The sequence below is a fragment of the Nicotiana tomentosiformis genome, chromosome 6 (genome assembly GCF_000390325.3).
Source record: "Nicotiana tomentosiformis chromosome 6, ASM39032v3, whole genome shotgun sequence".
In the NCBI taxonomy this organism is placed as follows: Eukaryota; Viridiplantae; Streptophyta; class Magnoliopsida; order Solanales; family Solanaceae; genus Nicotiana; species Nicotiana tomentosiformis.
This window is the reverse complement of record NC_090817.1, coordinates 125,666,078-125,810,256: the sequence shown is the minus strand read 5'-3', so window position 1 is coordinate 125,810,256 and position 144,179 is coordinate 125,666,078. Positions and strand designations below refer to the sequence as shown.

General features: G+C 38.7%; 7 protein-coding genes across 9 annotated transcripts; 5 read left to right on the top strand and 2 right to left on the bottom strand.

Annotated features, from left to right (window-relative positions):
• Positions 1-54,342: 54,342 nt before the first annotated feature.
• Positions 54,343-55,798, top strand: LOC104092171 (B-box zinc finger protein 32). The gene has a single exon (XM_009597701.3). The coding sequence runs from the start codon at positions 54,715-54,717 to the stop codon at positions 55,561-55,563; it is 849 nt and encodes a 282-aa protein (XP_009595996.1). The 5' UTR covers positions 54,343-54,714; the 3' UTR covers positions 55,564-55,798.
• A 33,441-nt stretch (positions 55,799-89,239) lies between these two features.
• Positions 89,240-97,295, top strand: LOC104108868 (uncharacterized). 2 transcript variants are annotated; one of them, XM_009618006.4, is made up of 9 exons: positions 89,240-89,704; positions 92,218-92,481; positions 92,582-92,684; positions 93,580-93,659; positions 93,740-93,817; positions 95,308-95,399; positions 96,181-96,292; positions 96,459-96,584; positions 96,667-97,295. In XM_009618006.4, the coding sequence occupies exons 1-9, from the start codon at positions 89,399-89,401 to the stop codon at positions 96,781-96,783; spliced, it is 1,278 nt and encodes a 425-aa protein (XP_009616301.1). In that variant the 5' UTR covers positions 89,240-89,398; the 3' UTR covers positions 96,784-97,295. The 2 variants fall into 2 exon arrangements, with proteins under 2 accessions (XP_009616301.1, XP_009616303.1); XM_009618008.4 differs by having other exon boundaries at positions 89,245-89,704; positions 92,284-92,481.
• A 1,119-nt stretch (positions 97,296-98,414) lies between these two features.
• On the top strand, positions 98,415-101,800 carry LOC104108869 (F-box/kelch-repeat protein At1g51550). Its single transcript, XM_009618009.3, has 2 exons — positions 98,415-98,996; positions 100,485-101,800. The coding sequence occupies exons 1-2, from the start codon at positions 98,558-98,560 to the stop codon at positions 101,453-101,455; spliced, it is 1,410 nt and encodes a 469-aa protein (XP_009616304.1). The 5' UTR covers positions 98,415-98,557; the 3' UTR covers positions 101,456-101,800.
• Positions 101,801-103,926: 2,126 nt separating this feature from the next.
• Positions 103,927-104,836, top strand: LOC104108870 (uncharacterized). Its single transcript, XM_009618010.4, has 2 exons — positions 103,927-104,301; positions 104,460-104,836. Exons 1-2 carry the CDS (start codon positions 103,985-103,987, stop codon positions 104,680-104,682), a joined length of 540 nt encoding a protein of 179 aa, XP_009616305.1. The 5' UTR covers positions 103,927-103,984; the 3' UTR covers positions 104,683-104,836.
• A 133-nt stretch (positions 104,837-104,969) lies between these two features.
• Positions 104,970-107,757, bottom strand: LOC104108871 (uncharacterized). The gene is made up of 2 exons (XM_033659343.2): positions 107,335-107,757; positions 104,970-105,192 (listed from the first exon to the last, which is right to left on the bottom strand). The coding sequence occupies exon 1, from the start codon at positions 107,616-107,618 to the stop codon at positions 107,358-107,360; it is 261 nt and encodes an 86-aa protein (XP_033515234.1). The 5' UTR covers positions 107,619-107,757; the 3' UTR covers positions 104,970-105,192; positions 107,335-107,357.
• A 988-nt stretch (positions 107,758-108,745) lies between these two features.
• LOC104108872 (uncharacterized) lies at positions 108,746-111,232 on the top strand. 2 transcript variants are annotated; one of them, XR_004510159.2, is made up of 3 exons: positions 108,748-109,255; positions 110,541-110,658; positions 110,922-111,232. XR_004510159.2 is itself a non-coding variant. In XM_033659342.2 (2 exons), exons 1-2 carry the CDS (start codon positions 108,871-108,873, stop codon positions 110,606-110,608), a joined length of 453 nt encoding a protein of 150 aa, XP_033515233.2. In that variant the 5' UTR covers positions 108,746-108,870; the 3' UTR covers positions 110,609-110,660. The 2 variants fall into 2 exon arrangements, 1 of the variants encoding a protein (XP_033515233.2); XM_033659342.2 differs by lacking the exon at positions 110,922-111,232 and having other exon boundaries at positions 108,746-109,255; positions 110,541-110,660.
• A 1,578-nt stretch (positions 111,233-112,810) lies between these two features.
• On the bottom strand, positions 112,811-120,423 carry LOC104108873 (V-type proton ATPase catalytic subunit A). The gene is made up of 20 exons (XM_009618012.4): positions 120,185-120,423; positions 119,404-119,530; positions 119,243-119,298; positions 119,088-119,144; positions 118,843-118,954; positions 118,702-118,739; positions 118,492-118,593; positions 117,776-117,832; positions 117,601-117,672; positions 117,412-117,513; positions 117,229-117,291; positions 117,019-117,151; positions 116,468-116,574; positions 115,055-115,249; positions 114,897-114,983; positions 114,668-114,772; positions 114,003-114,100; positions 113,839-113,917; positions 113,488-113,576; positions 112,811-113,339 (listed from the first exon to the last, which is right to left on the bottom strand). The coding sequence occupies exons 1-20, from the start codon at positions 120,260-120,262 to the stop codon at positions 113,225-113,227; spliced, it is 1,872 nt and encodes a 623-aa protein (XP_009616307.1). The 5' UTR covers positions 120,263-120,423; the 3' UTR covers positions 112,811-113,224.
• Between the last annotated feature and the right edge of the window lie 23,756 nt (positions 120,424-144,179).

Below are 144,179 nucleotides of genomic sequence, written 5' to 3'. Positions count from 1 at the left end.
ATAATGAACCCGAAAATCCTAAAGCACCACACCTTAAATCTTGAATCCACTAAGACCATTATTGAGAGTTGCCCACTCTAATCCAATCTCGATTATTTAACCAAATAACTAGTGCTCCGTTAGAACATGAGCACTCCCATGAAGCAATCAGATGAATCCTTTTCCTTGCCCATCACATCCACAAAAGCATAACTTCTAAGTCATCCCCAACACCTGCACATGAATCAATAATGCAAAATATAACACATATATGTCAAACTTCCTTATCTAAAATTCCTCGTCCTCTTGGTCATAAATAATCCAGCAATGCACCGATAACCAGAATTACACAGGCACATGACCACGTGACTCAATTATAGACGGTGGGCTCCCCCACTTAGCTTTACGCTACAACCACGTAGATCTAGACCCCACACCGACCTCTTCTTCCTAGTTACCATGCTCCCACATCATTGCTCAGCCAAATTTCTCAGAAGTTTTTGTTGGACTAATCATAACACATCCCGAATTATCCGCCGCAATCGTACACTCGACCTCCTAACCATCGTACTAACTTTTTCTAGCGACCGAAGCTCACCTCGTAGTACATTCATCCCATACTGGGCAGAAAGTAGAACTCTTTGTAGGAACCTCATCAAAAAATCACGCAAACGCTAACTTTCTCACAGGAGATAGCCCATATGTGTACCCTCATCTCGACCTCCTCTAACTTCATTGATATAGTTGCATCCATCATGTAATTAACTAACCTCTCTGGGTCTATACTGATCCGCCATCCGTAAAAATCACTTCATTCATTAACATCACCCGAAGGTCCAACAATATGTTATCAAGCCCTTCTTGCCACATTCAAAATTTCCTAGGCATAGAAAACACCTCGGAGATCATCTCCTTTGAGCCATCAACACTGAAACACCGATTCGGTCCTGGGGTCGCACACATAACCATCTCTGCTAACTTTCTCTTAGGTTCCATCTCACAATACCTTGCCCAGAGGCATACAAATGGAGACCAATATGCCAATGAGCCTCAATGCATTCAATCAAGGATGGAGACCCCGCGATATTAATAAGAGTTCCACCAAATTCGGAGATATCAAATCTTGACCGTAGGCAATACCGACACTAGGCTGAAATAACGGAATACTCCTCCACAAGGCGACGGTAGAGGTCTACCCGCATTCGTAGGGAATAGCATCCTGCACCGCATCTGTAGTATCTTCACAACTCGTCGGTGCCCAATTGATACAATCACTCCACACCGTATAAGAATGAGTAGGAAGGAAATAAAGGCATAAGCTTTAATGGAATCAAATCGCATGACGAGGAATCAAGAAGGGATGTGTTCCTAATAGTGTTATAGCCTCTTGAAGATAAGTACAGACGTTTCCGTACCGATCCGCAAAACTCTACTAGACTTGCTCATGACTCGTGAGACCTAAGCGAACCTATCGCTCTAATACCATGCTATCACGACCAAAAAGCCACTATAGGCCGTGATAGAGCCCAACATTATCGTTAGGCTAGCCAACACTTAATTATTCATTTTATTATTTTTAGAACCATGAATCTTACTTAGATAGTGAGGTCAGTGCATTAAAATAAATCGTTGTTACGTATAGTTTTGTTAAAATAATAAGTGAAAGTGTATCAATATATAATAATCCATCACACATTCTGGAACACCCCCAAAACCCGGTGTCACAAGGGCATGAACATCTACTAGAAGGTACAATAACAATACAATATATGTCTGGAATACAAGTTAGACAGGAAAAATGTAAAGAATTCTGATGGAGACTCTGTATGCTACGGTTCCTAATATGGGATGCATCTCACCGTAAAGTCCTCGTAATAGCTGCGCCTTTGCGCCTAAAAGACCACAGGAATATATATTCATATTCCTGCATAATAAGTGCAGAAGTGTAGTATGAGTACGTAAATCAACGCGTACCTAATAAGTAACTAGCCTAACCCTGGAGAAGTAGTGATGAGGGGTCGACATCGACACTTACTAGTGGTCCAATATATCAAGTACATTGAAAAGTACAAACGTTTGAGGCATGGTAAGTAAACAGTGTAAACAAATATAGGTACATGGTATGATCCTCCTCTGAACAGTAAACACAAACTCTCAATTATCGGTTACCTCATCAACCAGAGTATGTATTTAAAATAGTCCTCACCAGATAGGTCATCACAATTCAAATCAGGAAAATGCACGGATACATGGTAGTGTTTGATGAAGTTGCCGAGGCGAACGGCTCGATCCCATAAGAGTATTTTATAAAAATACCACGGCGAACGGCCCGATCCCATAAGAATATGATACTGCCGAGGCGAACGGCCCGATCCCATTAGAATAAAAAGCTTTAACTGGTCCGTGACCCCACTCATGAATATTCATGTGAGTTATGAAATTTAAGGAAGCTTTTCGATGAAAACGCACAACGCGGGAGAAATTCGTAGGAAAAAGCACAATTATTCGGCGGATAATCAAGTAGCTCGTCAAATCTCTACAATAGCGAGTTTGTCACTCTACGCAAGCCTAGTCTTAGGTCGTAAAGCAAAATAAAGGAATTAAACAGGCAACTGTCACGACCCAAACCGATGGGCCGCGACGGGCACCTGGCACCTTACTCAATTGAGTACCAACGTAAAGTATCTTTCGTATCATACTATCATAGGTAATTGTGCCGGAGAGGCTGTTGTGAGATAAGTAGAATAAAACATGAGAAAATACTCAATATAGGGTGACCCAACTTGATATACCGACTTATACATATGACGTACTGGCCTATAAGACCATACCAATATCCGTATACATGACATCTGTCTACAAGCCTCTAAGAGTACATAAATATCATAAAGGCTGGGGACAGAGCCCTGCCATACCAAACAATACATATTCAAATCATACTGACCAAATAGGCAACTCCGGAGCAAGTGGAGTGCACAAACACCTTCTGCTGAGCTGATAGCCTACTAGGAGAACTCTCAACCTGTCTATCAGGACTTGCGGGCATGAAACGCAGCATCCCCAGGCAAAAGGGACATCGGTACAAATAATGTACCGAGTATGTAAGGAATGAAAATCAGTAAATCATAGACATAAGAGAAACATGGAGTAAAAGACTCAACATGTAAGTCTGAATAGCTCTGTGAATCGTTTAATATTATAATGTCATGCATATGCGTATAAATGTCATACCATACATAGGTATATGCGTTCATAACATCATCAAGCCTTTGAGAGCATCCCATCATATCATCTCAGCCACTGTGGGCAACTCATCAATGTATACCAGCTGATCAGGTGGTGGTGCGTATATAACGCCATAACCTCTTCCCATATCTCATATACATATAATATACACGTATATAACGCCTTCTGGTCATGGGATCGTTTTAATGTTATCGCTTCTTGATTCCGTGCCCGGGATGATAATATTTTTTGAAATACTATTAGAGAGCTCAAATACAGGTTCTATGGTGTTCTATGGTCGGGTTCTATGTGAAAATGATGAGAGAGACGAGTTAAGACATAGTTATCAACGTTTGAAAAGTCAAAAGGTGCTAGCTTGGCACCCTCTCATTTGCCCATCTTCCGACGCTTATATCTTTTTATCCGGATGTCGTATGAATAAACGTTTAAGTGTGTTGGAAACTATATTCCAAGACATTAAATTTGGTATATAATATGTCCTATAAAAACCTCATATAGCACACGAAATATATTTCTCAAAAAGCTCTGTTACACAACAAATCCTTAGTCGGTTTTTCCGCAACTTTAATCCGATTTTTCCAAACTTCATATTTTCTATCCAAATATCATATATAGCCATATTATGACTTTAAAGTCATTTAAATCATGATTAAGGACTCCTCATTACGCCACCTTGGGACGCACAGGGTGTAACAGCAAGGATAACTCAATTAGTATAATTAAGCATGGCGTGAACCTAAGTCTACCCGAACATAATTAGGAATTCTAGCATACGTACTCATACGTGCCCAGCTCCCACAACATGTAGAATATAACAAGAATAACACATACGGGGTGAATTCCGCCTCACAGGGTTAGACAGGAGACTTACCTCGCTCTGAAAATCCACAACCGTCTCCAACGCTTCTCTAACACCTCAAACCAAATGCCCGACGATCCGAAACTAGTCAAAAAATCATGAAAACCAATAAAAATATGCTCTAACATCATAATTAATTTGATTATAACAATTTCCATCTCCGCTCGAAAAAGTTACAATTCTGCAGACCGCAGAAGGAGTGCATTGCGGGCACGGTTCAAAATTATGCGCCCGTAGTTTTCCAATACTGTCAAGTTGAAGAAAAGTGCGGACCGCACATGCAATTGTACGGCCGCAGAACCTCCAAAAGGGTATTTTTGTCCGAAATTTCCAACCCTGTATAAATAGACAAGTTTCACATTTTTAGGTCAAGATTTGACATCAGCTGCTACAGTAGCCGTTTCCTTTTACTCTTTTAGTAGTTTTTCATATTTTGAGCTATTTGAACATAGATTTTATTATTTTAATTAGCAATATGAGTTTAATTATCATTTCTTCTTCTATTTCTTCCATTTCAAGCATGAGTAGCTAGATTTTCACTAGGGTTTTTCTTATCTATTTCTTCCATTCCAAGCATGAGTAGCTAGATTTTCACTAGGGTTGTGACCCAACCCTAGTGTGTAAACTTAATGAATGTTTAATTTATTATTTTTTTATGATTGGGTGTTTATTGTTTAACCTTGTTCTTGCTTTTAATTATGGAATTAATGGTTGTAAACATTAGTTCATGCCTATTTAACTTGGTCTCTACTTGAGAAGGAGAGACTTAGTCTAGGAAAACTTGACTAACAAGAAATTTGGTCAATCGAGAGATTGATAAGCCCAATTCAAGAATTGAACCTAGAGATAGTAACAACCCAACTTGAGATTTTATCAACCATTTTGGTCAATACCCATTTGGATTTGAGAAAGCCAAATTGGGCAAAATTACTCTCTGACCGAGAGGTATTGAGTGGTAATTGAGTGTTGATAGCTATAATACACCCCGACAAATAAAACAAGCTTTTAAATTTATATCCCATTAGGCAAACACCTAGGTGAAGGTCATAGCCCTAGGACGTTTTACAACATTTGAAAATCAACAAAAATAATTTTCTAGTTTTATTTCTGAAATTGCAATCGTAGCTCAAATTAGACTTTAAAACAACCCAATTTTGCGGAAGTGCAAATTTAGATATACAAACTCACACGCTACGATATATACTACTAACTCCCATACATATAGCTCCTTGCAAAATTCGACCCCGACTCTTGTTGGGTATTATTATTGCATCGACCATTTTCATAACCTCAAATTGAGGTGTGAACTTGGACGAGATCAGGGCCTGAGGGTTGACCTACGCACCTTGCTCCTCTGTCGTCCGCACAATTGTATCTGCGACCGCATAGCTATTCTTCGGCGGCCGCACAATAATTGCGCGGTCTGCACTTTAGAAGGACTTGAAATGCAGGTTCTCTGAACTTTGGTCCTGACCCAACCGTACAATTCATGTGCAGAGCGCACTTTGCACCAGTCTCTAATGGATTTTCCTTCACATCCTGCGACCGGAGATGATATTTTGCGGTCCGCACTTCTAAGCTTTTATGCCTTTTTTGTCCTTGAGTTCAGATTACTCCTTCTTGAGTTGGATTTCATCTCGGGTGTTCATCTTCCAATATTCCTGCAATTAAGCATATTTCATCAGTTTTCTGGAATACAATTAAACGCTTTTGGACTAAAGCGAAGGCTAAAAGGCGCTAATAAGTAGTCAAAATTCCCACTTATCAACTCCTTCCAAACATAAGCTTTTGCTTGTCCTCAAGCAAACAAAGTAGTTTCCACCTCCACAAGTTATGAGTCATTCCAGCTAATCAAAGGAGATTCATTCACACATCAATTGGGACCAACAATACCCACACCACTTATGAATTATCAACAAGGCAACAAGTTAAACTTTTAAGCACAAATAGTTCTAATTTGATACTTGAGCATCAAGAGTTGACTTTATTCATCAAGGAAGCTCGCTCTTTTATGTAGGTCATTGTAGATCCCAAACTCCTCCTCCTCTACTCTCCGTTTGCCTATCTCACTTTTTTTTTAATTTTTAAAATCCATCCTAGTTTAGGAGAATCTGTAGTGTTTCCACACTTTTCCTCCAGCGTGACTCAAACTCAAGACCTAATGATCGTGGGTAGAGGTGCTTTACCAACTAAGCAAGCCTCACTTTTCCATCTCACATAAGAATTTAGCACTCAATCCAAAGATTTGCAAAAGGTTCACTCATATCTCTCAAAAACATGTCGCAAGTATGGCTTTAAGTACCATAGTCTTGTCCCTCCTGTAGATCACCACTAATGTAAGTTCACTCAGCTTGAAATCACGTAGGGCTTTTTAGGAATGCAATGAAGGCTTTTGGACTTAGGTTAGATATGCTATGATAAAATGGGTTCATCTTTCCTTAAGCACTCTATTTTCTTTTTTTGGCTCATGCTTTGCCAATTCTTTGAGGCATTTTCTCTTCCTTAGGGGAACTAGAGAGACTTAACATCACTCTTTCTTGATCATGATATTCATTTTCTACTTCTTTTATTTCTCCATGCTTTTCCTCATTATTCTTCTTTGAATCCCTTTAACTTTTCACCTTATTCACTTTCTTTTTGCATTTTTCTTTTCGTTTTTCCTTTTTCTTGCCTTTTATTCTCATCATTTCTTTTCTCTTTTTGTGCCTTGATACCTCTTTCAAGTTCCTCGTCTCTCCCCCTAAACTTATATTTTTAGCCAATTGTTTCACAAGAGTGTTAAGGAAAGCCCGGGTTCCAAGAGAGGGTCACGACAAAATGGGTAAAGTCTTGTAACATGGTTATCAAATGAGAAAGGTTTTAGGCTCAAATGGGTTGACTGGGGATAACAACATTGGTGGTCCATGGAAAACTTCAAGCGGGTCAAGGAGAGCCTACAATCACTTCTCAAGCCAAGCAAAACTTAAAATTTCGCCTAGAAACACATTCGAGGCAAGTTCTAGACTATTCGCATAGGTACTTGGACTTGCAACAACAACATCTCACCTCTCACGCAGCTAGATTGTTAAAAAGGATAGAGTCGAGGGCCCACAACGACCATATTCAAGATTGAAAATCACTATGGTTCGGTTAAACCACTCAATGATAGTTTAAGTCAACACAAGAGTCACAAGGTCACTAACTAGAGCTATTTATTTCCAAAAACCTTATTTTTAACCATAGGCATGCAGTTAAGTGTGTTGGTACCAAGTGAAGCATGTTTGAATCTTTGAATATAACTCAATTAAGTCTTTTTATTCATTACTACTACTATTGTTACCTAAACACCAAAAACAGACTCAATCCTTTAAGAAGGTTGTCACGCCATCCATCGTTGGGAAGAGCCACCCGATTCACAAAGAAACCACCTTTGGAAATAAACGTGGCATTAAGAAAACCAAAGTCTTATTATCCACTAAGACATAAAAATAAGCTATTAAATCAAAAAGAAGCTACTAATTAAAAAAGAAGACAAACATAAAGCTAAAGAATCTATAAAACAAAAGAACTATTGAAAGCTAAACGAATATACATAATGAGAGATAAGAGGGAATATATACATAATGAGAAAGAGGACGAAAATAGTAATAAGTTAATTACAGGCCAAATGTTTCATAGTTATCAAAATACAGAATCATCGGAATGTGTCAACGAAACTCCCCCCCCCCGAATAAAACTAAGCATTATCCCCAATGCTTAACAAACTAAGAGTAAGAGTGAAGAAAACTCCCTATAGCTCTGTGGCCATCTCTATGTCCCCAGCAGTGGCACCGACCTCAGCCTCATCCAATTAGATCTCATCATCCTCAAGTCCGGGAGTGGCTGGGTTGGTGAACATTTGATGAATTGCCTCAGCAGTGTCAACAGCAGTGTCTGGCTCCTCAGACTGGCCAGTTGGTGCTGTAAGAGCTGGGCCTGGGTGGTGCGACTCTATCAACGGATCAAATGGAATGTTTTTGGCTACTGCAAGCTTTGTAACCTGCTCCGAAGCTCGTCCACTGACTTCTTAGATGCCTGCCGCTTTCTCCTTTCCTTTACCTCTTTGCCCAACTCTTCGATCACTGCCCCATGCTGCATTAAAATGGCCATGAGTTGATTTTCCAGGAGCTTCTTCAAAGTTTCATCAATTGTGGGGGACTCTGAGGGTGCTTGAAAGGATGACTGTGCTGCAACATGACTGGATATGTCAGTCAGCTTTGCAGTAGCTGTATGCATCCAATTGTTGAGGCTTTTCGGTGTCTGGAACACTCGCAGCGCATAGAGTGGAGTAGATGGAATAGGCACTGGCTTCAACGCCGAGGTGGGAGGCATAACAACTGCACTGGTAGAAGGTTTTGCTGAAGTGGATGGCATATCAGCTCTCTCTGTACCCACCACCGATGGCTCATCAGACTGGCCTACGGTGGTAGTCGGCTGACCCTTTCTCTTTGGTTTGTGTGCATCCATAAGAGAATACCAAGAGAAGGGCTTCTTTGCCCGAACCTTTGTGTTATAATCTCTGGGCTCTACCCGTGCATCCGTAAGGTACTCAGTGATGGTGTTGGGATACAGGTAGAAGGTATCATCTTGCCTGGCGACCACTGACATGTTGGTCGACATCACGACACCCACATTGATCGGGTACATGAGCATAATAGAGGCGACTAGATCTACCTGTGGAATAGGTAGGTTGGTTTCATTTGGCACGGTTCTAGTATGCTGCATACGAAGGTTTTCCATCCCTTCGCCTCGAAATTTAGGGTGTTCCGCTGAATAGGAACCCCTGCAGTGATCCATAGTGGTGGTGACCCCGGGGCTGCAAGAAGCTCAACTAGCCATGAGCAAGCTGCATCACCCAACGCCACCTTCAGATTACTCACTTTTGTCACTTTGTTCCCTTTGTTTATATGTGCCACATTGACATATAACTATCTGACCAAATACTTCTTGGCATCCACAACTGTCTGGGTGAACCACATCCACCCCTTCCTCTCTCGGAACTGTCTTAGCATGGCTGAATTATACTTGTCAAGATCTTTTAGGTGGAATGGTCGCTCAATAGTGAGCGATCTCACCGGCCACCACCCACGGAAACTGGTGAAGGCAACTAGACTCACAAAATGGTCCTCCCAGACCTCTTTCTTCTTCGACCTCTCAAGGCTGGCAACTGTAGTATCACCCCCTAGGCCATCATCCAGACTATCATCAACAGTGGCTACTGGTGCCTCAGGGACAGGTGTAGAAAAGGGCTCTGAAGCCTGACTGGTACTCTCTGAACACTTGGAGGTGCTATGTGAGGAAGAAGTTTCGTCCCGAAGTTAATACCTTCCATGTGTCTACTGTGGCTGTGATTGGACAGCAGACTGCTCTTGCATTGAGTCGCCCTCCGATGCTTCTCGAGATGGGGCATATGAACTACATTCGGAAGGTTATGGATTTCTTCCTCGGCCTGATGTAGCTTTCTTCATGATTATCTTTTGGAGGGTGAGGGGCAAAGTGCTTTTTCCTCGACCTCTGGAAGGTTCACCCCTCCCCTTTGAAGTATCACCATGGCCACGAGATCTAACCATGTTCTGTAACAAGCAACAACATAAGTCAGTAGTAATTCAAATACACACGGACAATATCACACAATGTAGAACATGAGTGAAGGGTGGGGAAGTGCGGTCCGCACAATTACAAGTGCGGCCGCAGAGTGGGTTGTGCGGACCGCACAATTTGAACTTACGGTCGCAGAAATGGAACTGCGTTCCGCACAATTTTGAGTGCGACCGCAGATTTAAAGTGCGGTCCGCACAATTATCATTTACATTGGACATCCCAAGATGTCAACTCTCTAAAGACATAGAACAGGCTGTTTTGCTGCCGCACACACTTTTCTGTGGCCGCGGTGGGATTTTTGCAGTCCGCACAATTTCTTGTGCGGCCGCAGATTTCATACCCAAATTGATCAGACTTCTAGGGTTTTCAATTTTTGCACAAATTCAACATAGTATTAACAAGTAAACATGCAAATCAATTTACCCAGTCCCCATAAAGCAATTAGCAATTGACCCATTACAGATTAAACACCACATGGTAGTAAAATTGAAATCTATTGACAAATGGCCTAAACTACCGAAAAAATTATAAATTAAACTAAAACAAATTGAAAAATTCTATGTGTAATTGAAGCATACCAGATATGAATGAGTGTAACTAAGTGATAGCAGATATGGATGGAGTGTGGCAGATGATTGAACAGATGATTTCAAAGTGTTAGAGTTTAGAGTGCTCAGAGAGGGGAAAAATATACATTAGCCCTAAGGCTACTATTTATACTGACGGGCTAGCTTGGGGAACAAAGGAGGAGTGCCGCAGAATTCCTTCTGCGGTACGCACTCTGTTACCTAAGGCTCAAATGCCCTTGATGACCTGCGATCTGCAAAATTTGGGGTGTAATAGCAGAATTTGATTTGCGGCCGCAGATTGGCCATTTCTCTGACAGATCAAGCTTCATAGAGTTTGCATTTTCTATTTCCAAGGTGTGCGGTCCGCATTGAAATTGTGTGGCCGCAGTTGCCTTCTGGTGTAGTTCTTGTAAAACACACTCATTCCTACAACACACTTCAAATCTAGTTAGCACAAAAAATAACACCTATCTACAAAAGAAGAAAAGAAAAAGAAAAGAAAACATGGGTTGCCTCCCAAGAAGCGCCTGATTTAATGTCGTGGCACGACGCAGATTATCATCACTTCAAATGAATAACTGCCACCACATGGCCATCATCAACTTATCCCAAATAATGCTTCACTCAGTGACCATTGACTCGGAATACCTCATCATTTTTGTTCTTCAAGTCCAATGCACCAAAAGGTGTCACACCCACAATTTCAATGGGACCACTCCATTTAGATTTCAGCTTTCCGGGAAACATCTTCAATCGTGATTTAAACAACAACACAAGATCGCCCAACTTGAACTCCTTGTTTTCGGATGTATTTGTCATGAAGGTACTTCATCTTCTCTTTGTAAAAGGAGAACTTGCATATGCATAGTACCAGAATTCATCTTGTTTATTCAAATGTGCAACCCTCAAGTTAGCGGTTGCATCCCAATCAAGATTCAACTTCTTTAAAGCCCACATGGCTTTATGCTCAAGTTCCACCAGAATATGACAAGCTTTTCCAAACACCAACCGGTATGGAGACATCCCAATAGGAGTTTTGTAAGTAGTCTGATAAGCCCATAGTGCATCATCAAGCTTCTTTGACCAATTCGTCCGATTAGCATTCACTGTTTTGGACAAAATACTCTTTATCTCCCGGTTGGAGACTTCAACTTGATTGCTAGCTTGTGGATGATAGGGAGTCGTAACTTTATGAGTGACACCATACTTGCTAAGCAAAGTGTCAGACGCGTTGTTGCAAAAATACGACCCCCCATCGCTTATGATAGCCCGCGGAGTACCAAATCTTATGAAAATATTCTTCTTCAAGAACGCCACCACACTTCTTGCTTCATTGTTGGGTAGAGCAACGGCCTCCACCCATTTAGACACATAATCAACCGCGACCAAGATGTAGGTGTTTCCACAAGAACTCACAAAAAGACCCATGAAGTCAATGCCCCACACATCAAAGATATCAATCTCCACAATGGTAGTGAGAGGCATTTCATTCTTCTTCGAGATTCCACCGGCCCGTTGGCATTCATCACATCATTTCACCATATCACTTGCATCTTTGTAGAGAGTGGGCCAATAGAATCCGCAACTTAGCACTTTGGCCGCCGTTCTTGCTCCGCCATGGTAACCACCATAAGGCGAAGAATGGCAAGCCTCAAGAATTACATTTTGCTCTTCGTCCTGTACACATATTCTAATTAGACCATCCGTGCAAATCCAGAAAAGGTATGGCTCGTACCAATAACAATCTTAACAATCCCGTTTGAGATTCTTCCTTTGATTTGAAGAGAGCTTATTCGGGATAATTTCACATACAAGGAAGTTTGCTAGATCCGCGAACCATGGCACCTCCTTCATTGAAATACCTAAGAGTTGCTCGTCGGGGAAGGAGTCATTGATTTCAAGGCCATCATTCGGCCTCCTCTCCTCCTCCAAACGAGACAAGTGGTCCACCACTTGATTTTCACTCCCCTTTCGATCTTGGATGTAAATATCAAACTATTTCAATAATAGCACCCATCTCATCAACCTAGATTTTGAATCTTTCTTGCTTATAAGATAGCGAAGTGCCTCATGATCTGTATGAACAATAACCTTTGCACCCATCAAGTATGGGCAGGACTTCTCAATTGCAAACACAATGGCAATGAGCTCTTTTTCTGTAACGGTGTAATTGACTTGGGCATCATTCATGGTCTTACTATCATAGTAGACCGGATGAAAAATCTTATTGATGTGTTTCCTCAAAACTTCCCCAACCGCTACATCACTAGCATCGCACATAAGCTCAAAAGGAATACCCCAATTAGGAGCGGTGATAATGGGAGTGGTTGTCAACTTGAACTTTAGCAATTCAAAGGCTCTCATGCAATTGTCATTGAAGTGAAACTTAGTATCTTTCTCTAAAATTTTGCACAATGGGTTCACCACCTTAGAAAAATCCTTTATGAAGCGCCTGCAGAACCCCACGTGACCCAAGAAATATCTCACGCCTTTCACTGAGGTTGGAGGTGGAAGTTTAGAAATCACCTCTATCTTCGCCATGTCGACCTCAATGCCATTATTTGAAATCTTGTGTCCAAGGACAATGCCTTCCTTGACCATGAAATGGAATTTCTCCCAATTCAATACCAAGTTCGTAAATTCACACCTTGCCAATACTCTATCCAAATTTACTAAGAAATCATCAAAGGAATCCCTGACTACCAAGAAGTCATCCATGAAGACTTCAAGATAGTCCTCTACCATATCCGTAAATATCTTCATCATACACCGTTGAAAATTCGCCAGTGCATTGCATAAGCCAAATAGCGTCCGCTTGAAAGCAAAAGTGCCATAGGAAAAAGTGAAAGTTGTTTTCTCTTGATCTTCTGGGACAACAAGGATTTGGTTGTAGCCCGAATATCCATCTAGAAAGCAATAGAAAGCACGACCGGCCAACCTATCAAGCATTTAGTCAATGAAGGGGAGTGGAAATTGGTCTTTCCTTGTGACTTTGTTTAGCTTCTGATAGTCCATACATACTCTCCACCCGGTCACTATTCTTGTGGGAATCGAATTGTTCTTGTCATTGATGACGACTGTTATGCCCCCTTTTACGGGACACATTGCACCAGAGAAGCCCACGAACTATCGAAAATAGGGTAGACTACCCCGGCATCTAACCATTTGATGATCTCCTTTTTGACAACATCTTGCATGGCTTCATTGAGTCTCTTTTGATGTTCAATTGATGGTTTGGCATATTCCTCCAAGTTAATCTTGTGCATGAAAAATGCGGGGATTATTCCCCGAATATCCTCCAAAGTTCACCCAATAACATTCTTCCTCTTGTGGAGCACCGCCAATGTAGAGTCAACTTGCACGTTAGTCAAACAAGAGGAAAGAATAACCAGTAAAGTTGAAAAAGGGCCAAGAAATTCATACCTAAGATATAGAGGCAATGGCTTCAACTCCAAGTTAGGAGGCTCTTGAATTGAAGGCTTTGTAAGAGGAGTCTTCCTATTCTCAATATCCAAGGAAAGTTTCAGGGGTGCATAGTTGTACGACCCCATTCCTTGCAAGGAATCCACACATTCCATGAAACCATACATCTCGTCATTATCAAAGTTGAGCAAGACGACCTTCAACATATCGCCCACATTAACCATGGCACTTGTATCATCAATAATCACATCGGTCACCAAGTCCACGAAAGAAGACACTTCATTGCAATTTGGTTGCCGCATAGATTTGCACACGTGGAACACCACCTTTTCATCACCCACCCGAAAAGTGAGTTCTCCGGCTTCCACATCAACAAGAGCCTTCCACGTAGCAAGGAAAGGTCTACCAAGAATAATCGACACCGCATAGTCCACTTCACAATCAAGAATAACAAAATCCGTCGGGATAATTAACTTATCAACATGAACCAATACATCTTCAATCACCCTCAACAGTCTCTTCATTATACGATTGGCCATTTGTAATCTCATAGATGTGGGTCTAGGTTGACCAATTCCCAAGGTCTTGAAAATCGAATAGGGTATCAAATTTATACTCGCCCCAAGATCACAAAGAGGTTTGGCAAACTCGGCACTTCCAATGGTGCAAGGAATTGTGAAAGCACCGGGATCTTCCAACTTAGGAGTCATCGAATGCCCAATTGCACTCACTTGGTGAGTGACTTTGATACTTTCAAAATTCATCGACCGTTTCTTTATCACCAAGTCCTTCATATACTTTGCGTATCCGGGCATTTTCTCTAAAGCTTCAACTAATGGCACATTTATCTAGAGACTCTTCATCATATCAATGAACTCTTTGAATTGATTCTCGCCATTTTTCTTGGCAAGCCTTTGAGGATATGGAGGAGGTGGATTATTCAATGGTGCCTTAGCCTTTTGCACTACCGGTTCCAGTATGTCAATCACATGCTCCCTAGACGGGTTCACTTCCTCTTGAGTCTCTTCCACCGTGTCCTCAATATCAATCCACACTTCATCATTTGCTTGCACTACATTGGTTGTGATCTCCTCTTCTTCTACCACTTGCTCAACATCCACAAGTTGCCTTTAACTTGAGGTGGGTGCATTACCACCTCTTCTACTTCTTGTAGTAACGGCCATGGCATCCCCGTAGTTTTCCCACCCTTCGGGTTCACCACCGTATCACTTGGTAGTGCCTCCTTAGGATGAGATTTAAAGCTTGAGAGATTTGACCCATTTGCACCTCTAGATTGCGGATCGATGTGTTGTGTGAAGCAAGTTAGGCATCAGAATTGGCGTTCTTCTCCATCATTTGCTTGAACATGTTCTCAATACGGCCAATTTCATTGTTGGAAGAACTAGGACTATGGGAAGGATAAGGGGGTGGGTTGCTAGGTTGTTGATACATCGGGGGCCTTTGAAAACCCGACCCCAATTTTCTTGATTGTTATTCTACCCGCCTTGATTGTTGCCTCCCCCATTGCCTTGGTTATTATTGTTATGCCAATTCCCTTTATTATTGCTTCCACTCCAATTGCCTTGATTGTTTCCATTATTCCAATTACCTTGGTTGTTAGAATTCCAATTGCCTTGATTATTTGAAGGTCTCCATTGTCGTTGACTAGGGCCTTGAAAGTTGTTCACATATTGTACCTCTTCCTCTTGGTCATTATAAGAACCATCTTGATCAAATCCATTATCATCTTGCACAAAATTTTCCACTCTTTATTGCACTTGTGGACCTCTTGTTCTTCGCTTGTTCACCATCATATTTACACCCTCCATTGCATTGACTTGCCTCGGGTTTTGTGCTTGTTGAAGTTGAGCCTTTGCCAATTGGTTCATGGTCGTAGTCAACTCGGCTTTGGCTTGTCCATGATTATGCAAATCTTTTGGATAGTGAATCACAATGGGGTCACCTTGTGGAACATTAGCCCGAGATTGCCATGCCGAAGAAGTATCCGCCATCTCATCCAAGATATCACATGCCTCCGCATAAGGTGTAGTCATGAAGTTCCCACCGGCAATTTGATTCACTACACATTGGTTGGTGGTATTGATCCCCCGATAGAAAGTTTGTTGAATCATGTTCTCCATCATATCGTTGTTGGGGCACTCTTTCACCATTGTTCTATACCTTTCTCATATCTCATGTAGTGGTTCATTGGGCTCTTGCTTGAATGCTAGAATTTCTTCCCGAAGAATAGCCATGTGCCCGGGAGAGAAGTACTTAGAGATAAATTTCTCTGCTAGTTCATCCCAAGTATGAATGGAATGATTTGGCAAGCGTTCCAAACAATCTAAAGCTTTCCCTCGTAGAGAGAAGGGAAAAAGCCTTAGCCTCAAAGCATCCTCGAAGACATTTATTTGTTTGCTCCCCCAACATGTACCGGCGAACCCCTTCAAGTGTTTATATGCATTTTGACCCGGTGCACCGGTGAAGAACCATCTTTGCTCGAGAAAAGTGAGTATCATGTTGGTTATTTGGAAGTTGCCCGTCCTAATACGGGGAGGGACTATAGCAATTGCATACCCTTCATTCGGCAACACCCGGTGTCTAGCCGCTCGTCGTGGAGGTGGGTGTGGAATGGGAACATTATCATGAGGCAGTCGGCCTCGTCTATTTGCTTGAGGTTCAAGAGGGACCTCGTCCTTTTGATCATCCTCAACGTCCACATCCGCCAAAGGTAAGTTTCCGAGCTCATTGTTTGCCATGATTGCACCTACAATTTCTTAAAATGTTTGTAACAAGTAAAGAAAAGAAGATATCCAAAAAACATACCTAAATATATAGCTAACACCGTTTTGTAGCTACCCAGAAATACCTCAATTCGAGGTTATGAAAATGGTCGATGCAATAATAATACCCAACAAAGTCGGGGTCGAATTCCGCGGCTAATCAAGTAGCTCGTCAAATCTCTACAATAGCGAGTCCTTCACTCTACGCAAGCCTACTCTCCGGTCGTAAAGAAAAATAAGGGAATTAAACATGCAAGGATAACTCAATTAGTATAATTAAAGCATGACGTGAACCTAAGTCTACCCGGACATAATCAGGAATTCTAGCATACGTACTCATACGTGCCCAGCTCCCACAACATGTAGCATATAACAAGAATAACACCTACGAGATGAATTCCCCCTCACAGGGTTAGACAGGAGACTTACCTCGCTCCGAAGTTTCTTAACCGTCTACAACGCCTGTCTAACACCTCAAACCAAATGCCCAACGATCCGAAACTAGTCAAACAATCACGAAAACCATTAAAAATATGGTCCAACATCATAATTAATTAGATTATAACAATTTCCAACTCCGCTCGAAAAGTCAACAAGGTCAACCCTCGGGTACTGATCTCGTCCAAGTTAACACCTCAATTTGAGGTTATGAAAACGGTCGATGCAATAATAATACCCAACAAGAGTCGGGGTCGAATTCCGCAGGGAGCTATATGTATGGGAGTTAGTAATATATATCGTAGCGTGTGAGTTTGTCTATCTAAATTTGTACTTCCGCAAAATTAGGTTGTTTTAAAATTTAATTTGAACTACGATTGCAATTTAAGAAATAAAACTAGAATGTTTTTTTTGTTTTTCAAATGTTGTAAAAAGTCCTAGGGCTATGACCTTCACCTAGGTGTTTGCCTAATGGGATATAAATTCTAAAGCTTATTTTATTGGTCGGGGTATATTATAGCTATCAACACTCAATTACCCACTCAATACCTCTCGGTCAGAGAGTGATTTTGCCCAATTTGGCTTTCTCAAGTCCAAATGGGTATTGACCAAAACGGTTGATAAAAGCTCAAGTCGGGTTGTTAGTATCTCTAGGTTCAATCCTTGAATTAGGCTTATCAATCTCTCGATTGACCCAATTTCTTATTAACCAAGTTTTCCTAGACTAAGTCTCTCTTTCTCAAGTAGAGACTAAGTAAAATAGGCATGAACTAATATTTGCAACCATTAATTTCACAATTAAAAGCAAGAACAAGGCTAAATAATAAATATCCAACCATAAACAAGCAATAAATTAAACACCCATTAAGTTTACACACTAGGGTTGGCTCACAACCCTAGTGAAAATCTAGCTACTCATGCTTGAAATGGAAGAAATAGAAGAAGAAATGATAATTAAACTCATATTGCTAATTAAAATGACAAAATCTATGTTCAAGTAGCTCAAAATATGAAAAACTACTAAAAAGAGTAAAAGGAAATGGCTACTGTAGCAGTTGATGTCAAATCTTGACCTAAAAATGTAAAACTTGTCTATTTATACAGGGCTGGAAATTTCGGACAAAAATGCCTTTTTGGAGGTTCTGCGGCCGCACAATTCCATGTGCGGTCCGCACTTTTCTTCAACTTGACAGGATTGGAAAACTGCAGCCGCATCATTCTGAACCGCGGCCGCAATGCACTCCTTTTTCGGTCCGCAGAATTATAACTACGACCGCACCTTGCTCTTCTGCAGTCCGCATAATTGTATCTGCAACGACATAGTTCTTCTTCTGCGGCCGCACAATAATTGTGCGGTCCGTAGTTTAGATGGACTTGAAATACAGGTTCTCTAAACTTTGGTCCTGACCCAGCTTCTGCGGCCGCACAATTCATGTGCGGACCGCACTTTGCACCAGTCTCTGATGGATTTTCCTTCATATCATGCGGCCGCAAATGATATTCTGTGGTCCGCACTTATGAGCTTTTTGTGTCTTTTTTGTCCTTGAGTTCAGATTACTCCTTCTTGAGTTGGATTTCATCTCGGGAGTTCAGCTTCCAATATTCCTGCAATTAAGCACATTTTATCAGTTTTCGGGAACACAATTAAACCTTTTTGGACTAAAACGAAAGCTAAAAGGCGCTAATAAGTAGTCAAAATCCCCACTTATCAGGCCTGCGTGCCCGGATTCTGAATATTTTCGAAAATAAACATTACCCACAACACCACGAATTCAAATATGTAATTTATTCCTAATTCCATTTTCAAAATCGTGGTCAAAATCTAAAATTATCAATTCTAGGTTTTTCTCTTAAAATCCTACAATTTCCATAATTTTTCATGTTTAAATATGTATATAACTCATGTATTTAACTTGTAATAAGTGTGAATCACTTACCTCGCGTTGCTTAAAGAATAAATCCTCAAATTAGCTACCCGAATTCGGTCATCCAAGTGAAAAATGAGAGAAATGAGAGCAAAGTCTCGATTTAAAAGAACCCCTCTGCCCAACGATATTTTGCACGTGCGGCCACACAGTCGCACCTCCGACTCCGCACCTGCGGAATGATCCATTGCAGGTGTGGTTCCCTCTAAGCCCAAGCAAATCCGCTTCTGCGGAGCAATTCCGCTCCTGCGGGACCGCTTCTGCGGTCAAAACCCTATTTCCTGCGCACTCGCACATGTGGATCCCTTCCGCTTCTGCAACTCTAGCCCGTCAAATTCATTTCCGCTTATGCGGAATATTCTTTGCATTTGTGGGTTCGTAGATGCAGAAATTTTCTCGCATTTGCGACCTTTCCCAGCTCCAGTCAACCTACTCTTCTGCAACCACTGAACCGCACCTGCGGTTTCGCATCTGTGGCCAAAACCTCGCATGTGCGATTACACCAAAAGCCTTAAGCTTCGGAAATTCTTTAAGTCTAAAATTCTGATTCCAATCTGATTCACACCCGGGCCCACCGGGACCCCTACCAACCATACCAACGCATCCTAAAACATGATACAAATTTAGTCGAAGCCTCAAATCACGCAAAACAATATCAAAACTATGAATTGACTATCGAAACCTTTCTTTAAACTTTCAAACTTTTAAACTTCGCGAAACGCGTCCGAATTACACTTAAACATCCAGGAATGACGTCAAATTTTGCGTGCAAGACACAAATCACGATACGAATATATTCCAAGCTCGGAACCCCAAACGAACATCGATAACATCAAAATTCACTTCAAATCAAACTTAAGAAATCCTTAAACTTTCAAAATGTCAATCTTCCATAATAAGCGCCGAAATGCACTCGGGCGACCCGATACTCAACCTGAAAATACGCCCAAATCCGAAATCATCATACGAACCTATTGGAACCTTTAAATAACGATTCGGAGGTCGTTTACTCAAAAGTCAAACCCTTGGTCAACTCTTCCAACTTAAAGCTTGCGAATTGAGAATTTTCCTTCCGAAACAACTCTGAACTTCCTGAAATTCAATTCCGACCACTCGTACAAGTCATAATACATGATTTGAAGCTATTCAAGGCCTCAAACTGCCAAACGACTAGCTAGAGCTCAAAACGACCGGTCGGGTCGTTACACATAAGTTACAAACTTACATTTTATTTGATTTCATAAAAATAATATCTTAATAAATATATTATTCTAAGTCAATAAAGACGTACAATTGTTTGCTTGATTAGAATAAACGATCAAATATTAATATATTTCAAAGTTGAGCTGTATATATGACAAGATATTTTATTACATGGTCAATTTTGTATTGCACTTTCGAGAAGGATGTCAATGTCCACAATAAGAGGTCATGTTAGAGCAGTAGAAACTGATAAAAGGAACATACACCAGGAATATCGTTTATAAGGAAGTAATATTAGATGAGATATGTTTCATTACATATTTGTACCTCATAAGTTAGAATAAGCAAAAAATTAAAAGTTTCTAATTAAACTATGATCGCTCATCTTAGTTAAGAGAATATCTTATCATTTTAACATCGACAAATAATCATTGACGATCCACATTGATCATTTGCTATAACTTTGCATTATGTTCTTTGTGAAAAGTGAAATATTTTTCGTCGTCTTATTTTCTGAGTTAACTTGCACTATATTCTTTGTGAAAAGTGAAAAGTGAATATCCGATCAGTTAACTTATTTTCTTCCAAACATTTCGTCTTTCTTCTTTTGCGGTCAATTCCGGACGCTACTATCTCCTCTCTCTTCCATGGGAAAAAGTTGTTTCTTTTCCCTTTCATGTACTCTATTCGCCGGAGTTCCTACAATTTTTTCCTTTTGAGTAAACTGCTGAAAGTTTATGAAGCACACACATGTGACCTCAATTTCAATTCAATTAATTGACATTCAAGATGATCACTTACAGCTTGTTTGGATGGTTGTTACCCGTTGTATCGTATTGTATTGTTATCATAAAATAATGTTTGTTTTGATTGTTTATTTAAAATTGATTGTATCGTATTGTTAAATACATTGTTTCAGAACAACTAAAACTCCCATTTTATGAAACAACTGATTCGGTGTGGTGGGGCAGTTTTTCCTATTTTCTTTTTCAATTATACCCTTACTTATTACTCTATAATTATATTTTATCATTTAATTATTTTTTATTTTAACTCCAAATCTCCAACTTATTGACCTACTTTGTCTTCTTAGGTCTTTTCTAGAGTTGGTCCACATCTCCGTTCGATTCTTTGTCTCTTTCCATCGTTTTAATTTTTTTTTGTTGCTAATATTAGTTAATTTTTTTCGGGTTTTTGCTCTTATTTCCAAATTCTGTATTAATGATGAATTAGGGTGTGTTTGGTATGAATGAAAATATTTTTCGGAAAATATTTTTCAATTTTCCCATGTTTCCAACTTTCATTTCAACAAAATGAGTATTTTTTTTCATGATTTAGAAAAAGTATTTTCATTTATTTCAATAAAATGATTAATTTATTTTCATGTTGTAGAAAGAGTACTTTCTTTGTCAACCAAAAAAAGTGTATTTTCTTAATAGCTATGGATCATAAATTTCAACGTTATTTTGCGTAAAAAAGTAAAGCAACACATTAGTTCCTTAGGGTTTGTGTGAATTTTTAGAAAAATAATTAAATTGTTAAAGAAAAGGTTGAGTATTTGGGGAGAGAGGGGCAAGGAAACATGGGGACTTGGGGGAAGGGGGTGAGGAGAGTAACATAAAAAAAATATTTTCTACTCTCTAACGAAACACTAAAAAATATTTTCCGGATTAAGTTTTTCACTCACCAACCAAACAAGGAAAAATAAGTGATAAAACCACTCATTTTCCATGAAAATATTTTCTAGGAAAACATTTTCCTTCGTAACCAACACACCCTTAGTAGAAAGATGTTTTCTTAAATTATTTTTGTATGTAATTCTTGATAAATTTTATTTAAAATAATTGGGGTATTTTTGGTTAATTTATCAATTACAGTACAGTACGATACAATTAAACCAAACAACAAAAATATTATTTAACAAAAGCAAACGATACAATTTATTCAAATATTGTATCCATAAAACGATACAATACAATACAATACATTATAAAACGATGAGTAACAATGATCCAAACATAGAATTAAGAAGAAAAAAATTGGTACATTTTTTCCGCGCTTTTAAGAAAATGCTAAAAAAAAGTGTGTTTCTTTTAAAATTTCTGATCGAAAAGTTCAGCATTAAATCTGACATTCTCACTTTTTTGCTCTCTATGATTTTTAAATGGAAAAAACGATTTTGGAATGTCTTTTCAGTATATTTCTTCACCAAAATTTCAAGGTTTTGGTCATTTCGCTTTACTTTCTTGCAAATTTGATCACAAAGTGAAAGAGAAGCATTTATCCCGAAGTTGGAGCAAAAAATCAACCACTGTTATCATTAGTTGGTAATGTCTTTGCTTTTCCCCCTTTTTCTTCTAATTGATGTACTTCTATTTAGCTATTGTACCTACTATCGGAATTTTGTATCACTGAGACACTACCATAAACTTAAGAATTTGGTCAGGTTTCTAAAAATATATCAGTTATCTTAGATTAATTGCTCATTATTTCTACTATATTACCACTTGGTTAATATTAGTCAATTTCTTTTGTGTTTTCTTTTAATCTTTCCTTTAGATTTTGTTTCTCTTTTGAATTACCCACATACATTATTTTGTCTTGCCGTTCCTTCAAGGTATTATTCCCCTGTTTTGTGCTTTTGTTTGGTCTACTGGAGTTAACTCTTTTGGTCTGCTGGGTTAACTACAAATGGTATATGGAGAAAGTGAAAAAAAATAAAAGTGATCTTACAATAAGGTTTGAAAAATTTTGATGAAAATGGTCTCTAATTATAAATCCATTAAGAGGGTACTGTATGTTTATAAAGGTTTAGTTTTTACAGTTTGTAAAAGATGGATGAACAGTGATGTGGATTCATATAATGTATTGTAAACTTAAGGGCGTGAACTTTTCTACCGTAGTAAAAAAGGGATAATTTGGAATTATAGATGCAGAGGAAAGTACAAAATAAAGAGATCTAAAGCAATGGGGACTCATTATATGTGCAGCTTGATTTGGATATATAGATAACCATGAAAATGGCTTGAGGTTTCTGCTTTAGTGAAGAAACCAGAAAAAAATCATGTCTTATATTGATTCTGATGTGAAGCAACATGATCAACAACAATATATCTCTTTCTGGAAATTCACCATTTTACATGTAATTCATTCAGATTTTTCACTTTGGACTTCATGTTTTATCAATCGCTCTGCTATAGACAGGATGATCTCAACTCAATTAGAATAACATATTCTCTCGGTCATATGAGTTGGTAGAGAAATGGGTGCAAACAAACTATTATGGTGTGAAAGAGGATGATTGAAACATTTATTCCACTCTTCCAATTATCTAAGTCTCCAAGAGCTTTGAATGTTTCTTCCTTCGCGAGAAAGTATTAACTTGGCAACTACTCTCCTCGTGGAATGTGATGAATCGATAGGTAATTTATAGTTTTAACCTTCATTTTTGTGTACTGAAATCTCGAATAACTCCGTTTAGCCTTTCTCAATTTGCGTGCGAAGTCCGTCTCTTTTTCCGGAAGGTTTTTATGTGAAAATATGACGAAATTGTGAAATCATTCCTTAAAACTCATTTGAGTTGATTTCGGTCAACGTTTTGAGAAATCGGACCCGGATTATTGTTTGGATGGTCCCGGTGGGTCCGTATCGTAATTTGGGACTTGGGTATATATGAGCACCTAATTTTTTACTATATTTGAATTTTAACTATATTTGAATTTTTAACCACAACTTCAAATAATTAAAATAAACATGTTGTGAATCACGGGTGCGTTTCACGTGGCGTGATTTGCAATATGTACCATAACAACGAGTGCGCGACATCGCGACTTGTTCAAATAAATTTCATAAATACTAAAAGGGCTAAAAATAATTAAAAGCGGTTAAAAAGTAAAAAATACAGAATAGGTTGTAGACATGTAATAAATCATATAATTAAGCCAGGTATTAATTGTTAAGCGACCGTGCTAAAACCACGAAATTCGGGAGTGCCTCACACCTTCTCCAGGGTTAACAGAATTCCTTACCCGGTCTTCTGTATTCGCGGATCATAAATAAGAGTCAATTTCCTCGATTTGGGATTTTAAAATAAATCGGTGACTTGGGACACTATAACAATTATTTCAAGTGGCGACTCTGAATTAAATAAAATAATTTCATTTCGAACAATGTCACATAGATTGGAAAAACTCCCATATCCCTCGGGAAAAGGGAGGTGTGACAGCTCTGGCGACTCTGCTGGGGATTAGAACCCAGAATTTCTAGTTCAGGGTTCAGAATTCGAGCTTAGATGACTATTATACTTGGCTACTTGTGATTGTCTAATATTGCTTGTTTGAGCCTAATGTGCTAAATGTCGCTCTTTGTCGCTTTGATATTGCTTGAACTGTATATAAAATTGTTACGAAACCCTTCTTCTCTCTGAGTCTTCTAAATCTTCTGGGAAGTGCACGCTGGCGTGACTTCTTTTCTGTTAGTGTCATACCTTAATTTAGAACGAGGATTGGATCAGTTACAAAGCTGGATGGCCTTTTGGTTCCCGGTACGCTGCCCCCATCGGCTCGAGTTGTCCGCTCGAGTAAGCCAGGTCTAGAACAACACACCCACGATTCAAACCTAGAATAACATAGCCTTATGCCGGATCCCTAATAAGAATGTTTATTTGCATCACGTGCATTTGACTTTGGGGACTCAACATAGGGGTTGGGTCCGTCTAGGACATGTGTACCCAAATCAAAAGACCATCCTGATGCATTTTTACGTGCTACTTGTGCATTTATTTGTTTCAACTTGCATGTTGACCGGTTTCTAGAATAGGGAAAGAAAATCAAGAAAAGCCAAGAGTGAGATAGGAGAGAAAAATACTTGTTTCTGAAAATACCGGTATATCCCGAAACTCTGCCGAAATTTTGAAAAAAAAGAAGAAGTCATTTCAAAATAAGTCATATTTTCTTGTGCGTCAAAACTTACCGAACTACGCGGGTCTGATTCTCACCGGATGTGAGATACGTAGGCAAACCTTATCGGTTCCTGCCCCCAATTTTCAAAAATTCAAAAATATTTTCCTTTAATTCCTTCTTTATAAGTCTTTCTTTGACACATAAAATCCAAAATTATTTTCGTTCTTTTATAGAAGTTTTTCTTTTGGAAATTGAAAAACAAATGAGTCAAAATCCAAAAATATTTTTCTTTAATTCATTCTTTAGAAGTTTTTCCTTAGAAAATCCCCAAAAAAAAATATTTACAACCAAAAAAAAAAATCTTTATAGAAGTCTTTCATTTGAAAAAAGAAACAAATTAAATCAAAATCCAAAAATATTTTCTACCTTTTTTTAGAAGTGTTTCTCCCAAAAAATTCAAAAAAACAAATCCAAAAAATATTTTTTTTCTTTTCAAAAATAATCAAAAAAAAAAAGAAATCGAAATCAAAAAATATTTTCTTTCTTCTTTTTAAGTCTTTCTTTCGGAAATTAAAAAAAAAGGAAAGAAAATTTAAAATCCAAAAAAAAGAGTTAGTTTATTTACTTTATTCCTAATCTTCCCGAACTACGCAAGATCTGATTCATGCGGCATCATGATACGTAGGCAATTCCCATCGGATTCGATCATAACCATAAACAAATTGAGTGAAAAAATAAACCGAAAAAAAATGAAAAAAAAGTTGAGTGAAAAAGAAAGAAAAGAGTGACAAAAAAATAACAAAGAACGAAAAACAACAAAAAGAGAAATTAGTTCACCCATGTTGGTAAATCATACTCGAATTTATTCCAAAAGCTAGTCATGATAGGTCTACTACAGCTAGTAGCCCCGAACCGGCCAAACTTTGAGTTCCCCTCGTACTGGGCTAATGCTAGATGTGAATACCACTCTAGAGCAGTGGGACATGATACAAAAGACTGTTGGACTCTTAAGAGAGCAGTGGAAGACCTTATCGAGGTCAAGGCAATAGTGCTTATGGATGAAAATGCCCCTAATATGATGAACAATCCTCTGCCTACTCACACCAATAGGCCAGTAGTCGGAATGATCTATGAAGATGAGGAATTTGATCTAGCACTGAAGGCCATTGCAGCCATTGCCGAGACAAAAGAAAAGCCAAAAAAAAACGGTCGCCAAGCCTGAAAGTCCCCCATCAGACGGGAGTCTCGGTAGCCAGTCTTGCTATCCTTTCTGCGTCCGGATTATTTCAGGGTGTAATCCGGATATTTTACTTCACTGCTTTGCTTTCTGATGTAAACCCTTCTATCTTTAAAAATAAAAAATAAAAACAAAAAATAAAATTAATATTTCATTGTCCAGGAATATTGCTTTTCTTAATCTTGTTACTTTTTCTTATTCTCTTTTCAGTTCTATTAATGCAGATTTTAATGACATGACATGCTTGTGGACTTCATGCCAAATCCTAAAACCCTATCAGACCCCGAAATAATGAATCAAGAAACATAATATTTTGAAGACAAGGCTTGTAAGAAAGTAAATAGAAAATTGGAACGAAGTTGAGATTCCCTCTTTTCGGATCATTGTTGAAGCCGATATTGAGGATAAAGATTGGATCAAGAACCGATTGGAACAATTGACACTGATTGATGAAAAACGATTGGCCGCAGTTTGCCACGGGCAGCTATACCAACAAAGAATAGCCCGTGTCTACAACAGGAAAGTGCGGCCCAGGAAATTTGAAATAGGACAACTCATTCTGAGACGTATCCTCCCACCTCATAAAGAAGTTAAAGGAAAATTAGCTCCAAATTGGAAGGGTCCATACATTGTAATGAGAGTACTGCCAAAAGAGAGCGTTGTATTTCGAAAATATAGAAGCAAATGTCCTGGAAACAATTGTCAACGCGGAAGCAGTCAAAAGGTACTATGTTTGACCCTCTATGTAGCATTATTGTTCTCTGATTGGAATGACGAAGACTTTCATTCTCGCTATCTAAATATCATTAACCCTTTTGCTAACCCTTTTTGAGTCGGTTACCTTTCTTTGATTACCCTCTTTAGAACCTGAATATGTTATTTAAAAAAAACAAGAAAGAAAAAAAAGAGAAGAAAAACAAAACAAAGAAGAAAAAAAGAGGAAAAAGAAAAAAAAATAAAGAAAATCATAAACAAAGTTCATTGAACTACGTTTGACTTGAATCCGAAATGATACATAGGCAGTCTCTCTCTGGGGTTCAGTCACACTAAAATAAAAATTCACATTTCCCCAAAAATTAAAACTGGGGAAGATGATTTGGCGATAGTTTTGCTTGAAAGGTTCCAAAGTTGTATTTCAATCCGATTTCTTTTCACCCAAATCCTTTCCAAGTCCTTCCGATCAATTGGTAGGAATGCTCAAGAATTGGAGGATATAGTCACTCGGATCTGATACAACTAAATGAGAGAAATGAAATGAGAGAGTCTTATTGGTGAAAACCCTCGCGGGCACCGTAAGGCGATAGTAAGCAGAGAAATTGAAAATGAGAGAGTCTTGTTAGTGAAAACTCGAAAAGAGCACTATAAGACGATGGTGAGAAGAGAAATGAGAGAGGTCAGCTGGTGAAAACCCGCAAAGGGCGCCACTGATCGAAAAGAGGATCCTCACAGCCATCGGCAACGACACAGTCCTAGGCAAGGTTTCCCGGTTGCGAGGCAAAAGTTGTGATAAATTTCTGAGAGTTGGATGGTTCACACAGATCAGGCATCCAGTCCAAAAGGCATGTCATGTTCATTGAAGTCTGCATGTACTCTAGATAAGTCCTTCTTTCTCTTCCCCGAAAGGGATACCTCTTGTCTAAATTCATTATCCATTCCATTGTTCGTTTTCTTTTAATCCTTTTCGGTCTAACTTTGTTCCAAAGACTAAGGCAAAGAAGAGATAGCAAGATTGATTTAGAGGGCTCTCATTTGATACAAGCTAATATGCAAAAAATGCACCCAGCCTCGGCAGGGATAGCACGTCGACCCCGACTGCCCATGGCGACTAATGCTTCAAAATCAAAAACTCTTGGAAGAAGGGAATCAAATTGAAGTGTATACAAAGGCGAAATGAAGTTTAAAAGGTTAAGCCCTAAGTGGCTAACCGTCTAGGCAAAGTTTGAAAAACCAAAGGTTCCCTAATGCTCTGAAGTTAAAAAATTGGAAGAAAGAAGTCAAATGCCTACAAAGGCAAAATAAAGTTGAAAAAGGTTAAGTCCCACGCGACCAACCGTCATTGTAAAATTTTGGAAAAGCCAAATATTCTCCGGGGCCAAAAATGCAATCGGTATCCAGGAAACAACCAGTCACAGTTGAAATTATCGTCAAAGAAGTCGGCCAAGATCAAATGACTGAAACACTCAAGGCCGCAAAATCAACCACCGTTTCAAACTGATAAATTGTTCTTTGTTTGAACCATAGGAAACAGGTGCAATCCAAAGCAACCTTGCAAGAAGCATGTGCAACCAAAAGAAACCGCACAGAGACTAAAATAGCTCTGCAGCAACAATAATCCCAAAAGAGAAATTTTCTCCAAATTCTTTCCCGCATTTTACTCATTCTCTAAAAAATAATTTTTTTTAAAAAAGAAAAATTGAAATGAAAAAAAAAATTTAAAAGAAAGAAAAGAAAAGAAAAAGTTCCAATTCATGGTAGTATAGGGTTTCCAATCTCTAGCTGCGTTTTCCAACATAGGGTCTTCACTCCCTAGTTGAGGTTATTTTAGACATAGGGTCTCCACTCCCTAGTCACTTTTCCAACATAGGGTCTCCACTCCCTAGTTGATGTTATTTCGGACATAGGGTCTCCACTCCCTAGTCTCTTTTCCAACATATGGTCTCCACTCCCTAGTTGATGTTATTTTAGACATAGGGTCTCTACTCCCTAGTCTCTTTTCCAACATAGGGTCTTCACTCCTTAGTTGATGTTATTTTAAACATAGGGTCTCTACTCCCTAGTTGATGTTATTTTAGACATAAGGTCTTCACTCCCTAGTCTCTTTTCCAACATAGGGTCTCCACTCCCTAGTTGATGTTATTTTAGACATAGGGTCTCTACTCCCTAGTCGCCTTTTCCAACATATGGTCTCCACTCCCTAGTTGATTTTTATTTTTTAGACATAAGGTCTCCACTCCCTAGTTGATTTTTATTTTTTTTAGACATAGGGTCTTCACTCCTTAGTCTCTTTTCTAACATAAGGTCTCCACTCCCTAGTTGATGTAATTTTAGACATATGGTCTCCACTCCCTAGTCTCTTTTCCAACATAAGGTCTCCACTCCCTAGTAGATGTTATTTTAGACATAGGGTCTCCACTCCCTAGTGATTTAATTTTAGACATAGGGTCTCCACTCCCTAGTCGCTTTTCCAACATAGGGTCTCCACTCCCTAGTTAATTTTATTTTATACATAGGGTCTCCACTCCCTAGTTGATTTTATTTTATACATAGGGTCTCCACTCCCTAGTCTCTTTTCTAACATAGGGTCTCCACTCTCCAGTTGATTTGATCTTAAATGCACGGTACACCACGCCCGATATCATTGCCAATATAAAATATACCATTCCCTGGCTACATTTTTTCAATATAAGGTACACCAATCCTTAGTTGAGACATCATTTTGACAATAAAGGAACACCATCCAAAAAAATAAATTAGCATGATCTTTACGGGGTACACCACCCGCGACCTTTTATCTCTTTCAATAAAGTAGTTTAGAATTTTGTTACAATAACTCACGAAATTTTTCTAGTGCACACTGGGCAGAAAAAGTTCGTTCATTTGTTTGTTTTGGTGTCTGAGTAGGTTTTACCTCGAGGCACTGGGTTCGAGATGACTAAAAGAAGAAATCTCAATTCAGAATAAAAGAAAAGAAAACAAAGTGAATCCAAAATGCAGAAGCAGTCCAAAAGATGTGGAATGATTAAGACATGATTGAAGCCACGAGCATTGGAGTCCGGTTTTAATTAGAAGAAGCTATAGAACAATGAACTAGAACCTACAGCTAGCGAGCATCAAGGTTTAGATCAGAGTCTGCATGAAGAACCAATCAAGACTCAAGATCAAGTTTTAGAAGACTCATAGATAGGAATCTTGTAACTCATAACTGATAGGCTTGTTTAGTTTCTTTTTTATTTTGATATAATAGCAGAACCGCGGACCGGGGCCTCGACGGAACCTCACTCGACTCCTCAACTCATCATTCCACTATTCTCCTTGAACTAACGCGACCTAATTCCCCTATAACCCGGGATATATAGGCTGTCCAAAACCAGGACTCGGTTGCACCCTATGTTTTATTTTTTTTCCTTTTGAATAACGGTTTGGTCAAAAATTAGTCACATGGCTCACCTAATTTTTGCCTGAAAACTCTTCACGTTTTCAAGCAAAGAAGGGCAGCTGTGAGCACCTAATTTTTTATTATATTTTAATTTTTATCACATTCTACTATGTAAATATTTTCAGAATATATATAAATATATATATATATATATATATATATATATATATATATATATATATATATATATATATATATATAGCTTTGTTACATTTTTTTTATATAGGGTAAAAATTAAAAATAATTTAAAAGGTCAATTATTATTAATAGTATTTTTTTATCTTTATTTTAAAATAGAATAAATTAAAAAAATATATTTTTTTTTAACATTTCGGATGAGAATAAAAAAAATAGGAAAAGTAGAAAGTTGTAATTAAAAAATAAAAGTAAAGCTAGCAGAAATTCTTTTTCAAAAAGTAAAAGAAAATGGAAATTAAAAAAAAGTAAAATAAGTGGAAAATAGAAAAAAAGAAAAGTAAAAAAAGTGGAAATTTAAATATAATAAAAGTAAAAAAGTGAGAAATTAAAAAATAAAAGTAAATGAAAGTGGGGAATTTATTTTTTTTAAAAGAGAAAAATGGGAAGTGGGAATTCTTTTTAATTAAAAAATAAAAAACAATCTGAAAAAATTTCGAATTTTTTTCTATAAATAGAAGAGAAATGAGAGGAGAAAAAACAGAGGGAGAAGGAGAAAAAAGAAGGGAGGAGGGAATTGAGAGAAATATTTTTGCTTATTCTATGTTAAGGGAATTTCTATTCGTGTCATTCTTTCTTCGGCTTTATTTCGAAAAATCCAGCAATCCATCACCAAACTCCGACCCCGAAACCAACTGGAAACCAAGCTAAAAAGCACGACAAAAATGAGCCGAAAACCCAGCGAAACAGTCCCCTTTTGTATAGAAAACAACAGGTTCAAAGTTGAGTCGTTGAGTTCGAGCTCCGTTTGTCAATTTTGGTCGAGGCTCCATATGCATCCTTATCCATTATCCGAGCTTCAAAACAGTCTTATAAAGGTCTATTTCTCCCATCATTATTTTGTTAGGATATTATGCTTGAATATATAATTTGATCTTATTTAGCTTCATGAAGATTGAAATATTTTTCTCTATTAATTATTAGGTCTCATTAGCTTTGTTAAATTTTATTACTTTCTTGTTTGATTAACATGAAGATTGATGAAAACATGATTTTTGGGCACGTAGTGAATGTTTGAATTTTGGGGATAAAATCCATGTTTGCTAATTAAAATTGAAAAATGAGATTTGGACTTTAAAAAAAAGATGATTGGGCCCGGTGGTTGGGCTTTGCTTAATAAAGCATGTACTACTGCAATTGACTAATGGATAGTGGAGTAGCTTGATGAACTAGTAACTGGGCATACTCATTAATTGGCTTTAAAAAGCCAATTGTGCTATGATCAATTTTAAGTTATCTGGGCCAGAATAATTAAGAGCAAAAGCTGATCCTTTTTCGCAATTGATTTCATAATTCATCGCCTCACAATAATCTCAAACTTAGGAGTTGAGCAAATTATGAATATCGTAGCTTATTTTAGGCGCGATTAATAATAAATCATCGTGACTATGGGTACGGTTCTCGTGGCACGGTCATGATACATAAATCCCAACTCAAGTGCGCGTTTCACGCGACTTGACCACAACTTCAAATAATTAAAATAAATATGTTATGAATCACGGATGCGTTTCACGTAGCGTGATTTGCAATATGTACCGTAACAACGAGTGCGCGACATCGCGACTTGTTCAAATAAATTTCATAAATACGAAAAAGGCTAAAAATAATTAAAAGCGGTTAAAAAGTAAAAAATGCAGAATAGGTTGTAGACATGTAAAAAAATCAGATAATTAAGCTAGGTATTAATTGTTAAGCGACCGTGCTAAAATCACGGAACTCGGAAATACCTCACACCTTCTCCCAAATTAACAGAATTTTTTACCCGATTTTCTGTGTTCGCGGACCATAAATAAGAGCCAGTTTTCTCGATTTGAGATTTTAAAATAAATCGGTGACTTGGGACACCATAACAATTATTCCAAGTGGTGATTCTGAATTAAATAAAATAATAACATTTCGAACAATGTCACTTAGATTGGAAAAAATCTCATATCCCTCGGGAAAAAGGAGGCGTGACAGTGTATGCCGGGAATCGAATTTGGAAGTCCCTAGCTCAAATTATCGCCATTTGTTGAAAACTAGAAGTTTAAAGGTTTAAAGAAATTTCAAGTTTGATCGTAATTTGACTTTATTGCTACCGGATACGGATTTAGGTTTCGAAACTTGGTATAACTTCATTACTGTATTTATAACTTGTCTGCAAAATTTAATGCAAAACAGAGTTAATTTGACGTGATTCAGACGTCCGGTTGAAAAGTTTTATGTTCTTGAGTTTCTTAAAAAATTTCATTCGTTTTGGTGTCTGATTTATAGTTTTATGTGTTATTTTGGTATTTTGATCACGCGAGCGAGTTCTTATGATGTGAGTTTCAGATAGGCTACAGGTGTTTGAACTTAGAAATTTTTGGTTTCCTTGACTTCTGCTGGTGTGTGATGAATCCTTATTCACGATCGCGAAGATACTCCCGTGATCGCGAAGAGTAGTTGGGACTAGGGGTGGATGTTACTCAATGTGAACACAAGGCTTTGGTCGCGAACTTGGAGCAGTGGTGGGGACTGCCCTTCGCGAACGCGACCACACCATCGCGAACACGTAGCATTAGAGAGTTGGGGGCTAGGAAATGTATTTACTCTACGCGAATGCGAGCCCAGGCTCGCGAACGCGAAGGCAAGGTGGGCTAAGCCTACGCGAACGTGTAGAGTATTTCGCCATCGCGTAAGCCAATTGGGTAGTGCCCTTCGCGAACGCATCAGGTGTCTCGCGATCGCGATAACACCTAGCGCCCATTCATTTAAACTTCTAAAAAATGGGATTTCACCATCTTTTCATTAGAGCTCGGCCTAGAGGCGATTTGGAAGAGAAAATTCATCATCCTTTCATAGGTTAGTATACTTTAATTTATTTTCTTTCATTTCTATCATCACCCATTAATTTCTAGCTTTAATGGTTGATGTCGTGCCATCTTTATTCTGCATGTTTATCCATCTTTATTGGTTGATGATTTATTTGACTGTCTTGTGTTGTCATTCCTGTTGTAGTTATTGTATCTTGTCCCCCTTTCGCATGTCCCCTCCCAATTGTACATGTTAATCTTTATTTTGTTGTTATTTGATACATATATCTATCTATATACATGTTTAATTACGTTAATGTCCTGTCATAGCCTCGTCACTACCTCGTCGAGGTTAGGCTCGATACTTACATAGTACATTAGGTCGGTTGTACTCATACTATACTGTGCACTTCTTGTGCAGATTTTGGTACTGGTCCCAGTTGTACATGAGGTGCACTAGCTCGGATTATCACATTCGGAGACTTGAGGTAGATCTTCTTATGTCTGCTGACCTTGAAGTCCCCTTTCACTTTCCTCTTTTACTGTTCATTTCATTCGAAATAATTGTATTTATTTCAAACTCTATTTGTAGAACTTCTAGTAGTTCGTGTACTCGTGACTCTAGATCTTTGGGAGTAGATGTTATTACATGACTTATGATGGTGTTGTATTAGTTTGAGTACTTATTCTTCATTATTTATCATCCCTTTGTTTTAAAACTGTAAAAACAAATTGACTAATTAACTATCTCACGTCGGCATACCTAGCAAGTGGATGTTAGGAGCCATCACAACCCCAAGGTTGGGATTCCAGGTCGTGACAAGTTGCATCTACCGCTGGACAGGAGTCGGAGCCCCATGTGGCAGCTACGACTAGGGGCATAGGTCGAGGCCGAGGCAGATGCAGAGCTCAGCCTAGAGCTCGAGCAGCAGCACCTGCAGTGGAGCCTCAGGTAGATTTCGAGGAGGAGGTTCCAGCTTAGACTGTACCTATCGGACAAGCTCAGGTCCCGGAGGGGTTCATAGCCACTCTACTACTTCTGGATGCTCTAGTCTGTTTGGTTGGTTTATAGAGAGTGTGGACCAGGCCGATACATTTCCAGTGGCACTAGCCGTCTCTCGGGTTGGGGAGGAGCACAGACTCCTGCTACTTACACTTCGGAGCAGGTGGCTCCCTAGCTCCAGACTCCAACAGCCCCGCCAGTTGGGATAGTTCAGTCGGTTGTTGCGGTACAGGCCGGTGATAGGACCGCTTTATCTTCTGAGGCTATGTTGAGGTTGGATAAGTTCACCAAGCTCTTTCCTATTCATTTCAGTAGTGCATCTTCTAAGGACCCACAGGATTTTCTAGACCGTTGCCACGAGGTGCTGCGGAACATAGGTATAGTTGAGACTAATGGGGTCGATTTTGCCGCATTTCAGATGACTAGTTCTGCCCGGAGATGGTGGAGGGATTATATGTTCACTAGACTAGCTGGGTCGCCTGCACTTACCTGGGATCAATACTCACAACTATTTCTAGAGAAGTTCATCCTCTCACTCCGAGAGAGAAGTACCGCAGATAGTTTGAGCGACTTCAGCAGGGTGGTATGAGTGTCACCCAGTACGAGACTCGATTTGTGGACTTAGCACACCATGCCACTATCTTACTTCCTACTAAGAAGGAGCAAGTGAGGAGATTTATTGATGGTTTCACTTACACTATTAGGCTTCAGATGGCCAAGTAGACATGGAGTGATATTTCCTTTCAGATGGCCGTTGATATTGCCAGATGTATCGAGTTGGTTCGTGCTTAGGAAAGGGGAGTCGATGTCAGATAAGAGGCCCCGACATTCCGATAGTTTCAGCGGTGTCTCATCTGGAGGCAGGGGTGCTTTTGGTCGAGACCATCATCCCAGGCCATTTCATTCAGCGCTTCAGGCGTCCCACACTGCTTCAAGGAGTCGTGGTCCTTACGTGCCTTATTCTAGACAGCCAGCCTACAGTGCACCACCGGCTCCTATCAGCGCACCTCTGATCCAGAGCTATCAGAGTGGTTATGCAGGTCCTCAAGGCTAGTTCCAAGGTCAGCAGTCACAACATCTAATTGCTTGTTATACTTGTAGTGATCCGAGGCACATTACTAGATTTTGTCCCAGGCCACAGGGCAGCGTGCAACAACAGGATTCTCGTGCCATGATTCCGACATCGGTTGCTCCACCGCCAGCTCAGCTAGCTAGAGGCTAGGGTCAGGCAGCCAGAGGTGGGGGTAAGCCGTTAGAGGTAGAGTTCAGGTCGTTAGAGTTAGAGGCCAGCCAACTATAGGCTGTCCCAGAGATGTAGTTCAGAGTGGTAGGGCCTAGCCCCGATGTTATGCTTTCCTAGCTAGGCCTGAGGCCGAGTCATCTGATGCCTCAATTCTATTTGATCTGAAATCTACTTATTCCTACGTGTCATCCTATTTTGCTTCATATCTGGTTGTGCCTTGTGATTCTTTGAGTGCTCATGTGTATGTGTCCATGCCTGTGGGAGATTCTATTATTGTAGACCATGTTTATCACTCGTGTGTGGTTACTATTGGGAGTCTTGAGACTAGTTTACATCTTCTACTTCTCGATATGGTAGACTTTGATACTATCTTGGGTATGGACTGTCTGTCACCTTATCATGCTATATTGGATTTTCACGCCAAGACGGTAACCTTAGCCATGCCGGGGTTGCCTCGGCTAGAGTGGAGAGAGACTCTTGGCCACTCTACCAGCATGATTATTTCCTATGTCAAGGCTCGACGTATGGTCGAGAAAGGATGTCTAGCTTATTTGGCCTATGTTCGTGATTCTAGTGCGGAGGTTCCTTCCATGGATTCAGTGCTAGTTATTCGTGAGTTTCTAGAGGTTTTTCTTGAAGATTTGTCGGGGATGCCACACGATAGAGAATAGACTTCTGTATTGATTTGGCTCCGGGCGCTCAGCCCATTTCTATTCCACCATACCGTATGGCGCCACCTGAATTAAAAGAATTGAAGAAGCAATTGCAAGATTTACTAGATAAGGGATTTATTAGACCGACTGTCTCTCCCTGAGGAGAGCCTGTATTGTTTATGAAGAATAAAGATGGATCGATGAGGATGTGTATAGATTATCGGCAGTTGAACAAAGTCACTATCAAGAACAAGTATTTGTTGCCGAGGATTGATGACTTATTTGATCAGCTTCAGGGTGCCAAAGTATTTTCGAAGATTGGTTTGAGGTCTGGCTACCATCAGTTGAGGATTAGGGCATCCGATGTCCCCAAGACGGTTTTTCGGACTCGGTATGGACATTATGAGTTCCTAGTGATGTCATTTGGGTTTACAAATGCCCCAACAACATTCATGGAGTTGATGAATCGGGTGTTCAAGCCCTACTTGGATTATTTTATGATTGTATTCATTGATGATATCTTGATCTACTCCCGCAGTCGAGAGGAGCATGAGCAGCATCTTCGGATTGTACTCTAGACTCTGAGAGATAGCCAGTTATATGCCAAGTTTTCAAAGTGTGAGTTTTTGTTGGACTCAGTCACCTTTTGGGACATATTGTATCGGCAAAGGGCATAAAGGTGGATCCTAAGAAGATTAAGGCAGTTCAGAACTGGCCTAGACCTACTTCAGCTACAGAGATCCGGAGCTTCCTAGGTTTGGCGGGTTATTATCGCTGGTTCGTTGAGGGGATTTTCATCTATAACAGCCTCGTTGACTAGATTGATCCAGAAGGGTGCCCCGTTCAGATGGTCAGCAGAGTATGAGTTGAGTTCTCAGAAGCTCAAGACTGTTTTGACTATGTGCTGGTGTTGCCCACTGGTTCAGGATCTTTCATAGTGTATTGTGATGCATCTCGTATTAGTCTCGATGCAGTATTGATGACAGATGATTGCATAGCCATCACGGCGGTTAAAGGTTCATGAGAAGAATTACCTTATTCATGACTTAGAGTTGGCAACCATTGTTCATGCGCTGAAGATTTGGAGGCACTATCTTTACGGCGTGTCGTGTGAGGTATTCACGGATCGTCAGAGTTTACAGTATTTGTTCAAGCAAACTGATCTCAACTTGAGGCAGAGGAGGTGGCTAGAGCTGTTAAAAGACTATGATATCCCCATTTACTTATCCTTAGGGACACGGTGTGAGACGGTGGTGCCAAGCAGGTTGCTGTTGGAGATGATGGGGTTTTGAGGATGCATGGTCATATTTGTGTGCCCAATCTGGATGGGCTTCGTGAGTTGATTCTTGAGGAGGCCCACAGTTACCGGTATTCTATTCATCTGGTGCCTCCAAGATGTATCAGGACTTGCGGCAGCATTAATGGTGGAGGAGGATGAAGAAGGATATAGTTGCATATGTAGCTCGGTGTCTAAATTGTCAGCAAGTAAAGTACGAGCATCAGAGACCTAGTGGGTTGCTTCAGAAGTGAGAGATCCCTGAGTGGAAGTGGGAGCGTATCACTATGGATTTCGTTATTGGACTCCTACGGAGTCAGAAGAAGTTCGATGCGATATGGGTCATTGTGGACAGGTTGACCAAGTCAGCACATTTCATTCTAGTGGCAGTTACCTATTCTTCAGAGCATTTAGCTAAGATCTACATCTGCGAGATCGTCCGTCTTCACGATGTGCCAGTGCCTATCATTTCTGATCGAGGTACGCAGTTAACCTCACACTTCTGGAGGGTCGTACAACGTGAATCGGGTATGCAGGTTGCGTTGAGTACATCATTTCATCCCCAGACGGACGGACGGTCCGAGTGCATTATTCAGATATTGGAAGATATGCTTCGCGCTTGTGTTATAGACTTCGGGGGTTCTTGATATCAGTTCATGCCACGTGCGGAGTTTGCCTACAACAACAACTACAAGTCTAGCATTTAGATGGCTTCCTATGAAACATTGTAGGGATTGCCGTTCGCTAGTTGAATGGTTCGAGCCGGGGGATGCTCGGTTGTTAGGTACAGATTTAGAACAGGATGCCTTGGATAAGGTCAAGTTATTCAGAATCGACTTCGCACTGCTCAGTCTAGGAAGAAGAGATATGCCGATAGTAGATTTCGTGATATTGCATTCATGGTCGAAGAAAGAGTGTTGCTCCGGGTTTCACCCATTAAGGGTGTGATGAGGTTCGAAAAGAAGGGCAAGTTGAGCCCTAGGTATATTAGACCCTTTGAGATTCTTGAGAGAGTGGGTAAGGTGGCCTACAAGCTCGCATTGCCACCTAGTTTATCAGCAGTCCATCCAGTGTTCCATGTGTCCATGCTCCGGATGTATCATAGTGATCCGTCCCATGTGTTAGATTTCAGCTCAGTCCAATTAGACAAGGATTTGACTTATGAGGAAGAGCCGGTGACCATTCTAGCCCGGCAGGTCCGGCAGTTGAGGTCTAAGAGTTATCCTTCAGTTCGAGTGCAGTGGAGGGGTCAGTCGGTTGAGGTAGCTACTTGGGAGTCCGAATGGACATGCGGGTAGATATCCACACCTTTTTATCAGTCCATGTACTTTTCTATATCCGTTCGTGGACGAACGTTTATTTTAAAGGTGGAGAATGTGATGACCTGATAGGTCATTTATCATTTTAACCTTCATTTATTTGTTTCGAAACCTCGACTAGCTCCGTTTAGCCTTTTTCGATTTGCCTGCATAGTCCGTATTTTTTTCCGGAAGGCTTCTATGTGAAAATTTGACGAAATTGTGAAATCATGCTTTAAAACTCAATTGAGTTGACTTTGGTCAATATTTTGAGAAAATGGACTCAGATCAGTATTTTGATGGTCCTGGTAGGTCTGTATCGTGATTTGGGACTTAGGCGTATTCCCGAAATCGAATTCGAAAGTCCCTAACTCGAATTATCGCTATTTGTTAAAAACTAGAAGTTTAAAGTCTTAAAAAAATTCTAAGTTTGACCGTAGTTTGATTTTGTTGCTACCGAGTACGGATTTGGGTTCCAAAAATTGGTATAGGTTCATTATTGTATTTATGACTTGTCTGCAAAATTTGGTACAAAACGGAGTTGATTTGGCGTGATTCGGACGTCCGGTTAAAAAGTTTCATGTTCTTAAGTTTTTTTACAAATTTTATTTGTTTTGGTGTCTGATTCGTAGTTCTAGGTGTTGTTTTGGTGTTTTAATCGTGCGAGCGAGTACGTATAATATTTTTGGACTTATGTGCATGTTTAGTTTGGAGTCCAATGGGCTCGGGTAAGTTTCGGATAGGCTTCGGGTGTGTTTGAACTTAGAAATTTCTGGTTTCCTTAACTTCTGCTGGTGTCTGATGAATCCTTCTTTGCGATCACGAAGATACTCCCGCGAATGCGACGAGTAGTTGGGACTGGGGGGGATTTTAATCAATGCGAACGCGAGGCTTTGATCATGAACACGGAGCAGTTGGGGAACTGCCCTTCGCGAACGCGACCACACTATCGTGAACGCGTAGCATTAGAGAGGTGGGGGCTGGGAAATGGATTTACTCTACGCGAACATGAGCCCAGGATCGCGAACGTAAAGTCAAGGTGGGCTAAGCCTGTGCAAATGCGTAGAGTATTTCGCGGACACGTAAGCCAATTGGGTAGTGCCCTTCGCGAACGCTGCAGGTGTCTTGCGATCGCGATGAACACCTGACACCCAGTCATTTAAACTTTTAAAAAATGGGATCTCATCCGTTTTTCACCATCTTTTCATTAGAGCTCGGCCTAGAGGCGATTTAGAAGAGAAAATGCATCATCTTTTCATAAGTTAGTATACTTTAACTTATTTTATTTCATTTTTATTATCATCCATTAATTTCTAGTCTTAATATTTATCTTTTCATGGTAGAAAATTAGGGATTTGGGAAGAATTAGGGGTTTTTGTAAATTTTGGATTTAGACCTCAAATTGAGGTCAGATTTCGAAACTAATTACATAATCGGGCAAGGGGTGAATGGGTAAATGGATTTTGACCAAGCGAGCCATGTGTTGACTTTTATTGACTTTTGCGAAAAAGTGTAAAAATCTTAACTTTATGTATTGTAATTTTATTCCCTAGCATTATTTGATGTTATTGAGTTATTTTTGTTAGATTCGATTGGTTTGGAGGCGCATTTTAGAGGAAAGGCCCCGGTAGAGCTTTGATTTTCTTGCGGAGCGAGGTAAGTATCGTGGTTAACCTTGACTTGAGGGATTAGGACTTGTTTGCCTATTTGCTACGTGTTTAATGTATGGGTACAACGTATATGTGAGGTAATGAGTACTTATGCGTTATTGTTGGGTTAAAGCATGCGGGTAGAACTTATTTTCTTGTGATTTATTGCCTCTTTAATTATGATATCCATGCTTAGATTAGATTATTACTTATTTGATCGTTCCTTCCGTATTTATGGATTAATTGTGATGGTTGAGTATTTTGGAAGTTGAGGTTTGGTATCTTGGAATCATTATTGACGTAAAGTACATCCTTTGCATTATTTATCTCCCGAACGTTTATATTCATTACTACATGGTAAGGGAGAGTGTTAAAGCACGAAGGTTGATGTCGTGCCATTTTATTATTTTATTTATTGATTAATACATAGTGAGTAAGAGAGATAAAACACGAAGGGTGATGTCGTGCCATCTATATCAATTATTCATTGTTATATGGGCAAATCGAGAGTAAAATCACGAAGGGTGATGCCGTACCATTTCATTCTACTTATGTCATCATTTCATGGTAAGGTTGAGAGTAAAAGCACAAAGGGTGATGCCGTACCATTTTTATTTTGTATGTTTATCCATCTTTATTGGTTGATGATTTATTTGATTGTCTTGTGTTGTCATTCATGTTGTAGTTATCATATCTTTTCCCTCTTTCACATGTCCCCTCCCAATTGTACATATTAAATCTCTATTTTATTATTGTTCGGTACATATATCTATGTTTGTACAAGTTTAATTACGTGATTGTCCTGCCATAGCCTCGTCACTACCTCGTCGAGACTAGACTCAACACTTACAGAGTACATTGGGTTGGTTGTACTCATACTACACTCTGCATTTCTTGTGCAGATTTTGGTACTGGTCCCAGGTGTACGTGAAGTGCAATTGCTTGGATTATCATATTCGGAGATTTTAGGTAGATCTGCTGACGTCCGCAGATCTTGAAGCCCCCTTCCTCTTTCCTCTTTTACTGTTCATTTCATTCGAAACAGTTGTATTTATTTCAGACTCTATTTGTAGAACTTCTAGTAGTTTGTGTGCTCGTGACTCCGGATCTTTGGGAGTAGATATTATTACATGACTTATGTTGGTGTTGTATTAGTTTGAGTACCTATCCCTCGTTATTTATCATCACTTTGTTTTAAACTGTAAAAACAAATTGACTAATTAACTATCTCACGTCGGCTTGCCTGGCAAGTGGATGTTAGGCGCCATCATGACCCCGAGGTTGGGATTCCGGGTCGTGACATGGAAATGGAATTTCTAATCTATTGAAGTACTATTTTGTTTAGTTCATGTATTCAGCTTTCACGGATTTCTTCCAACTTGACTAAATTATAGCTGCATTTTTCCAGAGAATAATATAATTTAGTTTCTAGTGAATTTTAGTGTTATTCAAATTTCTATTATAAAGTTAGGCTTGTACAAGCTTTGTCCCGTGCAAATGATAAATTCTGAAGTAAAAGTATGATTACAAGTATCAAACTACTCAAATCTGCATTTGTTTTTTTATTAAATTTGATGTATTTGTTTAGGCCAACGATCATCTGTTCTTCTAGAGCTGAAAGTCATAGATTACTAAATTGTTGCTAAATACACCTTCGTTCCTGTACTTTCATGATACCTACACAATATTCTTCAATCTTCAAGAAAGACACACTCTTTTACTTCCTAACAATTAAGATGAATAAACTAGACCCCGAGGAAGTCCAAAGAGTAGCCTAAGACATGATGATATTGTATATAAACAGAATATGGCTTTAGTTTTATCAATTTTCGTTCTCTTTAAGTCACATGAAATGGATCTTTTTCTGCATAAGATGTTAATGTACATATGATACATCATATATATATATATATATATATATATATATATATATATATATATATTATGTAAATAATTAAGCTAGGATATTTGTTAGCAGTTTGATAGTTTCAATCCTATTCTTAATGGATGACGATGCTCATCTAAAGATAAACCTATTAAGGAAGGCATGGTAAGTCTGTAAAGATGTAGTTCTCACAGTTTTTTTTAATAAGGTCTTACAGTTTGTAAAAATATGGATGAGCAGTGATGTTGAGTCATATAATGTATTATTATAGATTTAAGGGAGTGGAGTTTTCTACCTGAGGAAGAAAGGGGTAATTTGGAATTATGAATGCAGAAGAAAGTACAAAATGAAGAGATCCAAAATGGGACTGATTATTGATTCGTGACAGGATCAATACTTTAGATATCCAAAAAGCCTGTGATTTATCATGGAGTTCTGATATTTTTTATTGTTTCGTCACTTGGAATGTGAATGGACATGTAATTGTAGCGATTCGGCCGGTCGTTTCGAGAGTTGTAGTCTCGTTCTTCCATTTACTGCTCATTTTATGTTTTACAGTTGTTATGTGACTTATCGGGGTAGTTGGTTCGGACCGGAGAGGTTTCGGAATGAATTGAGACACTTAGTCTCAAGGTTGAAAGCTTAAGTTGAAAAGGTTGACCGGATGTGCACTTATGTGTAGACAACTGCGGAATGGAGTTTTGATGGTTCCGTTAGCTCCGTTGGGTGATTTTGGACTTAGGAGCGTGTCTGGATTTGTGATTTGAAGGTCCGTAGTGGAATGAGGCTTGAAATGGCGAAAGTTGAAATTTTGAAAGTTTGACCGAGAGTGGACTTTATGGATACCGTGCTCGAATTGAGGTTCTGGGAGTTGTAGTAGGTCTGTGGTGTCATTTGTGACTTGTGTGCAAAATTTGAGTTCAATCGGACGTGATTTGATAGGTTTCGACATCGTTTGTAGAAGTTAAAATTCCTTAGTTTTCATTAGGCTTGAATTGGGGTGAGATTCGTGTTTTTGATGTTGTTTGATGTGGTTTAAGGGCTCGACTAAGTTCGTATCGTATTTTAGGACTTGTGGGTGTATTTGGTTGACGTCCTGGGAGCCTCGGGTTGATTTCGGATGGTTAACGGATCGAAAATGAGAATTAGTGTATTGCTGAACTGGGAGCCTTCTGGTGTGATCGCACTTGCGAGGGTCTTGGCCGCAAGTGCGGAGCTGGACTGGCTTGGCCTGGGGTAGGATGCAGGTGCGAGGCGTAATCCTCATCTGCGGGCTCGCAGGTGTGAGCAAGGCTCCGGAGATGCGGAGAAGAGGGGCATAGGCTGCCTTTGCAGAAACGGATCATGGACCGCAGAAGCGCTTCCGCAGGCGCGGAACCCGGAGCGCAGGTGCGGACCCTGTAGACTTAAGTGACTTCCGCAGAAGCGGAGGATTTTCCGCAAAAGCAATTTCGCAGGTGCGGATATTTGGCCGCAGGTGCGAAAACACTGGGCAGTGTTTAAATTCGAGGGTTTCCGAGATTTTTTTCATTTTGGACATTTCAAGCTCGGGCGTAGGCGCTTTTTGAGAGGGAATTCTAAGGGATTCTTGAGGTATGTTACTAGTGGTTTAATTCATTCAATAATTTTATTTCCCCATTGATTTTCCCACCTAGATTGTGTGGTTTTGAGGTGTAATTTGGGAGTTTGAGGCTAGGGATTTGGAAAGTTTAATTTGGGGATTTGATGACGATTTGGTATCGAATTTTGGAAAATTTGGTATGGTTGGACTCGTGATTGAATGGGCTTTCGAATTTTATGAATTTTATCAGATTTCGAGACGCGGGCTATTCGTGAGGCAATGGCGTGTTGGAGTAGGGATTTTCACGGATTGAGGTAAGTAACAATTCTAAATTTGGTTTTGAGGGTATGAAATACCGCATTATGTGTCATGTGATTAGTTTTGAGGTGACGCACATGCTAGGTGAAGGGCGTGTGGGTGTGCACCGTAGGAATTGTGACTTGGTCAATTTCATAGAATCGTATAGTTGAATAATCTGTTGTTATCCGTATATTCTCCATGTGTTATAGAAATTGAACTGCAAATCATGTTAGAAATCATGTTTAGGCTATGTGTTGGTACTGTAGAGACTCACAGAGGTCGTGTTATATGTTGAATTATCTGCTAAATTGTTATTTCGTACTCAGTCACAGTTTTACTTACATATTATATCTCAATCTCTATTGTTCTTTATTAATACATTATATCATCGCTGTTTGGGCTGATTATCATGATTATTGAGAGTCCGAGAGACTGGAGAGATTGATGACTGAGTGAGGCCGAGGGCCTGATGGTGAGGATATTTATGGAAGCGGGTTGCACGCCGCAGCATGTTTTATTTATTTATGCCATGATTGGCTTGTTATAGCTCTTGGGCTGAAGGAGCCCCTCCGGAGTCTGTACACCCCTAGTGAGCACAGGTACCTACTGAGTGCGAGTGTCGAGCACGAGTGCTGAATGTCGGGGAGAAATAAGAGATTGTCAGGAATAAGTGACTATGAGGTTGGAGTGAATGGGAGGACTGAGTGACTGTTACTCTGAGTATATGCACTTGATTTCATTACTGTTGTACTTCAGCTGGCATATATCACTCTCATAAGATTTTTAAGAGACACCATATCCTATTTCAATTGAACTTGACATGAATTAACTGTTTTGGCTTTAAATGTCGAACTTGGAAGCATGCCTATTTTTCCTGTATTATAGCTTCTATAAATTGAACTGCATCTGTGAAGCTCGTCACTACTTTCAGTCCAATAGTTAGCCTTGTTACTTACCGAGTTGATTGTACTCACGCTACACCCTGCACTTCGTGTGCAGATCCAGGTGTTTCTGGTCACGGTGGGTGTTTATTATCTGCGTAGCCTGATCATTTGGAGATTTCAAGGTAGTTGCCTGGCGTTCGCAGACCTTGACTCTCCCTCCCTATCTTTCAGCTTTATGTATTTAGTTTCAGCTTTTCATAAACAGTATTTTCATATTTGTGTTGTATAGGCGCTCATGTACTCAGTGACACCCTGGTTTTGGGGACTTCCGTATTGAGTTTTGATTTTCCATCCAGTTTTAAGAGAGCTTTAATTATTTAAACTCTTTTAGCCCATTTTTCATTTTAAAAGCGATGGAAATATTTTGAAATGTCGGCTTCCCTAGTACCACGTTAGGCGCCATTACGAGACTATGTTTTGGGTCGTGACAGTAATTTAGGGGAAAACATGTTTAAAAAAGATCTTGACCCTGCAAGTTTGGGATTTTTGTTGGTTTCAGACGAGTCTTTATATTGAATAAGAAGTCTATAAGCAGGGGTCAAAAATTTTATGAAATTGGGCTATCTTCTCAACTTACTGATTGAAGTGGTAACATCTCTCTTTCTGTAAACTCTTCTAACTTTTTGCTTACGAGGATGTGACTTGACTATAACACTTCCTTGGTATCCATCTTTAAAAGTATTTCTTTTACCAAAAAAAAGAAAAGAAAGGGAATACGCAAATGAACTTGTAGGGAGTCTTCATATCATCTCTTATCTTTATTTTCTTTCTTTTGTCAAATTTATAATATCAAAAGTAAATGGTGCTTAAATGGTATCTTTATCGTGCCCAATTAAAATCCTCTTGATTTTCAATTATTTTGCTATTATTTTATAGCTTGCTCAACTCATCAGTTTATTTTATTTGCTTATTAAAGTTAAATTCATTTGTATAGGCTGCATTTAAATAGTTGTACAAGGTATTGGACTGTGGGACGCCTTCTTTTACACCAAACAAAAGGAAAAATCAGTGGTGTAGTGTTTGTTGATTTGCAAAGGTGAGTTTATTTAAATTTCTACTTTAGTTTTAAGTTTTATATATTTTAACGTGCTAATATATGAGCACTCTTTGTTGGTTTGTAAGGTTAGTTTGTTGAACTTTCTAGTTTATGATTATGTTTTATAGTATTTTAGCGAGTTAATACGCGAGCAAGCATTAAATTCCTCTTCTGATGAGAAAAAGTTATGCCTTGTGACCTCATAAATATTGTTGTTGATGCAGGTAAAGAATTGTTGCATTACTTTTAGCTGCTTTATGAGTTATATGAAAGAAACTTCATTCAAAGTGTCTCGTATCAAAGATACAAGTTTCTGTGAAACCTCTTTTCCAAGGTTCGGTCGCTGCATTTATCTTTGTTATTTGTTACATTTAAGGTATTTTTCATGCTGAAATTTATGTCAAAGAGTCGATATTAAAAGGTATATGAATCGATATAGAAAACGTTCATATAGAGTTTGGAGTTTCGTGAACTAGCCTATGGCATTTAAATTTTTATGAATTTTCATTATGATGTTCTAGGAACCGAGTTTGAAGATTATACAGCTATAAGCCTTTGTCATCCATTTTTTTCATGTTTGTGAGAATTTTGTATTTAATTTAATATATTTCTTAACATTATTTGAAAAATTCAAGCATACGTTGTTTCCTCTTCGTTTTTATTATAATAATCTACAATTATCATTTCAATACATTATTTCAGTATTTTCCCCTTTGTTTTTGGCTTTCACTTGAAGATTTGAAATAGAAAGATCAATCTATCATTCTTGGTGCTTATAAAAAGTGAGAAAGATACCAATGGAGATAAATGCAACAACTTATGAAATAATTTAGGGATTCGTGACTAATTGCTTTGAGGATTATACCAACTCATAAAAATTTTATGCCGAGTAAATTTATAAAGATATTATCTCTCAATTAATTGATATGTTTCCAAGGTCCGGTCGCTGCATTTATCTTTGTTATTTGTTACATTTAAGGTATTTTTCATGCTGAAATTTATATCAAAGAGTCGATATTAAAAGGTATATGAATCGATATAGAAAACGTTCATATAGAGTTTGGAGTTTCGTGAACTAGCCTATGGCGTTTAAATTTTTATGAATTTTCATTATGATGTTCTAGGAACCGAGTTTGAAGATTATACAGTTATAAGCCTTTGTCATCTCTTTTTTTCATGTTTGTGAGAATTTTGTATTTAATTTGATACATTTCTTAACATTATTTGAAAAATTCAAGCATATGTTGTTTCCTCTTCGTTTTTATTATAATAATCTACAATTATCATTTCAATACATTATTTCAGTATTTTCCCCTTTGTTTTTGGCTTTCACTTGAAGATTTGAAATAGAAAGATCAATCTATCATTCTTGGTGCTTATATCATTCAAAAGTGAGAAAGATACCAATGGAGATAAATGCAACAACTTATGAAATAATTTAGGGGTTCGTGACTAATTGCTTTGAGGATTATACCAACTCATAAAAATTTTATGCCGAGTAAATTTATAAAGATATTATCTCTCAATTAATTGATATGTTTCCAAGGTCCGGTCGCTGCATTTATCTTTGTTATTTGTTACATTTAAGGTATTTTTCATGCTGAAATTTATGTCAAAGAGTCGATATTAAAAGGTATATGAATCGATATAGAAAACGTTCATATAGAGTTTGGAGTTTCGTGAACTAGCCTATGGAGTTTAAATTTTTATGAATTTTCATTATGATGTTCTAGGAACCGAGTTTGAAGATTATACAGCTATAAGCCTTTGTCATCCCTTTTTTTCATGTTTGTGAGAATTTTGTATTTAATTTGATACATTTCTTAACATTATTTGAAAAATTCAAGCATATGTTGTTTCCTCTTCGTTTTTATTATAATAATCTACAATTATCATTTCAATACATTATTTCAGTATTTTCCCCTTTGCTTTTGGCTTTCACTTGAAGATTTGAAATAGAAAGATCAATCTATTATTCTTGGTGCTTATATCATTCAAAAGTGAGAAAGATACCAATGGAGATAAATGCAACAATTTATGAAATAATTTAGGGGTTCGTGACTAATTGCTTTGAGGATTATACCAACTCATAAAAATTTTATGCCGAGTAAATTTATAAAGATATTATCTCTCAATTAATTGATATGTTTCACACCGCGTGAAGCGCGGATAAATCTACTAGTGTCTAATAAGGGAGAGGCGTTGTTGTCCATTGATAGGAAGAAGTCAAGGAGAGACTGAGAATGAGAGACATAGAGGTAAGACATAAGAGAAGCGGACGGAGCAATCTGAAGAAAGGTTAGAGAGAGAGACTTCGATATAAACTACGAAAAGAAAAGTCTAAAGACAGGTGGATGTAATGAGAAGACTTAACCCTAAAATGTAAGTCTAAAATTTATACATGTCTATATAATTCGGACTTTGGGTCAGATTGGATTAAAATTATACCAATCTGAATCCTATCCGAACTCTTAAAAAACTCAACCCATGTCCGATCCAAAAATCTAAAATTCAAAAATCCGAATAGAGTGGATTGATTTGCATTCTCGGATATCCGATCCAAATGCACAATCCTAAGTCAAGCATGACTGATAGGGTTCTAGGCTGGCAAACTTCTGAAGAAGGGGTGCACATGTCACTTTAGACGAATTTCACATAGGAAAGAGAGAGGAAAGTGAAATATTTTATAAGGCATGACACAAGTTCACATGGTACACGCGCTTTTAGGGCTCGGTATGGCGTAGCCCAAAAGATAATTTGTGTGATCCTAAGCCCAACACAAACATTAAGTGCCATGGGCTTGGGTCGTGACAAATATGGTATCAGAATCGAATCTCCCTTGGTACAATGGTGAGGCAAACCTCAACGAGGACGTTAAGTCTCAAGGGGAGAGAATGTGATGCCCATGACGGAAAACAAAATTGTCAGGCTACTAGGCTGGCAAGCTTCTGAAAAAGGGAATCACATGTCACCTTAGGCGAATCCTTATCTGAATGGGAGGGAAAACTGAAAAGATTTATAAGGCATGACACAAGTCAGGTATGCGCGCTTTTGGGGCTCGATGTAGTGCAGCCTAAAGAACAAATTCGTGCGGGCCTGGACTGAAGCAAATACTTGTAAAAATTGCACGGGCGTCCTATTTGGGCACCCCCATTTAGCCTATACCCACTTTTTAAAAACGTTTTAACTTGTACCCACTTTTAAACAATTTCAAACATCTTTCTCTTCCTCCTTCTCCTCCTTCATTTTCTTCTCCTCCTTCTTCTTCTTCTTCTTCGGGTGACAATGATTTTATATGGTGGTTGTGAACATATTTTAATATTGTTTAATGATGTTTTACAATGGCGAGTTGTTATGACACTTTATTTTTTACTATTGCTTAGGGTTTCTTCTTCTTCTTTTTCTTAATTGCAACATGAGTCCATTAGATTTATTGATGTTTTGACAAATTGATGATTGAGGTTTGTTCCTGGTGATATTTGGAGGTTATGTTTTAAATTTGAGCTCATTTGGAACAGATTTAGGTATTAAATCGTATATTGGATTGTTATAATTCGAATAACAATTTTCTATTTTTGGGCAATTTGCACTTCAAGCCTATTTGACCTTAAGTGTATAAAATGTTGGTTGTGCTTCAGACCTTTTGGCCTTAAGTGCATCTGAAGTGTAATTTTACACTTCAGACTTAGTGGCCTTAAGTGTAGCAAAACGTTTGTTGCACTTCAGACCTTTTGGCATAAGTGCATCTGAAGTGCAATTTTTCACTTCAAGACTTATTAGCCTAAGTGTAGCAAAACATTTGTTGCACTTCAGACCTTTTGGCCTTAAGTGTATCTGAAGTGCAATTTTTCACTTCAGACTTATTGGCCTTAAGTGCATGAAACCATTGGTTGCACTTCAGATCTATTTGGCCTTAAGTGCATCTAAAGTGCAAATTTTCACTTAACGTTTGTTGCACTTCAGACTGTTTGGCCTTAAGTGCATGAAACCATTGGTTACACTTCAGACATATTTGGCCTTAAGTGCATCTGAAGTGCAAATTTTTACTTCAGGCTTTTTGGCCTTAAGTGCATCTGAAGTGCAAATTTTCACTTCAGACTTATTGGTCTTAAGTGCATTTGAAGTACAATTTTTCACCTCAGACTTATTAGCTTAAGTGCATGAAACTATTGGTTGCACTTCAGACTTCTTTGGCCTTAAGTGCATTTGAAGTGCAATTTTTTCACTTTAGACTATTTTTTTTTAACTTCAGGCCCGATAAGTCTGAAGTTGATCGTAAAGTGGGTACGCTTGCAAACTTTTTTGCAAAGTGGGTATAGATTCAATTGTGACCCCAAAATCGGGTATAGATACAAAAGCCCCCAAATACTTGAAGCAGATCACTTATATGATTCAATTTCGGATACTTCTCTTGTATTTTAAAAATCAAATACTTATATTCATATACTATATATGGAAATGCAACACTTATACCTCCCATATGAGGTATATCCATAATTTTAAAATATAATTGTCAAAAGGATAAATTGAAATTATAAATAAAAAGTTTTATGTATTTATTTTTTATGATTTTGTTTTTTTTTTAAAAAAGATAAACATTTTTGTTGACAATCTTTATTCTTTTATTCTCTCTTTTAATCAAAGACATGAATAAAATTTTTTAACAAAAATATTTATCTTCTTTTTAAAATTTTATAAATAATGAAAATCTTTTTATTTATAATTTTAGTTTATCGTTTAATTACTTAGTTATGGATATATCTCATAAGATATGTAGTAAAAGTTCTATAATATGGTAAGCGCAAGTGTTTGATTTTAAAATGCATAGAATATATCCTAAACTTAATTCTAAAAAATAACTTGTCTTTATTCTTTCATACCATATTTTCCCTCTTTCTCCGGCAATCACTGACGGACTGATAGTCTGTTTGGCCAATCTTCTAAATTAGCTTATTTTAAAATGTATTTTTCTCAAAAATACTTTTCAAAAAAGTACTTTTGTTGAAAAATAATTTTTGTTTGACTAATTAATTTGAAAAATACTTTTGAACAATAATTAGTGTTTGACCAAATTTTTAAGTGTATATTTCCCAAAAATATATTTTTCAAAAATGTGCTTTTGGGAATAAACTATTTCCTTTTTGCTTCTCAAAAATTATTCATGCTTCTACTCAAAAATATTTCCATCCTTCTAAAAACTTAATCAAATATCTTAATTTTAAAATAAAAAATTGACTAAAAAGAAACTTGGCCAAACATATCACAAGGCGCTCCCGTTCAGGTGGTAGATTCAATTGTAAAACAAAAGCAAGCACCTCATACAATAATACTTGTATCCTTTCTTTCCTTTCGTGGTCCTCCTCCCATGCAGTAATTGTGTGGTTGACAGCGATTCTGAATCGCGTGTGCGTTAGACTCGAGTTCTGCCACGTCACAATTGACAAGTTTTAAACGTTGCGAACTGAACTGAGCTAGCAGTCATTGACAAACATAGCCTTCCAGTTCCTGCAAATCTTGAAAGAACAGAAGGAAGTTATAGGGGCATAATGGGTAAATTAAAAGATACCAAAGTGATGATCTGTCCAAAAGACCAAGTTCAGAAGTGACATTGTCAAAGTTGCGACGTGTCCTATTTGTAGGGGCGATACCTTGTAAAGAATTCTGAGATATTTTTGGGCAATTGATGTGGTCATGGCGTTGGCGTGGGAGTTTAGTGTTTATTGGTGAATGTCGTCTTGAGGTTGATGTTCACTCATTGTCTTGTGTGGCTATCAGCAAAAAACAGAGAGTGCAACAAACTAAAATTGAGATAGTGACAGCCTGACCAGTGCAGTGGGGTACTTTTCTGTAGCTAACAAATACAACAACTACCCGTAAAATAATGTAACAATATAAGAACCGGGGAAGATAGTATGTACGAAGACTTTACCCTATTTCGATAGGGTAAAAAGGTTATTTCTGATAGGTTTTTGGATTAAGAAGAAGAAAAAATATACTATATCAGTATCTTCAACAAAAATTATAGAAATAATAACAACGTTATAAGAATCAGAAAATAGATAGTGTAACCGTGTAGCTAACAAATAGTGGGAAACAAAAATAATTAAAATTGAGAAACAACAAGCTTGAGATATAAGTATTGAGTGGAGTATCTGCTATGTTATTCTTTTTTGTTTTTTGTTATATACCTACTATATTCAATTCATTGCATTCAAAAGTTACATAAGTATTCATAACCTCATTTGTAACTTGGCCATTAGTTAATCACGGGATGGTTTTCCTAGATATACCAAAAATTGTTGCATTACCGCTTACAACTTAGTTTCAATTAAAAGAAAAGTCCCGGGTTAGTAGTCTCTCGAATTGGTCCCGTAAATTTCTTCTAGACATAGAATGTAAATTTCCGACACAGTTTACTGCCAAAAAGAGTACTATGAGATTTGACTAAAAGAAAGTCAAGTTATCTAGAGGCTCAGCCCTTAAAAATTACAAACAGCGGTAGGTAGTTGATTTAGGATCTTAAAAATCACAATGTCGACGGCTAATGAGCAGTTGAAAATAAAAGCGGGTGATTAGTGAGATGATGAAGAATGTAAAAATAGGGAAGGGTTGAGTCTTTGACAGTTTGAATTAGGACAGAAGACATAGGGCAGGGCCGGCTCTAATAGTGTATGGGGTAAGGCAAGTGCCTTAGGCCCCCAATTTTGGGGCCCCATTTTTTAGGAATAATATATATTTTATAGGTTTATAGATTTTTTTATAATAAAAAAAAATAAAATATATATAGTACTTTTGTACTTTTTATATAAAAAGAAAGAAAAACTTTTAGATATATTAATAAAGTAAAGCTTAAAATAATAGAAAAATAATTATCACTTTGATTTGATTTGACAACTCGACTATTTACTCTTTTTTCCAAGTAATCTCAACCCAACATTTCAATTTCATTTCATTCTTCATATTCGAGAAGACATATTTTCTTCATTCCTATTCATGCTCATCTTCTTAGTTCTTTTTATTAGATTTCTTTCTTTCTCCGAAACTCCAACAACTAGATATTTTGGAATTAAAGTTTTCAAACTTCTTGAATGTAATATCATTCTAACTTTCTTTAGTGTTATTTTTATTTATTATTTATTATTTTATTAATTTTACTTTGTACATATTGTTTAATTTTAAAAAAATATATATAAATATGCCAACAAGAAACTATTTATCTGGTTATTTAAAACCATCTTGGCACCAATAGCTAAATTCTAGAAGAATAAATTTTAAATAAAAATATATATATAACGTTCCTATAAATACTTAAACCCCTTATTAAACTTTTGTCTTAGGCCCCACGTGCGCTTGAGCCGGCCCAGACAGAGGGAGGGAGAGGACGAAGTAATAGAATGAAAAGTGAAAGGGACTTCAATTTATTTGGAGAAGTTCGAGGGTGACGAGGTTTTGTGGACAGGGATGGATAGAGGGTGGTGTGGTGTCCATTTTGAATATTGAATAATGGAGTACTCTCAGTTTAGTGTTCGCTATATTAAAAATATTTTATTTATTCATTTTAACAAATTAATTAAGATAAAGATAAGTTTTTTTTTTTTTTTTAATGTTACTCGTATCATTAACTACTCACTTCTTAAATTATTTATTTATTCTTAAAGGGTGCAAAATTAAGAGCTCGTTTGGCCATAAACTTTTTTTATTTTTTTCGAAAAAATTTTACTTTTTTCGAAATTGGTGTTTGGCCATAAAATTTTCAGTTTTCACTTGATAAATTTTAAAATTTTTCGAAAATTTGAAAAACTCTAAAAATTATTTTTTAAAATTTTCACTCAAATTACTTATAAAAATTTAAAAATAATCCAAAATTATATTCATATCCAAATACAGATTTAATTTTTAAATATTATTTTCACTTAAAAAAAAAAATTACTAAACGCCCACTAAAGTAAACAACTAAAAATGAACTGAATAAGTATATTATAGCGATTGACTTCATAACGAAGGAATAGATCACCGCTCATCTTGCACCAACCACTTAACACAGCGACATCATCTCTCCTGCTGTATTATTGAGCACTTAGTAGGTATACGCGTGTTACGTGTGTCTTTTATGGCTTGTTGAGTTTGAGTCCACATGTTCACAAAATGCAGTACTGGTTAATACGAAGGTCCTATATGCACATAACACTTGGCTTTCCTTCCATCTCTCCTTGTCTTTCTTCTCCTCCTTTAATATTTACTGGCCCCTGCTCTTTTTTTTTTTTTTGAAACCACACACACAAATCCTCCTTCACATATTCAAACGCCGCTGATTGTTCACTTTAAACATACACTTCACAACTCACTCTAAATTCTCTTCGTTCACGTAGCTTGCTTTGCTATCTCACCTTCCTCATTTCTTCTCCTTAATATCTTTGCTCCCCCCATATATACACACACTATCACTACTAAATACATACACATCTCAACCAACCTTTCAACTCCAAACTATTACGCTACGTCGATCATTCTCCGCCTCTTTTAAGCTCCAAACATTACCAATTTTGTATACAAATTAAAATGAAAGAAGTTTTGTCCTCTAAACTCTGTGAGCTTTGCAATGACCGAGCCGCTCTGTTTTGTACCTCTGATTCAGCTTTTCTCTGTTTCCATTGTGATGCCAAGGTTCATCAGGCTAACTTCCTTGTAGCTCGCCATCTTCGTCTTATTCTTTGCTCCCATTGCAACTCCCCAACAAAAAATCGTTTCTCCCCGTGTTCTCATAGTCTTAACTCCTCTGCTCTTTGTTCCTCCTGCTCCAGCAATTTCTCTGCTCATGACTCCGATCTCCATTCTCTTTCCTCCTCCTCCTCCTACTCCTCCTCCTCCTCCTCCTCGTCTACTTGTGTATCCAGCACGCATTCCTGCGCTACTACTCAAAAGAACATAAATTTCTCCGATCGAAAGTTGGTGGATTCCTCGAAATCCTCAAACGATTCTTCCGGCGAAGTGATCAATTCTGCTGTGGCGTGCCCTAAATATGAAGCGCGATCCAGAAATGTGAAATTGAGAGATCCGAGGGCGGCGAGTGGCGTGTTCATGCATTGGTGCACGAAGCTTGGAATGTGCGGTGAGGAAGGTGCAGTAGTACTGCAGACGGCGTGTGGTGCATTGGGGATTTGCTTGGGTCGATTTAGGGCTTTGCCTTTGCGGGTAGGCCTGGCGGCGTCTTTGTGGCTCGGTTTGAGAAGTAGTGCTGGCGACAGATCGAAATCCACGCGTCAACGTTTGATGAGATTGGAGGAGATCTCGGGTGTGCCAGCAAAGCTAATATTAGCCTCCGAATTGAAGCTGCGACAAATCGTGAAAGCTAACAAGCAACGACAACGTCAAGGAATGGAGGAAAGCTGGGGTGAATCTTCGGCTTGATTCGATGGCGTTTGGACGAAAATTCTCCACCATTTATTTTGTCACTTCTTTTTTTTTTTTTTTGGGAAAACCATTGGAAATGTTTACAGAAGTATTTTACTAGTACTACTTTCTTTCTGGCATTTTGTCACGCTTTTAAACGAGGAAAGAACATTTCGGTCCCCCTCACAAGTCACTCCCCCAACAGACCCGGGGAAAAAAAACAAAAAAGGAACAAGAAAGAGAACATTTCCTATGAGTTAGCCCAAAGGTGAAAAAGGAAAAAAGATACTAACACGAGTATGTCCAACGAAGCATCACATATTTAAGCCAAGTGATTTGTTTTGGAATTAAACTAGAGCTAGCAAATGCGGCAAATGATCCCTATGCTTTGGAAACCCAAAACTACTTAACACCATTATAACAATAAGGTATAAAATGATTAAACTAACCCTTTAAATACCCTGCTGAATTTGCGCTTTCTTATCAAAATATGATGGGAACTAGATTTACTACCTAAATCTTCAAATATGTAATGCAACATGTTTTTGGTGCAACTCTAATGTCACACTCCTGCATCTTATGAAAGAAGTTCGATGTATGCAATAGGGGTGGCATAAAATCCGAAAAATCGAATTCTGAACCGAATCGAACGGAATTAATTTGGTATTTTGGTTTTGATTTTTTCAATATATTTCGATACGAAAATTGCGGTATTTCGGTAGTTCGATACGGTATACGATATTTAGTTTTTGATATTTCGGTATACAGAAATATTTTAGTCCAAGCCCAAATTTATTTTGAATTTTCAGCCCAATAAGCCTAAGTCCACACCCCAAAACTCCTAATTCCCTAATCCCTTAGAGGCTTAGAGGCAGACTTACGGGCAGTATCTATCTGCTCTTACCCTCTTTCCCTTTCTATTTTCTAACCTAGACTTCTTGAAAAAAATTTATCTTTGCTTGGTTGTTGCAGATTCACGAGTCACGACTACAATAGCTTCACGACCTCGCCGACGGCGACTCCTCTCCTCGGCGACTGCTTGTTTACTTATTGTTGACCTTCATTTAAGTTCATAACTTCTTCATTCTCTTGAGTTTTGTAACTGCGTTGGAATGAAAAGCATCTCTAGATGCAAGAACAATCAACTTTTTGAACTGGAAATTGTGGCTTTTCTTTTACAATCCTAAGCTTAATAAAAGACGGAGGATGACTGATGCTTGATGCAGTGGTTGGTTATATCATGGAATCTTTTGGATAAGGAAATTCCTATCTATAATGGAACATTGCTTGATTTTTGTTTTGATTGAAGGAACCGTGTTACTGGGCAGTGGGCACTTCATTTTAAGGGCAACAGTGGCTTTTTCTACTTACCTTTTGGTGACATGGTCTGAGGTTTAAGGTTCTTCGCCCTAACTATTCCACTAATGTATCAAACCGAAACCGTACTGAAACCGTACCGAACTACTTTGGTATGTTATTTGGTATACACAATTGATAAATCGAATACCAAAATATCGAACCGAAGTTTTTAAATACCGAACCGAATTACCGAATACCCACCGCTAGTATGCAACAACATATGCATCTCAATATGAAGAAAATTGGATTGGTTATATGAAACGTGATGGTTCATGTCGCTCCATTTAAACTCTATAGTCCATTGGATTGGTTATATGTATGGGTCAAAATCTATCTTTAAAATATTTAAGCCAAGATAGTCCTGGGGGAAGAGTTCCCAGGTCGTCGTTTGTCGAAATGACCTAAGAAGCAGCGAAATCTGCAGTCGAAGAGTTAACAAGGCCGAAGTCGAGGAGTCAACGGGGGTCGAGGCCGAGGTCGAGTACTTTTGATAGAGTTATAACAGCTAGTTTCAAGATATGACATTACAGAAAATATTCTAGTGGATATTCTCTACACTTGTACTATTAGAATTTTTTAGGAACATGTTCTCTGTAAATAGAAAAAGACACAATGATAGGAGACATGTGATATTCATTTGTAAAAAATATACTTTGACTCGAGAAAGAGAGTGAGATCTCATTGCTAGTATACAAACATCACTGTTTCACTAAGATTCTTGTCTACACTTTTCCACTAGATCCGAGAATAACTCAGATATTCAAAGGATTGTTCATCACTCATCATTATCAGAAAAAGCATTCACTGATTCCATCGTTTCTTGAGTGACTCATTCATTCTATTTACCTAAATGTCATTTATTATTATTTATTGATATTGAATGCTACATTATTTTCTTTGATTTTTGAATATTTATTGCATATTGCCACCGTTATTCAAAGACACCTACATAATATTTGTTATATTTTTTAGAACTTCATCTTAGGGATATTATTGTTAGCTAAGATTAACCCTCATTTATATAAAATTAATTAGTTGAACCAAGATCTATATTTTTTGGTCAGATAATTTGGTGTTGTCTATGGGGATTTCTTAGTTAAATTTTTAGTTTCTTCTAGATCTATAATTAACGCAAGTCACTAACGTGAAAAACCCCGAGATATCTTTCCTTTGTGTATACAAAGCTCTACATGATAGGTAACTAAGGAGAGAGGACAAAGATAACAAGTGACTTCCCAACCAACCTCATGAATGTCATCAACTAAAGTTATGAAATAGTAGGCGAGGACATGATGCCCAACACGTCCCCTAGGCGAGAGAGGTCGCCTCCCCACACTGCAGCATGACAAAACCCAACGGAAAAGGGGCATCCACGTCTGCAAAAGAAGGGATGCCCGAGCTGTAAAAAAAACTCCTCGAAGCATGGCTGACCGACACGCTAGCGAGTATCCTCAATAGGCCCGCTCCAAGCGTGACTACAGACACCGTAAGGGCTTGCACGATACAAAAAACAGACGAGCAGTGCAACCTACTCTTCCCTCCAATAGCAGGTATAACGATAGTGCAGGTGACAATGCCCTCGATGTAATTCTGAAGAGGATGGAAGAAATGGAGAATGAAAACAAGGCACTCAGAGACTAAATGAAAGAGCACCAAGAACGAGTTCACAAGATACCGGGCGCTCCTAAATTGTTGCCGAAAAGGGACGCTGGCAGGTTTGTAGAGCAGCCATACAATGATGATGCAGCCCCACATGCCATATTAAAGACCTTCAAAATGCCGCCCTACCTCAGGATATACGACAGAATGATCGACCTTCAAAATGCCGCCATGAAAGGCAACGACCTCGCCAAGGAACAAGTGTCCTCCATTTTGTTGAAGAAGTTTGGCAAAACCCTTACGGGAGCGGTATTAACATGGTATTCACAGCTACCAGCCCGCTCCATAGAAACATCAAATAAATGACCGATAAATTCGTAACCGCCCATGCCGGAGCCAAGAAGATCGAAGCAAGAGTAAATGACATATTTGCTATTAAGCAGTCCTTGGAAGAGTGATTGAGTGACTTTTTCTCCCGGTTCAACAGAGTTCGGATGACTCTGCCGAACGTATCTGAAGGGATAGCGATCGCAGCTTTCCAGAACGGGGCTGAGTAGAGATGGTTCAAGAGCAACTAGAAAAATGTTGAGCGGATCGATGAAGTATCCTCCAACCACTTGGGACAAAATCCACAATGCTTATTGTGCCGAGGTCCGAGTAGACAAGGACAACCTCAACGGACCAACTCTCCGGCTAACCTCGGTACAAGCCGAATCCAAAAAAGAACGAAGAGACAGTACCAGAAGAGATCATCCGATTCAGCAACATAATAGGGAAACGGCACCAACCATATGTCAGGGCGGCCATTGTACCCTCCCTCCGCTATGAAGAAGGCCCGTCCATGCCAAGGACGGGGACTCATAGGAACAAAAAAGGTATGCCTCCTTTATGATCTGCTCACAATTTTTGTGTGTCGCTTACAAATAGTGTACACTCTTGAGAAACTCGGAACAAAAGTGAAGTGGCCGCCGAAGATGAGATCAGACTCGAACACCAGAAAATCTGACGCCCTCTGTGAGCTCCACCAGGAACGTGGACACAAAATAGAAAATTGCATCGCCTAGAAGTCGTAAACATGTTATGGCAAAGACACCTCAAAGAGCTGTCAAGCGATAAGGGGAGGACCAACTTCGCTAGAGGATGTGAATATCAAGGCCCGCCAAAGCCGCCATAGCCATCTCGTACCATCAATATCATCATCGACAGCGGCGACGATGCCTCTATCAGTGACGTGAAGTTCACTACCACTCACAAGCTCAAGCGGTCTATCACCCACAAACGATACGATGGACTCGAAAAAAGTATCATCTTCGATGAGTCGGATGCCGACAATTTGACTATTCCTTATAATGATGTCCTCGTTATTACTTTATGCATTTTAGATATAGATGTCAAACACATCTAAGTGGATGATGGAAGCGGTGCATGCATCATCTATCCCCGAGTCCTTACCCAAATGAGACTCGAGGATAAGATAATGTCACGATGCATCACGCTAACCAGTTTTAATAATGCAGTTGAGCGGACATATGGGGAAATTACACTCTTCATCGTGGCTAGCAGCATGACTATCCCTTCCATCCTATATCAAATAATTAAATTCCCACCTCCATGGGAAATATTCAGCATACGCAGGGAACAACGAACATCCTAGGAGTGCTACTGCATTGCTTTGGAAAACATGGTCACCCAATAGAAGAAAGACAAAGAAAAAGTGGCATAGCAATCAACAAGGTTGAGGTCGAAGCAAGAAGAGACTAGGGACGTCATCATGGACCCCGACACGGTCGAGGCTGCAGGTTCGACCATAGAAGACCTCAATCCTATCTAATTGAACCTCAACGACCATAGTAAGAAGACCTATATCGGCTGCAAACTCCGAGAACCTAGTAAATTCAGTAAATTCTTAATAGCTAATAAAGATATGTTTGCTTTCAGCCATGCAGATATGACGGGCATCCCAAAAGGAAATCGCCACGCTCTAGTTAAACGTTGACCCATTCCACCCCTAGTAAGGCAAGTCAGGCGTAAATTGAACTCCGCCATCAATGATGCAGTCCGCGAGGACATAGAAAAACTATTAGAGAATGGCTTCATTAGGGAGTCGAAGTACCACAAGTGGATCGCCAACGTACTGATGGTCAAAAAGAAAAATAAGAAATGGTGGATATGCATGGATTTTATAGACTTGAGTAAAGCATGTCCGAAGGATTCGTTCCCATTACCCCATATTGATCAACTCATCGACGCAACAGTCGGGCACGGACTATTAAGTTTCTTGGACGCTTACTCAGGCTATAATTAAATTCTCATGGAGGAAGAAGATCAAAAGAAGACCACGTTCATCACCCACCAAGGAACGTATTGCTATAGGTTCATGCCATTAGGACTGAAGAACGTGGGGCTGCTTATCAAAGATTGGTAATAAAGATGTTCAAAGACTAGCTCGGTAAGACCATGAAGGTATATATAGATGACATGTTGGTTAAGTACGAAAGGGTAGAGGATCACATTGATCATTTGAAAGAAACTTTCGACATACGCAGACAATACGGAATGAAGTTGGACCCAGAAAAATGCGCATTTGGCGTAGCCTCAGGAAAGTTCTTGGGTTTCCTGGTGTCGCAACGAGGGAAAGAGGTCAACCCAGAACAAATCAAAACTATTGAGGAGATACTAGAACTCTTAACCACCAATAAGCAAGTCCAAAGGTTGACTGGTCGAATCACTACCCTATCAAGGTTCATTTTGCGGTCATCGGATAGATGCCACAATTGTTTTGGCATAATCAAGAAGGACAACGACCTCCAATGGACTTCCAAGTGCGTCCAGGCTTTGCGATAACTGAAGGCCTACCTATCATCACCGCCTCTACTTTCAAAACCCAAACCAAAAGAGCAACTCCTCGTCTAACTAGCCATCTCAGAGGTAGCGGTAAGCGTAGTCTTGATCCACAAAAATAAAGGTACGCTATCTCCCATTTATTACATTAGCAAAACACTCGCCGACGTTGATATAAGGTACCCACACCTTAAAATTTTGGCTCGAGACTTGGTCGTAGCTTCACGAAAGCTTAGACCTTATTTTTAATGCCACCCCATCTCGGTCGTCACAACCTCTCCCCTGAGAAGCATTTTCCATAAACCCGAGTTGTCGGGGAGGCCGGCCAAATGGGCCATCGAGTTAAAAGAGCACGATATCACATACAAGCTACGAATGGCGATAAATTCACAAGTGCTCGTTGATTTCAGTGCAAAAATAATGCCTGAAGTCAAAGGGGAAGTCGTCCAAGCTTCCCTCCAAACACAAGACCTCTGGGTTCTATACACCGATGGCACTTCCAATGCATCCGGGTCCAAACTGTTACTTGTACTCGAGGTCCCAACAGGCGAAGTAATTCTCCAGTCCATAAGGTGCCCGGATATGACTAACAATGACGCCGAGTATGAGGTCGTAATTACAGGGTTAAGGCTAGCACTCATGTATGAGGCAAAATAGTAGAAGCTCCGTTGTGATTCCCATCTCGTAGTCAACCAAGTCACAGAAACTTTCCAAATTAAGGAACAAAGGTTGCAGAAATACCAGACCAAAATCTGCAAGTTATTGCCTGAGTTCGACAAATATCGGCTCGATCAGATCCGAAGAGCAAAGAATGTCGAAGCATATGGCCTCGCCATACTGGCCTCAATAACCAAAAGCATCACAACCGGAGATAAAGGCGTAGTCCATCTCCTCAACTCATCACTAGACCAAATCAAGGTAAAAACCATAAACTTAACTTGGGACTCGCGCAATCGTATTATCGCATATTTGCAGGACGACACACTCCATGGCGACAAAAAAGAAGCCAAGAAACTAAGAATGCAAGCGTCCATATACAGTCTCATTCATAGCAACCTATACAAGAGAATTTACGGCGGTCCTCTGGTGAAATGTTTGGGCCCGAACCAAATCCAGCGCGTCCTCGAAGAAATCCATGAAAGCAATTGCGGTGCCCACTCCGACAATCGGGCACTAGTCAGATGCCTCATAGGGGTGGGATACTATTGGACCACCATGAAAAAGGACGTTGCAGACTTCGTAAGGAAATGCGAACACTGCCAAAAGTACACCCCAATGATTCACTAAGCAGGTGAATACCTCCACTCAGCCATCTACCCTTGGTCGTTCATCAAATGGCGAATGGACATCGTAGGCCCCCTCCTAGTGGGACGAGGTAATGTACGATTCCTTTTAGTTTTAACTGACTATTTCTCTAAATGGTTGGAAGCATGAGCGTTCGCCCAAATACAGGAACAAGAAGTAATCACCTTTAGATGTAGAAATATTATCTGCTAATTCGGCCTACCCAAGGAAATCAGCTGTGATAACGGACCCCAGTTCATAGGAAAGAAAACCACTGAGTTCTTCGAGAAATGGCGTATCAAGAGGATACATTCAACCCTATATCACCCAGCGGGTAGCTAGATTGCTATCCAACATAATCAACATTTGAGAATTATGTGATTAAAAACTAAAATTACTTAATAATCTAAAGCTAATTGACGAATGAAAATCGAAACAAAAGTAAGCAAGAAAGATATCGATGGGAGAAAATAGGGATTGACTGGATAGGTGCAAGATAAATGTCTGGGATTTAACTCTAGTTAATTCACTTCTAATGTTCAAGAGAGTCTCTCGAATTCACTCAATTATTATTTCAAACGTTTAGTTGAAACTCCTCTCTCGATTAAGTCTCAACCTCACAAGATGAACTAAGTTAAGCTCGGTGAAGATATACAAGAATTTGTAATGGATTGGTCTTTAGGAGAACCTCTTTCGATTATCCTCTTAACTAGGTTTAATCAACAATTCAACTAGCCTCTTTCGATTGCTAAGAGGAATTAATGAATTCAACCAACAAGATAATGCAAAGATATCACAAGTTATGCCTCTCTCAGTTATATGAACGTGTTAATATAGGTGCAACTATTAAAACATCCAAAAAGATTCACTACACCAAATCCATCAAACCCTAAAAGGAACTACTCCATAGATATGTAGTAATTCATCACAATTATGTTTAAAGTAAAGGAAAACATAAAACGATCCAAATTCGTGTCTTTAGTGAGGATTGAATGAAGAACTCCTTGTGCTTTTGCCTCTACACCTTCTCCTTAGCCTCCTTAGGTCTTCGTGGTGATACTAATATTTACTAACTAATATTGTCTCCCTTTGCTTTGCATCTTTCTTCTGGATTTCATGGTGTTCCTATTTATACTATGATTGTTGTTGTGATACTAATATCAATTCATACTAAACATCATGAAGAAAAAGCTCGAGGATGCCAAGGGACTGTGGCCGAAAATACTACCAGAAATGTTATGGGCCTACCGAACAACTCCGAAGATGAGCACAGGAGAGACGCCCTACTCTCTGGTCTATGGAACCGAGGCAGTAATATCGGTAATGGTCAAAGAACCCAACCTAAGGTAATACCATGAAAACGGCACGAGTAACGATAAAATCAACGAACAAAGAGATATGGCGTACATAAAATGGTCGCCCAAAAACAAGCAGAATGCTATGACAACAAGAAAGCAAAGATCCGGTCACTTAAAGTCGGGGACTGCGTATTGAAACCCAAAACTTAAGCGAGCAAAGACCCCAGGAAGGCAAACTGGGAATGAATTAAGATGGTCCGTACAAAATCACAGCCAAAGCAAACAAGGGTTCATTTCAACTAGAGACAATGGAAGGAAAGCTACTAGCAAACAACTATAACATCAACCACCTCAAATACTTCAACTTCTGAGAGAAAAAACATCCCCTAAGTCGTACTCTTTTTTTCTCTCACTTGAGTTTGTCCCATTTGAATTTTCTCAAGAAGGTTTTTAACGAGGCGGCAAAGGGAACACTTCGAATTGAAGTACGCAAAGGTAGGATCGTTGTTACCATTTCATTGCTCGACCTCTCAATACCCTCAAGGTCAACCAATGAAGGGACTAGATAGACTAGGACTGGGACTAGAATGCCAGTCAATGCCCAAAATCTTTAATTTTCTCCAAAGTAGGTAACCAAAGCAATAAAAGACTTAGGTTTATCAAGACACCTTTTTTAAGGTTAACGAAAGGTTATGTTCGACCCCTTTCGAACAAACACCTACCAGCCCTCGACCACGATTTAATTAAAGGTTATGTTCGACCCCACTCGAACAAACACCTACTGGCCCTCGGTCACGATTTAATAAAAGGTTATGATTCAACCCCACTTGAATAAACACCTACCGGCCCTCCGCCGCGATTTAATGAAAGGCTATGTTTGACCCCGCTCGAACAAATACCTACCGGCCCCCAGCCGTGATTTACTGAAAGGTTATGTTCAACCCTACTCGAATAAACACCTATTGGCCCTCGGCCTCGACTTAACAAAAGGTTATGTTTTACTAAGATCGAACAAACACCTACTGGCCCTTGACCATGATTTAAACGAAAGGTTATGTTCGACCTCCTTCGAATAAACACCTATTGGACCCCAGCCACATCTCAACAAATAAACGCACGCGATTTATGAACACCCGACTCCAAGGCCACAACTAGCTAAAAGATAACACCAATAGGGGAAAAAGCGATACGAGCAAACAATAGAAGAAAAAATATACACAAGTACAGAAAATAAACCATAGGAATGGGATGCAAGGAACAACTTTGATGTTTCATATACTTAAGCTATTTGCAAAAGGCTCGTGATGACGCTAGAAAAAAATACACAAAAAACCAAAAAGAAAACTATTGGTCACCGCCATTACGACCTTCAGTGCCCTCGCCATCTTCGCCTTCAATGGTATCACCACCCTGACCATCAATGCCCTCATCATCTCAGCCCCTAGTGCCCTTGCCATCCTATCTTATAGGGTATATGGAGTCATACCATACCTCGTCCTCAAGGTAGTCTATAACATCCTCATTGCCCTCATCTTCTTCACCGGGACAAGGAGTAGTCGGATCATAACCACATGCAATCAGAGCCTCACGAGCTTTGATACGAGCACCCTCAAAATTGGCAGTAGCAATTGAGCCCGCTATATGCAACTCGCGAAGCACGTCCAACCGGGCTTCGGCATGAATCCACTCTTCGTACAAATCACAAGGAATGTTAGGGAAGCCAGAAGTTGTAGATGAAGAGGCCGTTCAAGTAGTTTATCATTCTCAGCCTCCAAAGCAGCAACTCGATCATAAAGATCAGAGGTCTCTTTCTCCAACTTCTCATTGAGCCGCTCTTCTTCAAGCCTTGTCGTTGTTAAATCATTCTCTCGCTTGGAACGGAGAGTCCGGGTCGCAACCTCAATAGACTCTACCTTCCTCAATGCCTACGACCGAGCAGGCGCCGCCTTCTCTAGCTCCTCCATCTTCTCGACGATCTCGCCACTAAGGGCCTCTGCCCTGAATTGATACTCCTCAAGCTAGCCTCGCAATGAGACTACCTGATCTTGGAGATCACTGCACTGCGCTTCGACCCACTTGCTAAGATCAAGCTCTTCCTCATTACATCTCAACTTCCCCTTCAAGATATTGCACTTCCCCACTAGCCGTACCAGCTCCTCGTCTCTTGACTTTAAGTCGTCCCTCAGTTGGCGCACATTGTCGTTCTCGCGGAGCCGGTACTGAAGCTCCCGGTACTTCTCAAGGCACCTGAAATACTTATCCTTTAATTTCACAAATTTATTTGCGTCTATACTCCCTAGGAGCACTCTCAATCTCCAAGACGACCGTCTACAAAACAAATAAAGACAGCCAGAGACCAGCAATGTTATTTGACAAGGAAAATAACGAAAAGCAAAATGCACTTACCCGAAGGGCGAGGCCAGCAATGTTATTTGATAAGGTTCTGCCATCTATAGTTTTGAGGGTCGTACCCTCGATATCAGAACATAGAGGGACAAGCGAGGGGATTATCTCCTCGGTGTTCACAAGAATATTACGATACATCGGGATCGCAATAGTCCTGGAGCCCCCTTCCAATCTCACTTCAAGTTGAGTCAGCCCCTTATCAATCATCCTTACCTCATCTACATCCATGTCAGAATTAGATCCAACGTCCTCCTCAACGACGACCTTCCTTCTATCATCAGTCGAAGAATGTATGTCCGCCGCGATCCCAGAGGATGACGCCTTTTCTGCCTTGAAAAAATAGGTCCTCCATTCTTTACCACGCCCTCGACTGCGTCCTGCATAGGATGTATGTTCATATCTTCCAAATTATGGGCCTCGGGACTTGACTCCGGGCTCTCCCCGATATGCACTATGGTCGTATCCCTAAGGACAAGGCCGTAATTTCCTACATCGATGGAGCCGACATCTCTCCCATGATGTCTACGGCCCTCCTCTTACGAGGCATCAAACCACCATCTTCAGGCGAGATGTCTTCCTCATCAATTAGCGAATAAAGTTAGGAGGCAGGAGCCATGGAAAGAACGGAGTCAGACTCCCAAGTTACGATAGCCGAGGTCAAGATCGAAATGGAAAATGCAGTAGTCGTAACAAGAGCCAAAGTCGAGGAGACAGCAGATGCCTTACGGAAAGAAGACACTAGTGCCCGGCTCCTCCGAAAACCCCTGCATGAGAAAAAAAACAGTACTAAATCAGCAAAACAAATCCACATATAAAAGGATACGGAGTGGAAACAATCAAAGAAAGGAAATTACCAGTGGAAGGGAAAGCATTCCTGAATTTCTTGAAAAAATTGGGCCAATCTCGGATCCCTACAATGTGAGGGAGGAGTCACTCAACCCAGTTAGAAATATGATAGGCCAGAGGATGAGGATGACTGTTGGCTACAAAAGGGAAAACACAAAAAAAAATCATCATCATTATTCAGAATCAAAAGTAAAAACAAAAGAAAAATTGGCACTCACGAGTGTAGTTCCAAGCTTCGGGGAAGCTGTTAACGTTGGCCACGACTTCCTCGGTCCTGACAAAGAAGAATTTAAGCTAGAGCTGACGATTAGCTTTGTCGTCCATCTTTATAAGTAAGCACTTACCTCTTCGGTGGCGAAGGTTCAACATCGCCCCCCTATAGAAGTCAGGGGAGAACATGTGTATCAAGTGTCGTAGTGTCAGTTCGACCCCGGCTAGCTCGACGAACTTAGTTAGCATCTTCATCACCTCGTAAACATATGGTGTAAGCTGAGCTAGGCAAATACCGTAGTGTCGACAAAATTCCTCCACTAGCGGGAGTAAAGGGAGAGAATAGCCTATGAGAAAGGGATAGCCATAGAGAGAGCAGTACCCAGGGCGGTGTACCTGTACCACATCCCCTCCGGCTGGGATCAACTTAATGTGGTTAGGAAGGCTAAATTTGGCCTTGACCTCCGCTAATTCTTTAGGCGTCGTCATTGATTTAAAAATTTCAGGCGCAACATCCGGTACTTTGGTAAGATCGGACCTGGAATCAGGATTACGTGGAATTATCTCCTCCACCGATGGGAATGCTTCATCCCCAGCAATAACAGAAGCACCTTCCCAATGAAAGGGAAACACCACTGCCAACGGAGCCACACGACTTCCCTCACCAGACTCAGAAGGTACATTCGACATGATTCGATGTAAGGAAGAGAGGTATCAAATGATGAGGAGTTAACAACAATATAAATCACTGGAACAAAGAAGAGAAATTCGGAGGAGAAGAGAGTAAGAGAAAAGTATGGGATTTTGAAACGACAGAAAATTAAAACTTCAAATCGCGTCCAAATACCTCTATTTATAAATGTCATGGCATCGAAACCAAAAACGATTCATCATTACTGGCATCGGAACCGAAGCGGCCGGTCTAATAAGAGGTCATAGGCAAAACAAAGCGATGCATTGGGAATATGTGTCATAATGACACATGACATCATGACGTCATCCTAATTTGTGGATAGCATAACTCCAAAAAATCACCCAGGAAAATCGAAGCATTTGAAATGCACGGCCCACCTAGGGCCACGTTTCCAGTTTGCCGCAACCATCACAACCTGCGTAGCTCGCTTGATTAGCTCGACCACAAATAACATGATCCGCTCATCGAACTTGCCCGTGAAGCCGGCCTCAATAAGCGGAGGGACTAACTGTATGGGTCAAAATCTATCTTTAGAATATTTAAGCTAAATTAGTACTAGAGGAAGAGTTCCAGGTCATCATTTGTCAAAATGACCCAAGAAGCGGCAAAATATGTGGTCGAAGAGTTAACAAAGGCCGAAGTCGAGGAGTCAACGGGGGTCGAGATCGAGGTCGAGTACTTTCAACAAGGGTCAAGGCCGAGGTCGAGTACTTTCAACAAGGATTGAGTGAGGTCGACTACTTTCGACAGAGTTATAATGGCTAGTTTCAAGATAGGACATTAAAGAGAATATTCTAGTAGATATTCTCTGCACTTGTACTATTAGGGTTTTTAGGAACATGTTCCCTGTAAATAGAAAATAACATAATGATAGAGGACATGTGATATTCATTTGTAAAAAATATACTTTAACTTGAGAAAGAGAGTCAGATCTCATTGCTAGTATACAAATATCACCTTTTCTCTAAGATTCTTGTTTATACTTTTGCACTAGATCCGTACTCAGATATTCAAAAGATTGTTCATCACTCATCATTGTCAGAAAGAACAGTCACTGATTTCATCCTTTCTTGGGTGATTTATTTATTCTATTTACTTAAATGTCATTTATTGCTATTCATTGATATTGAATTCTACATTATTGCCTTTGATTTCTGAATATTTATTGCATATTGCCGCCGTTATTCAAAGACACCAACATAATATTTGTTACATTTTCGAGAACTCCATCTAAGGAATATTATTGTTAGCTAAGATTGACCCTCATTTATATAAAATTAATTAGTTGAACCAAGATCTATATTTTTTGGTCAGACAATATCCATCTCATGAATCGTTTCACTCCAATGCATGAAAATTTAGGTTCTTTAGTACTATAAACTTTTACTTATCAAAATTTCAAATAAAAGAGTAGATTAGCAAAATTCTATGGATCAAGAAAACTTAAATTTATTTTGATAATTCGCCTGTGATGGTTTTATAGATTTACACTGCATTAGAAAACTATTTCATACTAAAGATGACAAATATATCATGATGTGAATGTTTGTATGTTTGAAAAGTTAACCAACCTATTATGGGAAAAGAATATACAAAAATCACAAATTACAAAAACTTTTATAAATATATTATATTATGGTTGTTCATTTAAAACTCCGTTGTAAATAAGCTTCTTGAAGAAGCTTATCCATATGAGACTCCGTCGTAAATATGTTTATCTATTTAGTACTCCATTGGAAATAAGCCTCCTGATGAAGCTTATCCTTTCAGTACTCCATTATGGATAAATATTACCCATGGTAGAAGATTATCTATATCTGGCACAACAGCTTAGAGTAGCAGCTTACACAGCAGCTTGCAGTAGCAGCTTACACAGCAACTTCCTTTCTTCTATAAATAGAGGAGAATTCAGTTCATTATGTACAGAAGTTTGAAATTTGAATAATATATCAGTTTCTCTCTATAATTGTCTTTACTTTACTGTCTTTATTTTATAACACGTTATTAACACGGGACTCTGCCATCTCGAGAAAATACTTTGAAAATATCAGAGGTACGAACTTTCTTTTTCTAAATAATGTCAAATCTTTCTAAACTTGAGTTTGTAACCCTGGATATATCGGGAAAAAGCTACATGTCTTGGGTGCTTGATGCCGAATTCATCTTGATGCGATGGATCTGGCAGACACCATCAAAGATAAAAATCAGGCATCAAACCAAGACCGTGCCAAAGCAATGATATTCCTACGCCATCACCTTGATGAGGGTCTGAAAATGGAATATCTTACTGTTAAAGATCCATTCATACTGTGGAATAATTTGAAAGATAGATATGACCACCTGAAGATGGTCGTTCTTCCACAGGCACGTTATGATTGGACTCATCTACGGCTACAAGATTTTAAATATATCAGTGAGTATAATTCTGCTATGTTCAGAATTATTTCCCAATTGAAACTATGTGGTGATAATATTATTGATCATGATATGTTGGAGAAAACTTTCACCACTTTTCATGCCTCGAATATGCTCCTGCAGCAGCAATATCGAGAGATGGGATTTAAAAAGTATTTTGAACTTATCTCACATCTTCTTGTAGCCGAGCAACATAATGGGCTATTAATGAAAAACCATGAAAGCCGACCTACTGGTTCTTGTCCATTTCCTAAAGTGAATGAGACAAACTTCTACCAAGCTAAGCGTGGAAGAGGACGTGGCCCCAGTCGTGGTCATGGCTGTGGTTGGAGAGGAAACTCTAATCGTGGTAATAACAATGCACTGAAGAACCCTCCTCACCACCAGCAGTGGAAAAGGAAGGAACAAAAGCATGAAGCGGTGCAAGCAGCAAAGCCAGAAAATACATGCTATAGATATGGAGGAAAAGGGCACCGGTCACATACATGTCGTACGCCAAAGTACCTGGTTGAGCTGTATCAAGCCTCCCTGAAGAAGACAGAGAAAAATGCTGAAGCAAATTTTATTTCTGAAGATAATTTAGACTTCATGCATTTGGATGTAGTTGATTACTTTGCACTCCCAGAAGGAGAAACAAGTCATGTGATCGGTATTGAATCTGTAGAAATATAAATATTTTAATTTTGTTGTTTGCAGTAGATAGTATGGTTATGTAATTGTTATACATAAATAAAAGTTATGCTTTAAAAATGATGTTTACTATCATATTTATTTTGTTTATGTCATTTTGAAGAGTATGGATAATCCTCCAATTATATTTAGATCGAAGACCAATCATGAAGATATTTATGCAATTGATAGTGGAACAACTCATGCCATATTCAAAGATAAGAAATATTTTTCTTATTTGTATAAGGAAAAAGCAAATGTTTCAACAATTTCTGGTAATATAAATTTGATTGAAGGCTTCGGAAGAGCTACTGTATTTCTGTCTAAGGGAACAAAACTTATTGTCGACAATGCATTGTTCTCCTCAAAAACCCAAAGAAACTTGTTGAGTTTTATAGATATCCGCCGAAATGTGTATCATGTTGAGACAATAGATGAAATGAACGTGGAATATCTTTGTATTACAAAGAATATTTCTGGCCAGAAATGCATTATAGAAAAGTTACCAACTTTATCTTTTGGCTTATACTATTCAAAGATTAGTACAGTTGAAGCATACTCTATCGTAAACCAGAAGTTTACTGATTCAAATACTTTTGTACTTTGGCATGGCCGTTTGGGCCATCCTGGATCAATAATGATGAGATGAATTACTGAAAATTCGAGTGGGCATCCATTAAAGAACCTGAAGATTCTTACAAATGATGAATTTTCTTGTGATGCTTGTTATCAAGGCAAAATGATCACTAGGCCATCACCAATGAAGGTTGGCATTGAGTCCCTTGCCTTTTTAGAATGTATACATGGGGATATATGTGGACCTATTCACCTACCAAGTGGGCTGTTTAGATATTTTATGGTCCTAATAGATGCATCTTCAAGATGGTCTCATGTGTGCCTACTATCATTTCGCAACCTGGCATTTGCAAAGTTATTAGCCCAAATAATTTGATTAAGGGCACAATTCCCAGATTATCCTATAAAGGCTATTCGCCTTGATAATGCTGGAGAATTCTCATATCAAGCTTTTGATAATTACTGTCTATCAGTTGGAATAAAAGTTGAACATCTTGTAGCTTATGTTCATACTCAAAATGGCCTTGCAGAGTCATTTATTAAATGGCTGGAATTGATAGCAAGACCACTACTTATGAAAACAAAATTGCCCACTACTGTTTGGGGCCATGCTATCTTGCACGCAACATCACTTCTCCATCAAAGACCAACACATTATAATAAATATTCTCCGTCACAATTAGTTTTGGTCGTGAACCAAATATTACCCATCTACGAATTTTTGGATGTGCTGTATATGTGCCAGTAGCACCACCACAACGCAGTAAGATGGGCCCCCAAAGAAGGTTAGAAATATATTTTGGTTTGAATCACCCTCTATTATTCGCTATCTTGAACCATTGACGGGAGATTTATTTACTGCTCGATTTGCAGATTGTCGATTTGATGAAACAAATTTCCCACAATTAGGGAGAGAGAAAAAGGAAATCAAAAGAGAAATTATGTGAAAAGTTTCATCATTATCTCACTTTGATCCACGTATCCCTATATCTAATCAGGAGGTCCAGAAGATCATCCATTTACAAAATATAGCAAATCAAATGCCAGACATATTTACTAATTTGAAAAGGATAACTAAGTCGCATATCCCTACAGAGAATGTGCCTATCCGAATTAATGTCTCACCAGGACCATCTACTAGCATGAGAGCTAGTGAACCTAAAGCACGGCTGAAGCGTGGTAGACCTTTGGGTTCTAAGGATCGAAATCCTAGAAAAACAAATTGACAAATGATCAAAATGATATTATGAAGGGATCTCCTGAAGAGACCCAAGATCTGATTAGTTATGAGATTCCTGAAGAAATCAATGAACCCGGGACTCAAGTGAGTGAGGAACTTTTAATAAGTTTTACTGGTGATAAGATTAATTTAAATCGATCTGAAATAGTGGTGGATAATATTTTTGCTTATAATGTTGCACTTAACATTATGCAAGATAGTGAGGATGTTGAATCCCGATCTGTCGAAGAATGTCGACAAAGATTTGATTGGCCAAAATGGCAAGGGGCAATTTAATCAGAATTGAACTCACTTGCTAAAAGAGAGATCTTTGGACCAGTAGTCCAAACACCTGCCGGTATAAAATCAATTGGTCATAAATGGGTTTTTGTGCAAAAAAGGAATGACAAAAATGAAGTTGAAAAATACAAGGCTCGCCTTGTCGCATAAGGATTCTCACAACGACCTGGAGTCGATTATGAAGAAACATATTGACATGTTATGGATGCCATAACATTTCGATATCTCGTCAGTTTAGCCTTACATGAAAGGCTTGAAATATATCTAATGGATGTGGTTACAGCTTATCTGTACGAGTCACTTGATAATGAAATTTACATGAAAATCCCTGAAGGATTTAAAATGCCTAAAGCATATTCAAAATCTCGGGAAATGTATTCAATCAGATTACAAAGATTTTTGTACGGTTTAAAGCAATCTGGGCACATGTGATATAATCGCCTCAGTGAATATTTGCTGAAAGAGGGTTACATAAATGATGTTAATTGTCCATGTATTTTTATAAAGAAAATGGCTTCAGAATTTGTTATACTTGCTGTTTATGTTGATGACATAAATCTTGTTGGAACTTCAGAAGAGCTCCAAAAGGCAATTGAATATCTTAAGAAAGAATTTGAGATGAAAGATCTTGGAAAGACAAAACTTTGTCTTGGTCTGCAAATTGAACATTCAGCAGACGGGATCTTTATCCATCAATCTGCCTATACAAAAAGGGTCTTAAAACGCTTTTACATGGACAAAGCGCCTGCACCAATGGTTGTTCGATCACTTGAAGTGAATAAGGACCCGTTCTGACCTCCAGAAGAGGAAGAGAAACTCATTGGTCCTGAAACACCATATCTCAGTGCAATTGGTGCACTTATGTATCTTGTTAATGCTATAAGGCCTGACATAGCATTTTCTGTTAATTTACTAGCAAGATATAGCTCTTCTCCTACAAAGAGATATTGGAATGAGATTAAGCATATTTTGCGATATTTAAAGGGAACTCTTGATATGTGTTTGTTTTATGCTAACAAAGGTAGTGCAAATCTTATTGGTTATGTAGATGCAGGTTATTTATCTGATCCCCATAAAGCACGATCTCAAACCAGGTACGTATTTACATATGGAGGTACCGTCATATCATGGCGCTCCACAAAGTAATATATTGTTGCTACTTCTTCAAATCATGCTGAGATAATAGCTATTCATGAAGTAAGTAGGGAATGCGTATGGTTGAGATTAGTGATTCATTTTATTCAAGAAAAATGTGGTTTGGAATGTGATAAAAGATCTACAATTTTATACGAGGACAATGTTGCATGCATAGCTCAATTGAAGGGAGGATTTATAAAAGGAGATAGAATGAAGCACATTTCACCAAAATTATTCTGCACACACAATCTTCAAAAAAATGGTGACATTGATGTGCAACAAATCCGTTCAAGTGACAATCCGGCAGATTTATTCACTAAATCTTTACCAACTTCAACTTTTGAGAAGATGGTATACAAGATTGGAATGCGGAGACTTAAATATTTGAAACAAGGTTTTCATCAGGGGAGTAAAATACGCGATATACTCTTTTTTCCTTACTAAGGTTTTTTCCCACAGGGTTTTCCTTATAAGATTTTTAATGAGGCAGCTAGCAATGCGTATTACTAAATATGTGTACTCTTTTTCCTTCACTAGGATTTTTTTCCCACAGAATTTTTTCCTAGTAAGGTTTTAATGAGGCACATTATCTTTTAATGAATATCCAAGGGGGAGTGTTATAAATATATTATATTATGGATGTTCATTTAGTACTCCATTGTAAATAAGCTTCCTGAAGAAGCTTATCTATATGAGACTCCGCCGTAAATATATTTATCTATTTAGTACTCCATTGGAAATAAGCCTCCGGAAGAAGCTTATCCTTTCGGTACTCCGTTATGGATAAATATTACCCATGGTAGAAGATTATCTATATCTGGCACAACAGCTTAGAGTAGCAGCTTACACAGCAGCTTACATAGCAGCTTGCAATAGCAGCTTATACAATAGCTTCCTTTCTTTTATAAATAGAGGAGAATTCAATTCATTATATACAGAAGTTTGAAGTTTGAATAATATATTAGTTTCTCTCTATACTTGTCTTTACTTTACTGTCTTTATTTTATAAAAAAACCAATTTTTAATATCGCAAAGACAAATTTGAAAGAAACTTTTGGAAACTTCCCGTGATTATAAGATAAGACAAAGAATATGGTAACCAGTAAATGTAGGAGAATATGGTAAGCCAAGACTGGAGTCAGCTCATTCTTTCTATAGTGTATTTCAGTCTGAATTAACAAAATACTAATATTAGCAAAATAAGCTAAATATATCAAATTTTGCAGCAAGTCCTTCTCTTTAACTTTGTTAGATGTAACTTATAGAAAGAGATAGTACTTAACCAAATCCAAACTTAACCATTTTGGTTATGTTATAGATCGAGAGACTTCTACTGATATCACTAGATTGTAAGGCTTGATAATAAAACTCAATTGATTTACAAGTTTAGCTTTTTCTTTGTTCTATAGTTCTTACTTGATGCCAACCCATTACTGTTTGACCAAAAATTTTAACTTCCGGTTAAAACTATTGTGTTTATATTATGAAGGGTTAAACCTAGTTAATGAAAATATCTCTAAATGAGAATCCTGAAAGTTTGGATAATATGGGGTAGATATAGTGGGAGATAGAAAATAACAAACATTAAATATTCCAAAAAGTATGAGAAATAATGGAGGATTAACTAGCAATAAATAGCAATAAATAACATTTAAGTAAATAGGAGGAGTGATTCACCCAATGAAGAATAAACTAGATGGTTGTTCCTCCTGACAATGATGAGTGACAGATAAATCCTAGAATGTTCAAACTATTTTTGGATCTAATGGAAAAGTATGGATTCTTGATGAAAAGGTAATGTTTGTATCTTTGCTAGAGAGAGAATCTTTTTCAGAAATCTGTTCTCATCACCTCAATATTACATACCCCTTTTCCTTCTCTGTTGTCCTCTTTATATGAGAAATATCCCCACCAAACCCTAATAATACATGTGCAGAGAATATTCTTTAGAATATCCCCTCTATTATCCTATTCTAAAAACTAGCCGTTACGATTCTTTCCACGGACCTTGTCCTCGACCATCATAGGCATCCTAACCACGAGCTTCGCCATTTTCCGATCGATCTTGACTGATTTTTCCTCAATACTTCCTCGCCCTAAATGTTCTGTGGTAGATTTCAACCTATACAATTAGTCCCTCTGCTTATTGAGGTCGTACTCAGACGACCTCGATTAGTGGACTTTGTTGGTTATGGTCGAGGAGAGTGGACGAGTGAGTTGGGCAATTAAGTTTGGGCCGAGCTGGCAACGTGGCCTTTCATGAGTCGCAACTTTTAGGGGCGTCGTTTCTGCGTTAGAATGATGTCATGACATCATGCGTCATTATGACTTTGCATCGTTTCCCGTGTAACTGTCAGTTGGAGCTGTCATTTCGATTCCAGTGTTGCGTAATTATGGCATAATCTTTTGGTTTTGATGCCCGAACTCTTATAAATGTAGATGTGATGACATCCATTTGTTCTTTACGTGTTTTTCTAAACAAACCTTGTGATTTCCTCTCCTTCCTCCCTTGTTGTGAGTCTTTTTTCCTGGTCTTAGTGCTTCTTGTTGCTTCTAATCCTTCTTTGCCTGAATGTCCTTTCTCTCATCGAAAATATGGTTAATGTATCCTCTAGTTCCGGTGTGGGAACTGACCATGTCCCTTTGGCGGTGCTTATTCCTCCTCACGCTGATGGCGTCTCTATCGCCATTAAAGATGAGAACTTTCCAACGGTGGAGAAAATAATTCCTCGCAGCGAGAAAGTTAGGTCTGATTTTTCGAAGGCGTCTGAAGACGAGCCCGAGGTTTTTGAGTCGGCGATGAAAGAGGCCGATCTAGCAGAGCTTAGGGCAAAATTCAACATTCCTGCCCGCATCGATTTGGTCTCAGCATGGCATAATGTAGTACAAATCCACCTCCTCGGGTATTGTGCGTTCTATGCATATCCCTTCCAAGTAGGCTACGCTCTTCCTCTTCTCCCATGGGCGGAGGAATGTTGTCGCTACTATGGCGTGTGCCCCGCTCAATTTGCCCCATATATCTATAAGCTCATCAGGATGCTTACTAAATTTGCAGAGTTAGCCGGGGTCGAGAACACACTTTGGCATCTGATGCATCTCATCACCCGTAGTTTCTATAGGGGACAATGTTGAACCTTCGCCATCAAGGAGGCAAATGCCTGGTGGTGAATATGGACGACAAGGCAAATCGTCAGTTCTAGCACAACTTCTTCTTTGTTAGAACCGAAGACATGGTGGCCAACACGGACGGCTTCCCTGAGACTTTTAACTACACTCGTGAGTATCTATTATTCTTTGTTAAAACATTTGATCTGTCTGCTTTAGTCATTGGCCCTGAAATTTTGTCCCTTCCTTCTGCAACCAAGACTACGCCCCCTCCCTTGGTCGGGAACATTTCTGACAGAGGTGGCCGGATTCTGCCTCACATCATGGGAATTCGTGAGTGGCCGGGCTTTTTCAAGAAGTTCGGGTCTGCTCCTTCCTTGGCCGGTGAGTTTATCTGTATATGTTTTTGCTGGTTTGGCCTTATGGTCGCCTACTTATTGTAGTTTTCTCTTGGTGGTGATGATTACCTGATTTGATTTTTTATTTTTCAGCCCGAGGATCTTCGAGGAGTTCGAAGGCTCCTCCTCCTGCATTTTGTAAGAGAAAGGTTGCCTCCTCTTTGGCGTCTATTCCTGCTGTAACCGCGGCTAGACTTGCTCGTCTGCTTTTGTTACTTCCTCAACTGCGGCCAGGTCTACTAGATCGTCAACCCTATCTACTGCTTCTCAACATTAGTTTTTTCTCCGCTTGTGGATATTTCGACAGCGGAGCTTCAGCTTTCCTTTTGCACCATCTAGTGGACGAGAAGGGGGAGTCATCGCCGAGCGGTGAGAATTTGGTCCCCGTAAGAGAAGATCGGTGGATGTTGGTGATGGGTTTGCCCGGGCTGTGGATTCAGCAAAGGATGATTTTTTCATCTGTGAGACGGTGACCATAATACTTGAGGACGACGTTGAACTGGCATCTGATGTTCCGATATTGGCGAAGGCCATTCAGGACATACCTCTTCCTTTTGCGGCAGTAGGAGCTGAATGGCCGGCCGTTGTGACTTCTAATAATTTATAGTCGGAGGGGCCGTCGACTTCGCAGCCAGCTAACGATGCATCTTTGCCGGCCAAGGGGAGAGGCAAAGTCGTTGCCGAGGATGGCTACGGGATGTGTTTTGATCTCGATGCTAACGAGATGAGGATGATAGAGGAGGGATTTACCCAACTGGAGGTGAGACTAGAGGGGTCCATGCGGACTATTGTGATCCCCATAGATCGAGATTTATTAAAAGATGTTGAGAACCTTGTTCCTACCCTCGGTCCCCTTTGTTCCAAAGCAAAGAGTTGAACTCTCCAAGATCTGAAAGATACTACCTTATCGAGGAGCATAGCCGGCCTCGCTCTCAGTGTAAGTTTTTCGACACTTATGTTCGTTATGCTCAATGTGTAGGGTTTGTTCTTACTCTGCCTGTTTTCTTTTTCTTTCTTTTACAGATCGTGATCTTAGAAATTGAAAGTGCCCGAAGAGAGGAGCAGCGTAAGTCAATTTTTATGAAGTTGCAGCGAAAATATTTTGAGTATCGTGGCAAGCACGGGGAAATTTGTAGGCGGTTTGGTAAGAGCGACAATTCCTAAGCTCTTCGAGATGAACCAAAGGAGAAGGATGACAAGCTGGTGAGGGTCATCGAAAAGTGTAACGTCCTCGAGGGGACGCTAAGAAATAAACAGGAATAGCTTGAGGTTAGCAGGGGGTCGAAGCCCAGTGTGGCGACCTCCAAGCACAGGTGGTTTCTCTGCGTGCCCAACTTGAGGAGTGGTAATTCAGAGCGGATGCTCTAAGTGGTGAGGTCGTCGAGAAGGCAGAGGACCTTGAGAAATCTGAGTTTGCTCGGTTGGGGGCTCTGAGGAAGGAGGAAGCTTTGGAGGTAGTGATCCGTATTCTTCGCTCTAAGCGAAAAAATGACTTGGAGACGGCTAGGCTTAAAGAAGAGTGGCTTGATGAGAAGATTGGGGAGTTGGAGAAAGGCAACTCCCTCCTTCAGGACCAGGTGGCCGCCTTAGAGGCCGAGAAGGCTCAAATGCTTGCCCGACTGTTATCTTCTTATACTTCAGATTTCCCAAATGTTCCCCTGGGCTTGTATGAGGAATGGATTCACGATGAAGCCTAGTTGGATGTGTTCCGAGATTTGTATGTGGCAGGGTCTGTTCCTGGGGACGCCCTTGAAGATGCTCGTGTTAAGGCCCGTGAAGCTCGAATTGCTTGTGAATATGATCCTGCTACGCCGAGACCGGTGGCGATGTGAGAGACACAGATGTGGATCAAATTGAAGAGGACGCCTAGTACGAGGACACGTACCCTGAGGGCGGTTGTGATGGTGAGGAGATAACTGGTCAAGCCGATGGCACTGATGGTCCTGGTGAAGACCAATAGTTTTTTTCTTTACCTTCATTTATTTTGCAGCAAACTTGTGCATTTTTTGTAGGCGTCTTTACAAGCCTTTGAAAAAATATTCTAAGTATGAAGTGACGATTTTGTTGCTCGTACCTGACTCATTTTCTCCGATTTGCGCTTGTATAATTTTTAATTTTCTTAGCCTTAATAATTTAGCTTGAATAAGGTTGAACACATCCTACGTTTAATTACGGCCGAGGATCAGCAGGTGTTAGTTCGAACGGGGTCGAACCAAAACCAAAGTTTGATTATGGCCGAGGGCCAGTAGATGTTAGTTCGAACGAAGTCGAACATGTCCTATATTTAATTATGGCTGAGGGACAGTTAGATGTTAATTTGAACGAGGTCGAATATAACCTATGTTCAATTATGACCAAGGGCCAGTTAGGTGTTTATTCGAGCGAGGTCAAATATAACATATGTTGAGTTATGGCCGAGGGCCAGTTAGGTGTTAATTCGAGTGAGTTCGAATATAACCTAATGTTGAGTTATGATCGAGGGCCAGTTAGGTGTTAATTCGAGTGAGGTCGAATATAACCTATGTTGAGTTATGGCCGAGGGCCAGTTAGGTGTTAATTCGAGCGAGGTCGAATACAACCTATGTTGAGTTATGGCTGAGGGCCAGTTAGGTGTTGATTCAAGCAAGGTCGAATATAACCTATGTTTAGTTATGTCCAAGGGCCAGTTAGGTGTTAATTCGAGTGAGGCCGAATATAACCTATGTTGAGTTATAGTCGAGGGCCAGTTAGGTGTTAATTCGAGCAAGGTCGAATATAACCTATGTTGAGTTATGGTCGAGGGCCAGTTAGGTGTTAATTTGAGCGAGGTAGAATATAACCTATGTTTAAAAAGATATGCCTCTAGGTGCGGCATTTGTCGACATTGTGAACTTTAAGGCAACGTTGCCTTGGTTGTATATCCGGAGAAATAGAAATAAACATCATGCATTTGTGATTTGTTCATACATTTAGAGAGATTTACATCTTTTTTCGGGCGTTGGCTGGCGTTCCGGTCCAAGTTTATCTAGTCCCTTTATTGGTCGACTTGGAAAAGACTTGAGAGGTCGAGCAATGAACTAGCCGTCCTATGCCTCCGTTTGTGCGCACTTCGACCTGAAATGTCTCCTTTGTCGCCTCGTTGAAAACCTCCTTGAGAAAACTCAATTAAGACAAAACTCAAGTGAGGGGAAAAGGAGTACGACTTGGGGGACGCTTTATCTCTTAAAAGTTAAAGTACTTGAGGTGGGTAATATTCCAGTTGTTTGGTAGTAGCTTTCCTTCCATTATTTCTAATTGGAATGACCATTTGTTCGTTATTGTCGTGATTTTGTATGGGTCGTCCCAATTTGCTCCCAGTTTACCTTCCCGTGGGTCTTTGCTTGCTTGTGTTTTAGCCTTAAAAATGTAGTCCCCGACTTTGAGTGGCTTGACCTTTGCCTTTTTGTTATAATAGCGTTCTGCTTGTTGTTTTTGGGCGATTATCCTTACGTAGGTCATATCTCTTCATTTTTCGATTCGTCGAGCTCTTGCCTTCTTCTTTCATCGTTCCTTGGTCCGCTCTCGTGGGAGTATCTTAGGCTGGGCTCCCCGACTTTGACCAGTATTACCGCATCAGTCCCATAGACTAATGAGTAAGGTGTCTCTCATGTGCTTGTCTTCAGTATTGTTCGGTAGGCCTAGAGTACTTCTAGTAATATTTTCGGCCACAACCCTTTTGGCATCTTAAAATATTTTCTCCATGATGTTCAATATCGACTTGTTGGAGGACTATGCTTGTCTGTTGCCCACGAGATGACATGGCGTTAAGAGTATTCTTTTGATATACAATTTTTCAAAAACTTTAGCGATCTTCTTTCCTATAAATTGGAGTCTGTTGTCGCAGCCGATCTCTTTGGGGAGGCCAAATAGGCATACAATGTTTTTCCATATGAAGGAGAATCACTTTCTGTTCACGTATTTGGGCGAATGTTCCTGCTTCTACCCATTTAGAGAAATAGTCAGTCAAAACCAAAAGGAATGGTATGTTACCTCGTTATGCCGGGAGGGGGCCTACAATGTCCATTCCCCATTTGATGAACGGCCAAGGGGAAGTGACTGAGTGGAGGTGTTCTCCTGCTTGGGGAATCATTGGGGCATACTTTTGTCATTGCTCGCATTTTTTTCACGAAATCTGCGGCCTCTTTTTTCATGGTAGGCCAGTAAATACCCTGTCCGTATGAGGCATCTGACCAAATCCCGATTGCCGGAATGAGCTCCGCAATGGCCTTCATGGACCTCTTCAAGAATGTGTCGCGTCTGATTTGGGCCCAAGCATTTCGCTAGAGGGCCGTCGTACGTTCTCTCATACGGGTCGTTGTGGATGATGCTATACCTGGCTGTTTGAATTCTTAGCTTCTTGGTTTCTTTTTTATCACCTAGGAGTACGTCGTCCTACAAACATGTGACAATACAGTTGCGCCAGTCCCAAGTCAGGTTTATGGTTCTTACCTCGATTAGGTCTATTGATGAGTTGAGAAGGTGAACTACACTTCTATCCCCGGTTGCAATATTTTTGGTGGCTGCGGCTAAATTGGCGAGGACGTCTGCCTCGATATTCTGTGTTCGGGGGATTTGGTCGAGTTGGCATTCGTCGAACTCGAACACCAACTTGCAGATTTCGGTTTGGTACTTTTGCAACCTTTGTTCCTTGATTTGGAAAGTTCCTCTGACTTGGCTGACAACGAGTTGAGAATCACAACGTAGTCTTAGACGTTTCGCCCTGTATTTGAGTGCTAGTCTCAGCCCTGCAATTACGGCCTCATACTCGGCCTCATTGTTAGTCATGTTCGGGTACCGTATGGACTAACGAATCACTTTGCCGGTTGGGACTTCGAGTATGAGTCCCAATCCGGAACCTGACGCTTTGGACATACCATCAGTGTATAGGACCCAGAGGTCTTGTGTTTGGGGAGAAGCGTGGATGACTTCTTTTTCGACTTTGGGCATTATTTTTGCGCTGAAGTCAGCGACGAAGTCTGTAAGGACTTGTGACTTTATCATTGTTCGCGGCTGGTATGTGATATTGTGCTCGCTCAATTCGATGGCCCATTTGGCCAACCTGTCCGATAGCTCGGGTTTATACAAAATGCTCATAAGGGGGAAAGTCGAGACGATCGAGATGGAGTGACATTGGAAATATGGTCTAAGCTTTCATGAAGCTACGACTAAGGCCAGAGCCAATTTTTCAAGGTGAGGTTATCTCGTCTCAGCGTCTACTAGTGTTTTGCTAATGTAATAGATGGGATACTATGTACCTTCGTTTTCTCGGACAGGACTACGCTCACAGCTACTTCGGATACTGTGAGGTAGACGAGGAGATGTTCCCCCGACTCTGGTTTTGAAAGTAATGGTGGTAATAACAAATATGCTTTTAATTCCTTCAGGGCTTGGACTCACTCAGAAGTCCATTGGAGGTCGTTATCCTTCATGAGTTTGCCGAAGAATCTGTGACACTTATCCGATGATCGCGAAATGAATCTTAAAGGCGGCGATATGGCCAGCTAACCTCTGAACCTGTTTTTCGGTGGTTAGGTATTCTGGTATTCCTTCGATGGCTTTTATTTGATCAGGGTTGACCTCGATCCCTCGCTATGATACCAGGAAACCTAGGAGTTTTCCCGAGGCCACACCGAATGCACATTTTTTTCGGGATTCAGTTTCATTCTGTACCGTCTGAGTATGTCGAAGGTTTCTCTTAGGTGGTCAATGTGATACTCTTTCCTTTTGGACTTTACTATCATGTCGTCTCTATAGACTTCCATCGTTTTGTCTAGTTGGTCTTTGAACATCTTCATCACTAACCTTTGGTAAGTTGCTCATGTGTTTTTCAACCCGAATGGCATGACCATGTAGCAGTACGTCCCCTGATGGGTGATGAAAGTGGTTTTCCTGTGGTCCTCTTCTTCCATGAGGATTTGATTATAGCTCGAGTAAGCGTCTAAGAAGCTCAGTAGTTCATGCCCGGCCGTTGCATCAATGAGTTGGTCGATATGGGGTAACAGAAATAAATCTTTGGGGCATGCTTTGTTTAAATCTGTAAAGTCTATGCACATCCTCCGTTTCCCATTCTTCTTTTTCACCATGACTATGTTGGCAACCCATTGGGGGTATTTCAACTCCCTGACGAAGCCGTTTTCCAATAGTTTTTCCACCTCTTCGCGTACCACATCATTAATTGCGGAGTTGAACGTATGCCTAACATGTCTCACTGGGGGATGGAATTGATCGACGTTCAGCTTGTATGTGGCGATTTCTATCGGGATACCTGGCATATCTGCATGGCTAAAAGCAACCAAGTCCGCGTTAGTAGTTAAGAATTGACGAAATTTACCTGGTTCCTAAAGCTTGCAGCCGATGTAAGCTTTCTTATTTTGGTCGTCGCTGTCTAATTGAATTGGGTCGAGGTCTACTATGGTCGATCTCGCGGCTTCGACAGTATCGGGGTCCCTGATGACGTTTTTGCTATCATCGCATATCGACCTCGACACTGTTAATTGCTACGCCTCTTTTTCTTTGTCCTTCATTTGTTGAGTAACCGTGCAGTCTATAGCGATGCGGTAGCATTAACGAGATGTACGTTGTTCCCCTCATATACTGAATATTCCCCATGGATTTGGGAATTTGATGTCTTGGTACAAGCTGGAGGGGTTGGCTCTCATTGTGTGAATCCATGGTTGCCTTACTATGGCATTGTATGTTGTGTCCTGGTCCATAACATAGAATGCGGTTTCCAGAATGACGCCACCGGCTAGGATAGAGAGTGTTATCTCGCCAGATGTTCACTCCACTGCATTGTTAAAACCTATTAGCATGATCCAGCGAGACACTATCTTATCCTCGAGTTTCATTTGTGCAAGTACTCGAGGGTGGATAATGCACTCGTCGCTCCCATCATCTACCGTAATGCTTCTCACATCGGTATCTAAAATTTTTAAAGTGATAACAAGGGAATCGTAGTGAGGGAAAACCTAACTGTTGGTACATGACTTATCGAAGATGATACTTTCTTCGAGTTCATCATATTGTTTGTGGGTGATTGATCGTTTGAGCTTGTGGGTTGTGGTGGACTTCACATTGTTGATGGAAACATCATCACCGTTGCCGATGATCATGTGGATAGTACAGGTCCACGAGGGTGGTTTCGGCGGTCCTTGATGTCGTTCACGACCTCTAGCAAAGTTAACCCTTCCTCGGTCGCTCAACAACTCTTTGAGGTGTCCCTATCATAGCATGTTTACAATATCCTGTCTTAAGGCGATACAATCATCGATTTTGTGCCCTCGATCTTAGTGGAACTCGTATAGGGCATCCAACTTTCTGGTATTCGGGTCCGACCTCATCTTTTGCGGCCACTTCACCTTTGGTCCAAGTTTCTCCAAGGCGCAGACTATTTCTGTAGGTGACATACAAAAATTTTGAGCGGATAATAAAGAGGTCATACCTCTCTCATTCTAGTGAGTCCATGTTCTTGATCGGGGTGGGCCCTCTTCATGGCAGGAGGATGACGCAATGGCGGTTCTGACATATGGTAGATGGCATTCCATGTTTGGTCGCGGAGCTGCGAGGTCCCTTCTGATATCATTTCATCGATCTTTTCTGGATTCGGCTTGTACCGAGGTCAGTCAATGAGTTGGCCCGTTGAGGTCGTCCTCGTCTGCTCGGACCTCGGCACAATACGCGTTGTGTATTTCATCCCAAGTAGTTGGGGGTACTTCATAAGCCAACTTAACAACTTTATTGTTGCCCTTGAACCATTCCTGCTCAGCCCATTCTGAAAATTTACGACCGTCATCCCTTCCGATACATTCGGCAAGTTCATTCTTACTCGGTTGAACCGAGCAAGGAAGTCCCTCAATCCTTCTCCCGGAGACTATTTAATAGCAAATATGTCGTTTACTCTCGCCTCAGCCTTCTTGGCCCCAGCATGGGCCGTTATGAACTTGTCGGCCATTTCTCCAAAGGTTTCAATGGAACGCACATGCAGATGTGAATAACATGTTAACACTCCTTCCGTGAGGGTCTCGCCGATTGTTTTTAACAAAATGGAGGATACTTGTTCCTTGGCGAGATCATTGCCTTTCACGACGGTGACGTAGTGAGTCACATGGTCTTCGGGGTCGGTTGTGCCATCGTGTATTTTCAGATTGGGTGGTATTTTAAAGGTCTTTGGTATGGCATGTGGGGTGGCATCATCACTATACGGATGCTCGACGGACCGACCGACATCTCTCTTCGGCAAGAGCTTAGGGGTGCCCGGTATCTTATCGTCCCTTTCTTAGTGTTCTCTCATTTGGTCTCAAAGTGCTTTATTCTCATTCTCCATTTTCTCCATCCTTTTCAGGATGGCTGCGAGAGCATCGTCACCTTCACTATTAATGACATTGTGAGTAATATATGTCGTTGGAGGAGAAGGAATTTGATAGTGCTACTCGTCTACTGGTGGTATAACGCAAGTCCTTGCATTTTTTGTAGCCGTGCCCCGAACGAGCTTATGGAGGACACTGGTTAGCGTGTCAGTTAGCCAAGCCTCAATGAGCTTTTTTACTGCTGGTGGTGTCTCCTCTGCCACGGATGTGAAGGCTCCCTTACCAAGAGATTTATTGATGCTACAGTGAGGAGGGGGTGACCCACCTCTCCTGGGGGAGGCATTAGGCGTTGCGTCCTCGTCCACTGCTTTAGAGCTCTCATTGATGATATTTATGAGGTTGGTTGGGAGGTCACTCACTATTCTCGTTCTTTCTTCTCTGTTACCTTCCATATTAGATTTGTGCATACAAAGAAAGGGGATCTTGTTCTTGCTTTCTCCGTTTTTTTTTACGTTAGCGATCTGTGTTAGCTATAGATTTAGAGGAAGCTATAACTAAGAAATCTCACAAAGGGCGCCAAATTGTTTGACCAAAAAGTATAACTTCCAGTTAAAACTATTGTATTTATATAATGAAGGGTTAAACCTAGTTAATGATAATATCTCTAAATGCGGATCCTGAAAGTGTGGATAATGTGGGACAAATCTAATGGGAGATTGACAATAACAAGCATTAATTATTCCAAAAAGTATAAGCAATAATGAAGGAGTAACTAACAATAAATAGCAATAAATGACATTTAAGTAAATAGGAGGAGTGATTCATCCAATGAAGAATGAACTAGATGATTGTTCCTCCTGACAATGACGAGTGACAGATAAATTCTAGAATGTTCGAACTATTTTCGGATGTGATGAAAAAGTATGGAATAATACGAATAAGAATCTTGATGAAAATGTAATGTTTGTATCTTTGTTAGAGAGAGAGAGAATCTTTTTCAGAAATATGCTCTTATCACATGAATATTACATACCTTTTTTCCTTCTCTTTTGTGCTCTTTATATGGGAAATATCCCCAACAAACCATAATAGTACATGTGCAGAGAATATTTTTTAGAATACCCCCTCTATTATCCTATTCTAAAAATTAGCTGTTACGATTCTTTCCGCGGACCTCGTCCTTGACCATTATAGGCATCCTGACCACGAGCTTCGCCATTTCCTGATCGACCTTGACTGATTTTTCCTCAACGCTTCCTCGCCCTAAATGTTCCGCGGTATATTTTGACCTATACAAGTACTCATCAAGTCCATATCCACCTCAAATCCCTCTTTCAAAAGGAAAAAATAAGACACCAAGTGGGGGGTGGGGTGGGGGGTGGGGGGAGAAAAAGTACTGAAAAGAAAATGAATTGTTACACAAATAGCCGACCAAATTTATTATTTATTTATTTTAGGCGATATACATAGATTATACATGCATGCATGCATGCGCGCGCGCGCGCGCACACACATATATATTTTAATTTAATATATTAGGTAGACAGTTATTTGGTTAATTCTTCAACCAAAAGAAGTAGGGACTGTTTACTATATTAGAAACTTATTTACTTATGTTTTCTATGTTTTGTAGTTTTTAATAAGTATCTAGGTTTTTCTTACAAATTGTATATATTGCTCCTTAAAAGGCTCTCATCCCATTATTTGTGCCTTCAATTAAGGGATTCAATTACATCATTTCCTCTTTTTTTTTCCCTCTCCTCTTCTCTCTCCTTCCTTTTGTTTTTACATCACCCTTAATCTACACCCATAATCTCCATCTTCTCTCTTCCCACCATTGCCGACAACTTTATATTATTAAAAAATCGCCAATTGTATCGCTCTTTGCTGGGAGACTGGACAACACTGAAAATGAAGAAATATTCAGGAATTGTATTTTAATTGTATGATAACTATATCATAATTATATTTGAATTGTACCAGATATATCAACGCTTAAAACATAATTGTATCATACTTGGATCACAATTATATTTAACTTATATATGGTACATTAATACACAAACTAATACATGATACAACACAAATAAATTAATGTACAATTATCATATATTTGTGATATAAATTGTGAAATTCGTCACGAGCTCACAACTGCTCGTAAAAATATACAATGAGTATACAATTATCATACATTTGTAATACAATTCCTTCAATAATTATGATACATGTACAATTATAATACAATCGCGATAGATTTATGAAAATTTGTGATACAATTATGATCTTCATCTTTTTCAAGTTTCAATCACAACTCTACACTAAAAATCTAATATAATCGTATTATAATTGTATTAGTATCATATCAAGTATTGTTTTGGGTATTGATGTATCATATATAAGTCACATATAATAAAGATTTTACAAAGAAAAAAAATAAGATTTAAAACTTACCTATGTATTGATTCTTTAGCAATATTATGATTTTTTTGTTTGAATTGTATCAATAAGAAATAGAGATTTTGGGTGATTAGTAAGAGAGAGAAATTGAGTTTGAAAACCTTTGGAAAAAGAAAAGAATCGAAAATTTTGTATGTGTGTGTGGGGAGGGGGGAGGGGGGGATATAAAATTGAAAGAGAGATTTTGGATGATTATTAAAAAAAAAAGAGAAAATATTTTTGACATCCTTTTGAAAAGAAACAGAATCTTAAATGTAGGGGAGATTATTGGAAATGAGGGGCGGGTGTCGTGTAACTGACATGCTTAAATTAAGGGATCTTGAATTTTTTTCCTTTTTTATAATTTTATATATTACTTGTAAATATAGATATATAAAGTAATTAATAAGGAAATTAAATAAAGGTGGTAAATAAGTTTCTATTATAGTATAGTTAGGTAAAAATACCAAAGAAGTAGAGATGCTTTACCAATTTGGGCCGTATAACCATGGGCCCTTGTGCATAGGCGGATCAACACCCAACTTTCACTCTTAGCCGGGCCCGATCAAACTCCGCCGCTGCAAAGTACATACCATGGTCCATGGCTTGCCATGATGTGCTTTTCTGCTTTAGCTTTCCGCACACGCCCTCCTTTTTGCTAAAGCCACCTTTTTTACTCTCTTTGGGACGTTGAACTTCAGCTCACATTGCCCCGCCCCTTCCCATAATTCCTAAACATGGCGTCGTCACACGCTCTTTCTTCCTCCATGGAAGCAGCCCTCTCAAGCTCCAATCTTGTCTCTAGGTTTTCAGAGACGCCGTCAGCATTTCAATCCATCAAACCGTTTAATAGGACCAGTACTGGTTATCTCAAAGTTAGTTTTAGCCTGCCTTCTACGAGCTCCTTCGGCTGCGGCTCTCCCCGACGAGTGCTCACCCGCGCCGAACTGTCTGGTGAAAGCGGCTGCGAAGAAGAGGATAGTCATGATTTGAAGAATGATAATGGATTTTTAGTTCCTGTACCGATTTTTTCATTGTCACAGGTAAGATCTCTCTCTCGGCTCTTCATTGCTTGTCGTAAAAATTTAAACTTTTTCTTTGTGATTCTCCTTAACACTTTAAGGTCCCGGACCAATATATAAGAATTTATTAATTATCTTGTCAGTTTCTAATATTATTCGCCCTTTATAGCTAGTATTAGATATTTCATAATTGTGTTTTTGGATCACGGTGGAAGTATGATAAAAGAAAATGCACCTTGGACCTTACTCATCCCAAAAACAGGAAAACTAGCTCATGAAAATCATATAAGGAGTCCAAGTACCCATTTCCCATCCGATGTGAGAAATCAATACCCCGATATGCCCAAGACTGGACATATGAAGCGTGGGCAATATATGATGGTTACCCAACATAGATAAATAAATTGGGATGTGCCTGAACTCTGATACCATGAGAAAGACATGTATGTATATTGCGCCTAACTCAACCCTAAAAGCTAGCTCATTAGGTGCGGATTGCCCAACCATATGAAGAGACCAAAAATCCCACCCATAACCGATGTGCACGCCTAGGACTGGGCAGATATAAGACGGGGGACCCAACATTGTATGAGACAAGAATTGGGTGGGCCTTACTTTGATACCATGATAAAGAAAATGGACCTTGGACTTAACTCAATCCCTATTAGTTCAGGAAAATCAGGTTTCACTTGCGTGCAGATCCTATTCCTAGGTTATGTTAGTGTCTTAGTTCAGGTAATGGCTCCACATATTTTGTGCTTGGTAAATTTTGTAAAACTTCTCCCCTACCATTTGGTGAAATTTTTTGCATCTTGATTTGCAAGAAGCATTATCATGTAATTCCTCTCCATGGGTAGAATTGGATAATATTCAGGCCACTTGTCAATAAATATCAAGCTTTTTCTTGCATATGCCTCATTTTTCTCATAGCATTTACTGATTAATGTTAAAATTTTAGTACAAGCTCTGTATCATCTCAGTTATACAGAGATCGCTCAAGTTTAGTCCTCTATTGTGGTGATTTTCTCGAATACAATGACACGGTTTAAATCCTAGGAATTCAATACTTTCCTAATAAGATAATCTACATGTTTATCAAGAAAGACGTCTCTTCTAAATATTATATAGATGTGTCCAAAAGAGCGTGAAATTGTACCACTTCCTCTATATCTAGTTTTCCACTTTGTCACAGGAAGATTCTTTTTTGGTGCATCAAATAAACACAATAAACCACATGCTCCCCACGAGAACAACAACATCAACAAACCCGGTGAAATCCCAGTATCCCACAAGTGGGGTTTGGGGAGGCCGCAGTGTTGTAAATAGCGCTCGCCTCAGCGCTAATAGCGTGAGGCGATGCGATGCGAGCTGCCGGCGCCATTTTGCTCTGTTGCGTGGCGATTTCAGAAAGGCGAGCGCCTTTGCCTATGTAGCGAGAGGCGCTGCGATGTGCGAGGCGATGTGTAGCAGCGCTTTTTGAAAAAAAAAAAGGCAGCGACCAAACGACGATTAAAATACAAATTAGGGCTTGGGTTTTTCACTTCTTTCTCCTTCAACAACCATCAGTGCCATTTGTTTTTTCGATCAATAAACTAAATATTAGGGCTTGGGATTTCATCTTCTTTTTAGTTCATCAGCGACATCATAACCCAGGTATGTTGTCCATTTCTTGTTTCTTCTTCTCCTTTCTTCTTCTAGTTTCTGCTATCCATTTTTTTTCTTAGACCATTGCTGTCAAAAAAAATATCTTTCTTCTTTTTCCTTTTTTCTTTCTTCTTTCTTCAGTTTTCTTTCTTCTTTCTTCTTTCTTTCTTCCTTTTTCTTCGTTTTTTTTTTTGGCTGTTGTTCGAGCAAGTAGCAGAGAGTTCTTTGAGGTTTGAGCTAGCTTTATATCTTTCTTTCTTCCCTTCCTTTTTCTTCTTCTCTTCTTTTTTTGTTTTGCTCTGTTTTTTAATCATGGATACGGGCAGAGGCAGTCAGACACAGAGCTTCTTCATAGTTCAAATCAAACCTAAAATTTACTCTTTTTTTCAGTTAGTCTTATAGAGCATAATTAATTGCATATAGATGTTGCTTGTTTTAGTTTATGAATCTACTATGACTATCTATTAAATTTTTAAGTTTTGAATTGATATATTTATTAATATATTATTGCTATTGAGTTTTTAGTTATATATATATATATATTATATTTTTTGTATAAATTGTCGCTTCACATAAAAAAGGCGAGCGCTTCGCTGTTCGCCTCTCGCCTCAGTGAAGCAGGCCCTCGTCGCTATTTGTCGCCGCACGCTATCCAAAACACTGGGGGAGGGTAGTGTGTACGCAGACCTTATCCCTACCTTATGAAGGTAGAGAGGCTGTTTCCGAAAAGCTCCCTCCAGACTGAGGCAGTTTTTAGATCAGAAGTGCGGACCTGAATATTTTGTCACCCATCCAAACAATGTTCAACATTCTGAAGAATCTCTTTTTACTTTATTTTTTTATTTTTTTCCTTTGGCATGAGGAATCATACTTCTCTTTCCTTGATATAGTCCATTACTGGTTATGCTAAATGGCTAGTTCAGCTTTGTTGTGATGGACTCTCTCATATTCTGAAGGATAATTCAGATCAAAGAGAAACAAATAAAAATGGTTTGGATCAAGCTCCAAAAGTGGTTACACCCCTTGAGCAATCAACTGGTGGGGGTACAAGGGCCGGGCTTTTCAGAACTCCCATTTCTGGAGGCGTACAAAGTGCAACCTCAGCTCATGGCCTACCTAAACCTGCCTTAGCTGTCCGCAATCTAATGGAACAGGTAGATTCCTTGTGTTAGCGGAAATTTTGTAGTTTTTCAGAGATTTGTAAATGTAAAATCTTTTTGTGTGTTTTTTCATCATTATATACCATTGTTCTAGGCTAGGTTTGCTCATTTATGCACTGTGATGTCCCGGATGCATCATCGGCGAGAAGGCTACCCGTTTGGTTCACTTGTAGATTTTGCGCCAGATTCCATGGGACGTAAGTTGCTACATTCTAGTGTTTGAACAATTCTTTATTTTTATGTCCATCTTTTGGGTTTTAATACAATCAAAGTGTAGGCTAGAATAGGAGGTCAAATTCAAAACTACATTTCGGGTAATATTCATTACCATCAAGTATAGGTCTTTTTGACCCCAATAAGTAAGCTGGTTGGCTGCGCTGGTTTAGCATGGAGCATAAGCTTTTTCTTTCCCGCGCCTGCTCACAACTCACCCAAGATCGACACCCAAATTGGCTTGAGCCGGGGGTCTTTTAGAAATAGCCTATCTACCTACACAAAGTAGGGGAAAGGTTTGCGCACACACTACCTTCCCCAGACCCCACTTGTGGGATTCCACTGGGTTTGTTGATTGTTGTTGTACTTTGACCCCATGTGCAATAGGCATAGCTGCCCCACATGGCTAAAGGTAAGCTCTTTTTTTTAGTAGTTTCATTGAGAAAGGCTTCCTAATAAAAACGACCACTTTGGTCTTGGTTAAAGTTCTTATTTATTGACTACTTTGAGCATTTCAATGGAACGATTGTGGTTAAGGATCTGGAATCAACTCATGCATTGAGTTTCCTTGTTGGATGGTTTGTGTACCAAAATGGGGAAACTAAGCAACTTGTCTAGACTGCACCTGGAAATTGTTAGGTAAATTGTTGGAAAATATTCTTAAACTAAATTTAGTTTCCAGCATTAGTGTACCTTGACGTTGTGAAAAATTGAACATGGAGTACATATATTTAATTAATTGAAAATCCTTGTAAAAATGTTGTTCTGGATTTGATGTTAGAAGCAAAACTTTGTTATCTGCACAATTATATATATGCTGCCTTTTCCAGTTTATATTACAGACAGTGCTCAAATAGTTATTTTTCATTGTTTCGGCAGATCCAATATTTTCATTTTCGCCATTAGCTATACACACCCGTAATTTGCTGGCTGACCCAAGATGCACACTAGTTGTACAGGTTTGTGATCTATTTCAGAAACATCAAGTACATCTGGCTTATACTATGTCTCTGAGTTTCTTGAACTTTTGGCTTTTTAGATCCCAGGATGGAGTGGTTTATCTAATGCAAGGGTAACGATTTTTGGTGACGTTTATCCACTACCTGAAGATCAACAGGTAACTAACTTACCTTCTTGCAATGTGGTGATTATTTTCAGATTCCTATTAACATCAAATACACTGACATTAAATGCTAAGAAAATTCTTAGATATCCTTTTTGTTTCCTAAAATGATGAGATTTCACTTGCTTAAATGCTCATGTACACTAGATATGTGTTCCTGAACCGAGGGTCTATTGGAAACAGCCTCTCTATCCTCACAAGGTAGGGGTAAGGTTTGCGCACACACTACCCTCCTCAGACCCCATGGTGTGGGTTAATACTGGGTATGTTGTTGTTGTTGTACACTAGATATGTGTGGTCTTTCCTAACTGTCTCTTTACGTTTTACTTACAGCCTCTATAATACCTAATCAAATGAATGACAACTAAAAAAAAAAGAAGACTTCAGGGGAAATGCTTCTTACATGATCTCATTATGATCGCATATGCCTCTAGCTTTCTACCAATGTAAACCGTCCTCGTCAACCCTAGTATTTTTGGTCAGTTGACATATGAATCAGAATCAATTCTCACATCAGACCCTAGTGGCCTGGTTATTTCTCTCCTTTCTCTCCTGTTTAACTCTCTACTGTTAAGACAAAGGTTTGATTTACTTGATACACTTTGAAGAAGTGGTATGAGCCGGACCTCCAAGGGTGCATCTAAGTGGCATCTTTGCAGATGGAATCCTCAGCCTGATTTATCAGTTTCTTCCATTAGAGATTTAGTCCCATTTCATTATTTCATCATTTAGCTTGGTCAAGGACAGTTTTTTATGAAGAGGTCAAGGACAGTTTGTTCAAGGAGAAGGATTGACATTTTTTTATTTTTATGATTAATCAAATGACCGTTTGTTCTCCTCAATAATCTTCCCAAGTTGAATAGTTGTGTTTGACTTATTATGGATAGTAAGAGAACAGTTGAATATTAGTATTGTATAAAGATATAATACTCCACATGCAAGGCCCATAGATTCCCTTGTGATTTTATTTGAATAGATATAGCATAGTGAATTGTAATGATGAAGCTTGCAAAGATAACCCATGTTACTTTTGGTTATAAAATATTTTTAAAATCAGTCCATTCCAGGAAAGTGGACATTATTTTGGAATGGACGAAGAAGGAAAGGATTCATTTTCTGCATACTGTATATAGTTTCTTCTGCTTAGGTCGATTTCCCTTGAACGTCTATGACGACTTGCTGTCCTCTTTGGAGTCATATCTTTATGTAGATTTTCTACTTTTTGGTGTACTTGTGTAGGGAGTTTTCCATTCCATTATTAATAAACTACACTTCACTTGATAAAATAAAATGACTTGCTGCCATCTCATATTTTATCCTGCTATCTTCTTTCAAATGCTACTTGTAGAATTCTGCAATTTTGATGTGAATGCTAAAGCTGTAATTGCGCTTATATTCTGTTGGTTGAGCCAAGTTTGTCAAATTCTCTGTAAATGTTATGAATGTTGCAATTATCTTAACAACTGGGTCGGTTGTTTCAACAGGAATGGGCGCACAAGCAGTATATAGCAAAACATCAGCAAGGTCCTTCTCAACAATGGGGAAATTTTTTTTACTTTAGGATGCAAAATATAAGGTTAGCTCCTTTTTTCCTAAGAGATTTAGTTGAGTTCTTATTTCAAATGATAAAAGGAGAAGCAGTATACAAATTGATGTGCGCATTCACTCTGCTTAGTTCTTTTTAGCTCTTTTACACCATGAGCCTATTCAGAATTTCTTACTTGAATCATCTTTTCACTTAAGTTGCCTAGTGTGCGTTCTGGCATCTGACAAATGCCTTTTGACTAATAATGGGTGCACCTTATATTCCAATTACTAGTTGATTTCATTGTAAGCATTTTATTCTTATGCAACCTGTTTGTAACCTAATTATTAATCTCTTTATTAGTGGAGTTTACTGTTCATTTTGGTTAGCTTAACTCGGTTTCAATGTTGACTGTCTCTAGCAGTTCAGTATGACTTCTCTCACTGCCAATTTCTTTCTACTGTAGTAAATTTAGAATTTCTGCCTGGAGTCTCTTGCATCTCACTTCAAAATTTTGTGCTCTGCTGCACTTTTAGTACTTATTTTATGATTACTGGAGGTTATCTACTTCCAGCTTCTATTCTGGCCTACCACTAGTGTTTCCCAGCTATGATGAGCGATAAGTGGATGCTAATTGAATACAATAACATGAAGAGTTATCTACCATGTCTAAGTTTGAATTTGAAAAGATTCCTCTACCATCTGCACTTTCTTTGATTAGTTTATCTGAAAAGATGGAAACAAAAGGCAAGCTCTCGCTGCAGATTGTTGCTAAGAGAATGATTAGCAATCTGTAGCCCAAAGAACTTACCTGCTTTATCAATTATTACAGCGATATATATTTTATTGGAGGCTTTGGAACTGTTGCGTGGGTGGATGTCAAGGAGTATGAGACGCTTCAGCCTGATAAAATTGCTGTTGATGGTGGTGAACAAAATCTTAAGGTATGTTTTTGGCAGCCTGTTGATGCTGCTATATTTTTTAGAAGTACTATTAGAACTTAGAAGTGCGATATGTAGACTGTATTTCCATTCTAGTAGGTAACATGGCTTCATTTGCCTCCTTTCCTTTCTTTGACTAAGTTTGCGAATGTGCTGGTGATTCTTGTAGGAGCTCAATGCAATCTTTTCAAAGCCTCTAAAAGATCTTTTATCGCAAGAAGCTGAGGTGGATGATGCTGCTTTGATATCAATAGATAGTAAGGGTACAGATGTCCGTGTCCGCCAAGGTGCACAGGTACTATCTGTGTGCTGCTTCTTTATTCATTTGTTCTCATCACATACCCTTTAAACTTTTCCTTTCACTTTATCTCCCACAGTTCAATGTACAGAGAATATCGTTTGAAGTAGGTCATTCAGTTCAAACACTAGAAGAAGCCAAAGCAGCTCTCTGGAAACTGATAAATGGAGGCCAAGTTTACAATTTGCAGAAGTGAACATTGCATATGCATCTTTTTCACTCGAGGGGTCAGAATGATAGCTGTAACAGTCAGTGTAATGTTGTCGGTGATGCTGTTACAAGAATCACTACATCACTTTTTTCTGCGGAAGTATTAACTTATAGCCTTATAGAGGTTATTGATGTTGGTGGGGTGAGTTTTTCAGAAAAGTGGACTTTTCTCAACTTAAATTTGCAGTGTAAGATTGTTGGTGATGGTGTTTCAAGAATGTTCTCATCATATTTTCCTGGGATAGTATGAACTTATTGCAATTAAAAAGGCATTTTTTTTGGAGGGGGTGGGGGGGTGGGGGTGGTTGTTGGCTGATTTTAAAACTAAAGTCTGTCAACTTGAATCCTATGTTTTCCAATCATCTAATTTCCATGTAGAGAATAAATCATGGGATTAAAAGCACTTTTATTGCCTAAATTAGGTATCTTCATAGACGTACGTTTGTACTGTTTAGTGCTGCCTGTTAAATGAAATGCAAGTGACATTGTTTCTATTTACTATTTTGTAATTTCAATTTTTACTGCTAAGGACAAGTAGTTTGATAGATTCTCCCAGCAATTATTCATAAAGCAATTCAATGACTGAGAAGGAACTGTGGATGCAATGTTTTTGGTTCTCAATATGGGTCTAATTAATGACGAAATCCATCATATTCAACTTTAATTAGTGAGAATTATCACCTAAAGATAGAATCTCTCTCTGTAAATCTTTATCTCAATTTCAATTAAAAGTTAGAACTTTCGACCAGAATGGAAAAGCTTTGTAATCCTATAATTTACCAACTTTGACTCGTTAAAACTAAAGCCAAGTGTTGCATTAGAATATATTATTTCGAAAGTGACTGTGGAGTGTGGAATTGGGAGAGAATGCCTGTTAACGCCATTTGATTTGTGAACTTTACACTAGGCCCTCCTTATTGGTCTGCCTAGTACCAAGATGATATGGATGAAACCTGATTTTTCCAGCAAAACACAAAATGACAAATATCCTCACTGACACTTCTTGTCCCAGTGTCCACTAAAACCAACAAACAAACAAACCCAAAAAAGGTTACTGCCAATGGTCTGTCTCTGATATAGTTAAAAAAAATATGAAAGTTACAGCTTGTTTGGATTACTGTATCGTATTATTATTTTAAATATAATATTTATTTTAATTATTATTTAAATTTTATTATATTATATTATTTAAATTCGTCATTACGTAAGGAAGAAAAGTATCACCGATCGATTTAGTATGGTCGTGTCATCTCCTTATTTTTTTCTCTCATTTTATTCTTTTTTATTATTAAATAATTTTATTTTATCTTTTAATATAATAATATTACCTTGTACCTTACATTTTCTTTATAATATTACAAGTTTATTATTGATATTATTAGTATATGACATCTTAAAATGATGGTAAATAATATAATATATCCAAATATTATATACATCATAATAAATTTACTTTAATTCTTTCCCGAGCATCTGATAATTCTGGCGGCCTTTGCTCTTTTTTTTTCATTGATTCAATAATATACGGTAGATAAAACAGTATATAACAACCATTAATAATGGCATATAAACCAAGAAAAGTAATTGCTATGCTCTGCCTCTGGTATAGTAAAAATGAAAGTTGAATTATAGTAAAAAAACAAGACCAAAGCCAGAGCAAAAAACAGAGCTCTCCGCCTACAACCCAAGAAGGTAAAAGCTCAAGAGCCAAAATATCCCAAAAAATCAGCAGCAGCGTGTGCTCTTCAGTCTCATCTCCCATGGCTACAACCAGCAGCTGCAGCACTCCTTCTATCAATGGATCATCTCCAATTACAAGAATAGCCCAAGACCATCTCTTCTCCATATTACTACTCTTACCCTTAGACTCAATCTTTTGCTTTGCTATGACTTGTAAGAAGTTCAGGTCTCTCACTTACTCTGACCCTTTTTGGGAATCTCTTTGCCGTAGAGATTGGGGTCAATCTTCCATTGATGCGCTCAGATCCTTTGCTACTGACAGTAATAAACAACAGCAATTTCCTTGGAAGAAGCTGTACCAGCAAATCTACCAATTGGATTCTGTCTACTGTAACAGACTCTTGACAACACATCCAAAAGGAGGAGATGAAGAGCTGCTGCTTCCTCGGCCTAGAGCTTCTCATTCTCTCAATTTTGTCTCTGGCTGTTTAGTTCTATTTGGTGGGGGTTGTGAGGGAGGTTAGTCAGTATTCTCTATCTCTTTAAGTCTTCAATTTTAATGGATTTTGATTTCTTGACTAAACTTGTCATAACTCTGAAATGGTTGATTTGTTCATTAATCTTTGTACTGCATTTCCAAGGATCTTGGTTCCTCCTCTACTGAAAAAGAAATGAAAGTGGGATATTACATAACTGAACCATTAAGTCGAAGTGTTATAAGATTTTGATAAACTCGATTAATTCAGTTTCATATTACTATCATTTTTGCTTGTGCTCATGGTTTTATTGATTAATGCTCAGATGGAGCATATACTTCACCTTTGTGTAAGTCATTGTGCTTGTATTCTTTTACTAGCTCAGCATTTTATGGTGATCTAGTAAGGATATTTTCTTTGATCGAGGCGGAGTAAGGATATGAAGTTTATGGGTTGTAAATTGCCACCGAATCTATAGATCGCCTTACTTACTAGGTTTGCAATTAAATTATACATATTTAATGAATTTCATAATACAAATACTGGTCTAAGCAAAAGCTACTGAGGTCTTCCAAACCCGTACATGATACTCTAGCACCTTCCCTATCTCTTGATTAGTTGTTTTCTTTTACTAGCTCAAAAGGTATTTTTCTCTTGATTAGTTCAAGCTTAGATTTTTTCTCTCATTTCAGTTCTTCATAGGCTGCTCCATTTGAAGAAAACAAATCAGGGTACTGCTGAGGTCTTTATATTTACTTAGGTTTTCAGATACGCTGGGAAGGATACTATTGTTCTGGCTATTTAATGGACCAGGTTGAATGAAATTCATGTGATCAGTGTCTTGGCTTTACTTTACAGATGAAGGCTGAAGCACCACATGCAAGCTTGTGAGAAGTTCTAAAACTTTTATATGTTCTTGGGATAGATGTATAAATTACGCTGTATTTTTCTAATTAAAAGCTAGCTGAGATGAACTTCAACTTACTGAGAGAAATTTTGAAAAGATCGTGAAAGAGTTAGCTTAAGGGGAGAAATGAACTAACATTAGACATGGATCACAGTAAGACGTCTTTCACGACTTCGCTTAGTGCGAAAACTTAAATTCAGATGACAGCAAACATCTAAACACTGAATAGCATACATATTTTATTTTTTTTGATAACCGTGGTGTCCGGACCAGCTTGCGCGCACCTCGACTAATTCCACGGGATACCTGTCACCTCCCACCAGTAACAGGTACCAGGTAACTCTATCCACCAAGGCTTGGATAGATGGGAAGAAATCACCTAGTATGGATTTGAACCTGAGACCTCATGGTTCTCACCCACTTCATTGACCACTAGGCCACACCCTTGGGTGCGAATAGCATACATATTATAAAATGAATAGCATACATATTATAAAATTAGTTTTGTAGATTATTGTGGGTTCATATGCAGTAATTGGCTATCTGATGTTTGTCTGTAGATAATCGTGGCTTCATATCAGTAATATTTCTTCCTAAAGTGGTGTTATTTGTCCTATACTTTAGGAAAGCATCTGGATGATACATGGGTAGCATATGTTGGCAATGACTTCAAGAGAATATTGAAGTGGAACAAGATTGAATCAGGGATCCCAAGTGGCCGCTTTGGTCATTCATGTGTTGTGATTGGTGATTGTCTAGTCCTTTTTGGAGGAATAAATGATCATGGCGCCCGCCAAAATGATACGTGGGTTGGTCAAGTAGCGGTACATGATACATTTGGTATCACATTGTCCTGGAGGCTACTTGATGTCGGTTCCATTGCGCCTCCACCAAGAGGCGCTCATGCTGCATGTAGCATTGATAAAAGGAGGATGCTGATTCAAGGTGGAATTGGTTTGAATGGCTTGCGACTGGGAGATACATGGGTCTTAGAACTGGCTGAGAATCTTCATCTTGGAGTTTGGCAAGAAATTGTGACTCATCCGTCTCCTCCATCTCGCTCTGGGCATACATTGACCCATGTTGGAGGAAACCAAACAATTTTGTTCGGTGGGAGGGGTTTGGGGTATGAGGTGCTTAATGATGTATGGCTCTTTAATACATCTGAAGGTCACTGGAGATGGGTACAGTTACTATTTGACTTGCAAAATATACCCCAAGGATTGGCCTTGCCAAGAGTTGGTCACTCAGCCAATCTCATCATAGGTGGCCGACTATTAATCCACGGAGGAGAAGATTCCTACAGACACAGAAAAGATGATTTTTGGGTGTTGGATATCGGCTTAGTGACATCCATTATGCAGTCTGGGACTCCTTCAAATCTGGAGCGATCAAAGACTAAACTGTGGAGACGGCTCAAGTCCAAAGGTGATAACCCTGGAGGCAGATCATTTCACCGAGCTTGTGTAGATTCTTCAGGTCGTAACTTCTATATTTTTGGTGGTATGGTGGATGGTTTGCTGCAGCCTGCCGAATCCTCTGGATTGAGATTTGATGGAGATTTGTTTCTTGTGGAGCTTGTGATTCAGTGTTAGGAGAATGGGCAGGAGATTCCGAAATGCTGCTGCTTTACATGACAAATGCATGTAATGTAAATATCAGTCCCACTTGTATCAGCTAGAGATGTAGTGCTTTGCATAGTAAAAGACATAGAAGCTGGTAGTTTGGCCTTAGTATTGGATCTGAAGAATTGACAATGTATATTTCTGGTCTTCTAGAGGAAAATAGAGTCAACCAACTGATGCACAACGCCTGTACGTTTCTAGTTTTGAGAGGGCAGAATAGGTGAAATTGGGTCCTGTAAACAGACTTGACTTAGCTTGACATATGATTGATTATTCTAAATTCTGATGTATGTACATATGTAGGCTTGATCTTTACTTGCTAGTACTACTATTGCTTAATAATAATTAGATAATAATAATAATAAAGTATATCATTCGTGGCATGTCTCTGCTATAACAAAATGAAACTAAATGGTTCTGATTTTAGGATGTACGCCTAGTTTTCCTGGGATTATAGTTCAATTGATTAGAGCACCGCCCTGTCAAGGTGGAAGCTGCGGGTTCAAGCCCTCAGTCCCGACAGATTCAATAAATATATTAATTCATCTATCCATTTTCGGTGAAAAGGAGGACAGGGAGCTTGGCCATCTTCGTTTTGGTGAAAAAAATAAAATATCTCGATCTCCGAAAGCCTTTTCCTACAACTGCCGAGCCTTTCCTTTAATGGTTGACATCCTGTTACCTTTAATTTTCACTCTTTAGTTATTCTAATGCGAAACATATAGCTACAAGGGGAAGAAAATTGGAGAAAAAGTAATCAAATCATGGTTGCTCAATTCAACATTATTGAGTATAGTAGACGACGATATAGCAAATTCCACATGTATCTTTTAGCATAATAATGACTCATGAAGCCATCCTTGTATAATTGGATCTTATTTATACTTGAGCAAACAAATAAAACGAAACATGAAAAAGTTTTCAATGATGTGTATTGTGTAGATTGGTATATGCCAAAACGAAGTCTCGTATTTTCATATTTTTTGGGATTCATTTTGTTAGTCTCCATGAAGATGAAGAGTAGAGTTGCAACTAGATGTGTATATAGGCCGGGTTGGTTCAGATTTTTTTATTACCAAACCAAATCAATGGTATCAGAATTTTTAATCTATAAACCAAATCAACAAAATTGCGTTTTTCAATCTCGATTTTTCTCGATTTTTTTGGGGGGTTTTGGGGGGGGGTTTCCGGATTTTCGGGTTTTTTCCCGTTAAAGTTTTCATAACACAAAATATATAACTTGTACTCCAAATATTTCTTTAGTCCTAGTAAGGTACAACTATATAATGTATTTTTCAAGAAAGTAGCACAATAATATGAGATAAGTCATATCATTATACTAAAATATTCAATACCAAAAATAATAAAATTACATAAAGTAAATAATGCTAATTAATAATCCATAATAAAAATTAACATTATCTAAAAATATTATATAGGTTATACTAAAATAAGTATTGCTAATAAGTACTATTAATTACATAACTAAGCACCGAAGAAAAAGATAAACTAAGTTGTGTATTTTCAATATAAACCAATGTAAAACTAAAAATTAGATATCCAACACTATCATTATTCCTAATGTTGAATTGAATTTCTTTTGTTAGCATTAGTATTGATTTGAACTTTGTTTGAGTTACTACATTTATGAGTTATAAAATTTATTTACCATTCAAGAATGTTAAGTCCAAACTTGAAATAATACGTTAAAAGATAAAACCGTGAAAAAATGTTTAAGAAATTTATAAATTACATTACAATAAATATTATGTATAAAATATTTTTAAAAATTATATAAATATATTATCGGGTTGATTTGATTTTAGTTTGACTTTTTTTAGTTAAAACCAAACCAACCCAATTATAGTCGGATTTGTTTTTCAATGCCAAACCACAATAGGGTTATTTTTCCGGTTTGACTCGGATTATCGGTTTGGTGCGATTTATTGATTTTCTTCGTACACCCCTAGTTGCAACCATATCGTCACGACCCTAAGCTTATAGAATGATACCAGGTTGCCACTTTATAAGATTGCTATTTTATAATTAGCCAATTAATCTTGAATTTTAGTTTTTCAGTTTAATTTTTTAAGATAAAAATACCTTGAATTGTAAGTTAAGAATTTTTAATTTAAAATTTTAGGACAAAATAAATACTAACTAATCTCTAAATAACATCATCAGAATAGCTATATTGCACTTGCCCCGTTAGCTTTCTAATCAGGAAATTCAAACACGCATTCTAATAATTTGTCCATGTATTTTCTCAAGTGCCACGTGATAGTCCACGTCTATGCCAAGTGGTAGCAACACCTAGCATCCACGTATGATGTATAATTAGCACTACCAAATCAGCATTCATGAAACGTGTCGACCAACAATAAAATAGCAATTTGGGAGAGACTTCAACGGTTGTATAATTAGAGCACAACTATTGATTCAAATTACTATTAATTTCTGTGATTTATCCAAAAGCCTCAAACCTCATTTGGCAACAACATGGAGAGCAGCTATCTTCATTTTAGGACCTACTCCTCCTTGTTCCTTCTCTTATTGTTGTTAATCATATCCTTCCGCTGCACAACTGCAGCAGCAACTGTTGGCAGTACCGTCGGAGGAGGACAAGAAGAAGAAGCACAACAGCTTCAAGAACAACTTCACATGGAGGCCAAGGCTCAGAAAACTCCCATTATAGAGACGGTCAAGAGAATGTTTTCTTTCCCCACTACTCTTCCTCAAACTTCAACCAGTTATTGGAGCAAATTCAATTCACTCATCAAACAATGCAAGGCCTACTTCTCCCCTCCAACTCTTGAGTAAGTTATCGCAACCCTATATCCACTCATGCACATCTCAATCAATTTATCAAAGACATGTATTTATCTATTTATTTCAAGTCTACAACACTCGTCTATTGTTTCTTTTTTCCAAAGTTAGAACTTGTTTGCGACTGACTTGTGAGGAAAATACGCAGTTTCCGAGATAGTCAAGAAGCACAAGGCAAGGAGGAAGGAGCAGGTGAAAAGGTGAAAGAAGCAATGATAAAGAGCCTTGACAAGAGTAAAGAGGCAATGGAAGATTCCGCCAAATCAGCCGCAAAATTAGCTGGGGACGCAGTGCAGAAAACAAAGAATAAGGTAAAAAGAACATTCTCCTTTGGAGATAAAGACTCTGGACATCATGCGGAGGAACTCTGATGAAACAAATACTTGACAATGGGTAGGCCTTGTAAGCTAAGCTTAGTTTCAAAATTTATGTACGTCTACTTTCACTTGAGTAATGTGTTGTAAATAGTTGGTGTACCTTTCATTGTTTCGTTATAGTTATCTATCATGTACCCTCTTCCATTAATCATAGAAGTCGCTAAGGCAATTGCTACGAGGCCTAGGCTTGGGTTAAAGCCTCTTCCCCGTCTTTAGCCGAGCAGCAGTTGCTTTTACTCCGAACTTAATTGTTAGAGCAAGGAGACAGATCTGTAAATGGGTGAAGGAAAAGAAAATCCTGCCTCTATTTCGGTAATGCACATGCTATACCGTCCACAAGCCAAGGGAAAATGTACTTGGTTACATTTTATTAAATTAATAAGCCATTGTATTGTATAAAATGAGTTATCTCATTGGGTACACCAATTTTACCGGCGAAAGAGTAAAAGCAACCAACAGATGTTTGTCCTTCACTGGACCCATCCACTCAGTCTCCCAAGAAATCTGTCAACAAAGACAAAATAATTTGTTAAAATATGAGTTATGTATGCTCCAGCTAAGTTAACAGGCGCTCCGGACATTAATTACCTACTGTACAGATAAACATAATTTCCAAATCTTTCAGTTCCCTTCTAAGAGGAAGTGGCATCTATATGAGTTGAGCTAGTTCTCGAGCTCAAACAATACACATGCTCCAAATCAAGCTACAGCTCCGAAACATCTTTCACAATTCACACTAGTAACCTTTCATAATTCACATTAATAACCTGATAAAAGTATTAGGACTTACCCTAATATAGTTATTCTGAGAAAACAACCAATATATTATCATTTGAGTAGACGTACTTATAGAAGTATAGACATTAATTTCTCATGATTCACAAATAGGTCCACTCTCGTTTACGACCCTGATCCTTATTTATAAAAAAGCATACCCCAGGATGAAACACTGATCAGCTCTGTTTAAGGTGTTTCAAAGCGACCATATTCAGTAAACTTCGCACGTAGTGTAGTGGTGGTAAAATGGATAAAAAAATTCAATTATCCACCCATATTATTCATTTACAAATGGGTTGGATAATAAACTTTTTAAAAACGGGTTAAATATGAATAAGAATCATATTATCCACTTAGAAAATGAATAACTAATGGGTTTAACTTTTATATTTGAAAAGTCTCAAATTGAGGGTTCTCAAATTTGAGAGACTAAGAATTATCCCAAAAGTAATCATATTAAAAAAGCCATGGATAATATGGATATCCAATTAGGTCGGGTCAGATAATTTATCCGTTTTTGCATTACCCGTTTTCGACCCGTCTCATACCCGACCCAACCCGACCGTTTGCGACCCTACTTGCACGTATTTCCTCCACCAGAAGTGATTAACCCCAACAGACTAGTTTGATCTTAAAAATTCATATACTTTGCGAACACTTAACACATGAACAAGTTGTTTATTGAACGTAAGGTTTTTCCATTATATTTATCAGTATAAGATATGACTGAATACTTCTAGCCCATATAATCGCCAGCTGAATCTCCCTAAAAATGGTAGCCAAGCAATAAGTAGCATCAGAAGTGTTTTGCAGATTTAAGTAGAAATGTAGAATGAAGCCCAAGACATCTGCTTGGGTACATAGTGAACAATTAAACCTGAGTTCCAAGCTAATCGAAGTTGGCTATTTGAATTCTCTATTCCTTTTCCTTCTTTGGATCTGTCTCATTCCAACACTTAACTTCTCTAACTCCTACAAGTTATCTACATTTTCTACTAACATACAAATTTCTCAACAAGAATAAGAAATCGTTGGACTAATTTGAACCTACAAACAAGAGTAAACACTAATCTCAACTAATTGGTATTAGCTTATACGGATGTTTCTTCATTGTGCTCTATTGTTCGGTTAACCTCTCATGGATTCCACAGAATTTCCGATTTTCTATGACAACTTTTTCTACGTGATACCTGATCCCATTCAATACCCTCAACCATCATAGTATGTGGAATGGTGCATGCGAAGGTGTGTATAAGACATGACTAAACTATTTCAGGTGATGTTCACCCATTTTATTCTCTATGTTTATTATTAAATGCATTCATTTCTAATCTTGTCATGTGTGCTGTTAAATGCACTCATTTTATCCTCTATCTGTGTTGTTAAATGCATTCATAAGTAAAATACATTCATTTCTAATCTTGTCTAATCAGGTATGACTAAGCATCTATTTTAACATCCCCATTTCTATGACCCTCATCTTATTCATATGTTAAGATTTTAAAATCTCAACACTTACTTTAATATAATATTGTCGAATTTACAACCATTCTATAGGAATTGCTTTTCGATTTAGTAGGTATCTACTTATCGCTGAAGACTCAGATAGCAATTCTCCATTTCAAGTTTTCAACCATCCTCTTTTTAGAATTTAACCTCACAAACTCATCTCAACTGCCTTTACAAATTAGAACATTAGCAATATTCAACTGTAGGAAGATTATATTCTCAACATAAGGCAGTAACATACACAATCTAATGAAATCCCTATAATCTGGAATACAAAACCTACAGATCCGGTACAGAAATGAATCAGAAAAGTTGTAATTGCATCAAGAGAAAAACATAGAATCAACGAACTATACGTACCTTAGAAAATCGGAAGGCGACAATCAATGACTGCCGTGCTGTTTGTGCTCGAGGTGGCGTCGCTCTTCTGGAAGGGCAACGAGGTAGGAGAAAATCATGCCTCCAAAGCAGACGTGGAGGAGAGGGTCAACGGAACTAGTTTCAATGTACTTGGCATGGTAATTATCCAATCCTTTTTTGATAGCATTCTTCGCGTAATCGATAGATAACATCGGCTTTAGGTGCGCCGGCACCTCCTTCACCTTCATACCTTTTATCTCCTTGTACAAGTTTCTCAACGCCATTTCTTCCCAAAAGGTTTTACCGAGATCTGAAACCCTAACCCCTTGGCAGCTCTGCTGTTGCTCTCTGTCCGTCTTCCGGGGGATTGACTTTCTATCTTACTGTATACACCTTTTTGGTTTTAGCACTGTATTTGGTAGAATGGTGAAGGAAAAAATGGAAAGACTAATGGGTTCGGCCCATATGTTTTTAGCTGATTTTCACCAATGGTCAATTAGGGTGAAGTGCACCAATAGCCCTCAAATGGATAGTTTTAAATTTTTGTACTTATTTGTTCCATAGTTACAACTTCTAAGTTTAACTATGGACAACACTTTTGATGTTGAATTTCTGCTCATAAAGTAAGCGGTATATCAAAAGTTAAAGACCGCCTCAAAGAGTATCATAATTCTGCAATTTATGTGATCTTATATTTAAAATGACTGCTTTTTGACATTAGATCAGTAACGAAATAATAAAATAGTTACCTCGTCTGAAGTTTTAAAATTCAAAACTATTTTTCGGACAAATTAGTTAATTTTTGTTATAATTATTAACTTCTAAATACAAGGCCACAATGTGTGTCTAACACTCTTTTTCTGTGACTCCTCTTTAAATTTTATCTTCGTTAATTCGGTGGGTTAAATTTTACTTTAAATTAATTGGATGAATTTTTCTTTTGTAAAACTTAGGCATTGTTTATATTACTGTTGTGGTATAATATCATACTTTATAGTATAAGATAACAATCCTAAGGTGACTAATCCCCAAATAAAAGAACAGAATAACACATTTGTCATTTTTCAAAGTTCTTCTCCGAAAGTCTTTTAAGAAAGTTAAAGTTCAAATAAAAATTAAAAGCTTATCCAACTTTATTTATTTAATATAAATTAAATAAATGTTTTATATTGCTTTTTATATTCTTGTTCAATAAATTAAACATCAATCAATAAAGTATATACACTAAATAACTCTACCATTTATTTTATTGCTGAAATGGGCTGCTATTCTAGTTAATTGTTCTATTTTATTTCCGTATTACAATAACCATATTGTAATTGAAGGAAGGATATGGGCCTAGAAATGTAGATGAGCCCAATCCAAACAAATGTGGATTGTAACCGTACACCGCCAAACTTTAGCTCTGATAAATTGCCCGGAGCCATTTTTCTGTATCGAGTCATCCGCATCCTCTCCAAAAGTGAGATCTACTCCTTCCTTTTCTGTATATTTATAAGTTCTTTTCCCCGATTGCCTTGCAATTTCTCTTATCTCATGGCCCGTTCCATTGCTCAAGCCCTAAATCTGATCCGAACCACCACCGCCCCATCCACAGCCAGCCGCCGAGATGCTGTTCGCCTCGTAGCTTGTAGGTGCGAATCCACTCAGCCGGACAGACACGTGGCATCTGACACGTCGGAGGCGGAGGCTGTGGCGGTGCAGAGGATCGAGGACGCTATTCATTGTATCATTGTACGGCGATCTGCTCCCGATTGGCTTCCTTTCTGTCCTGGTGCTTCTTACTGGGTCCCACCTCGACGTAGTTCCTATGGTATAGCTGATCTCGTTCATAAGCTCTCCAATACGCTTTCCGAAGAGGAAACTATGTCTCTCGCTACATTCCGCGGCTGGCCTTCCTCTACTTTTTATCTTAATAGTGGTAATTAATTATTTTGCTTTCCTCCATGTTTCATAACGTATATTTTGATGAATTGTTCTAGCAAATCTTTGCATTAATAGCAACAATTGAATATATCGTCAGCTTTGATATTTGATTACATCGATCTGGAATTCGACAAATCTAGATGGTAGGAATAGATAACTCGGTCTTTGCACTTTTATTTTTTTGTTAATGGTGAAGGATATGTGCATCTGTGAAAGGAAAGTGTAATTATGGCCAATATTTTGGCTAATGGAGTCCATCTCACATAAGCATGAGCATCCACACCAACAAGACTTGTCTTTAATTCCTGTTTCTTCCTTTCTTCCTTTATTAAGAGTGTTTTGTATGAGAGTTAGTGTTGGGAAGCATTTGTGTGAACCCTTTCTTTGGAGAAATCTTGTGAGGTTATTCTCTTAGGGTATTTGGGATTAATTAGAGTGTTTACTCTAATTTATACTCTCTTTTGTACTATTATTGTTTTAGTAAATTGCTCCTCTCCGCTTGTGGACGTAGGTCACTTTGACCGAACTGCGTTAAATTTGTGTCTTCTTTATCTACTTTAATTACCGTTGTTATCAACTTAAATTGTCTTTGTTATTGTCATTATACCGTTATTTGGCTAAATTCCGCACCACCTGGATTCCCGATCCTAACAGAAAGCTAAATATAATTTCCTGTTTATTAAAGTTTTGCAAGAACTGCAGGATCAATGAAAAACTATACTAGGTTTTTGTGCAGGTTTAAACCTGTTACGTGCACCTATATCATGTGTTTTGCCCACCTATATCATGTTTTTGTGCTCTTAGAGACCAAAGCCATGCTGCTCAAATTGGATACACACATTACGTTAGCTAATAAATATTGTAAATTTTCTTTCTTCTTTTCTTCCTTATTGAATAAATGACCCAATTCATCTCTAAGTTTAGACTTTCTTCCTATTAGTACCTGCTATGGGAGAGAGCAATCTGATACATTCCACTTAAAATAATGAAATGACATTGCTTACCAAAGAGAGATGATATAATATTTCATTTCTCATGTTTCTTTTGTGCAAAGTTGTTTTAACTCTTGCTTATTCGATGTGTGTGGTTAATTTATTCATGACAATGTAAGCATAAGGCAATGGTTGTGTATCTCGAACGTTCAAAATTTTTGCAAGTGTTATCTTCATGAACTTATGGACTCCTGTACGTTCAAGTATTATTTTTGTTACAGTTGGGGATCGTTTGCTCATGTATGCTCTCTCGTTGTCTCTGTTTTTCTTTTTTCTTCACTGTGACAGAGAATGCCGTGACAGAGAATGATAGTATGTCCAAAAAGGTGAACCAGTCTGACAACGAGGAAGATTAACTGCAAGCATGAATGGTTAAAGTAACTGCTTCTCCACCATTGTTGTTAAGGTTGGTGAGAACTTTTTAGAGTTATTGTCAAAATTGCCGTATACAAATTCTAGCCCTTCATAGGGGGGTTAGGTTACACTTTGTAATGCATCTTGTTATCTGTTGCTGAACTCAATCTTGATTCAATTAATAATGCTACACGCAGTTGTGTTCCACAAACTGGCCTTATGCCTCTATTGTGAGTTTTAAGGTGGAGCGGCCTTCTCTGAAGTGGCAGTTGCTTTTGAAAAAAGCCTTTTAAGTGTTTCTTGTTGTGTTTGCAGGTCTAAAATTCATGTACATATGTTTGTGTAGCTGGACAGAGTACTGAGGAAGCATTTCCAACTTTGGAATTTGTACATACACAAGCTTCCTCGCCATATTTCTGTTATACTAGCAGAGCAGCAAGTCTAGTTGAATGTACAAACTTTTTAGCTTGTCGAAATTTTTTCTTTAATTTGCACCAATCCAAATTTCCCTTGTTTATGATGATGGGTAGAACTGAATGCAAAGCTAGCCCTCTTGCTATATGCCCTAATCAGTGTAATGTTATCGGTAGTTGTAAATGCTAGAAATAAATTTTGGTTGTCCACAATTTGCTTCTTGTGCTTGCCTTCCCATACTTGGCGATAACCGAGAAGCTAAATCGTTTTATTTATAAGAGAAACAGTTACCTATAGTTTAATCAGCATTTTTGAGTGTCTGGTTTGGTGTTCTCAAATGTTGAGCCAGCGTGGATGGAGACTAGGGATGTTCGACCGTCTTTTTTATGTGTTGCCAATTGCTGCCGCTAGCAATCTGAAATTACTCTTCTACGAGCTATCAAGCGATTGCGTTAACCTGATGACTTAATGCAAGGTTCTCGTATACTCTGTGGAGTCGTTTGGTACGTAGACTAAATTATTTCAGGATTTTAATCCTGGGATTATAATCTCAGGACTAAATTATACTACATGAGAGATGGGATAAAATAATTTACCGCCAACCAAACACAGTATAAATTTAATCTCACATCTTATTCCACCTTATACCAAACGACCCCGTGTACTTGCAAAATGTTATTAAACTAAGCCGCAAATGTAGGTGAAAAACAAGAGAAGCTACGAAGAACAGATCCACCGATCTTCTAAGTACAGGGTGATCAGTGCGTTTTGTTTAGTTTGCTGAAGGAATTGGTTTTGAGATGCGTTTGTTGGTGACGTGGTTTTGTATTAGAATGCTGTTAGTGGAGATTCCTGAATACGGACGCAGTTCGGTTGTACAAAAGCTGGACCAGCTTTTCGAAACACAAAACGTGCCTTTTCAGATCCATTCAAACAAACTCGGTCACTCCGAAAATCAAGTGGTTCATCAAAAAGTAGATCAAAAACATGTTTTCTCGTAAGATTGAGAGAAACGAATAAATACAGATTGTAACTAGCACTGAAATGTTTATCGAAAAGATTTTTCAAAACATGTTTTCTCGTAAGACAGAGAAGGACTTTCCTCTTCTTTTTCAGTACAAAACGAACAATAGGACCACGTAACTGATTTAAAAACTGCTTGAGCCTTCATTTCAACCTGAATAAACTATGTGCTGTGGCAGCATTTCGTGGCAATCGTTACTGCTTTATCTCGAGGACATAGTACAGCTTCGTTCTTGGTTTGACAGGTGGATCACCGGAAATCACTCGAGATAGGAAAGCAAAGCAAATCAAATACAGGGACCAGTAAGACTCATATTGGCAGTTCTTCAATGGGATCAGTGGATATGTTAAAGACTCCTATGCGATGAATGAGACTCAATACTGACGAAAATGTTTGCACATGTTTTTCAAAGAGACTACTGTATCCGTCTATACTTGAAAGGACACTTCCTAAAACAACAACAATAACAAACCCAGTGTAATCCCTTCCTGAAATGAAATACTAATATTTTTTTCCCTTAGATTAAATGTGTATTACCAATAGAATAATGCGCTAAATGCTCCCTGACATGCAGATAGTTGTCAGTTGAGATGGAAATCAAGACTACTTTGATCTGATATTCCACTTTGATTAGCATTTTAATTCTCATATCAAAGTATCAAAACATTGCAAGTTCATGATTTCTCATATTATGATTGCAACTGTAACTTTTTTTCAATGGACATGTTTAGCAACCGTTAACCATGGCGTATGAAGTGCACAGAGGTCAAACAATTCAACCAACTCTATACTTGAATTTGTAAATCAAAATCGAGAACAGCATATTCCAGACAGGAGCGCTCAGAACCTTATTACATGTCTGATAATACGACAAATTAAAGAGCAATACATTATACCCAAGTGATAACGCTTAGGTACATACTTCCATCACCTTTATTTTTCAACTCTGATGATAGAGAGGACTGACTAAATAACATTCACCTAGATGACCCCATAAAACCAACTAAATAAAAAAAATAAAACGCCGAGCCAAGCACCTTCCCGGTTTTACTCATCCAATTCTACGATCCAAACGGCCATTTTAATGCGGACAACAGCATACAACCGATTCAACAAAAATTCTGCTTTGGAGCCAGGCGGATCCCTCCAAGAATTGGAAGACATTTACTAAAGAAATGACTTATCGAGTTTCATCCTCAAGGTTGCGGAAACCAGCAGTCAAATCATCATGAAGCTTCTTGAACTTGCCCACCAGAACATCCTCTCCTTCGGCTGGGTCCTCAAACTTTTGGGACCTGCAAAGAATGAAGGTATAAACGGCAAGAGGAAAAGAAGAGGGGGGAGGGGGAGTGGAAGGCGGAAGCACCAAACTAGTAACTTGGGAAAAATCTGCATTTAATATGATACCACTTAACAAAGTGCATATTCTTGAGAGATACTTACACCAAACGATAGAACAGATCCCCTAGACGGTGCTTAATGAGAGTGTAGGTAATCTTCTGGCCATCCATACCGGCTCCTCGTTCGACTGCCTGCGCAAAAGATGACAACCGCAAATGTCACAAGCAAATACCGCTGTACTTGTTTCTCTTATTTACTAATCAAGTAACCGTTCTCTTTCAGAAGTTTGAATCTTATTCATCTCCAAATTATCTTAACTAAAAGTGATAAAAGGAAACATGAGGATGAAAATAACAGCACAAAAGTACAAAAATAGAAAGGCATTATCTCTATAAATGTCGGAAAGGTACTCCAACACAAAACCTACATGCAGCCACAGCCAGACTATTGTACCTGATTGGCTAAGCTATAGAAATGGATAATATTGCGCAACATCCAAACAGATTTGTAGAAAGGACAGAACTTGTCATACCTGTAACCAAAGACACAAGAATGTAAGATCATTAACAAGCCCAATTAACAAGCATCCCATGGTAGATTAACTTTTTAACACTTACGGAGTAAATGCATTTTGTGCAAGATAGTCCTCCCTCAAAAGCTTTGCAGTTTCCAAAGTGATTTTATCTGTTTCAGCTAAAGCATCCTTCCCAACAAGCTGCAGAAGAAAAGAAGCAATAACGCAATGGGCCAATGACAACTGTATCTACCGTCTGTAGACCACTAGAGTTTGAGGGGAAAAAAGAAAAAAATGGCTGGACGGTAACAGGGGAATTGAGAAAAAATGTTTTATTTACCCTCACAGGCTAAAAGCTGTTATAGCACACAGTAGCACTGACTGTTAATTGTGTTATGCAACCCAACTGAAAGGCTAGATCTAAAGAAATGACAACTCCCTAAGGTGACACGTGATACCGGGAGATGGTTGAAGTGATATACCAATAACTGAGCCATCACGTATCTGAGAAACTGGAAATAGTCCTCGTCTCCAAGCAGAATTTCAGAATTAGTTTCTTTTTTTTATCTTAGTGTAGCCAATTTCCCTTGAAAGCGAGTACAAACATAGACCTCTTGACGAAATTAGATCATGATTGTCCAAAAAGTTGCTGAGGTCATCCACCCCCACCCCTACCCCCACCGGGATAAACTGGGTCGGCTTGTCTTTACAACATACACCACAGAAGAAATGTTAAAAGTAAGAAGAGAAAGCAACATAAGGACATACTTGAACAATTTCATTTAGGTCATCCTCCCTTTGCAGCACCTCACGGGCTTTTGTCCTTATGTCGATAAAATCGGAATCAAACTTCTCATAAAAGGACTCCAAGGCCTGGATATAGAAACTTGAGTCAGCGAGAAGCAGTATGTAACCAATGACTAGAAGAAGCAAAAGGTGGATGATGAGCAAGTTTTGCTGTATAAAGAATATCAACATGAACATTTAAACAACATACGCCTGAATATTTTGAATAGGAAATAAGCCAATTTACAGAAGGAAAGTGTTTCCTCTGTGCCAATTTCTTGTCCAGTCCCCAGAAGACCTGGAAAAGAACAATATTAGAGAAATATCTAAGAGAAACTTCCAATAGTGTAGATCTGTGGTTCTACCAACCTGAACAATACCCAGGGTTGCAGATGTAACAGGATCTGAGAAATCTCCTCCAGGAGGAGAAACAGCACCAACAATTGTCACACTCCCAGTTCTCTCAGGTCCACCAAGACATTTAACTTTACCAGCGCGCTCATAGAAAGATGCCAAACGTGCAGCGAGATAAGCAGGATATCCACTGTCTGCAGGCATCTCTGCCTGAAAGGTGCATAACGTATGTTACAAGAAGACAATACAAAAAACACTTGGCTCCAGATTGAGAAGGTAATCTTTTCCACAATACTGTATGATAGGTTTTATACATTCCAAGCCTTCAGTTAAAAAGAATGCTTACACAAACAGCAAGCAACATGCATGAAGGAATGTCTGTTAAGAAATGAAACAAGAGAATAGAGCAGCCAAAGAAGAAAGTAATAAAAAGTTCCCTTTTAGTTGCCAGCGTTACTCTATTGCCCACAAGTTCAAAATAAAATAACTGAGAAACACTACATAAAACAACAAAACAAACCCAGTGTAATCCTACAAGTGGGGTCTGGGGATGGTAGTGCGTACACAGACCTTATCCCTACCTTGAGAAGGTAGAGAGGTTGTTTCTGGTAGACCCTCGACTCAAGAAATTAATTTCCAAAAAAAGAAACTCCCCAAAAGGGTGAAAAGGTAAGGAAACTAATCTTCAATTGATTCCTGACAAGAAAGACAGTGAAACCATAATACAGAACTTCGATGAGTCAAAGCCAAAATGTCCAGCCACACTCCAACACAAAGAAATTGAAAAGGAGAAAAGCTAAAATGAGATACCATAAAGTTCCTTCCAACAAATTGCGAAGAGAAATTATAATTTCAATGTTATCTCTCTCAACAACTGGTTCAAATCACTCTCTCATTTTGAAAGCATGGTCTTACAAGAAGGGAAAAAAATTAAATCCCTTATCTAATTCTAGAAGCAAACTTTATCTGAATCTAAATGTCATGCAACAACAACTACTATAACTATGCCTCAATTCCAAAGAGGTTGGGATTGACTATATGAATCCACGCTGACCATGTTCCCCATTTAAATTCACCTCAGGCCAATTCTATACAATATAGAAAAAAATGCTTCAAAGAAAGTCAAAAATTAGTTAGAACACCATAATAAATATACGAAAGTAAACATGCCACGAAATTAAGGGGAGTCAATACATATAAAAAAAAATTTAACTACCTACACAGTGTATTTTTCCCGCGAAGGGACACCCCTTCCTATAAGGTGGCTCCGCCACTCGTACTATAATGAGTAAGGTATGAAAATACCAAACATAATACGAGCAACCAAACAGTAACAGAAAGCTTTTCCGAAAACAGAAAGAGGATATCTGAGCTGTTGCAATACAGAGGCTATTTGACTTTGTGCCAATAGAGGGAATAAATACTCACCAGTCGACCTGAAATTTCACGTAAAGCTTCGGCCCAACGAGATGTGGAATCTGCCATCATGCTCACATTGTAGCCCATGTCTCTGAAATATTCGGCTATAGTAATGCCTGAAAAATGATATTGTACAACATCAAGAGTTACCATGTTGTGTTACTTATCAAAAAAAAAAAGGAAAAGAAGAACTACCAGGTTGTAGCTTGTAAGACACAGTTGTTTATTTTAAACTAGTTGATACTTATACCATAACACAGAGCAAGCAGCAGTGTTTGCATATTAAACATGAAGGTACTTAGAGCAGAAAGTGGAACATTAATGTAATTATCCTTCATATCGTTTCAATGAAGCAAGAGATAAGAGGGAATAAGATCATATCAGCATTTAAAATTCTCAAGCTAAGTAAACTGTACTTATAGGAGCTAGAGCAACGAGAGAAGAGATTTCATATTTTGCAAAATACAAGACCAGATCGTTCAATGGCAATGTCACTTAAGGCGCTTCTCCAATTAATAATGTAGCATCAAGGAAGTTAGAGGAGTGAAGAGAGTAGCAACCTGTATAGATTGAGGCCTCACGAGCAGCCACAGGCATGTTAGAAGTATTAGCAACAAGTGTGGTACGTTTCATGACAGACTCTTCACGTCCATCAGGCAATGTCATTGTCAATTGAGGAAAATCCATTAGTACCTGAAATTAACAACTTTGTGTTATGCAACTCGAGTTTGATAATAAAGAGCTCACAAAATAGAGTCAAGAGCGCATACCTCTGCCATTTCATTCCCTCTTTCCCCACAACCAACATAGACTACGGTGTCTGAGTTAGAGTACTGCATTCATTAATCAACATGAATCAAATGTGAATTGGAAGAAGTGTAACAAGGATAAACATCTAATTTTAGATCTGAGATTAAAGTAGAAAGTCAAAAATGAAGCAAAATGAGCCTCACCTTGGAAAGAGCTTGACTAATCACTGTTTTTCCACATCCAAATGCACCCGGTATAGCACAAGTACCCCCAAGCACCGAAGGGAACAGAGCATCAAGAACACGCTGATGAAATAGAGAAATTATAGCAAAAATGTCCAAGATTCTAACATGAAACCCAAAAGGAGCTTAATATTCTACGGCACTAATTACCTGTCCAGTAAGAAGAGGAGTATCAGCAGCTAACTTTGAGGCAACTGGCCTAGGTGTACGCACAGGCCAATTCTATAGATGAGGGCAACTTAACATCAGAATCCACTGCTGAATCTGCTAGAATAAAAGAGCAAAAGACAATTTAAGAATCCTATGAGACTAGAGTGTCAATGACCTGAAGCATAGTGAACTGCTTTTTGAATCCTTGGAACTCGAGCTCAAGAACAGTATCCTGCGTGATCAATGAGAGGAAGAATCCATCACATCTCCTGGTAATAAGTTGATGTATTGCTTGCAATAATTTATTTTATGCTTAAAATGGACGAAGATTATAGGGCAAGTCATAGCCTACACCCATCTATTGCTTTTCTTCTTTTAAGAAAGGCATACATACCAAATTTAAGAACAACATAATAAAAACATTATATTGAGAAATGAATATCCTCACAACCAAATTTAAGTAATAGGTATATATACCACAAGAATAAATCTAAAACATAACTATCAGGGCTAGCAAACATGCATTTAGGACCTAGGTTCAGGAAAAGGAATAGATATCTATTTTCCCATCTTTTTATATGTTCAAAGAAAAAAAAGGGAAAATAGATATCTAATCTTTTTCCTGAACCTAGGTCCTTGGTTCAGGTACCAATTTTAATACATGTCACAATGGGTGGCAAAGTTTCACATGCACTAGACATGCTTCATTGACACTGCAACAAGTTTTAAGATTAAAAGACAAACATTGTTTTTATAAGAAAGTAACTTCATATCATATGCAGCAGTGCAAAAGAAATAGTGACCCATTGATTTATATATTTGTTTATTAATCCAACAAGCACAGTTATAGCAAATATATAGCTGTATGAAGTTTGATGAGTATTCACGGACATTCAAAGAGTATTGACCAGCTGGAGCAATGTAAGTAATCTTTCCCATGGCATCAGGAGAAAGAGCAATATGATGTTCCATTAAGCTGTTCTCAAAAACGGTCTGCAAAATCAGGAATAGATTCAAATATAAAGGAGGATACTGGAACACTGTTTTGGAAAAGGACCAAAACAAATTTCCTCAAAAGAAATTGAGTCCCATCAAACTTACAGCATACAGATCTCCACCAGTTAAGATATCTCCCTCGCCTGGCACCAGAAATATTACACAGAGTCATCAATGATGAAATTAAAGTTTTGACAAGGATAACTCTAAGTCCAACATGTTACGGAGTCAAAGGCTATAAAATACCTAATTTTTTAGGTTGAAATTCCCAGAGTATATCCTTGTCAAGGGCTGGAACAGATACCCCTCGAGGGATGTAGACATCACCAGATCTTTTTGCAATTGTCTTAAGCGGCCTCTGCATTATTGACGAAAGAAACATACAAAAACAAAGTAAGAATTAAACTGGAGCTTCCAACACAGTAATCGAACTCAGACAAACTTCAGTAAAGAATTAAGAGAAAAATAGCAGGACATCGTCAGATGATAACCTGAATACCATCGAAGATGTTTCCCAAGATTCCAGGACCCAGCTCTACAGACAAGGGCTGTAATTTAACAGAACATCAATTCGCCTATTTGAAATTTGAAGTCAAACAGCTCAATTAAAAAAATATAACTGAGAAGAGGTAGTCTATTTATTTACCTTGTGTGTACGTAGAACAGGATCATTCACCATCAGCCCAGCTGTTTCTTCATAGACTGCAAAAGAAGTAGATCTTAACAACAAAAAAATCTTGTTTGTAATTTCAATTCAAGTTTCATTATGGCAACCAAGCTAGTCCATAAAGAAATTCAACAGCATACCCTGAATTGTAGCGGAATCTCCTTCCAGCCTAATAATTTCACCAATGAGATTGTCATGTCCGACACGAACAAGTTCATACATAGCAGCCCCAGCCATTCCATCAGCAACGACCACTGGTCCAGATACCTATAGGACAAGTCACAATTTGCAGGCAAAAACATAAACTCCAAGTACTAGCAAGGGTAATTTTTACTTCGAAGTTGGAGAACCAACATTCAATTAGCACAAAACCAACAAAGAAATTTGGTAACCAATATTTCCATATTTATATGATCATCTACATCGTGAACAAAATAGAAAAGCTAAATAAAAACCTAAACGATTACAACTGCAGTAATCAGAGTCGACAGATAAGGAAGTTTATTGGCTTTAAGTCGTATTAGCTCGTGAGCAAGATACAAGCTACCTGTTTGACCAATGATCGACTCTAAAAGCTTCTTGACAAAGAAAGGTTTAAACTTTAAAGCAATTAAGCAAAGGCCGAACAGTTACTACCAAGTTTAGCATTTACAGAAATTTATGTCCCGAAAAATATTGCAATGATATAAGAATGTGTAGCGAAGTGAGACCGATCCAACTAATATACAATTCCATCCAATAAGATAAAAGATAACAGATATCAAGCTCAAGGAAGCATCAAAGGTAATACTCGGATTAAATGGATCTGAAGTAGAATTTGGAGAGAAACAATCAAAGAAGTAGTCGGAAGATTGAATATGAATTTCGAAAAAAAAAAGATATGGCAAGTAAATCAAAGATCTAAGGAGGAGGAAAATGTACCTTTCTAACGTAACCATACTCGCTTTCCTTTTCAGAATCTTCAAATGTAGTCATCGGACCACCGAAGAGCGACGGCATTGTTAAAAAAACGAAGTAAATCTCAATTCAAAATCGGATCGAGGAAAAACCCTCCAATTGAAATTTACAGATAGTAAAATAGAATTGCAGTTGGAAACGAGACAAAGAAGGAAAGGGAGAGAAAATATACACGAGATAGAGAGGCAATAAAATGGCTATTTGACATATTGGGGGCAACACCTGTATAAATCCTTTGTCGTACTGATCTGCGTGTCTGGTCCTGCCATGTGTAATGTAATGTGATTCATTCATGATATTTTTTTGTTTTTTGTCCTCCTAAAATAAATGAGAGTAATATATTTCGGCCAGATTTTTTTAATGGGATAAATATAAGGCTTATTTGTTTTTAATTAAGTTTAAGACACTGTTTAGTTATTAAAATTAAGATGTTTTAATTTGAATATACGTTGATGATAGAGATATTTTATTTGTTTTACATCATCTTAATATGTATATAATTTATTTTTATTTAAAAGCTTCCGAGACCTCGTTCGAAGCCACCTCCAATTTGGACTTCAACGTTGTATACTCTAGGCCAAGAGCGTCACGCTCTGCGACTGCTGAGGCGAGTTATGCCCGGAGTTCCTCATTCAGCCGAGCCCATTTGTCGGCCTTTTCTTTCGTCACTCGGAGCTACACTTTGGTCGACGCCAAGTCCTCTTTGGTGGCATCCCGCTCCAATGCTAGGCGATCCATTTTGCCTCTCAGCTCATTGGTTTGAAGCTTTGACCCCGTCCATCTCGATCCTGAGCTGGTCTATCAAAGTTATCTTTTCCTAGACCTGTGAGGTTGCAGCATTAACATTGGCATTTAGCCTCTTATTATCAATATCCAGCACTCTTACCTTCTCAACCATAAGAGCATGGTCCTATTTTGCTTTAGAGGCCTCCTTCCGGCTCGATCTGAAAGGCGAGGAGATCGGTCATGTCCCTAAGGACTTCATCCTTCTGCTCACAGAGAGCTTTGTATATCTCTGTTTGTCGGACCTGCTCCTTGAGCTCAAATTCGAGGTGATTCACCTCCATCCTGAATCAGCGAAATCATTCATGATGAAGCACCAAGGCCTGATATTATAGAGAAAGAAAATCGTTAAAGAACAATTAAGACAACGGGAACTCATTGAAATGAAAAGGGAAGAAGGTATACCTGATTCAGCACATGTCGGGCCTCATTGAAAAGACTTGGCCCATCCACCTCAATCATCTTCACTTGGTCTTCTTCGGTTACCAAGGAATGAGATAGTTGGCCACTCTGACTGGTCCGAACAACATGCTAGTATTTGCCGACACTGTAAACATGACCGTCTTCTTTCATTTGGTTTTCACACTCGGGGGAGGGAAACTGCTTCTCAAGCTTTGATATCGAACACAGCCCACCTAATCCCAGTTGCACAACCCTTTTCGGGATCTCCAATTGGCCAAAGCCAGAGTAGTCTCCCAGCATACAGACGTCCACACCCTCGAAGAACGAGTTAAGGGCAACATCCACAGCCAGGGACATTTCAGTCGGCTTCTGTTTAGCGAATCGAGCTTCATTAAAAATGGCCTCCATACGAGGCGGTGACTTTTGAATGTGGATGACGGTGTCGCCTTCAGAGACGACCCTCTTCGGGATCAGAGGATCTTCTTGCGAAGCAGTAGCCGCATGCTCTTTTTCGGGCCTCCGAGCTAAGGAGGATTCAGCCTTACGAGCATCCCCCTCAGGGGCCACCAACTCTTGGTCGGCATCGATCAGCTTGTGGGTGACGAATTTCATGTCCTCGTCATCCTCGGGAAAATCCTTCAGCTGACAAAGAGCTTCAGAATCTAGGACCCAGGCATCAGAGGTCTTTTTTGTGCTCTTTCTGACCCTGAGCATAATCTTTTTTCTCTTCTTGACTTCGGCAGGAGTGTTTGGGGAGTCAAGAGATCTCTTCTTCTTCTTCTTCTTCTTCCTTCTTTGCAGTAGCTTCAGCAACGGGCTGCAGAGAGAAAGATGGTTTGGAAGACGGGGTCGAGACCACAGTATCGGTGGTTTCCCGAAGCTTGGTGGTCTTAGGCAAACCTGTGAAAGAAGAATTTAGTCATGACAATAATAGAATAAAAACGACAAGGGAAAAAAACACTCACCGTAAGAACGAGCCTCTCACTTGCCTTTGGAGAGCTTACGCCACTCCCGCTCAAAATATGTGAGTTACTTGCATATACCCTCGACCCACTCCCTAAAATGCAGGACTGCGTTAGGGACTCTGGGGATAGCTGCATATCAAATAAAATATGTCATAGATACAAGAAAGGACTTTGACGACTTAAGAGAAAGTAAACTTACGATTTGGGTTCCACTTTTTAGGGAACGACATGAATTCAGGAGAAATGTGGATCCTTAGTATTTATCCGAATGAACCTACCCTGCCAACCTTGGTCCCTGTCTTTATCTATGCAGGAGAAAGGAGCATTCTTTGCCCGACGGGCAAGTTTGATTAACCCCTCTTGAAAAATTTAGGGGCTGTAAAGTAGGAGTAAGTGATCGACCGTGAACCGAGGCTCCTCCATACTTTTTGCAAAATAACGAAGAAGAGTCACGATCCTCCAAAAGGACGGATGAACTTGCCCGAGGAAAATTTCGTACCTATTGCAGAACTCGAGGACCACTGTATCAACAGGGCCAAATGTAAAAGGATACATGTAAACACTTAAGTATCCTTCCATGCATGTCATGATGTCCTCGTCAGTACTGGGAACGACTACGTCCTTGCCTTCTCATTTGTAATCCTCTAGGACAACCTTGAGCGTTTCATCGGTAATGGAGCAAATGTACATCCACATCTCCTCACCCCCGATCTCCTTGTGTGGAGGCCTTCTCTATCTTTGAAGTCGTTATCTATCGAGTAGCCGCTAGGGATAAAATTTGTAAGGGGAGGTTCAGGGTTACTACTGGAGGCACTACCTCGATGCGGTGGCCGAGAAAGAAGTCGTCGGAGCAGTATTTTGTGGTACCAATTTTGTAGTCTCCGCCCTTTCTATCTAAGTTTATGAAGATTTGAAGACTTGATGTGAAGATTTAAAGACTTGATATGAAGATTTGAAGATTTGGTATGAAGATTTGAAGGTAAGTTATGAAGGCTTAAAGATAAACTATGAGGATATGAAGATATGAAGGACAAGTTATAAAGATTTGAAGGATTGATGAACAGATGAAGATATAAAAAACCAGAGGATAACATAAAGAAATTTGGATTCAGAAAGTAAAAAGTGAAAATAGGAAATCGAAACTTTTATAGGAAAAGAGTAATAATTGCAAAACGTTTCGAATTCGGTAACTACTGGGGGTGTCCAACCGACTGCTGACGCGTGTCCAAAATCAGAGCGATGTGGCTGATGGAACGTTTCGGTTCGTCAACTTGCTCATGATATATGAGAGAAGGAACCGGGGTCAATTAGTTACTTCTCATCGTTCCTATAATCTACTCTCAGAGAAGTGAGGGGACTATTTATGGGTAAAATCGGGGATAGAATCACCCCCGATTTCTCGTTATGGAACGAGGAACGACGTTACATGTTACAGGTTCAAGTACGACCAAAGGTACCCATAGATTGAAACAGGGATGGACGAACGAACGATATAATGGGTCTCGGGCATGGCCGAACCCGGAAAGAGTCAAGCTCGAGTGAGATGAAAAATCGAGAGTAAAGGAAAGATGGTTAAAAGAGACAAAACGGGGAGCCAAAATATCAGCCATCAATCGGATATTGCGGCGTGGATCACACTCGGTATTGACTACAGATCATTTTTTTCGTGGGAGAAAGGGAAGAAAAGATTTTTACTTTTTTTAGACTCGTATTATGGTTAAAACTCCTCTACTATATAAAGAGGGGGATCCCTTCATTTTTTTCACAATTTTTTGCAAGCATATCAAGGCAATAGAATTTATTTTGACTCTCAGCAATTATTCTAATTGTTCTTCAATTGTTCACTCATTTAACTAGATCTGGGCTCTATCTCGAGGACTTGATTGAAACCGACCGCTAGCATTTAAGCCTGACGCAATGTTTTCCTGCTTTAGTTTGATTGTTCTATCTCATTTCAATTCTATTATTTCCTATTCTTTGATTATTCATGTTAAATCAAACCATATATCATTTAAATTGCGTACAAATTTTATTGTTATCCATTTTAAGGGTAAACATCGTTATTTGTGGACTTCGACTTGGCAACGGGAGAGTTTGTACTCTACTAATACATTATCATAATTAAGTTTTCAACAAGTTATATGTCGAACTTTGTCGCCAATAATTGACATATCTAAAAATAGTAGTGCACATGTCGCACTCAAATCATAGTCTACCTCTGTTGCTGGTGGTCGTAGTTGTGTAAGGGTCGGTCATAATGGTTATGCATTGTTGGTCGGTAGTGGTGTGCGACAATGGCTAATGATGGTGACTGGGCGTAACTGGTCGTAGTGATGGTTGGTGATTGACGATGATGAATATGCGATGTAAACTGATGTTTGTTTGATGGTTAGTAGTATGGGTGGCTAACTGGTGTTGGTTGATTATTTTACTCATGCAATGGAGACTGATGGTATATGTGGTTGATAATGTTGGCAGATTGTAGAAGTGACTGGTGACGGAGGTAATTAACCATTGTCATGACCCAAAATCCCACCACAGACGTCGTGATAGTACTTAGTCTCTAAGACTAGGTAAGCCGATTACAATAACAACTTAAGCCTTTTTTTTTAATTTGCAATAGTGTTTAATACAAGTAGCGAAACAAAAGCGAAAATAAACCTACGCGGCAATAATCATAACAACCTCCCAATACTGATAATACAGAGTCACGAACTCTAACTGAATACATAGAAATATCTCAGAAATTGAAATACGATATTGTTCATATACAACTGACAGTACAAGAAAGAAAAAGACTCCAAGGGACTGCGACAACCAAGCATCTCTACCTCGAATCCTTGCGATCAACCAATATAACTCTGTCCGAGTCCGATATCTCCAATACCTGGCTCTGCATAAAAATGTACAGAAGTGTAGTATGAGTATACCACAGTCGGTACCCAGTAAGTATCAAGACTAACCTCAGTGGAGTAGTGAAGAGGTACAGTCAAGACACTCACTAGTCAAATAACCTGTGCAATATAACAGTAAACGACTAATAATATAAAGCAGGAATCAGCAAATAGCAACAAATCCAACATATGCATATAGGCAGTAAAGCAATGAGAATACCGGGAAAACATCATTTAAACCAAATAAGGAACATAAAGGATAACCAATTAACCAAGCTGTCTAACACAAGTTTTTCATAACAAAGTCTCCATATGGTATCTCATCTCATAGTTACAAATCATGGGTCTCAACCTAATATCATTTTCTCACGGCACCTCGTGCACATATCTCAATCAGACATGCATGGACAACTCACGTGCCAACAATATCAATATAAGGATCTGTACGGACAACTCGCGTGTTGCACAGATAACTCATGTGTTGCACATACAGCTCACGTGATGCACGCACAACTCACGCGCCGATAACATAATCATCATATACTCACGACACCTCGTGCCCACATCTCATATCACAACCTGCACGAACAACTCACGTGCCAAAATCATAATCCGCCCGGCATGGTCACAGGCTCACAAATCTCAATATGCTCGGCATAATCACAGGCTCAATAGCAACATAACACGTATAATACCAGAATACATGGATATGATCAAATAAGTGTCAAGTTTCGTACCCATGAGCTAGTATAATTTGCATACTATGGTGTATGCTTGTGCAAGTGTACTACTGCAGCCCAAATCAACAAGAAATATCAAGGATATCAAATAGTTCACCGAAACACCAGATAGGTCACGCACAACGTATGACAAACACAAGAAAAATCACAACATCACACAAAAATCACCAACACATTGCCACATCATCTCTGACATTGCCACCCTTATCTCTCTTATAGCCACCCTTATCACTCCACCCTGACAATATCAATATCCACTCTTATCTCTATTATAGTCACCCTTATCTCTCATGTAGCCACCCTTATTACTTTGTATATTCAACAACAATGAGATATCACCCTTATGCCTCATACAACAGCAAAACGGTGAAGTGCCACCCTTATACTCCGTATAACAACGACCCAAATTCACACAACAATTTACATGTACTATTTCACAACAACACAACATGATCAACTTGTATCAAAACTGCCCGTAGGCCACAACTTTCCCAAAGATTCCACGATATCACTAATTTCACAACAAATAGCACACGACTCAACAAAACGGATATGGTATCTCAATGACAATAACATGAATGGAAAAGTAACTCATCAAGGAACAACATCTTCTTTAATCACAACTTCTGGAAATATAGATTAATGCCTCTTGATAACTTCAATTTCAATTTATTTTTTAAGAATGAACTCAATAGTACAAGTATCTCCACAAAAAGGCAACCCAACAATAAAAGAATTCACGAAATGGTTAAAGTAGTAATAATTCCAAATAAGCATATAGGAGCAACTCGGCAAGTAAAGAATGTGACATGTAACTACAACTTCAAATAAAGCATGTAATAGTAGACATGGCGAATAAAGGATATAACAAGTGCCGACAACTTCCAATTTAATACATAGAAATGTCTTAGAGTTTAAACCGATAGAATTTCCACATATAAGCCCAATTAAGTACTCGTCACCTCACGTACACGGCTTTCATATTACACAATTAGCACAAACGACTCAATTTCTAAGGGGTAGTTTCTCCCACATAAAGTTAGGCAAGATACTTACCTCAATAAAACTAGACTGATACTCTAAAATGGCATGTCGCGTGAAATAACCTTTGGACGGCTCAAATCTAGCCAAAATAATTTCATAATATAATTAAAACTCATAGGAATCAATTTCGGATAATAAAATTTTGACTTTTAATTTTACATTAAAATGTCAACCCCGGTCCGCACCTCGGAATCCGATAAAAATTCAAGAAATCCGAACACCCATTCTGATACGAGTCCACCCATACCAAATTTATCAATTTGCGATATCAAATTGCCCTTCAAATCTTCATTTTATATTTTTTTAAAGATTTACAATTTTTCTCAATTTCTTCCATTAAATTTACAAATAAATGATGAATATAACTATAGAATTATGAAATATGATCATTTTTGGATATAGAACACTTACACAAATCAAACTCATGAAGAACTCCTCTAGAATCACCCAAAACCCGAGCTTCAAACCCCAAAAATAACTAAAAATGGCAACCTTCGAATATAACCTTTCTGTCCAGGCTTCTTCGTATTTGCGGACAATAACGCGCGCCTGCGAGCTCGCTTTTGCGACTTAAATGCCGCGTCTGCGGATGATCACTGGAGGCCCATTTTCTCTCCTGCACTCCCTTCGCTTCTGCGAGCCCAGGCACCGCACCTGTGATGTCGCAGGTGCGCAATAAATTCCGCTTCTGGTACCTCATGCCTAGCTGCCAACTTCCGCTTCTGCTTCTTCATCTCCGTGTCCGCTATCACATAGGTGCGGAAAATACTTCGCACATGTGACCACTGCTTAGTCCTTCCCATTTTTGCTTCTGCGATCACTGCCTCGCCTATGCGGTCTCGCACCTGCGACCAAATCTATCGCAGGTGCGATGGCACCAGTCCAAAACTCCTTAGTATTTCTTAAGTCCAAAAATCTGATTCGTTAACCATCCGAAATTCACCCGAGGCCCACGGGACCTCAACCAAATATACCAACACGTCCTAAAACATGATACGAACTTAGTCGAGGCCTCAAATCATATCAAATAATGTAGAAATTACGAATTGTACCTCGAATCGAACTTACGAGTTTAAGAAATTTCCAAATTCTATAACTTTTGCTTAAACATATCAATTCGATCCGGAATAACCTCAAATTTTGCACACAAGTCATAAATGACATAACGAAGCTATTCAAATTTCCGGAATCAAAATCCGAGCTTGATATCAACCGAGTCAACTCCCGGTCAAACTTATGAATATTTCAAAACTTCAACTTTTCGATTTTCACCAAAATGCTTCAATTTATCCTAGGACCTCCAAATCTAAATCCGGTCGCATAACTAAGTCTGAAATCACAGTACAAAACTATTGGAATCATCAAAATGTTATTTCGGAGTCGTCTACGCAAAAGTCAAACTCCGGTCAACTCTTACCGCTTAACCTTCTAAAACAAGGATCCTTATTCCAAATCAATCTCGAATCATCCGAAATCTGAACTCGACCACACACACAAGTCATAATACATAGTATGAATTTGCTCGAGAGATTAAGCCACCGAACGGGATGCTAATTCTCAAAATGACCGGCCGGATCGTTACATTCTCCCCTCTTAAACAAACGTTCGTCCTCGAACGTGCCAAATACCATTCTGAGGTCATCAACTCATTGAATGTACTCATCATACATATACTCGCGGGTGATTCCACGTTAGCCCAATCCACATAGGCCCGACAACACCATCTCAACTGAAAATTATTCCTTCCACCCACACTGGTAAACCTTAGAATCAAGTTTCTCACCATCCAATCATTTCCAAAAAACTCGATTTCCACATAAACACACGGTGCCAACCCCAACCAGCTGTAACAACTCATGCCTATACCCACCAGGTACAATACACGACGTGACGCACCACACATATGCCAATAATAACAACTCTGTCCACAATAGTTGCCCACAATCCAATACAACACCGACAAATAACCTCATCTCAGCTAAAACCTCATTCCCTAAACACCAACAACGATGCAAGAAATACGAAGACCTCATAACTATTCACCTGAATCATCAAGTCATATTTAACGCCACTTGGGCACACATCTCGTAAGCTAAAACCTAATAAGCACAACACGAATATAACTAAATATGCAAAGAGAAACACATAAGAGAACTATCAAACAAGCCCAACAGGCATAACTCCCTATCAGTACTATAATACAAATTATTTCCACAAGGGAGAATTAAACCACATGAATTAACGACAAGGATCTCATCCTGATATAACTCCACCGCGCCATGCAACCCGGTTCAAACATATCAAATCACATGAAACTGTGAGGGTCTCACCCTCAACTCTGAATCACAAGTAATATACGCATCGTGCCAACCGAAACCTTCCATTTTCTTCTTTTACTAAATTCCGTTAAACAAAATCATCACACATAATGAAACCCTATACTGGGCATCTAAATCACAATTTGCAACCAAACCGCCAAGAAATCACTTTAAAACTTACCGTGATGAGTAACAAAAATCCACTTCTAGTCTCAACGCTCTCAATAATGAACAAAAAAAATGATAAACACGGGCTACCACCATAAAATCTCTCAACAGGGGTAAACACATAAACAAAGTACAAATCACAGGCATGATATTTACAAGTTAAGCAAGTAGAAGGCATGGGCAACAAAACAACAATTGAGATAAAGAATAAAGACAGAACAGTGACGACAAGTCATATAAAAACCGTAAGTACGACAATAACAATTCAAGGTAAGGACATGAAGATATCTACAGGAAAAGTATATCACAACATAATGCATGTCCCTCGTCCTCACTTGCACGGAAACGCCCTTCGCACCATGAACTCGCAATAACACAAAAATATGACAATATAAATGCAATGGCACGATATCACCCTTCATGCTTTTACTCACATAACATGGCACGACATCACCCTTCGTGCTTTTACTCACAAATGATATGGCACGACATCACACTTCATGCTTTTACTCTCAGATAATATGGCACGGCATCACCCTTCGTGCTTTTACTCTCAGATAATATGGCACGGCATCACCCTTCGTGCTTTTACTCTCAGATAATATGACACAGCATCACCCTTCGTGCTTTACACTCTCCCTCACATGATAATGTATAAACAATGGCACTACATCACCCTTCTTGCTTTACACTCTTCCTTACCAAGCATATGCATATCAATGACAAACAAGGCATGAAGCATAAATAACGCCAATGGGAGTATTTAAACAAATATTCCAAATGAATCCCAATAACAACTTCCCAAGCCAAAAATAGTTCAATAAACTCATAAGAACCTTATTATGCAAGTATTCCAACAAATCTCACAAATGATCTACAACACAAGTGTAAAATCTAGTATCTCAACAATATCGACTGTAGCAATGTATTAATGATTATGCATAATAATAACCGAGTTAAACATATCAATGTAATCTCAGAATTCCATCAAATTTGATCAAGTCATAATAAACTAAGTCTTAGTTTCCAACATTTAATACTATATTCTTAGTATCTAGGAATCAAGTAAGGCATGAAGCAAGAATTGATTAGAGCCACTTACCCAATTTTTTCCCTAGATTTCTCATGAATTTGATGTTAAATCTTGTGTAAAATCGTGAAATATAGTTGTGAATTTATTAGAGGCACTTACCTAATGATTTGGTATGAAAATCCCTTCACAAAATCGCCTCTCATCGAAGCTAGGGTTCAAAATATATCAAAATGAAGCTAAGTCTCAGAATTCTCGGCATTTAGCAGGTTGCAGATGTCGCATTTGCGATAGGGGGTTCACAAATGCGACCCCCGCAAATGCGAACAAAATATCGCAATTACGAACTAGAGACTTTCCTGCTAAAGTCGCATTTGCGACCAAAAGCTTCGCAAATGCGAAAAAGGGGGTCATCGCAAATGCGAGATATTCTTCGCAAAAGCGAACTCCAGCCCAGCAGCCCGGGTTCAAAAAAGAGATAGCCTCATTTGCGACCAAAACATCGCAAATGCGATTAAACCAGAACCAACACTAAAAACGTTAACAAAAACAATCTGAAACCAATCTGAAACTCACCCGAGCCCCCGAGGCCCCAAACCAAACACCCACACAAGTCTTAAAACATCACACGAACTCACTCGAGCAATCAAAACATCAAAATAACCTCTAGAATCACGAATCAGACTCCAAAACGCATGAAGATCAAAGAAAACTTCAAGAACTTCTAGAATCGCAACCAAGCGTCCGAACCATATCAAATCAATTCCAAATGGCGCCAAATTTTGCAGACAAGTTCCATATGATGAAAAGAACCTACTTGGACTTCAACTCATGCATAACAACCTCGAAACAATGAATCACACCTCAAGTCAAAATCAATGAACTTTGGAATTTCAACTCCTACAACTGATGCCGAAACCTATCAAAACACGTCCGATTGACCTCAAATTCTGCACACACATCACATTTGACATTATGGACCTATTCCAACTTCCGGAATCGGAATCCGACCACGATATCAAAAAGTCCACTCCCGGTCAAACTTTCCAAAAATCCAACTTGCGCCATTTCAAGACTAATTCGACTACGAACCTCCAACTAACAATACGGATGCGCTCCTAAGTCCAAAATCACCCAACGGAGCTAACAGAACTCACAAAATTCCAAAATTCCATTCCGAGATCCAATACTAAAAGGTCAAACTTGGTCAACTCTTCCAACTCAAGGCTTAAATCTTGAAGTTCATTCTTCCAAATCAATTCTGGATAACTTGAAAACCAACACCGACGATTTACGCAAATCATAATACATCATGCGGAGATACTCGAGCCCTCAAACTACCGAGAAAAGTGCAATTGCTCAAAACAACCAGTCGGGTCATTACATCCTCCACAACTTAAACACACGTTCGTCCTCGAACGTGCCAAGAGTCATTCCAAAGCTGTCAAACCACGGTGTAATATTACTATACATATACCCGAGGGTGATCCCACGTCACCCTGCTCCATATTAGCCTGCCAACGCAACATAACTTGAGATCCTTACTTCAACTTTGGTCTTTAACCTTAGAACCCAATCTTCAACATCCAAAATTCATTACAAGCCCCGAATCTCACATCTACACACTGTATAAACCTAAACAACTGTATTAGGTCATAACCATAACCCCAAGATGAAATCGCATAATATGCCCCATCACTCAGACACTCACAGCAGGGACTGTTAACCACCATTACTGCCCAACAACAAACTCGGTGCCGGTAGCAAACCTCGTATCGATTAGAGCCTCGTTCAAAACCTTCATACCCTGTCGGTGATGAAAGAAACACGCATAACCTCTTAACTACTCATCTGATCAAGAAGCCAAGAAACTCACTCGTCCGACCTGGGCCATTGCCCAAATCCTCAGCAAAATATGGTATTATTCTTCCAAACCTTCCTCGTCCCAATACAATAATGCAAATCTCAAGTCTAGAACCTCATCTCAGCCAATACAAGCAACCCCACCGACAGGTATCAACAATAATCATATATAACCCCAGACAACACGGTCCTGAACACCAACAAGTAATAATTCAGACATGACAGGTAATAGTAAGAGAGTTAAATAAGAAGACTACTAAACAAGTTAAGCAGGCAGGTTTATCATTTTCCCTATGAACTATTTTCAACAAAGTGAAAGCAAAACTACACGAGGTAAACATCAGGGGTTACATTTCATCACAATACTGTTGCGGCGTGAAACCTGATCCTATAATATCAGTCCACATAGGGTATCCCTCGAGCCATAATACTCGGGCTCACTGATCCTATATGCGTCAGTATCAAGCACAATAGAGTGCACAAAATATAACTGTGGGAAAAATTATTAATAACACACAATATTGAGAAGGACAAGCACAGCTATGGTGCAATAAGTAAATCAACATCACGAAGGCCATCTCGCCCATAGCTCAATGAGCACTAAACTGAATTACAATATGCGCACGAAGAACCATGTAACCCTCGCAACCCATAATAGCATAAGAGAGGAACACATAACACAGACCAAGGCACGAATAACATCTATTCCGCCCGACGATATACCTGGGGTAATAGTTGCATAGGAGCAAGCAAATCCGATTCGATACAGAATGCACATCCTCATTGGGCCTACCAATGGGCCCCCAAATCAACTCCGATCATCCCCGAACAGACAAATAGTCCTCCAAAAGCCCATAACGACATAATCATGACACACACTATCATCTGGCTAGCTTTGGCCATATTTCACAGTCCACAACCACGAAATAATATGCTTCACAGAGCTCTCAGTCTTCAAATCCATGGAACACATGAATCACCCTACCTGATCCCAACTCCACTGCCCAAATGCTTAACTCATCTCTCGAATTTGATCATCCCACGATGAATACTTCTATAATTCTTCCGTGCCATATAACCAAATCTGAATCTCTGCAGTTGATCAATCAGGCGAGCACCGCAATATCAATGATGCATCCGTAAGTTAAAACATAACGCGCCTTCTGAAATGCACACCCTTCTCAAGCAACACCAGGTAGTAATAACATCCATCTAAACATCTGAAACCGTCCGTTTTGTCTAAGAATCCATGACCTTCCCTTCAAAACTGAATCATGACCTTGCACATGCAAAACTCAATCCCGATCAGCCAGAAACCTTCTATTTGATCTCATCCTAGAGGAAATCCCAATACGCAACACGTTCCTCACACCAATAGGAAATATTCACCTCGAACCGTGATAGAAATCATCGAGAAGCCCTTGGAATCCGTTTGCACAGACCCAAGCTATTAGAACCGTATCCCTATAATTCAACCAAGCCACACAGTTGCCCAAAACCCATGAGCATTGGCACGAAACACCTGTGGAGACCCACCACATCATAAGTACTCAAATAACCGATCATATCATTACCGTGTTGATCCAATTTGCAATCAAACTGCCATGTTTTCCTTAGAGTTCCTTCCACATTACCCTCAAGTTGATACCCCTCCTTGCAAGAACACCATGATCCTTAACCCAAAGCTCGCCATAAGAGGTCCTAGCATAAGAACCACACCGCCTCAAGGCCCATAAGTCATTGTATTCCCTCTTTGCACCTAAAGCACCACAACCGAGGCAACCGCTCTGAAGAGACCTTCTGTGAATCCAAAGTTGTTTCCTCCACCACTTAGTCTTCCTGTTAATGAAACACATAATCCACAATGATATAGAAATACCGCGAGCCTCGACACCATCCAGTGTAAATCTTAAACTCTAGCCACAACTGTTATGCCACCGCTTAATCTTCCTGAGTCTGAACTCATCAATGAGGCATGAGAATCAAATTCGTTCCACAATTAAACAACATGAAAACATTTCAATACACTCATAACTCGAGACTATACGTCACATCAAGACAGAAATCAAGCACCCATTAGCCCTTTTTTTACACCTCAAGCAGACTATTCTCGTCGCCTTCAAATCATCTGAACATAGCCCGCAGTCACATCTTACTCATCATTTAGTCATCCAATCACTCGCCTTCTATAAATTCTACTCATAGGGACACTACCGGACGTATAAGTCCAAAAGCACATGCTCACACAATCGAAATCCCCGTGCTCAAGCTGCAGTCAAAACCCGACCTCAAGTCCTCCAAACTGACCCATAATCAACACACAGGAATCACATCTCGCATCTCATCCATGGACTCACAAGCAGTCGATGCACAACCGATACCATCGCTCATGTGTGGATACAAATGCGTGGAAGGAATTCAAAGAGTTACACTTTAAGCTGATTCAATACCGCACGATAAGGAAAGAAAGATGGAAAGTATATCCTAAATGTCCTGCAGCCTCTCGAAGATAGGTATGGACGTCATCATACCGATCCGCAAGACTCTACTAGACACTTGCTCATGACTTGTAGATCCTATGAACCTAGAGCTCTGATACCACCTGTCATGACCCAAAAATCACCAGTCGTGGTGGCACCTAACTCGACCTGCTAGGTAAGCCAACTAACAATCAATGCAATCCAATTGAAATTTATAGGAAAAATAAGAAGAATTATCTAAACTATTATAAATTAACCCAAGAACTGGTAGTACAAATAATGAGCTTCTAGGACTTAGAATTTACAAAGCTGATACAAATAATACACGATTTATTTGAAAGCTACATAAACAGATTTACAAAATCTAAAGCCACCAAGGAAAAATGGCAGCTATATCCGGAATGCACGAACATCTTCAGGGTCAGCTCCCGACATCACCACCAGCTCCGCTCCAAAAGTCTTCACGCAAGGTGCAGAAGTGTAGTATGAGTACAACCGACCACATGTACCCAATAAGTATTTTGTCTAACCTCGTCGAAGTAGTGACAAGGCTTTTTAGTAAAAAGATGCTCACTAATAAAAATCTGTACTGAAATCTAGCAATAGAACTATACTACAATATAACATGATAGAGTACACGAAACGAATGTACAAAACAATAATAGAGTACTAGAAGAGATCACAATTCAACAGTTTCCAATATCTCTACCAATCCTTTCCTTTGAGCGAAACCCAATGAACCACAATAATCACCTCAAAACTTTCATAGTGTGAGAGAAACACTCAGGACATCAAATTCAACGGCACGGCAACACCCTTCGTGTATTTATCTCCTCCTCACCAAATATGCGTAAAACAGTACCAACCGAAGGGCAGAAATACCGATAACAGAAATGACAAAGTAGGAAATACGCAAGTAGTAATAATGAACGAGAATGTATATAAGGACATCAGTAACAGACTAGGCGGAAGGCATAAAGGTCATGACAACAATTAGGAAAAGGAATGTAACTTCAATTAACTAGCATGGTGGAGTCATGAAGATAGATATAACAAACAAGAAAGGGGACACATGTTCTTTATAAGTTAACAAGTAGAGACATGAATGACTAACATGGAAGAAGCCTTGTACCTAAGTGCAACAAAATAAATATGTCATGGATGTAACGATAATAGCAGGAAGTAGGCATGATATTTACAAGTTAAGCAAGTAGAAGGCATGGGCAACACAACATCAATTGAGATAGAGAATAAAGACAGAACAATGACGATAAGTCATATAAGAACCGTAAGTACGACAGTAACAATTCAAGGTAAGGACGTGAAGATATCTGCAGGAAAAGGATATCACAACATAATGCATGTCCCTCGTCCTCACTTGCACGGAAACGCCATTCGTGCCATGAACTCGCAATAATATAAAAATATGATAATATAAATGCAATGGCACGGCATCACCCTTCGTGCTTTTACTCATATAACATGGCACGTCATCACCCTTCGTACTTTTACTCACAAATGATATAGCACGATATCACCCTTCGTGCTTTTACTCTCAGATAATATGGCACGACATCACCCTTCATGCTTTTACACTCTTCCTTACCAAGCACATGTATATCAATGATAAACAAGGAAGGAAGCATAAATAATGTCAAGGAGAGTATTTAAACGAATATTCTAAATGAATCCCAATCACAACTTCCTAAGCCAATAATAGTTCAATAAACCCACAAGAACCTTATTATTCAAGCATTCCAACAAATCTCACAAATGATCTACAACACAAGTGTAAAATCTAGTATCTCAAGAATATCGGTCGTAGCAATGTATTAATGATCATGCATAATGATAACCGAGTTAAACACATTAATGTAATATCAGAATTCCATCAAATTTGATCAATTCATAGTGAACTAAGTCTTAGTTTCCAATATTTAATACTATATTCTTAGTATCTAGGAATCAAGTAAGGCATGAAGCAAGAAGATCACGTGAATGTACAAGACACAATTCATAACATAATTTACCCACGAGCATGGTTAACCCTGGCATATGCATATATGCTCGTCACCTCATATATGTATCACCCCTGCATGTAGTAAACAATGTCAAATAGTAGGAAACATTCCCTCAACAAAGTTAGGCAAGACACTTACCTCAATTCGGCTAATTCAATACTCAATTTAGCTTTTCCTTTACAAGATCCACCTCCGCTCGGCTCAATCTAGCCAAAGACGACTTAAATATATCACACAATGCAAGGGAAAACAATTTTAATTAATAAACCTGTGATTTTTATTCAATTTTTAAAAAGTCAACTCCCGAGCCCGTCCGGTCAAAACCTGAGTCCAAGGGTAGGTCTTGACTACCCACAGCTTCACGAGTCCAAATATATATTTTGTTTCCAAATCCGAGTCCTATTCGACTCTCAAATCCCAAATTTTTATTTTTTCAAAGTTTTGACAAACTTTGCAAATTTTCCCCTAGATTTCTCATGAATTTGATGTTAAATCTTGTGTAAAATCATGAAATATAGTTGAGAATTGATTAGAGGCACTTACCCAATGATTTGGTATGAAAATCCCTTCATAAAATCACCCCCCGTCGAAGTTAGGGTTCAAAATATATCAAAATGAAGCTAATTCTCGGAATTCTCGGCATGTAGCAGGTTGCAGATGTCGCATTTGTGACAGGAGGTTCGCAAATACGAACAAAATATCTCAATTGCGAACTGGAGACTTTCCTACTAAGGTCGCATTTGCGACCAAAAGCTTCGCAAATGTGAAAAAGGGGGCCATCGCAAATGCGAGATATTCTTCACAAAAGTGAACTCCAACCCAACAGCCCAGGTTCGCAAATGTGAGATTGCTTCGCAAATGCAATAGCTGCATTTGCGACCAAAATATCGCAAATGCGATTAAACCAGAACTAGCACTCAAAACTTTAACAAAAATAATCTGAAACCAATCCGAAATTCACCCGAGCCCTCGAGGCCCCAAACCAAACACTCACACAAGTCTAAATATATCACACGAACTCGCTCGAGCGATCAAAACATCAAAATAACCTCTAGAATTATGAATCAGACGCCAAAATGCATGAAGATCAAAGGAAACTTCAAGAACTTCTAGAATCGCAACCAAACGTATGAACCATATCAAATCAACTCCAAATGGCGCCAAATTTTGCAGATACGTTCCATGTGATGAAACGAACCTACTTGGGACTTCAATTCATGCATAACAACCTCGAAACGATGAATCGCACCTCAAGTCAAAATTAATAAACTTTAGAACTTCAACTTCGACAATTGATGCAGAACCTATCAAAACACGTCCGATTGACCTCAAATTTTGCACACACGTCACATTTGACATTAAGGACCTATTCCAACTTCCGGAATCAAAATTCGACCCCGATATCAGAAATTCCACTCCCGATTAAACTTTCCAAAAATCCAACTTCCGCCATTTCAAGACTAATTCGACTACGGACCTTCAACTAACAATCTGGACGCGCTCCTAAGTCCAAAATCACCCAACGAAGCTAACGGAACTCACGAAATTCCATTCCGAGATCCAATACTAAAAGGTCAAACTTGGTCAACTCTTCCAACTCAAAGCTTAAATCATGAAATTCATTCTTCCAAATCAATTCCGGATAACTTGAAAATTAACACCGATGATTTACGCAAATCATAATACATCATTCGGAGATACTCGAGCCCTCAAACTATCGAGAAAAGTAAAATTACTCAAAACGACCAGTCAGGTCATTACAGACTCCGTGATTAATTATTATTTGCCTTAATTGTCTTACTTGCATACCTTAATTGTCGCGTACTTGACTTGTCTTGTTGCTTTTGTATTATTAGTAGCATTCCTTTGATCAGTACGTGGTTCCTTTATCACTTTGCTTTCATATCCTTTAATTGTAGAGATTCTTGTAAATTGAGCTATTGGATTGATAAACATTTATTAAAATTATTTGTGGATCGGGTTGCATAGCGCAACGGTTTGTGATATGGTGGAATAAGGGAGGATTTTGATATTGATTATAATGATATGGTGGGATCGTATTGCACGCCACAACGATTGTGTATGTAATGCTTGATATTGATAAGTGATAATATGGTGTAATAAGAGAGAATTATGACATTAATTATGATGGTATGGTGGGATCGGGTTGCGTGTCACAACGGATTACATTCGTGATTCTTGATATTGATAAATGATGCTAAGGTGAAATAAGGGAGGATTGTGTATGTACGGTGGGATCGGGTTGCGCGTCGCAGCGGATTGTATAAGTTGTATTCGTTGTTGTTATTGTGTTGGTTCCCAATATTATTACGTGAAATTATGAGATCTATTATTCTGGGCTCTATGATTGCGAGGATTGAGTTCTTTTTCATAGATTAATTGCCTTATTTCATTTTCTATTTTTCATTTCTTGTTGTTATTATTATTACTGCGTACATGTTATTGTAAGTGACCCACCTTTGCCTCGTCACTACTTCGTCGAGGTTAGGCTCGGCACTTACAGAGTACATGGTGTCGGTTGTACTCATATTACACTTTGCACTTCTTATGCAGATTTTGGAGTGGGTCCTAACGGCGTCTAGTAGATTTGCTCGGATCTAGTGCTTGACGAAGACTTGAGGTACAGCTGCACAGTATTCGTAGCCCTGAAGTCCCCTTCTACTTCATTTTAGCTATTTATTTTGATGCAAATAGTTATGTTTATTTCAGACCATTATTTGTAGTAGTCTAGACGCTCATGTATTCATGACACTAGTTCCGGAATTTGTATTTGTATTTCGTCACTTATTAGTTATTACTGTATTTTAGACTATTTGGTTTTATTATTATCATTTAATTTGGAAAATTTAAAAACGGCTAGTAAATATAACTAACGTTGGCTTGTTTAGCAAGTGAAATGTTAGGCGCCATCACAATTCCGAAGGTGAGAATTCCGGGTAGTGACAATATATATATATATATATATATATATATATATATATATATAGCTACAAGAGTTAGAAGTCGAAGAATCATTAAAATATCTGTTGATTCCATGATTTTCTTCAATATCTCAAGTATGCAAATGTTAATGTAACCATATTAAGAAGCTACGCTTAACTTGGTTATCTTTGCTGTGATGCCGTCATTTGATATTTGTCGTACCTGCACATTCACTCATTAGTCAATAATCTAAAAGTGATGATCAATTACTTATTAGCAGATTGATGTACGTTCTAGCACGTTTGCGTTCAAAGATAAAAGAGAAAGAATTTAGAAAAACTCCAAACTAAATTCAAGAAGCCAAGCTTAATTTGGTACAGTTAATTGTTAGTGCATGTTTCAAAGAATCCGAGCAAACCTCCACGTTGAAATGCACAACTGATGTGCAATAGTGCAAGCTAATTCCTTTGAGTCAATAATTCATCAATTTTTGAGTGCAAGCCTGATTGTTGTAGCTAATGAATTTATATAGACATGTATGAGGAATACAAAAGGTATCATAAAGTTACACATTAAAGAATGTCAGGGAGTTATGAACATAATTAATAGAAAATTTATAGGGGAGGAAAAAAGTTTGAAGGAGGCAATAATTAGCTATTAAGATATCTAATAAAGAAACGGTTACATGTAGCTATAGAGATTTTTGGGCTACTAAAAATAAAATAAATGCAAAAATAAGGGGAAAAACTCAGAAAAATGAGAAAGATAAATGAGTTTGTTGGCCAAAGAGAGGTGCCACATCATACTTTTATAATATATATATATATATATATATATATATATATATATATATTTGTGAATATCTTTGTTGTAAGAAGCATGAATGGCTGAAACTAGGACAAAGTGTAGTATTTGATTAGGTAGAATTTGATTAGGTTATCATCTAGTTTTGATATAAGTCCTCTTTACCATTGTATGTTTTGTGCATCCGCTGAAATTCAGATTTTGATCTAGGTTAAAATGGTTTGTAATAATCACTCGTATTTAAAAAAAATTCAGAAAACATGTCAAGTGGAACGAAATAGATCACTCGTAAGTGTTTAAAATGTGAAAATATGACTACCAGTTTTGCAGAGTTCAAAAACACGTTGAGTAGCACATGGTAATAGCAAGAGCAGCTTTACAAGCTGAGACCATAGCAGCAGTTGCTGCTGCTCTTGCTCAAGGTGGTGGAAACTGAATATTGATGGCAATGGATGAGTGACCTAATTTTTGTAAACCAATAAAAAATTCTTATGATGTTGGTTGGTACATCAGAATATTATGTTGTTAGGAGTAAAAAACCTATATAAGATCTTGGTTTCTACATCTGAATATTATGTTGTTAGGAATAAAAAACTTGTATAAGATGTTTGGTTGCTATAACATGATGTGGTTGCTAAGCGAGTTTTAATAATATTGTTAGAGTACTATACAGGGTTTTGGGTGTTGATATGCAATTGGCCTACTCTCTTTCTATTACATTAAAAACTTTTATGCTTTTCAGGATGTTGTTTTCAAAATCCAATTAGTTTGATTGAATCGGTTAAAAGGATTAGCTAGGAGATGGTTTAAATCTGAGCTGCCATATCAGAAGCTTTAGTCTGATACTGTTTGTCCTTTTAAGTTTTCTCTTTCACACAAAAGAATTGTGAAATGTGAGTTTGATGAAACAATATAATTAAGCAGACATAAACATATTAGATTAGGCATTACATTATAATACATACGCATATTACAGTAGGCATACCTGATGTAGAAGTACTATTTGGAAGCAGAAAGACTCCCTCCTCCATCATTGCTTTACCAGTCTTAGTTCTGCGAGTCAACTTGACAGCTTAGAAGATACGTCCAAGTTCAGTATATAGGTTTTGCGAAAGCGTTTCAACTGGCAGCAGATCTATTACTTGTGGAAATTCATGAGCTAAGCAGGTTATTAGTGAGTATCATTGATAATTTTTGATTCTATTACCTCGTCGAGGTTAGTTACGATAATTGTTGAGTAAATAATGTAACGACCCGACTAGTCGTTTTGAGCTCTAGCGCGTCGTTCAGCGGTTTGAGACCTTGAGTAGTTTCACTTCAGGTATTATGACTTGTATGTGTGGTCGGAATTAAATTTTGGGAAGTTCGGAATTGATTTGGAAAGAAAATTCTAAATTCGGAAGCTTTAAGTTGGAAGAATTGACTAAGGTTTGATTTTTGAGTAAACGACCTCGGAATCGGGATTTGAAGGTTCCAATAGATTCGTATGATGATTTGGGGCGCAAAAGCGAAAGTGCAGATGCGCTATTTGGGGCGCAGAAGCAAGGGCTACTGGTTTGAGCTGGAGCCGCACTTGCGATGGATTTTCTGCAGAAGCGGCTAATTGACCGCATGTGCGAAGGTCGCTGGGCAGTGGGGTATTTTTAATCCGAGACTTAGCCCATTTTTCTCATATTTTCATTTGGTTGGGCGATTTTTAGAGCTCTTGGAGGGAAGATTTTCATTATCTATGTCATGGTAAGTAATTCCCACATATTACGACTTAAATACTTAGATTATATATGGATTTTAACATGAAAATTAGTAGAAATTGTGAAATTTTGCTAGAATTTGGTATTTTTGGATTTTGACCACGAAATTGGACATGTAATTAGGAATAAATTATATAATTAAGTTCGTGGTGTTATGGGTAATGTTAATCTTCAAGAATTTTCGGAATTCGGGCATGTGGACTTGAGGGTTTGACTTTATTGACTTTTCGAGCGAAGTTGAGACTTGTTATAAATTGATTTATTACGAGTATTAGAGTATATTTTTATTGGTTTGCACATTGATTGACAAGTTTCGAGATGTTTGGCTTTGAGTTGAGGTGTTAGAGAGGCGTTGGAGCGGGTTATGGAATTTCGAAGCGAGGTAAGTCTACTGTCTAACCTTGTGAGGGGAAAAATACCCTCTATGTGGTGTAATTACTAGGCGATACTAGTTGTGGGTAATACGTACGCACGAGGTGACGAGAGTCCGTACGTAGTTAAAGCATGTTTATGTCCGGGTAGACTTAGGACCTTACCACGTAATAATTAAATTATTTGAACTCATCCTACTGGCTTAATCATGTGAACTTATAATTGAAATTGATTTAGAAATAAATATATGTATACTAGGCCGAGCCTTATCACCTTGAGTTGTTGGCTAGTTATTTGAGAAACGGTAATGATTATATTCATTTTGTGCTCGTGTATTGTATGGTAAGCACGTGTCTCGTAATTCGATAACTTCCTTCCTTTCTTGTGGAGCAGGCCGAACCCTCAGCAGTATAATAGATGCATCTATGGTTCGTGCCGCTCGACCTACGGTAGTGTACACATTATTCTGGATCGAGCCGAACGACCTTGGCATAATCGTGCGTTATATCGCTGGTAGTCCGAACATTCACGAGATGATCCTTCCTCTGATGCCCGGCATTTTATATGGTATTTCTTATCCATTTGTTACTGGCACTTGATACATCTGAGCTGATGAGGTAGAATACAAGGCTGAAAAATTCATACTTTAAAAGAAATATTTGAAAGATTAGGCAACTTACAGATTTACCCTATTATGGCTGTGTGTTTCACCTCTGCTTATTGTTTTATCATATTGCTTTGTTGGATCCCTAGTAAGTGTCGATGTAGACCCATCGTCACTACTTCTCCGGGGTTAGGCTAGATACTTATTGGGTACGCGTTAATTTACGTACTCATGCTGCACTTCTGCACTAAATGTGCAGGATCTGACAAGTTCATGTGGTGATCATCTTGGCGCGTAGGCGCAGCTGTTGAGGAGACTTTTCGTGAGCTGCATTCCAAACTACGCATCGCAATCCACAGAGTCTTCATCGTACTATTTATTTTATCCTGTCTCATTTACATTTTAAACAGATGTTGTATTATTATTGTACTCCTTAGTAAATGCACATGCACTTGTGACACCGGGTTTTGAGATATGCTAGTTGGTGCTTACGGTTCTGTATATTATCACCGCCTTTCATTTCTCTTACAAACTACAAATTTTGCACATGCCCGTAGATTTAAAAGTGTAAATTCCCTTCCTTATTAAAATTTATGATTTCGACAGTAATAAAATGAGTAATTAAATTGATCAATCATCGTTGGCTTGCTTGAAGGCGGCGTTAGGCGCCATTACGACCTATAGTGGATTTTGGGTCGTGACACATGGAGTCGGTTATACTCATATTGTACTCTGTATTTAATTGTGCAGATCCAGGTATTGTATGAAGCCGTGAGT

What these genes read in the sequence shown, in the direction of transcription:
- LOC104108868 (XM_009618006.4), top strand. Translation starts at nt 89,399, where the DNA reads ATGGCGTCGTCACACGCTCTTTCTTCCTCCATGGAAGCAGCCCTCTCA. An exon ending in CGATTTTTTCATTGTCACAG is followed by an intron (nt 89,705 to 92,217) that starts GTAAGATCTCTC and finishes TCCTTGATATAG; the next exon opens with TCCATTACTGGTTATGCTAA. An exon ending in TCCGCAATCTAATGGAACAG is followed by an intron (nt 92,482 to 92,581) that starts GTAGATTCCTTG and finishes CCATTGTTCTAG; the next exon opens with GCTAGGTTTGCTCATTTATG.
- LOC104108873 (XM_009618012.4), bottom strand. Translation starts at nt 120,262, where the DNA reads ATGCCGTCGCTCTTCGGTGGTCCGATGACTACATTTGAAGATTCTGAA. An exon ending in GAGGGAATGAAATGGCAGAG is followed by an intron (nt 117,152 to 117,228) that starts GTATGCGCTCTT and finishes TGTTAATTTCAG; the next exon opens with GTACTAATGGATTTTCCTCA. An exon ending in TGAGGCCTCAATCTATACAG is followed by an intron (nt 116,575 to 117,018) that starts GTTGCTACTCTC and finishes ATCATTTTTCAG; the next exon opens with GCATTACTATAGCCGAATAT.
- LOC104108869 (XM_009618009.3), top strand. Translation starts at nt 98,558, where the DNA reads ATGGCTACAACCAGCAGCTGCAGCACTCCTTCTATCAATGGATCATCT. An exon ending in TGGTGGGGGTTGTGAGGGAG is followed by an intron (nt 98,997 to 100,484) that starts GTTAGTCAGTAT and finishes CCTATACTTTAG; the next exon opens with GAAAGCATCTGGATGATACA.
- LOC104092171 (XM_009597701.3), top strand. Translation starts at nt 54,715, where the DNA reads ATGAAAGAAGTTTTGTCCTCTAAACTCTGTGAGCTTTGCAATGACCGA.
- LOC104108871 (XM_033659343.2), bottom strand. Translation starts at nt 107,618, where the DNA reads ATGGCGTTGAGAAACTTGTACAAGGAGATAAAAGGTATGAAGGTGAAG.
- LOC104108872 (XM_033659342.2), top strand. Translation starts at nt 108,871, where the DNA reads ATGGCCCGTTCCATTGCTCAAGCCCTAAATCTGATCCGAACCACCACC. An exon ending in TACTTTTTATCTTAATAGTG is followed by an intron (nt 109,256 to 110,540) that starts GTAATTAATTAT and finishes TCACTGTGACAG; the next exon opens with AGAATGCCGTGACAGAGAAT.
- LOC104108870 (XM_009618010.4), top strand. Translation starts at nt 103,985, where the DNA reads ATGGAGAGCAGCTATCTTCATTTTAGGACCTACTCCTCCTTGTTCCTT. An exon ending in TTCTCCCCTCCAACTCTTGA is followed by an intron (nt 104,302 to 104,459) that starts GTAAGTTATCGC and finishes GAAAATACGCAG; the next exon opens with TTTCCGAGATAGTCAAGAAG.